The 132594-nt window shown below is 47.8% G+C and overlaps 2 protein-coding genes across 2 annotated transcripts in view; both read left to right on the top strand.

Moving 5' to 3' along the window:
• Window positions 1-21176: 21176 nt before the first annotated feature.
• Window positions 21177-60741, top strand: KCNA6 (potassium voltage-gated channel subfamily A member 6). The gene is made up of 2 exons (XM_012783123.2): window positions 21177-26659; window positions 59486-60741. Exon 1 carries the CDS (start codon window positions 21876-21878, stop codon window positions 23466-23468), a length of 1593 nt encoding a protein of 530 aa, XP_012638577.1. The 5' UTR covers window positions 21177-21875; the 3' UTR covers window positions 23469-26659; window positions 59486-60741.
• Window positions 60742-120241: 59500 nt separating this feature from the next.
• Window positions 120242-132594, top strand: part of KCNA1 (potassium voltage-gated channel subfamily A member 1) — an 18591-nt gene continuing 6238 nt past the window's right edge. Inside the window, exons 1-2 of the mRNA XM_012783120.3 lie at window positions 120242-121156; window positions 121525-132594. The exon at window positions 121525-132594 is cut by the window's right edge and continues 6238 nt beyond it. Coding sequence (XP_012638574.1) covers window positions 122054-123541 — 1488 coding nt within the window. The 5' untranslated portion in view covers window positions 120242-121156; window positions 121525-122053 and the 3' untranslated portion in view covers window positions 123542-132594. The remainder of the gene's footprint in view (window positions 121157-121524) is intronic.

Below are 132594 nucleotides of genomic sequence, written 5' to 3'. Positions count from 1 at the left end.
GAAGGATGCGGGAAGAGTTATCACTTATTGAGCATCTACTGTGTGCTGGCCATTGGGCAGCTATGCAAGTACTACTTGTCATCCTCCAAACAATTTAACAAAATAGGTGTTATTATTCACACTTTCCAGATGAGGAAAATGTGGCTCTCAGTGATTCATTTACCAGTCCAAGGTCACACAACTGGATAGTCCCTGAATGAGGACTACAACTTGGGTTTCCAAGACATATAAGCTTTGAAATACACAAAAACATGCATATGAATTATTTTCATTAAAGAATAACTTTCTTTTAGATGATAAAGCAATTAATATTTATTTAAGAAATATTTATTTATTTGTTGAGGAAAAATTACTACTAATCTCTGGCACCATGACTTAGGAAGTCTCTGCTTTTCCGATTTTCCTTGTCTGGGTCTTACATTTATTCATTCAATAAACATTTATTTTTCGATTACCATGTATTAGTGACTATTAAGGGGATTCTAAAAAATGAGTGAGATTTAGCCTCTGCCTCAAGGAATAGACAGTAGGACAGGGTTAGGCAGCCGCCTGCACTCGAACTAGGACACCTGTAATGATTACCGTCATAGAGCTTGAATCAAGGGCTGGGAAATATGACTGTATGAAGATTAAGTCTTCAAAATAAAGGTGATATTCCTCTCCCTGAATCTTGACCCCTTCATCTGTACCATGAGGGGGTTGGACAGGAGTGACCTCCGGCTTTAGCAGTCTATAATTCTCACTCCCTTGTCTTCCGCAGGTTCGTCACTGGGAAGGTAGACAGTTCTGGGCTCCCACGACAGCCTGATGCAGAGCCCACACTGGACGGCTGCTTTCAAAGGCCTCTTCTACTGTCCTGAGACAACTGGCCTACTTAGAAATTCAGCTTCTATTTTCTTTCTACTTTTTGCTTCCTTCTTCTTTCAATGCTTCCTAATCTCTTTTAGTGCAGATCATTACCTGTTCCATCCCTGCCCACTCCAAATTCCCTGGAAGGATAGACTTCAAGGTCAGCATTTGTTCTGACTCAGCTCTGTACCCCTGCAGGCCCTCGCAGGGCTTTGCCCGTAGAAGGTATTCGGTTAATGTGGACGAATGATTAGTAGTTTTCTCCTTTGGAATTTCTTTGTATGCAGTTTAAAAGTATCCGTATTACTTTCCTGTTGGTGGCACAACCAATTACCTCAAACAGTGGCTTAAAACAAATTTATTATCTTATAGTTAAATTTATCTGTTAAATTTGTCATCTTACAGTTTTGGAGGTCAGACGTCTGAAATGGGTCTCACTGGGTTAAAATCAAGGGGTTAGTGGGGCTGTGTTCCTTTCTGGAAGTTGTAGGGGGAACTAGGTTGTTGTTTTGTTTGTTTGTTTTGCCTTTTCCAGCATCTAGGGGCTGCCTGCATTCCTGCTCCCGACCCCTTCCATCTTTGGGAGATTATATTGGCCCTCGTGTACAAGTTAAGGAGCTGGATTTTATGCTCTAGCCACTCGGAAGTGACTAAAAAGTTCCAAACAAAGGAGTGACAGTGGGCTGACATGCTGGCTATGCATAAAGACCTCCCCAGGAGTCTACCTGGCATGCCCATGGCTCCCTTCCTTCCAGGGCACACACGTGGTCTAGCTTTTTCTAACGTGAGCACAGGGCAGCCATTTTCTGCCCTGCCGCCAGCCTCCCTAAGCTTGCGCTGCCCCTGTTGGCGAAGGCTGCTCCAAGGTCCTCCGAGGTCACCTGGCAGCATCGCCTCCTGTGCCCAGGATCTGGCCCTGATTACCTCCCTGCTTTAGATTTCTTTTCCCCCAGAGCCGTCTTCATTAACGTCCTAATTAGGACAGCACCAATGATCTGTAAATGCACTTGTATAAAACGACTGCTTATCTCAGCAGATTTTTTGCTTCCTTGTAAGCAGTAGCAGAAGCTGTTATGAAACAGCTGTGGGATGGTGGCAGAAGCCATGGTTTTAGTCAGAACATCTGATTGTGAGTCCCAGTTCTGTGACTTAACAGCATCTGACCTGGGGGAAGTTGCATAAATTCTTTGAGTCTCAATTTCATAATCTATAGTAATGGGGGTTGTATTAGTCAAGGTAGGCTAACTGCCGTAACCAAAATTTTAGTAGTTTAACACAGTAAAAATTTACAACTTATTTCCTAACAGTCCGACATGATGTCCCTGGTCTTCTGCATAGCTGTCTTCCAGCCGTGGCCAGGGACTCAGGACCCCTCCGCACCGTGGCTCTCTCAACCCCTGCCCCACTCAGTCCCGGAGTCCTCCCCATTTGGACAAGAGATGAGGAAAAGAGAGAAAATGTTAAGGTTTGCATAGTTTATGGGCAGGGCCAGAAAGTGACCCATATCCCTTTTGCCCACAATCCAATGTGCAGAACTCAGTCACGTGACTGCACCTAATTAATTGCAAGGGAAGCTGGGGAATGGAGTCCGGCTGTGTGCCCAGGAGGAGAAGGAAATGGTTTGCGGGCACCTGGTCAGCCTGCCCAGCTAGCCAACTGTGAAAATAAGCTTGTTTCTAGAATTCAATTAGATAAGTAAGTGCTAATGCTTAGAGCAGTACCTAGTATGCAGTAAGTGTTCATGAGTTTGTTGTTGTTAACCTTGCAAAGTGTGCCTCAGAGAACAGCAGAAGCTTCAGGGAGGAAATGGAAATTGAGGCTTGTGAGAGCAGTCCTCCTCAATGTTTTCTTTTAGAGTGTATCAGGGAAAATACTCAGTAGGAAATAGTCCATTAGTATCAGTAAAAAAATACTTCAAAAGCAAATGTAGCCCATTAGCCCTTGGCACCCCTGAAAGAGCTCTTTGTCTGGCAGACGCATCACCTCGCCGCCTCCTGGCCCCGCTGGTGGGGTCCTCGGCCTGCCTATCTCCCTTTGCTGCCTCTTTTGCAACTAATTGCCGCCCCTCCATCTCCAGCTCACATACACCAATTCATTGAGAATTATAATGGGAACCGAATCAGAGCTGATAAAGGGGGAGTGGGGTGGATTAAGTCAGAGAGGGTAATTTAGAGGAATAAATAGGGCAGCATAGGTCCTCTAAAAGAGAATTAAGTTCTGCGATTCCATAGGATGCTTAAAAACACACAAATAAATACAATAAAAGAGAATCAAGTGAAATGTGGCCTGAGAGAGAAAGAGCGAGATTAATTCATATGCTCGTGCAGCGGAGTATACAAATCAGTCGAGTGGAGAGTGGAGGGAAGGCTGATGCAGTGTTTTGCACCCAAGCACGACTTTGGCCCCCAAAGGTCAGGGCCCTTTGGCTTCTCCATCCTCTTTGAGTTCCCTGTCTCCCAACCCCCAGCCATGAGATCCTAAATGGCAATGGCAGAAATTCTACCTCCCTTCCTGCATGTTTCAGGGATGGCAATTTTATTTGAACAAGTATCTATTCTTTAAAGACATATTAAGGAAATTCTTTCTTGTCTCTTTCACAGTCCAATCCCTACCTTGGAAAAAAGAGCAGGAAGAAACTATTAACTGGTGTGTGTTGCTTTTAGAGCCATCCCCAGGGACAGGCCCATCTCCATGAAGCGTCCAGTGTTGAGAGCTGCAGTAGGCTTCGTCAGGAACGCTGAGTGGAAGGCTGGGGGCTGGCAGGGAGGGACTCCAAGGGAGGCCTAGGAGGCAAGGCCCTCTCTGAAGATGTCCAGGAAGAGATTGCTAGAGGAAAGCTGCTGCCACACGTGTGAAGGCCGAGGGGCAGGCTGCAGTGAGTGATGAATAGGGGTCATTTGGAAGAAGGGACATGACAAGTTAAAGTGAAATAATGACAGCCGCTCGGGATTCAGAGATTTTATCCAGCCACAAGCTATTATTGCTCTACCTTGGGGAGGAAGGCTTCGGGCTTCCTCTGATTCAGAGTGAGAACATGAAAATCAAAAGGGGCTGGTCTTGTTGTGGGTGGGTGGAGGGAAGGGGGGGCTGGGACCTGTGAAGGAGCTGGGGGAAAGCAGAGGGAGGCTGTGTTGGAGGAGGGAGCCAGAAAACTCAGAATTCGGGATTCCAGAGCTGGAGACACTCAGGGTCCCTGTTTCAGAAAGGACAAGGGTAAGGACCAATGCATGGACTTCTTCACCACTGGGGTAAAGAAGAACTTCACAGACATTTTTTTGTTTTGATTAGTTTTGCTTTTCCTTGTGCAAAAAGGAAGTGATACAGTGGATCTCCCCATGGGAGGGAGTTGTAGTGGTTGGCTGTTGGAAACCAGGCTTGGATTCCAACTCCACCGTTTGCTAGCTGGGCGACCTCGGGGAAGCTGAGGAAGTCCATGAACTTCTCTGAGCCTCAGAGATCAGTGAGGACTAGAAGAAAAATGTATGTAAAACAGCAGTGTCTGGCACATGGCGACCGTTCATCGAAAGTTAACTGGTATTGTAACAAATGCTTAGCTTGACCAACGAGATGACTGGAAATTTGGGAAGCTACTGCAGAGAGCATGACAGAGTTGTCCCCGTGCAAACAGAAATCCCTTTGTTCATGGGTATTGCCACCATTTGGAGTCAAGAAGACTTGGGTCTTTGGCACAGTGCCACCACTAACAGGCTATGGGCCTGCAGGCAGCCTGAGCAAGCCTTTCAGGATGAAGATCCTTATTTTAGAGTCGGGAGAATACTGAGCGCTTGATGTGCCTTGTTGGGATCCCGTGGGGATCGCTGCAGTAACTCCAGAGCAACCTGTGAAAGGCTAGGGTCTAGTCCAGGCAAACACTGCAGTGTCGGTGTCGCTGAGGTGGGTGACTGCTCGCTGAGAGGGATGGGTGGTCCCCGGAGGGCAGAGGCCAGGAAGGCTCAGGGGGTGAGAAGCTCCAGGAAGAGGAGAGGAAGGCAGGAGGGAGCAGGGAGTGGGCAGGCGAGAGCTTGGAAGCCCCAGACAGCAGGCGGGGGCTCAGACGGCCCTTAGGTTGGTTGGAGGATCGTGGTTAGAACCAGAGATAGGAGGCATGCGACAGAGACTGGGCAGTCCTAGGAATTTCGAGCTGCAGGGCTGTCGGCCAGGGGAGTTGAAAGTGTAAAACAATGATAATGATAATAAATAACATTTATTGAGTTAATTATTACTCAATTTATTCAACAGATATTGAATGCCACTCTGTGCCAGGCAGTTAACGTTTTGGATGCTGGGCACAGACACTTCAGAGAACACAACAGCAAAGAATCCTGTCCTTGCAGAGCTCATGGCCTGAGCAGGAGGATAGACGTGTTTTTAAAAATAAATGTATATCCAGGGACAACTGGATGTCCACGGTTGCACCGTTACTCCATGCCATATATAAAAATTGCCTCAAAATGGACCAAAGACCTAAGTGTAAGAGCCGAGACTATAAAATTCTTAGAAGAAACAGGCATAATCTTTGAGACCTTGGAGTTGGCAATGGAGTGTTAGCTATGACCTCAAAAACACAAGCAACAAAAGAAAAAGACAGAAAAATTTGACTTCATCAAATTAAAACCTTTTGTGCTTCAAATGACACTATGAAGAAAGTGAAAACACAACACATAATTTTTCTGTTAACCTAAAACTGCTCTAGAAAAATAGTCTATTAATTTTAAAATCCCCACAAGGTGGGAGAAAATACTGCAAATCATGTATCTGATTAGGGACTTGTATCTAGAATATGTAAATAACACTTTAAAAATGGTCAGAAGATCTGAATAGATGTTTATCAAAAGAAGATAAAGAAATAGCCCACAGATATATTAAAAGATGCTCAACATCATTAAACATCAAGCAAATGCAAAGCAAAATCACAATGAGATTCCACTTCATACTTACTAGGATGGATATACGATATTTTTTTTTAAAAAAAGGAATGTAGAAAAATTAAAACCCTCATACATTGCTGGTGAGAATGTAAAATGTTGAGCCACTTTGGCAAATGTTCTGGCCGCTCCTCAAAAAGTTAAAGAGGATGGGGTTACTGTAAGACCCAGCACTTCCCCTCGTAGGGAAATGAGAACATGTGCAGACAAAAGCTTGCATGTGAACGCTCACTGCAGCATTACTCACAAAAGCCGAAAGGTAGAAACAACCTGATTTTCCATTAGCTGATGAGTGGATGAACAACATGTGGTATGTCCACACAATGGGATATTATTCGACAACAAAAAAGAATGGAATATTGATGCACACTGTCATATGGACAACAGTGAAGGCATTAAGATGAGTGCGAAGAGCCAGTCACAAAGGGCCCATATTATGTGATTCCATTTATAGAGAACGTAGAACAGGGGAATATGCAGAGACAGGAACAGTGTTTGCTTAGGGTTGGCGGGAGGTGGGGGAGCTGGCAGAGCTTTGGGGATGATAGCTAAGGTGGTTTCTTTGGGGGATGATGAAAATGTTCTAAGCTGTGGTGATGGTTGCACACCTCTGCTCGCACTCAAACCCGCTGAGCAAATTGTATGGTGTGTGACTCACACCTCAACAAGGCTCTTAACAAATCCGTATCTATATGCCAGGTGGTGACAGGCGCTCTGAGGAGGAATGACACAGCAGCAGGGACAGATGGAGCGTGCTGCTCAGACAGAGTGGCCGGGCTCTCTGGAGACGCCACTTAAGTGGAGACCAGGAAAAGGTGAAGGCATGCAGTGCGAGCGTATGGGGGAAGGAGGGTCCAGGCTGAAGCCACAGCGGGTGTAAACGTGCTGAAGCCGCGGGGAGCTCTCCGCGTCCAGGACCCGCCAGGGGCCAGTGCAGCTGAAACGGAGACCGGGAGAGGACAGAGAGACACGGCCAATCGCGCGGGCGACACAGACGGGGCTTGTGAGTCCAGGCTTTATACTTAGCGCCATGGGAAGCTACAGAGGCTTCCAAGCAGGCAAACGACACACATGGATTTATGTTTTTTAAAAAATCACTCTGCTCGTGGGTGGAGAATAGTCTGCCGGGCGGAGCGAGCTGTGCGCTGGTGTAAACCTGCCCTTCAGGGCGGGGCGGGAAGGCCCCTGTTTGCAGCTCTGCTAATTTCTGTGGTGTAAATGCTCCCCCCGTGGCCATTTCCAACTACCAACAGTTTGGCAACCGCCTCTTAAAATTCCTGAAAATGTAAACACTCGGCTCCTGTGAGCCATTATGAGTCAGCGCCAGCGCAACACTGGCAGGAGGCTAATCAAGAGGCTTCTAGAGCAGCAGTAAAGTGGTGAGAAAAAGTAATCAGATTTGGGGTATAATCTTGAAAGCTGCTTCCTCTTATGAGCAGGGGAAGTGATGTTCTTGCTGTATCTCATTTCCTCCTCATGCCAGCCCAGGGCCACGTTTAGCCCATGGAGCACCTCGGTGCAAGTGAGGGAAAGGCACTTGTTCGTCCGGGAGCGGGCACCGTGCACAGGACAGGGGCAGGGAGCGCAGCGCTTGCAGCCTCACGCTGGCCGCCGCGGTGCGGGCGCACCTGCCAGTGCACAGCCTGGCAGCGCTGCAGGAGTGCTGCGGGGACGCCCCGGCAACTCCCCTTTTACAGATGGGAAACGGGAAGCCCACATTAGTTAACGAACTTGCCAGAGTGGGGGAGATGGGCTAAACCCACGCTGCCCTATCTTAAAGTCTTTGATAGTTTTCCTTAAAATCCTTTTGAGATTATTTCTCATCAGCACCTCAAATGCTCTCCAGGGTAGCCTCAGATCCCCAAGTATGTCTGTGAGCCGGGCTGTCGGGTGTGCCTCACTGCACGTGCAAAGCACGTGGGAAAGAGAGAAAGGACAGAGGGACGAAGGGTTACAGATTTTTATCCCTGGAGTTGTGGCAACCCAAGGTGAAGAGAAAGCAATAAACAGTTATTAAGTATCTATTTAATGTTAAACCTCCCCAGTATCTTTTTATTCATTTGGAAAGAAGAAAAATTTTAGCTTCATTTTAAAAACAAGGTCCAGAGAGGTTAAGAAACATGCCCAGAGTAACACAGCTGGCGGGTGGCGTCTGGGCAATGGCCAGTCTCCTTTCCACACAATCTCCCAGCAGCTTGAGCTCTACTAGTGGGCAAGGGAGTGCCACGCCTTTAGTGAGATTGTGGTCGTGATTCTGGAGAGGGAGCAATCAGGCCACTCCCAGAAATATTTTAGGAACTTGCTATCAAGCCATTTGCATGGAGGTCAGTTTTTCATTCATTCAACAAGCACTGAGTGTCTATTGTATACCAAGCACCCCAGGGGTGGCAGCGATGAATTCAACACTGTCTCTAACCCTGTAAGTTACGCAGCATGCCCCCTATGTGCCCTTTTACAGTCTGGGGCATGGGTCCCCTACATCTATCCATGGCTTTCAGGGAACCCGGGGTGCTCACATGGTTGGCCATTTCCCTAAGCAGCTGTGGGAAATGGAACCAGGACACATGGAAGGGGTAAAAACTACAACTTTCCTTTCTTGTGCCCCAAATGGGGCTCTACTTCTTCCTTTGCCAATTCTGAACTGACAACATTGGGAATGCCCGCTGCAGAATTTCTGGACAGCGTCGGGTCAGTCCTCCGCGTGCACCGCTCCTCCATTCTCGGTCTCCCTTTTGACAAGGGAGTAAGAACCTGTCTTGTGGGGATGTGGGGCACTTCCTAGAGCAGGGCCCCTTCTTGGCTTTGGGAAGGAGCAGAGGATTAGGCTGCATGTTTTTTTCATAGAAATGGAATTCAAATTGGAACCGTATGTCCAGTTGCTCTGGGCCGCTGAGCATGGCTAGAGCATGGTCTCTGTCCGCCAGATCTGGCCTTCCGAAGGGCGGCTGGCTTTGGTTAGACAAGCATGCGCTTTCTCTCTAAATTACAGGGCTGCATGCATATCCTTTTCCTGGAAGAACTGCCTTCACGCAATGAGACAGTGTAATACGATGCCCAGGTGCGTCTGTGTGAACATACGTGTGTATGTGCCTGTGCATGTGAATGTGTGTGCACATGTAAATACGTGTGTGCCTATGTATAAAAAGGAAACCACCGAGGGTTAGTTCCACATTTAGGAAAGCAGATGGGTAGATTGAACACTGGGCCCCTGTGACGGCCCCTCTAACAACTTATTCACTATCCAGGAGGCGGCTCGTTACAGCAGCTGAGCTGGGTTTTAAGCTCCACTTCATAACTTATTGGCTCAGTGACTTTGTGCAGTTATCCACTGCTGCATAGCAAGGCACCCAACCCTACTGGCTTAAAGCAACACTTGGTTACCTTTATTCTTGCAATTCTGTGATTCAGGAATTCAGACTAGCCACAGCAGGAATGGTCTATATCTGCTTAATAATGTCTGAGGTCTCAGCTTGAGTGACTTGAATGGCCAAACGCTGCCTGAAACAGCTGGGGGCTGGTTGGGGACTCTCTCTCTCTCTCTCCATATATATGTATATATATGAGGAGGACAATATGTGTGTGTGTGTGTATAGTTTTCTGTAGATGTGTTTGTGTATATATATATATGACTGGATAGACTATCTTGGGGCCAGGGTCTAAGACTATTTTGTTCACCACTCCATTCATATAAATGGTGCTTAACACATTAACTGGTACACAGAAGTTGCTAAAAAATATTTGTCAAATAAATGAGTGAATTGCCCTTGAGTCTCCAGCATGTATGGGCAGAAGACAGGAGGCAAAGATAACAAGAAAGAGGGCAAGGGACAGAGCCCCTCGAGGAGCCTTCTTTTTGTTCTGCTCAAGTCATCTCTGAAACGGGTGGAGAATTCTATGGATTTCGCAGTTAATAAAGCTTGAGGAGCTCCGGCTCACGGCTTCCTACCTGTGCAGGATGATATAAAATGCCTGCATTCACTGCATTCATTGACTTGGGCTTTTCTGATTAATAGGTTCTGGGAATAAATGGGAGACACAGAGTACTTAGAGGTTTTTAGATGACAGAGCAGTTGGAAATGTCCTCTACTGTAATTTTCGCCTCTCCATATTTTGGCTGTTGGTATAAGATCCTTCAGCTCCTGCCATCCTTCATCTTATCCTCAGAAATGGCACTTCCCAATATAGAACGGCACGGGGATGCTTTAGAATAGAAGGAAATGAGGGGAAGCGGCAGCAGGCTGATGAGTGAGCCTCGTCTCCCTCTCTGCGCTGCTGAGCTGTGTGGCTCCTAGCTGGTGGCCCAGGTCCTTCTTGCCACGGGAAGGGGCGCATGAGGCCCACTCCTGCCCCAGAGGAGGGCCTGGCTGGCGATGTCTGGCGTGGCAGCATCAGGGCAGGCAGGGCCTGGGGCAGGCAGGGCCTGGGGCAGGCAGGGCCTGGGGCAGGCAGGGCCTGGGGCAGGCAGGACCTGGGGCACGCCACTCTCGCTGGGAGGTGTCGACGCTCTTGCTCTGTGGGAAATACGGCTCTTTGTGCGCATCAGCAGGCAGGGCCAGGCCCCTTTGGAACAGCGTAAGCCTAGAATTAGGAACAGACATCCACACTCGAGGGCTACAGAACTAGGATTATAACTTATACTGGACCTCAGGCCTCTCATCCAAGCCCCTTGCTGGGCAGGAGGGGAAACTGAGGCCCAGAAAAATAAGGTAGCAGGGGAATCATGGCTGATCCAGGCCTGAAAGTCAGGCTCTGACCCCAACTTTATTGCACAAGGCTCCAGATGTGAATGTCCCTTATAAACTGTAAAGCAACCAAAAAGGAAAGGCCATTCCCCATGTTATATTCATGTGTCCCTCTGTCACCTGGGTGGGAAGTGTAAATGGACAGGAAGTGGGAGTACACCCGGAATCTCTGTCCCCCCCAGAGCAGCCATCACCTCCCCCTCCTCTCCCTGCAGCCCTCCCACCCCATCCTCTGCAAACTGACCCTCCCCTGTCTGGACTCTGGCCACCGTGCAGTTGCCCTGGGCCCAGGTTTGGCTGGAAATAGCACACAAGTATCAGAGAAGAAGATGCAGAGAAGTGGGCTGTGGCGTCTGCGTAGGGCAGGCTTTCAGCTGGAAGAAGTGGATGGAATAAAAGAACTCCAAAGATGTGCGACCGGCTCTCCTCTACTGCCCGCCTTCCATTTTCCCTGGCCCCGATCTCCAAGTGTCCTGCCAGCCCAGGTCCAGGAGGAGTCCTTCCTCTCGGCTCACTCCGGCATCGCCACACTCTCTGCTGTCGAGAGCCTGGCAGGCCTCTGTAAATCGTATCTGGGAGGAAATGAGATCCTCTGTACACCAGGCCATTTCCAGGCTTCCTGAACCACTGAGAGCGCCGGGGGAGGAGGGGATGAATATTTTATAAAAGGCCATAAAACATCATTTGTTCCTTTGAGTGAATTAGAGACTGTAGTTAAAAAAAGAGAGAAGTTACCATCAGTGGACCAGAGTTTTGCATTATTTAGCCCCAGCAATTTCATTACATCAGTAAAGCAGGAGAAGCGGAACATTAAAATCACACCGTTTGCTTCTCAGGAAGAGAAGCAGAGTCTTAAAGGCTCAAATATACACAACTTAGACTCCCAGGCTCAAGGAACAGTGGCCCTCTGGCTGGAGCGTGCTCCCAGGGACGGCATGAATGCTTTGCGTGGAAACAGGCCACCAGCCTGCACAGCCTCACTGCCCTGCCCCCATCCACAATGTGTATCACAGTGGGAAAGCGAGTGAGTGGTCCCAGTGGAGGCTCCTCTTTCTGCTGGAATCATCCCTGACCTCCCCCTACCTCCTCTCCTGAAGCAGCTCCCTTTGCTTCTGTGAGACTGGAAGGGGAATTTGAGCCCAGAATAAGAAACAGCCTAAAAGTGGGCATCAGTCAGCACTGTTCCAATCTCTGCATCCCAACTGGAACAGTTGCTTACAGGTAATGCCTTTGAGATCCTGTCTTCCCACCCTATTTCAGAGATCTGTCCTATTCAACAGAGAGTCTTCTCTAATTTTTGTTTCTTTTACAACTGTGGGTTTTCCCAAATTGCTGACCCTGGGGGAAAACTGAGAATCATTCTACTTATGTTTTGATGCAAAAGTCTTAAAATCTCCATCATAAACCATACCCTGGGCTTGGCCATTCTTAACCATAGAGTCCTTCAGTCTGTTTCCAGAACTAAAAGAACTTTCTGCCCTGTGGATGCCACATCTAGCAAAATAAACAATAGATAAGAACTCTGAAACGACAATTTCTTTAATCGTGTCAAAGGTTCAAGATCAATCTCTTCAGGATCATGTTCCAAGAACTTCTACTGTACTTTATTCCAATGGTAGAAGAGGCAGGAAAATATTTTCTCCATCTTTCCAGAACATACCCTGAAAGTCATGGCTTTTTTGTTCTTCCATTACTGGATTGGCTTTGGTGCCCTTTTCCCTGGTGCCCACTGTTTGGGGCAATATCTGTAATTAGATGTGGCTTTCTGTGTCCTGTCCAGCTCTCCTTTCCTCTGCCACCCCAGCCCTCCACCACCCCAGCCCTCCCTCCTACACACTCTTGCACACTCACGCACACGTGCGAGGAATTTGCTTTCACCCTATCCAGGCCTGAGCAGGACGGTGTTGTAGTTGAAGGGAGACCCTTTTGGACCTTGTGCCTTGCTTATTTCACCTACGTGGTAACAAATGCTCTCTCTGCATAAGCCACCTGGTCTCCTTGTCTCTTCTTCTTGAATACTTGCCTGTCCTTCTGTTCCTCATTGTTACTCATCAGCTCACCTTTATCGAGCACCTGCTCTGTGTGGATGCTTTGCTGGCTGGGGGAAAAGAGGTGATGACAGGGTTCTTGTCCTCAGGATGCTCGGAGTCTATGAGGAGCTCGTGCTTCTCTCTGACCTGCCACTTCATCCTGGAAGAGCTGCCTATTTAGAACCTGTGTGGTAGAGTAATCCTGCTGAACGGGGAATTAAGAGATCTGGTTTCTGGTTACCATGAGACCACGGAGAAGTCATTCGCTCATTTTAGACTCCTATTCTGGCACCTGGCTGAGGCGATGTTCACGTCCCTCTCGGTGCTGCTTTCTATGACCTCATTTTCTGAATGTATGTTCTGCCGTTCACAACTCTCGCAAAAGGAAAGGCTTGGTGAGAAATAGGCTTCATGGTAAATCCATTTGAGAAGCGCTGTGTAAAATAATGTTAAGGAATGTATCAGACCCTTTACTATCCTAATGTCCGCTGTGAACCTCTCTGAGACAAAGCATAAGTTCCAAACTCATTCAGTTGGGAAGTGTGTATATATATGTGTGTGTGTGTGTGTATAAATATCAAACTCATTTTTTATCCAACACATTTTTTTTTCCTTTTGGGTTAAATAATTTACTTTTCCAAGGAACTAGTTCCCTGACTGGGAGTTGAACCCAGGTCGCAGCACTTTAGAATCCTAATCACTAGACAGGGTGAAGTGCTGTGTCTACATAAATCTCTATTAACGTGATGCAAGCTAGAGTTGTGTAGGACAGTTTAGAGGCAAAGAACAGAGGGTCTCCCACATGGGCTCTGGACTCCAGACTGGTTGTACTTGCAGCCTGCTCCAGTACTCACTAACTCTGTGATCTGGGAAATTATTTAACTTCTCTTTTCTCTTTCTTAAAAAGAGTCAAGGAAAAGCTTCTGCCTCATAGCTCTCAGCAAAGTGCTTGGAATGCAGTAGGCATTCGCAAAATCCTTGTAATTAGCTATCACTATCTTTAGTAACTACTGATTGAAAGGTTGATAAACAAAAGAAACTTACAGCATTTTATCATGAAGACTTACCCCCTGGCCATGACCCACTGGAGAAGTCAGAGAGGACACCCGAGTTAGGTTGCCGCTACCTCAGTGGTACAGAGTTGGTTCAGGAAATGAACAAGGAAGAGCAAAAATTCAGACCAGTTCTATGTAAACAATGTGGAGATCTCTACAGAATAGTATGGTAGAAGGAGGAGAAGTAAGCAACAATAAGAAAGAAAAAGTTGGCTAAAGTTAGGCCTTTAAAATGAATTTAATGATCCACGTTCAATTCTCTTCTTATAGAAAATAGATAATTAATGACCTCTGTGTTGGGTGTATCTTCCAAGCAGGAAAGCAAGTGGGCACATTGGTCGGGAGAGAATGGGTTATGCTTAGTAACAAGCACCCATAAATCTTAGTGGGTTATGGTGAAGGGCTTTCTATTGCTCAGATTGCATATACTGCTGTTAGTGATGGGGCTTTCTGCTCTATGTCTTTCAATCTGGGTCTTAGGCTGATGGAGCTGCCCCCTTCTCAAGTGCTATGGATCAGGATGGCAGAGGGAGAGAGCTCTGGCAATTAAGTGCTGCAGCCCAGATATGACACACGGCATAATGTATCAGCTGGAACTAGTCACCCAACCATATGAAGACCAAGAAGGATACAATCCCACCAGGTACCCATGAGATCATCTGGAAATGCTTGGTAGCATTTCAATAGCAACAATGACGACCATCATCTGCCATTCTGATCACATAATGTTTGTCTCCCACAGGCAAAATACACTTACTCCCTAAGGGAGACAGCCCCAAGGTCCTGCCCAGTCCTGGTATCAAGCTGAAATTCTAGGGTCTCTAATGGGATACAGTAGCTTTTACATTAGGGAGTGACACGTTCTAGGCTGTACATCAGTTATGCATGTGGATCCTCTTAATTCAGAGACTCAGGCAACAAAAAGGCCAGTTATGTGCTCCTCACCCACAGGACAACACACAGTGATCCATCTGAAAGAGGATAATTGCAGTCAGTAGTCCCGTGCAGATGGGGAAAGATGGCGGAAACGCAGCAGCTGCTGGTCTGCAATGAGGCTGAAGTCCTGCTCAACTGAATTAGGCCCTCATTGGCCTGCCTGGGAGGGCTCCTAGCCCACTGTTCTCTGGCCTGCGGCTTCTCCCCAGAGGTTCTTCTTTCTGTTGCCCTCCTTCCCTGTATCCCAGGTGGGCATTGCAGATGACATCCTCCCTGGAGCTTGCCCAGTTTTCTTGGCCGGCTTCTTGTCCATAAAAATTTAGAGGCCTAAGTGTTACTTTAAGTCTTGAACAACTGTGATGGTTTAGAGCAGGTCATGACAGTATGACCATCTTAAAACCTTAGGCTTTTTGCTGTGTGTACCAGGCATATCTATGAGTCAATAGTTAATAACCACAACTATGTTTATTGCAGTTATTCTATTCTAAATTGCCTGTTGTGTTACGGGAGAGAGGCAGATAATTTGTCTTTTTGGTTCCCAAGTCTCTGAATTAGAAGGATTCACACGTATAACTGACATAGAGTTTAGATCATGTAAATACTAACCTAATGTAAAAGCCAACCACTAGAGATCCTGGAATTTCAGCTTGACACCAGGACTGGGTAGCACTTTGGGGCTGTCTCCCTTAGGGGGTAAGTATATTTTGCCTGCGGGAGCCACCTTCCTTCTCAACATGAGCCTATACAGTGGATAGTTTGAGTCTATCAGTTTTCTGTGAGAGGTCACAACTCTAGTGTCTCTCTCTCTCTCTCTCACCTGAGCCAGTTTGTCCAATTCAAATGATTTTTTTGAAAACATATATTTAATTAAGCTTTTGCTTTAAAACACTTTGGTCCATTCAGAGGTATTGACAATGGACTTGATGGACATGACTGCCCTATGCTTGATTTGTTCCACGAAGCAAGCTGAAGTACTAATCAACCTTTCTGTACAAGGTTTTTTAAGTTTTATTTACTTCTTTTTAAGGATGAGGAGACTTGCCTCCATTACCTTTGAAAATCCCCGTATTTCTGGACTCTCTCCTGCCCATTTCATTGCTGCTTTCTAACTGGCCAGATCTTATCTGAGTTCATCAATATTTTCCACTACATTGTCAGATGTAGCCAAGTAGCCACCATACAATACTAACAGTCTGTTTTTCAAACCTCTTCCTGGATATCCAAGTTTTTAGGTACACTATCTGCCTTCTAAGTTATCACAGGTGACGGTTTCTTAAATATTTTGCCACTTGTAACACAGAGTGCCTGCAGCAGCCTCCAGTAAAGCTTCTTCACTGCTCATCTGACCCTTGGGCCAGTGTCAGAAATGTTAAGTTTTTGGTTATAGCATCTTCCCGATTCTGGCTACTAATGTCTGAATCAGCGTGGATAGACTCGATTCTATTGTGGTGACAAATTGGTCCCTGAATATCAGAGGATTTTAACAACAAAGGATGATTTCTCACTCATGCTTCTACTGCTTCAGCTGGGGCCCAGGGTCATGGCACCTGTTCGGAATGTACCTCACTCGGACAGGACAGCCACTGTCTTGAGCGATGCTGGTCATTGCAGCTGGAGTGAAGAAAGCTCTGGGGGCTTTCCCATTGGGAATTAAATATTTCAGTTCAGAGATTACATGCATCATTTCTGCTTACAATTTACTGGCCAGAACTACTTGCCTGGTGCCCCCCAGCCACAAGTGGGCTAGAGAGTATAATTTCCCATGGTTCTGAAAGGCAGAGGGCTGGAGACATTTGGAAAACAGCACTAAGGACTATCGCAGGAAAGGAATGGGATGAAGCAGCAGACTGTGAGTGTATGATACTAACAAGCTCTCTTGGGATCCTCCATGAAAGATGAGGAGTTCCTTCTAGATTTACTTCTTGGCATGGATAGTCATTTCCTAAGGCCATCGATCTGCGTGGCACAGATGTCTAATGCATTTCTTTTCCAATATACAGCTTCACTCAAGTTAAAGCTGTTAGATTTTTCTCTAGTGAATTCTGGAGCAGCAACATCATCACCATCACCACTTTGTAATTGACATCATCGCCATCATCAAAATGTGATTAAGCATCTAATTATAAGTGGTGCTCATCTATAGGGTATGTCTTTGCATTTGTCCTCCCCCCATCCACTTGGTCACAGGGAAGTCCAGGAGGAGGGACATGGTCACAGTGCTCCCAAAGACTAAATTAATAGAAAGGGACTCTAGGCTGAAGAGTCATGCTGTCAAGTGTCTGCATGGCATATTGATTGGTTTGTAGGACCAGCAGGTGCCACGTGGTCCTGCTAGTGGTGGGATGTGGTGTTTGGTCAGAGGAGCTTCCACATGGGACACCCTGAACTGCTGAAGGACACAGGCAGTGAGCCTTGCTTGCCCAGACGTGAGACAGGCAGAGGAGGGACACAGCTCTGACTCCTCACCTCTATTTCCAGCGGGCTTTGAGGGGTGAGTCTTCTTAGGGAGGGTGTGTTCACACGTGTTTGCTCAGTAGGAGGAGACGGGGCTGACCACTAGCCACCCCTTCCTAACAGCAGGGTTCTGTGGGCGACAGGGCAGTGGAAAGAACCACTCCCAGAAATCACTCAGAGAAACAAGCCTAAATCTAGACCACCATTCTCCCTTCCCCGAGGAAAACTACATGGATGCTACCACCACAGTCGTGATAAATGCATACACACAGCGCAAGTAGAAAATGTAATAAAAAGCCTGGATGATAGACTAGAATGATCATTTGTATGGCTGGGATAAGTACATTTTAGAGTTTGTGGTAGAGGTAGGAACATAAATGGCTATCAAATTATGTGCTGCATTATCTGTGCCCATCTCGTTTGGCACATACGTCCATTTTTAGGTGGTTCTTCCCCACGGATGCACTTTTCTTCTCACCATGTGCTCCTGATCTGATGTGGATGGTGTGTTCCACTGGAAGGCCAGCATGGTCCTGGGAGGATGGGACTCCCTGGGGTCTGGTCCCAGTTGTTGGTTCCCAGGACAGCCCCTTCTCTTGGCTTTCCTTCGACCCCACTGACAACCCCTCAGCTTCCTTTGCTGGCTCCTCTTCCTCCTGAACCTGAATGATAATTGAAAGACTTGGTCCAGTTTGTGTCTCTTCATTGTCCATATTCTGTCTCTCCAGAAGACTTAAGTGCCATTTAATATTTAAATTTTTCTAAATGTTTTAAATATTAAGGATTTAAATATTTAAATATTAAGGATTTAAATATTTCTAAATGTTTTCAGTTTATAAATCACAAATTTCTCTTCCATATTCCAGGCCTGAATAAACATCTGCTTCCTTGGCGTCTTCATTTGCATGTCTGATTGGCCTCCCCAATTTAATATGTCTAAAAGTGAAGTCTGGATTGATCCCGACTTCTTTAACCCCTAATCTTCACTTTCTTAATAAACCTACTTAGGTGCTCAAACAAAAAACATGGCATTCATTGCTTATTTCTCATGTCCTATTGATTACCAATTCCTGCTGATCTATCTCCTAAACATATCTTTCCAATCCTCCAGGCTCCTCCCCACTCTCTCTCTCCACCCGCTACCTTTCCCTTGTTGACGTCACCATTGGCTTTTCCCCAGGCTACTGCAATTTCCTGGTCGTTCTACTTTTCCTTCTGCCTGTTCCTAATTCATTGCCCTCACAGCCTCTGTGTAGATCACATCACGAGTCTCCTCTGCTGGAGAACCATCTTGGGCTTCACATCAACCTTGAGATAAAACCTGAACGCCTCACCCTGCAAGGACTCGCCCTGCTTCTCCTTCAGCGTCATGGTGTACTGCTCCCCCTCTTGCCCATTTTTCTGCCAGCACACAGATTTTTTTATGACGCTTGGACACCCATGACCCTTCTGGCTCAGAGCTTTTATGCTTTCCAGTCCAGAAGCTCTTCCTCTGCTTTTAGTATAGTTGGCCCCATTCTCAACTTTTGATTCTCAGTTGAGCCTCTTTGGAGGGAACTTTTCCAACCACCCTCTTCGGAGTTGAATCTCCAGTTTCATTTCTGACACAGTGTCCCATTTATTCTCCTCAAAGCATTTGCTACAATATGTAAATAGCTTCTTTGTTGTTTACTGTTGAAAGGTTCTGTCTAGAATGTGATGTATTTATTGTATGAAAACGTAAGCTTATAAGAGCAGATATTTTGTCTAGATCACTCAGCACCTGGCATCAGGCTGGCACCCAGTAGGTGCTCAATAAATACTTGTTAAATAAATGAATGATCCCTATGACCACTGCAAACATCTGATTCTAGATACAACAAGAAAAAAAAAAGTCTGTGCTGGCATGAAAGGATCACCTTGTCACTGGAAGACGTTTTGCAGTGTCTATGGATGAAGTTGTGCCTCTTGTCTTCTTTCACCTGGGAACTGGCACTTCCGAAGGTGTGACTTTACTCAGCCTTAATATATGCTTGGGAGGAATGCTCTAGACATAGGGTTTTTCTTAAACATTCTATTTCACAAAAGAACTAAAAACAGAACTCTGATTCATGAATTTGCTAATGGCTTTTCCCTCCCAGAGGAACTCCCCAGGCACAGTGAAAGCTCTCTTGGGGCGTAGCCTCGTGCCTAATGTGAAGGTAACCATGGGACAGCAGCTCTTCCTGTGGGGTGACGGGCAGCACTGGCCAGGCTTGCCCAGGGGGTACTCACATGGAGGTTCCTGCCACTGTAGCAGGCTGTGCACCCTTGTGGCAGAATGTGGTTCCTTCCCTTGCTTCTCTAAGGTTTGTTTTGAGGATTTACTGACCTAGTTGACTATCTCATGAATAAAAATGGCAATGACGAAAACAAACATGCAAATGAGTAATTCATTATAAATTTTGGAAACAAAATAAAAAAGAATTTCTTGTTGTTTTCCTTTTCTTCTCTTAAAATTTTTTTTTGAATGGAGCGACTTTTGCACAAAGTCTAAATTGCTTAACTGTGTAGCCCGTAAATGGGAAGCGACTGGTGGGTAACTCCATACTCCTGCTCTCTCCCTTCACTGAAACTCGCAAGGCGAGAGAAGGGAGTGGGAGCCCACAGTCCCCGCACACAAAGGAGCAGAGGCTGTTGTTCGGCAGGGCTTGGTGAGGAACAAGCCTAGAGAGTGAGGATGCAGTGAGTGCTAACACTAGCATCTTCCCTACCTGCTCAACACCTGACCTCCCCACACAGCGGCAGCCTCACTTCTCTCCTCCCCCAGCCCCCGGGGAGTGAACGCGGCTGAGCACCACTGTGGTTTGAAAACACTTTGTGCCATACAAACAACTTTTAGATGCATCTTGTGGTTTGAGAGTACCTTTATGTGTCATTCTTATGGTCCTCCGTGAGCTCTTACTAATGATTTCATATGCACAAGAAGCCACACAAACACTCCTTGTAGTTGTAGTTGTGAGCAGATTTATTTTGGCCACAGCCAGCCAGAAAAGGAGGAAACTGAGGCACAGAGAAGCAAATGTCTACCCTATCTGGAAGTGGCAGAGTGAAAAGATCAGTTGAGCCCTCCTTCACCAGACCCCAACCTGTCTGATCTAGTGAAGAAAAGCTATGTGGTCTCTGGCAGAAATGGATGGAAAAATCTTTCTTACCTCCTTCCTCTTGGACCGTTAGAGAAAGAGAAAACTGGTCTCTAAGAACAAACTTTGCCCAACGCAAATATTGCCAAACGGGTCTTCACTGTATCACGGTCTCGGAGCAGAGGCCATCTTTCCGGTCAAAGCGCCTAGAATATGGCTGGTACAAGTTAGATGCTCAGTAAATGTAGCTTTTTTGTTTGTTTGTTTTAATAAAAACGCTCACATACCCCCTTTCCACTCACCCTCTCCTCCCTTTTCTTGGCTGCCGCTATAAGCAGAAATTCCACATGCCTCCCAGGGTGGCTGGGAGCAAGGGATTCTCGGGTGCCTGAGCTACCCTGGGCTGTGACACGCCTAAGATGCCACCGTCTTCGGCTCTTTCCTGCCTCATGTCCCCAGGACTCTCCTGGAAAAGGACTCATGGGAAGGGCAATGATGGACTTCCCAGCCCTTTCTCTGTTACCTCTCTGCAATGCTAGAAGAGTCGAAGCCCCCCCTCGAAGGTCCGCGATGGAGATTCTGTGGGAGAATTACATTGGAATACAATTTAAATTGAAAGCTTTCAAGACATCTCGAAAATACTTCCTCTATTTTTTTCCAGTAGACATTGGAGAGGCTAGCGAATGGGTCTTTGTAAATACAGAGGAATCAAATATGGTATAATTTTTCCCTTACATTTCTGGATGAGTGTAGGGGGCGGGGTGCGTCCTCCTATTGATGAAATACACTGCGCAGGTCAACTCGGTGAACCGACAGGAGGAAGGCGATCGCCGGCGGGGTGGCGGGGTGGCGGGGGTGTGGCGGGGGTACCGGCGGTGGGGCCGTGGATGTGCGTGTGTGAAGGCGAGAGGCGTGCCAGGAGAGCGCGGGAAAGGCTGCCGGGGAGGCGAGTGCGTGCCTATTCCCCCCGCGCCCGGGCTCGCGCAGCCCCCGGCCGGGCGAGGGGTGTGATGTGGGAGTGGGGTGGGAGGGGGCAGCGGGCGGGGCCTGCCACGTCACTTGGAGAGTGTTGGGAAGGAAGGGCAGAGCGGAGAGGCGAGTCGCTGCAGCTGCGGCGGCTGCAGCGAAGGCTTTAGCCGCGGGGAGGTGGGTCCCCGCGCTCCGGCGCTGGGGCAGCCCCAGGCCCGCTCCGAGGCCTGCGGCGCGGCTCCTAGCGAGGAGGTGACGGCTGTGGCGGCTGGAACCGCGACCTTGGCCAGACAGAGCCCCGCGGTGGACGTAGGGCGGAGGCCGAGCCCCGCCAGGAGCCTCTGCCGAGCCGGAGGGAGGCGCATCTGGCGCCTCGGGACCAGCGGCAGCCGGGGGTCGTGAGCCGCTGGAGGAGCGCGGTGGGCGCCGGGCGAGGAGAGCCGGCGGGTCTGGAGGGCGGAACCCCGCGCCCCGGAGCCCAGTCTCGGCACGGCTGGGCGAAGCCACGCGTCTTCCCGGGCGGCCAGTTTCACGCGCGCCAGTTTGCGGCTCCGGGCATCCCAGTGAGCTGTAGCACCGAGGCGCGGGCGACTGGAAGCGCAGAGCCAAATCCTTGGCGCCCAGGTCACCTCCCCAGACGCAGCCTTGCTGGGACCAGGAATTCAGGGCTCAGCGACCCCAGCGCCAGGTCAGACCGCGAGCCCCACCCTAAGGAGAGGGCGCAGCCGGGAGCGGGGAACGGGCGCCGCGCTCCAGGCTGCAGGTTGTGTCGTGGGCGCCGTCCTAGTGGCGGGGAGCGCGCCGCGGCGGGGGCATGAGATCGGAGAAATCCCTTACGCTGGCGGCGCCGGGGGAGGTCCGTGGGCCGGAGGGGGAGCAACAGGATGCGGGAGACTTCCCGGAGGCCGGAGGGGGCGGGGGCTGCTGTAGTAGCGAGCGTCTGGTGATCAATATCTCCGGGCTGCGCTTTGAGACGCAGTTGCGCACCCTGTCGCTGTTCCCCGACACGCTGCTCGGAGACCCTGGCCGCCGAGTCCGCTTCTTCGACCCGCTGAGGAACGAGTACTTCTTCGACCGCAACCGGCCCAGCTTCGACGCCATCCTCTACTACTACCAGTCGGGGGGCCGCCTGCGGAGGCCGGTCAACGTGCCCCTGGACATCTTCCTGGAGGAGATCCGCTTCTACCAGCTGGGCGACGAGGCCCTGGCCGCCTTCCGGGAGGACGAGGGCTGCCTGCCCGAAGGTGGCGAGGACGAGAAGCCCCTGCCGTCCCAGCCCTTCCAGCGCCAGGTCTGGCTGCTCTTCGAGTACCCGGAGAGCTCCGGGCCCGCCAGGGGCATCGCCATCGTCTCCGTGTTGGTCATTCTCATCTCCATCGTCATCTTTTGCCTGGAGACCCTGCCCCAGTTCCGTGCAGATGGTCGAGGTGGAAGCAATGGTGATGGTGTGAGCCGAGTCTCCCCAGTTTCTAGGGGGAGTCAGGAGGAAGACGAGGATGAAGACGATTCCTATACATTTCATCCTGGCATCACCCCTGGGGGAATGGGGACAGGAGGCTCATCCTCACTCAGTACTCTTGGGGGCTCCTTCTTTACAGACCCCTTCTTTCTGGTGGAGACTCTGTGCATTGTTTGGTTCACTTTTGAGCTCCTGGTGCGCTTCTCTGCCTGCCCCAGCAAGCCAGCCTTTTTCCGCAACATCATGAACATCATTGACTTGGTGGCCATCTTCCCCTACTTCATCACCCTGGGCACCGAGCTGGTGCAGCAACAGGAGCAGCAGCCAGCCAGCGGAGGGGGCGGCCAGAACGGGCAGCAGGCCATGTCCCTGGCCATCCTCAGAGTGATCCGCCTGGTCCGGGTGTTCCGCATCTTCAAGCTCTCCCGCCACTCCAAGGGGCTGCAGATCCTGGGCAAGACCTTGCAGGCCTCCATGAGGGAGCTGGGGCTGCTCATCTTCTTCCTCTTCATCGGGGTCATCCTCTTCTCCAGTGCCGTCTACTTCGCAGAGGCTGATGATGATGATTCACTCTTTCCCAGCATCCCGGATGCCTTCTGGTGGGCAGTGGTCACAATGACCACGGTAGGTTATGGGGACATGTACCCAATGACAGTGGGGGGCAAGATCGTGGGCTCGCTGTGTGCCATCGCCGGGGTCCTCACCATTGCCCTGCCTGTGCCCGTCATCGTCTCCAACTTCAACTACTTCTACCACCGCGAGACAGAGCAGGAGGAGCAGGGTCAGTATACCCATGTCACTTGTGGGCAGCCTGCACCAGACCTAAAGGTGACTGACAATGGCCTTGGCAAGCCTGACTTCTCCGAGGCCCCGCGGGAACGGAGACCCAGCTACCTTCCCACTCCACATCGGGCGTATGCAGAGAAGAGGATGCTCACCGAGGTTTGAGCGATGCAGGCAGGGTCTGCAGGAGAAGCGGAGCACTGAACGATCTCTTAGGCTTCCTTCTCATTCTCACGACTCCCACCCTAGCTTCAGTTGACTTCTTGACTCCCTCCCCTACACCCATTACCTGCCATCCAGGACCGAACACCTGGACTGTCAACTTTGTGGCTTGATCCCTGCAGCATTCAAGGTTTCTCCATCTAACTGACATTTTTGAAATTCCAACGGTGCCACCAATCATGCCCATCTTCTGTCACATGGATGAGATATACATTTCTGTCTATCTTTCCTCGAGACTCTGATTTTTCACATCCCGGACTTTGTAATATCTTTTGGGAACAGCAACGTCAACAGAATGGAAACCAGCCATATCTGGGTCCTATCTCTCTCCTTAGTGTCCTCTTCTTTAGGTCATGCACCTCTCTTAGCTTCTGGCCACTTGGTAACTGGCAGAAGGTGGAGGACGGAAGCAGTACTCACCTGGGTATTTTATTCCAGTGCCCTGTAACACCTGTTGGGTCCTACAGAGGACCTGTGGTAGAACCTTTATTTGCACCACCTCAAAATAGGTTATTCATTTCTAATCTTGGATGGAACTAGAGAAAAAGCAATCAAATTTGACCATCTGGAGGACATGAAGGTCAGTCCCAGACCGGGGCGGGGGGCGATGGATTCTTCCAGGTGTGTTCCAGCACGAGACACTGGCCTTTGGTGTACATTTAGTCCTTCCCACTCTGACCCCCAGACCCTCTCTAGCCTCCAGGAAGGCTCCTTCTCAGAGCCAAATGCTCTTTCTGTGCAAGTGCCTTCCTGTGTAGAGGAACCGGGAAAAGGGAACCGCAGAACCAGGAGAAACGGCTGAATAGAGTCAAGCAAGTGGCTTGACCACAAGTCTGAAGCAAGGTGCCACTTAAACAGATGCTGTCATCCAGCAGGGGCAGAGGGATCCTGTTGCAGAGGCAGCTTTTTCTCCCTCATTTTCCCTAGCCCTCTCGAACCCTCTACCCTGCTTCCTAAGAATTCGACTTAGGATTGCAATTGAAGGCATTTTAAAGCAAACTCCACCATAAACCCACAGACAGGTAAAAGCGTAATTGGATGCCAGCATGGGTTTCTTCCCATTTTATGGGCAGTGAAATTCGTGGTTTAGAGTAAGGAGCAAGCATCACTCCTTTGCCGACGGCCTCACCGTGACAGGGTTTTTGCTGAGTCAAGCAAACACTTGCCTGTTTTACCCCTGGGAGCTGCATCTGACCTGCCCTCACTGGTAAGATAGAGTGATGGTGTTCCCACCGGGCTAAACCCCCTTCTTCTATTAGGAAACCGCTGCTGTCCACCACCTGCCGCCTCCCCTCCTTTCTCTCCCAGGAACATTGCCATTCATTTTTGCCTTTGATAAACTGTGATGTACTGTTCTGAGCTCTTCTGGGTGCAGTTCTGAAACCAAAAGGACTGTTAACATGTTTTTAATGTTATACCTATGCTTTACGACTCTTGGATGAGAATTTTTTTAAAGAATTATTTTGTCAAAGAGCAACTTACAAGGGGATAGCCTTTTGAGGGTTTGCTTGAGAGGCAGTGTGGCTCCTACCAGTGCCAGATCTAAATCTGGATTTTGCCACAGCTTTACAGGGTAACTTTGGCACCATAGTCCCTATTTGTGCCTCGGTTTTCCCACCCATTAAATGGGAGCACTAAAGTCTTCCCCTCCCTACCTCATGGGGACTGTCAATGAACTCATCTGGGAAGCTGGAGATAATGCTATGCAAATGCATGAACTTTGGTAAAGAATTTGATTTTTCGTTCATTACCCTGTCTCTCTATCCCCCCAGGCAAGACCTCTTCCCAGAGTTCTTGCCTTGGGTTCAAAGCCCAAGAATAGGCCATTATGGACCATTAGCTCCCCAAAGCCCTCCTTGGCCTCTTGGACTGAGCCTCAGTCCTTCTTCTTACCCTTCAGAAAGGAGGGTGCTCTTTAGATATGTTCAGCTGGATCCTTCCAGGGCTGGAGGTCACCTTGACTGGGAACTTGGCTTCTCCAAACCTGAAATACAATGGGAAATAGAGGTGTTTATGATTAAGAAACCTGCTCTGAGGCCAGTACTAGTTTTCCAAATATCTTCAGTTACTGCTGGCTATTTGGGAAAAGAAGAGATGAGCCCATTCCAGAGGCAAAAGGAGTGTTCCCAGCTGAGAGTAAAAGTTGGGACACATGTGCATGTATCTCTTTATGTGTGTATGTGATCATCCTCATCACCATCCCTGAGAACACCTTTCCTTTTCAAGTCAGAGCATGCCTGAAAGTAAAGGGTTTGTGAAGAGCCAAGCTCTCCAGGGACTCTAGTTGCCGTAGCAACCTTCCGGAGTGTTCTCCCCATCTTCTGATTTGGGCATCAAGGGAAAACAGGGGACCACATATTCCCAGCTTCTCTAATGGCTGCACTTCCCACATATTGGATCCGGGGCTGGTAGTGCCAGGACAGGGACAGGGACCTTTGGAAAATGTGGAGGAAGCAGGTCCCCCAAACTTCCTCCCTGGACCTTTCTTCCTGATTTCCCCACCCAGTCATCAAAGCTGCGCGTCTTACTCCCGACTCTTCAGATACTTGAGTGCTAAGCGGCTGCCAGTTAAACCAACATCAAAATTGTTTTTCAAAATGACAAGGGGAGTCTTTGGGGAGGACGATTCATGCCTCGAGAGGCAGCCAGGCTGTGCTGCCCAGAGTAATAATGGTCTTAGGTGTTGTGGAGTTCTCATCTCCTGGGGGGAGGCTCTTCCCAGCTCAAGGAGAGACAGAAATGCAACTCCTTCCTCCCGAGAACACTCTAGCTCCCGGGAGGAATCTCACAGGCGGTTCCTTGTAAGACGCTGAAGAGAAACCGAGAGGCTGTGGCTCGACCTAGTTTCTGTGAAGGATTCTGTCAAGGGATCCCTCTCCGACCCTGAGCCCCTGCACGTGGACGCTGCGCCGAGCCCGGAGAGAGTGTGCGCCGTGTGTTCTGGACAGCCAGGCGGTGACTCACAGCTGCCAGGGACGGTGGGGTCCAAGCCCTGGCCCCCCTGGCTCAAGCCAGCAGGAGCTCCTCCCAAGGGACTTCCTGGAGCTGTGGCCTCAGCCTGAGATGCGGGACACTCCTCCTGCCTGTGCGTCCCCGGGGAGTGAGGAGGGACAGCCGGCCGCCTGGCGTCTGAGGTAGGTTGTACTGGAGGGAAATTTCATTCCTGGCTTAGTCCTTCAGGCAAAATGAGAACTCTGGGTGGGAGAGGAGGCGGGAGAGCCTGTATTTGGACAGAGACAAGGTTTTGATTTTCTTTCCTCAGTGGCCTCCTCACTTTTCTCTGTGTATTTTTCTTTTCTGCTTCGACTTCAGTTTCCTTTCTCTGTTTCCACCCCTTTAATGCTGCTGCCCCCTTTGTCAGTCACCCCTTTTCCTGTGCATGTTTCCCCTTGCTTTCATTCTCACTTTCCCTGACTTTTTATCTTTTCTTGGTTTTTTCCCTTCTGGTTCCTCCCCCACCCTGCCCCTGTTGCCTTAACCTCTTATTGCTTCTGTGTGTATCTTCCTGGCTCTTTCTCCCTCTCTCCACCTTTCTGGTGGTTGAAGCACCTAGCACTGCTGCCCGGGTCACAAGTGAACCCCAGGACAGCTGTGGTGCAGCCCGTGTGCTGCGGAGGTCGGGCTGCAGCTCGGGGCCCCTTTGTCGGACACCTCACTGTACCTTCCTTTCCCACCACGGACTCTGCAGGGGGAACCCACCACGCAGGATGAGACTGCTATGGGTTTAGAAAAATGTCTCCCAGAAATTTCCTGAGCCTGTGAGGACAAAAGAGAGAAGGGTGGGGAGAAGAGAATAAACCCAAGAGGTCTCAGACAAATGTCCTGCCAAATAGCCCTGCAGTGTGCCCACCTGAGGGCCCCCAACCTTATGGGCCTTGCAGATAGGTCAAAGAAAAGAAACAATAGAAATAGGAAAATAAACAGAGAAAAAGGGACTCAGGATGAAGAAATGAGATTGGAGTTAGTCTGAAAAAAGCCTTAACTCAGGGATGGCCTTATAATTGCCCTAATCCACTCAAAGGTTAGCATCTGGCTGGCTGTCTTGTTTGTCTGAAGGCAAAACAAAAAGAAAGGACATAAACCTCGGAGGTGCGAGGTGCAGGGGATGACACACTTTGACAAGGTGGACTAACATTCACCAGCCAGGCCATAAGGAGAGTTTGTGGACTTTCTTTGCTGGAGGTCTTAGAACACAGGGTCAATCCTGTCTGCGTCAGGACACCAGGATGGCCCAAGGGGCCCCCAAGGGCTGAAGACTGTGCTAGCAAAACTGGCACCAGAGAACATTCGGGGGTTATGGAAAAGTTCTGAAACAGAATTGTGGTGATAATCATACTATAAAAATTAACCAAAAAATCCCATTGAATTGTGAAAAAAAAGTGACATGAGTCTAATAATCTAGGAGTTTTACATTTTGGCTGGGAGAATGGTTTGGTTTTATAAATCTACAAGTTTAGCATCTCTAAAGATGGATATCTGGAATGGAATGACAGTTTTTTTATTCTGCCACATGGGGACACTTTCGAGCTTATATGCAGTTGCTCCTTGCTATTCATGCATAATAGCAAGGAGTATGTGTGTGTGTGTATGTGTGTGTGTGTGTGTGTGTGTGCCTATGTGTGTGTATGTTTAATTTTGACATCAACTGTTGTGGCATTTACATCTTTTTTTGCTCTAAAGGTATGTCAAGCCATTTTTTAGTAGTGTAGGGCATAATTAGCATGTATTGAACTATGATAAATATGTTGGATGTTATTCATTATGTAGGACTAAGGCAGTGAGCTTGTCCAAAGAACTTATACTTTGCCAGCAAAAAAAGAAATATTTTAAAAATAAAAACAATCCCTACAAATAAACCCAAACCTCACCTGATCCCCGTACCTGCAAACTTGGAATTCCTTAAGAAATTGCATAGGAGCCAAGGTTTTATTTTTCCTAACCCCTTCCCCACACTCTTCCCTATAGTAGTCATTAACTCTTAATAAGCCATTAACCCTTAATAATCTATGATGAGGTCCCACCAGTCTTTGGTGCTTTGGGCAGACAAAAGAAGTGGGAGGTGAGAGCCTTCATTTATCGTGCTTGGCCTGCTGCATTGCTATTTTTCAGACTTTGTTCTCTTGCCTTATTCGCCCTGTGCTCACAGCTTCCCTGCCTTCTCTCTCCTCGGTGCATCTTCCTGTCCTGCGGCTTGTCATTTCTCCCGGCCACTGCCTGAGCCCTTGCTCTCGGTGGCATTTCTGTCCCCCTGCAACTAGACATACATTCCAAGGTAGATTCCCAGAGAATGTTGTCCTCCCAGGACAGTCTGGCTGGACTGCCCTCCCGGCTCGGCCTGGTTTCCTCTGTGTGCTATTGCCATGGGAAGGACAGTGTGCTCTAATTCTAGCTTGTCACAGTCACTCAGGGGAGGGAAAGAAATCCATTTATTAAGCCGTAAGATTTCCTCTTTCCACTCCACTTTCTACAGGCTGCCTGGGGTTGCACAGATCGCTCCTGGCAGAATAAGGTCTGGGGTTGGCGGTGGTGGGAGAGGGATCTTCCCAGACACGGGCCCCTGGGAAAATAGACAGATGGGTTTTCAGGTTGCCAGGTCTCCCGATGAACCACTTTCCTGTTCTGGGCTTGAGGTCCCTGTGGAGTTGGAGATTGTCATTTTTTCATGTCCCTTTGCTCTGAACTTGAGAAAGTAGTTCACCCAGCCTCTTTGTCCCTTCTTGGTCCTTGTCCCTTGCCCCACATGGTACCCTAAAGGGGGAGTGGGAACCTATCTGCAACCACTGTGGAAGGGTTATCCCAATAGGATAGCGGCTCCCTCATTCTCAGAACAAAGGAGGAAAAGGGTCCTGCGCTACCTAAGTGTCACTAACACAGGTCTAACCTTGGCTATCACTTGACGTGGTTGGGGTCTAGCCTGCTGGGGCTTATGACAATTAAAAAAAAAAAACACAACTGCATCCTCATTGTTACGTGAGCCCTGCACATATGCTGGAAACCCTTTTGGAACCGTAAGCAGTGTCTGCTGCAGGCTGCAAGGAGCGCAGACAGACCCTGGCTCTTTGGTGAGAGCACAGCCGACATTTCAAAAGGAAATTGCAGCCACGCAGTCTGCTGGCGCTGCTATTTTTGACATGCTTGCTGTTCTCTCAGGGCTTGACAACCGCTGTCTCCAGGAGACAGACAAACCTGCTCTGGCAGCAGAGACACTGAAAGAGAACAGAGGAGACAGTCCTGCAGCTGGGAGGGGCAGGAGGACGTGCCATCGGAAGCTCGGCACCTGGCCGGCACGGCCGGGGATCTAAGGCTCCAGGATCGATCCTCCCTCGCCCAGTGAATCCTGATCCCGCTTTGCATCCTCCCCAGCGAGCGCAGTTCTAACAAGAACAAGACGGGCACTGTTCATTTACAGAGTGTTTTCACATGCGTTCGGGGCTTTCAGGCATCATGCTGTGAACAAAGTGGTTCAGAGCATGGATGCTGGAGCCAGGTTGTAGGGTTCAAATCCCTCCTCTGCTGGTTGACCTTGGGCAAGTTAGAAAACTGCCTTGTGCCTCAGTTTCCTTTCCTTCTCTATCAAACAGGGGATATTAATAGTACTAATCTTATAGGGCAGTTTTGAGGATTGAGTGAGGTCATACATGCACACTGCGTACAAGGTTGGCTTTTATTATCATTATCATCCTATGGCAATGAAATGAGGTAGGTAAGCTAGGCATTGTGTTCCTTTTGGCAGATACAAAATCGAAGCAAGAGGGGTTGTGAGATGTTCAAGGGCACACGCTGTGTGTGTTCCATCATCTTCAGTGGAGACGGAACAGAACGGCACACAGTGAGGGTCTGAGTGATACTGAGCAAGAAGAGGGAGGGAGGCCTTGGCTCTGGAATGTGCACAGAGGCTTTATTTACATGCCAGGTGTTTCTGTTGTGACAGCAGCAGGTGTCCTCTGCTTTCCTTCCCCGTGAGTCTCTGAAGGCACATGGAGAAGTGTACATACACGGCACCTAAGTATGTATCTCATGTGTATGGAACGCCTTCCACAGGGGCCTTCCCTACTTTTCTCCTTTTCTCCTAATAACATATTTGGGGTTGACGCTCCACCAGAGCCTTCCTCACATACTTCCTCACATCTTTCTCCTGGTTCAGCACGAGGGACCGAACCCACGAACTGGACCCAGCCCAGAGTTTTCGTACACTGTACCAGTGGCTTTCAAACTCCCCCGCCCCGGTCCTCCTCCCCAGCATCCGTTCTGTTGCCCAGCCACCTTCGTGTCCCACTGCGCCCGCACCCCCACGGTGCAAGTGCTGTTCACCATCTCTTGGTGGCGTTCCAGCTTTCCTGTCCTCCATTAAGATGGGAGACCCAGGAGTTGGAAGGAGCCAGCTCCCCTACCCATGTGGGTCTCCGTTTGCCTCCACTCTGACTAAGAGCTTCCATGACAGTTGTCACTGGGGTCCCCACACAGGCCAGAGTATTTTGTGCACCCTCAGCTCACTGCTGTTACCACGATGCCCTCTCACAAGTGGCCGGCCCAAGCAAGGCGACGTGACTGCCCTCACATTTCTGAATCTGCAGCTTCTTGGCTAGCTTGCCTTTGGAGTTAGAGACTGGATCTGAATCACTGTTTATTAATTGTACCTCATTTAACCTCTCCGAGCTTCAGTTTTGTCATCTGCAAAATAAAGAAGCTGATATCACTTGCCTCACATAGTTGTTCTGAGGCTCAAAAGAGGCTGCCAGTTAAAGGGTCTAGCAGGAGATAAGCTCTCAGCAAAGCATGGCTCTTCCCTCTGCCAGTAGCAGAGGGGCCCCAGGACACCGAACGCCCACCCGAGAGTGGGGTGGGACCACCTGCATGTCCGACAGAGGCAGGGTCCCTGCCAAGTTCAGTTCTGTCCTCTGAAACCAACATTTCCATGAAATATGACATAAAAAATAGACTCAGGAGAGCTGTCTATTTTTACCAGAAGGCTTTTTGCCTAGAGGATTCACAGCAGAATTTCTTTAAATAATTGCACTTACGATGTGATTTAATATACGGAAATGTAATCTGAATACATCTTGGAAGAATAGGATGGATATACTGGTAATATATTTTTTTCAATATAGTTCGTTTCCGACCAAACTAGTATAAGGATTGTTGTTTAGCTCTTCCCAGGAGCCCTGAGCATTGTGAAGGGCAGTGTCGAGGGTCACAGATGGGCAGGACGTGAGACCTGGAAGGGGCAATAGATGCCCCTTTTTATGCAGGAGGAAACTGATGCAGAGAACTGAAACGATTAACCCAAAATCACATGGGTGGTTCAGGGCAGAGCTGACTCTGCAACCCAGGTTTTCTGACTCCAACCCTAGCATATTTTTCCATGGAAAATGGAAGACTAAAATATTTTTAAAAAAATTTTAAAGAATAACTTTATTCATTTCCTACCCAACCACACCCCTTAGCAGAGCTGCCCATAGGAAAAGGAATTAAGTGATTTTTAACTTCATCTCTCCTTCCCCTGACTTTCCAAGGTGCAGAGGCAGCAGGCCTAGCTAGGGAAACCCAGAGTCAGATAACAACTTCTGGACTTTTAAGGCAGGACTAATGCCTGTCACTCTGGTGAGGACCCAGGGCATTCCAGCACTGGACAAAGAGCGGCTCTGGCCTTGGCAGCCAAGCCCTGGGCTTCTAATTGAACCAATTAGTAGATTATTTAACCATTCAAGCCTTTACTTTTTTGTTGTTAAATTTAGTGACTGGCTGAAGGAAACTGTCATAGATTGGAAATCAGGACCGTAGGGGGTTATTTGGGGCTTCTGTATTTCATAGAGGAAGGAAGGAACGCAGAAGGTTAGCAACTTACCCAGGAGTGCTGACTTCAGATGCCCGGGGAAGCAGAAACCAGCTCGAGACTCTCCCCTGCACTTTGTTGCCCTGGTAGAGAAAGAGAAGTTCCTGTTAGGCTGCAGATCTCTTTTATAAATCACAGGCCTAGGGCCAGGCAGAGCGTTTGCAGAAGCCCTGGTAGCTGAGCCATAAATCAGACAGGAGCTCCCCAGCTGCTTTAACGCAATTTGGCATTGCTGGAGAGAGCAGAAGGGCCTGGTGTGGTGGGGAATGGCTTGTGTTCCCTGCAGGAGACTGCTTTCTGTGCGTGGGGAGATGATGACTTCCCCCAGGACAGCACACAGGAGCCCAGGCACACCCACACTGCCGTCCTCTCCTCACCTGGAGGCGGCGTGTGTGGTTTTGTTTGCTTCTGCTGCATCTGCAACCTTCTGGCACACAGTCTTCATGCCTGCCGAGACCCCGAAGAGCCCAGAGTGCCTGCTCTAGCGCTGTGCAGACCGCGCCTCACACCAGGCCCTCCGTAGTCGGGCGTGTTTGCCAGACGCACACGACATTAAGTATGGGCAGATTTCACGCAGATGTGGATCTTTGATTTCTTTTGGCAAGCAGGAGGTCTGATCGTGGTGACCCCGCGTGTCTGCTTTCCGCCCGCCAGCAGCAGGAGCTGAGGCGCAGCTGCCCCTCCGGAGGGCAGTGGGTCCCCTTGCCCAGGGCCGGCCACTCCCGGGCGCTCCCCGCCGCGGAGGCTGGAGCATCCGCCGGTGCTCGCTGGGCCCACGGCACGTGCTTCTCACAGGAGGGAAACATTCTCTGTGTACGTCTCCACCAACGGTTGGGAAACGAGAGGCGGACAGGATGTCATGTTTAGGGACGGCAACGCCTGGCTACGTCCTCTGATGAGCCCTGTGGACGCGGGTGCGTGTGGCCAGGCTCCAGAACCTTCCTCTAGGGTCTCGTCTAGGTGACCGAGCGTCAACTCTCTGGTTTAGAAGTGGTGGGGCAGGTCGGATGGGAGTACGCGCTAGAAAAGGCGGTGAAAGCAGCAGTGAAGGCGGCCGGCCGAGAGGAGACGGGTGCAGCCACTAACGAGGCAGAACAGTGAAGCTGCAGGGAGAAGACGGTGTTCTCGGTCGGGTTAAGCAGCAAGGGAGTGTGTGATGCGACTCAGAATTCCCATCCGAAATGATGGCAGTGAGACATCAGGCAAACGTCGGGGTTTGCGGATTTCTGATTTGAGGACTATCTCCAGCTTCCATGAAGTTCCATCATGGGACTCCTGTCCATTCCTGCTGCCTGGGCCTGGGGGTCCGAGCAGGGGTTCATACGCAGTGTCGAGTGGTGTCCTGATAGCGCCTGGCTGCCCAGCAGGGCTGTCTGTGCAACGCCACGGGCATCCCCAGATCCCCGCTCGTGTCTCTTCCTCGGTCATTCCCAGCTGGGTTTAGCTCTCAGGTGGCATCTCTTGTCTTTGAGGTTGATTGGCCAGAAGTTAAATGGCCACGGAGTTGGAACTGTGTTCAACACGATTGCTTCAGGAGGGAGATAAGAAAGGCTTTCCTCCTTTCTAGCTTTACCTCTGATTTCATTAAAACATTTCAGGGCCAGAAATCAAGAGGGGAGTTGCAACAGGGATTTGGGCTACAGTCAGCTCAAAATCCTTAGAATTCCAAGAGTGACATAGATTTCATTCTGGCTGTCTCTCACTGGGGACATCGTTTATTTCTGAAAAGCAGAATTCAAACCCACCCCCAATATTTGCCCTTTCTAAGAGGACAGAAAGGTTAAATTAGGTTGGGAAATCCATCATAAGCCTTACATTTTAATGCCTGTCTGACTCACTTTTCCCAATAGGTACATTTCTGTAAAGTTGTTGTCAGATGTGTATGTAAAAATAGGTTATTAAGTATGAAATGTCCAATTTCTTTAGGTACTAAGTTTGACAGTCAATGTCTCTAACATTTCAGTTTGACACTTCTTGTTTTATTTTTATTGTGAAGGTACATCCTGAGTCTTTCAAACACATGGTTTGGCTTATGATTATCTTTCAATTTTTTTAGAGTAATTTTTGTGAAACCATAGATAAGTCAAAAATTTGTGTTATTTTCTAATATGAGTTCCGTCGTGGAGCCAATGCAGCACAGACAACTTGAAATTATCAACAAAGTGTTTGGGAAGGATGTGGCTAATAAATGCACAGCAGGTCGATGGTTTGAGAAGTTCCATTCTCGTGATTGTAATGTTGAAAGTGAGCCACGTGGGCGACCTGAGACCAAGGTGGACAATGATGAGCTAAAGCTGTAGTGGAAGCAAATTCATCTCAGTTTACATGTGAATTAGCAGCAAGATTTGACGTTACTAATCCAACAATATTGGAATATTTGAAACAAATTGGCAAGGTAAAGAACTGGCTAGATGAGTTCCACATGAATTAAATGAACATCAGAAGGGACATCGTCTCGAAGCTTGCCTTTCTTTGCTGTCATGACATAAAGGCAAAACATTTCTACACCACATTGTTACATGTGATGAAAACTAGATGCTTTTTGACAATCGCAAGTGTTCAGCACAATGGTTGGATAAAGGTGAAGTGGCAAAACACCGTCTAAAATGGAATATTCATCAAAAAAAGCTCACGGTGTCTGTTTGGTGGTCCAGTGCTGGTATCATCCACTACAGCTTCAGGGAGGCTGGTCAATCGATTACAGCGGATGTCAACTGCAGTCAGTTGGATGAACTGATGAGGATGCTTGCAATTAATCCTCTGAGATTGGTCAATAGAGACAGGCCAGTCCTTTTGCAAGATAATGCTTGACCACATGGCACACAAACAGCGATGCCCAAACTACAGAAGCTGGGCTTGGAAACTCTCTGTCATCCACCATATTCACCAGACCTTGCACCAACTGACTACCGCTTCTTCCAGGCTTTGTACCATTTCTTGTAAGAAAAAAATGTTCAATTTTCCACAAGCTGTGGAAAATGACTTTCACCGTTTTATTGCCGCTCGCTCTTCAGGCTACTTTGTGGTTGAGATATAATAAACTAAACTTTTGCTTGGAAATTAGACATTTCATATTTAATAACCCAACAGAATTATTTTTCTATCAGAGTTTTTTTTTGTGTGTTTTTTTTTTTTTTTTTTTTAGATAGGTCTCACTCTGTTCAGACTAGAGTACAGTGGGGTCATCATAGCTCACTGCAACCTCAAACTCCCAGGCTCAAGCTATCCTTCCGTCTCAGCCTCCCTAGAAGCTGGGTCTACAGGCCTTTGCTGGCATGCTTGGTTGATTTTCTTTTTTGTAGAAACAAGCTCTTGCTCTTGTTCAGGCTGGTCTTGAACTTCTGGCCTCAAACGATTCTCCTGCCTCAGCCTCCCAAAGTGCTAGGGTTATAGGTATGAGTCATGGCACCTGGCCTATAGGTGATTTTTAATAAAAGTGGGCCCTTTCACATTTGAAAAAATCATGCAATGTAGCTAAACTTAAAAGAAAGCATGTAGTGAACAGAAAGATGAACTAGTTTACAGCATACTTTATACAATCATAATTCCTTGCTCCAATGGAAGGAAAAGCAATATGTGGCATTAGACGTGGTGAAGATTTCTGACCAAATTTGAGGGGAAAAAAAAGAGACTTTTTTTAATTGGAGGAATTAGAGGTATCCTCTAATGTATGTTCCGAGTGGGAACTCTAGGCAACTCTATTTTAACCTTCCTTTTTCAGGGGGTGATGTCTGCCCAGCCCCAGGGAGTCAGGACCCGTGCCTCCACTCACTGGCATATAGCTGGGTGACTTAGGGACAGTTATGAACCTCTCTGAGCCTTGGTTTTCTCCTTTGTCAAACTGGGCCATTAATTGACCACCTTCATGGTGGCTGGTGGAATTAAAGGAGGCACAGCCTGTAGTCCCAGGGCCTGGCATACAGTACGCACTCGATAAAGTTAGTCAGGTTTCCATGGTCTCTTTCTTCTTTGCCCACTTCCATGAGTGCTGAGGCCTAGGCAAAGCCTCTGAACATTGTCCAACCTTTAGGAACAGTTAAAACCACTTAAACCTCTCGTAAATCAGTCTTTTGGGAAATGGGTGTGTGTGTCTACGTATATATACGTGTGTGTGTGTGTGTGTGTGTAATAGTTTCTCTTACTTTGTAGATTTGGACTTTCTGATCTAACAGTGACCATGATTCAGCTAGTCGATCACCAAATACTTGGTCATGACAGAGCTGACTCATGCAGAGGCGATTCATACCCTTTCAGAGTGAAAGCTGCTTTCATGCTAAAAAAGCCAGCGGAAGAGAATACCCGAGGATTCCCATAAATAAGCAAGGAGGCGACTTATCCATTCGGAATCCCTGGGATCTGTGAGCACTTCCAGCAAACCTGGGGATTAGCTGGGAGACTGAATGACTGAGTGCGGAAGGGTCACCCGCCTGACTTTCAGGTCGGCCACGGTGAGACGATGAGCTTTGGGAGGCTCACGCACACAGGCGGCCCGCATCCTCGGGTGCCGGGTAGGCTCCCAGACGGACCTTTTAGGATGTGTGTCAACTCTCTCCTGTGGAATTATAATGCAAATCAGTGGGAAGTATGCCCCAACTTACAGATACTGTATTTGCTTTACATACATTCCAGGAATGTATTTAATTTGCAAGTAAGTCAGCTGAATCTACTTGATATGTAAGTAGCGCGGAAGGCAGAATGACATGGCATAATTGAAGGGAAAGACTTCTAAAAGTCATGGGATCCATTACTCTGCATTAGAAAAGTGTCCAAATTATTCCAGGCCTATTCTGAAAAATTCCCAGAGAAAGAGAATCTATAAAATCCATAACATAGATTCCTTCAAGCTGTTGGTGTTTGAGCTTCGTAATCTCTGTTGTCAGGACGTTTCCTCATATCTCAGTTACACATCTCCTGCTGTGCTTTAAACTTCCTTCCTCCTATTTTGTCTTCTACTAAAAGGATACTCAACTGACCACATTACCTAGAACAGCTCATTCCAGAGTTCCTCAAATGTGCTATGCAGAGCACTAGTTCTACGTGGCACTGCTGTGGACAAAGAATCCCTGGGCACTGTTTCAGAAACACTGCCTCTTAGAGATACACAATGCATAGGAAAAACAATTAAAGGCTCTGAGAAGTCCTGCAGCAAATAACCCTATTTTGCTTTTTTAATCTAGTGTTTTTAAAATTATTTCTACCACAGAGTCTTGACCCCTGCCCCTTTTGAATAACTTCTGTTCACATCCCACAAAGACATCCAAGGAGTATGCCTTAAAAAACTCAGAGATCTGAACTTCTTTGCAATGGATTTGAGTTCATGGAGCTTCGGCCATTAAAGGTTTTCTCAGATGGACCATTTTGTGGCTTCTTATGAATCCTCTTAAAGTTCTCCACACCCCTCTTGAGTTGTGTGGAAACAGAAAGAGTGTGTTGATGTGGCTCTAAATGATAAGAAAGAAGACATGTGTCCCCTGTTGCCCTTGACAGCCCACTTAAGTAGGAGTTGGAGCAACCAACAGTAAGAGTGGGCTGTGTTCCTTAGGTTTGGTTTCTGTTCCACCTTGCCAATGAATGCCCACAGTTCGGATGCACTTCGCCAGGCAGATGAGGATGCCCGCGTTACTTGCCTTATGTGTAGCAGCCCGATTTCTGTGCATGTTGTTAACCAAATCAAACATCGTAACATGGCGTTTTTCTACCACCAGCACTTCTAACTAAACCAAACCTTTTAATGAAAGTATCCAAGTATAACCATCACTAATTATCCTATTTATGAAATTTTATTCACGGTCTGAGCAAGACACAAAGAAATATCAACAGTGAACTGTAGGTAACCAGGTTTTTCAATATTCTTTCCCATCTTCCCAAACACTGTTTCGAGTGTGCCATTGCTCTTTCTCTCTCCCAAAGTACTCCAGGTGCTGGCACATCCCTGCTGGACCTGGTTCCTCTGGTGCTTGGGTTTAAATGGTCTGGGGAGCTCTTCTCTCCAGGTTTTCTTTGCACTGCCAAGGGCCCTTGCCTCTGCCTCTTCCCTGCTTACCCTGGAAAGGCCAGAACGTGCCGTCTGCTTCTCCACGAGCTGGTCAAGGACTACCTTTTTCTTCCATGGTTTCTCTCCGGAGGTGAAAAGAGAAAGGGTGTAGTTGCTCTCGCCTATTGTTGTCTTCGTACCTGTTCCTTTTCTGGACATCTTGAGCCGTGAGAAAGAGTTTATGATAACTGACTGTTTCTCTCATCTTTAAACCCACTAAAAGTCAGAACAAGTGGACTGCAGGGCAGGTGGGAAATGCATCGAATTCTGCGTCTGTCACTAACCTGCTGTGTGACCCTGAGCATGTCACCTGCCTGTCACTTAGCAATTATTGGCTGTTAGTATTATTCTCTGACCCACTGTCTTCATCTGTAAAGTCAGATAGTTGGATTAGACAATTGAGCTTATGCTTGAAAATTCTATGGATGCCCAAGCCTGTTCGTCAGATATGCAGCTGACTGCATGGATAACTTGGAAGACACTATTGCTTGGCTTTTGCCACCAGAGTGATCTTTAAAAAGGAGAGTTGGAGTTACTAATATTTTTTTTTTGAGACAGAGTCTCACTCTGTTGCCTGGCTAGAGTGAGTGCCGTGGATTTAGCCTAGCTCACAGCAACCTCAAATTCCTGGGCTTAAGCGATCCTCCTGCCTCAGCCTCCCGAGTAGCTAGGACTACAGGTGTGCACCACCATGTCAGACTAATTTTTTTCTATTTTTAGTAGAGATGGATCTCTCATTCTTGCTCAGGTTAGTCTCAAACTCCTGAGTTCAAAAGATCTTCCTGTCTCTGCCTCCCAGAGTGCTAGGATTACGGGTGTGAGCCACCATGCCTGGCCACTTGTTTAAAATTTTAACTTTATATAGAATCATTGAATTTCATACCTTTTATTTTACAAAGATAAAAAATCTTTAACAATATGCTGAGATGTTTGAAAGAGATGTAATAATTTTTATCTAGTATCAAGTATGATAAATCTCTTCCCTCTGCTTTTCCCCTCCCTCCCTCCCTCCCTCCCTCCCTCCCTCCCTCCCTCCCTCCCTCCCTCCCTCCCTCCCTCCCTCCCTCCCTTCCTTCCTTCCTTCCTTCCTTCCTTCCTTCCTTCCTTCCTTCCTTCCTTCCTTCCTTCCTTCCTTCCTTCCTTCCTTCCTTCCTATTTTTCTTAGATGAGGTCTATCTTAGTTATTAAGTGGTTCCAGAACCTTATTTGTTTCGATGTTGCAAAATAAACATTCCTTGGTTTTGGCTGTGTCAAGCACCTTGGCATTATGGTTGGAAAAATGTTGGGCATGGAAAGACATTTCTATATTAAGGAGAAAGAGGGCAATGCAGACCAGCAGGGATGCTAAACAGTGTTCTCTGGGTCTCAGACTCCAGGCTCATGGAGGGAGCCTGTAGAAAGGACAAAGGAAAGAAAGGTGGATACGATTCTCTGGTATCCTTAGACAAAATAGAAGCTGGCTTTTTCCATTTCAGGGAGAGGGCAGGGAGCAGCCCCAAGGTCAGGTGTTGGATCATAGTGCCTGGGTCACCCCACCGTGCCATGCAGTGGCTCCTGGCTAGAAAGGTCTGCAAAGCACCTAGCTCTGCCCTCAAAGCTCTGCCCTGGGAAGCTTCTGAGCCAGGGCCCAGCCCTGCACAGCTCCACTAGGTCCTGCTGCTTTTTGGTGTTTGTTCATCACCCTGGTCCCACTCAGCTCCCCTTCCTACCCTAGTCCAGCCTCGTGAAGTAGCAGAGCCCTGGGCAGCGATAGAAAGCCTGTGTGGGTTCCTGATGCACTGTTTGACCTTGAGCAAGTTGCTTGAAACGAGCATTTTAATTTCTGACTCTGAAAGTAATATCTTCTCATTAAGAAAAATTACACAATTCAGAAAAGGATAAGGAAGAATATAAAAATTCTCATAACCTTACAACCAGAGATACTCAGTATTGGTGTTTTATTGTATTTTTTTTCCAAACTAGCTCTGTCTCTGTCTGGATCTATATCTCTATGGAGATCAGGTTTTCATTTTAAAAACTTTACATCTCTAGTTTTCTCATGCAATTATTACCTAGATGCACAATTATTTTGGTAACCTACTCCCTATTGTTGGATGTTTAGTACTTCTACCTTTTCGTTCTCATAAATATTGCTACATTGAACATTTTTAATATGGATATTTGTTCACATTTATGACTCTTTCCTTGGCTGTACACCTACGAGAGTCAAGACGTGTGAACAAAGTGAGCAAACAGTCTTCTAGGGCTCACCTTCCTCACCTATAACAAAACAACAACAGAAACACCACAGCTAGCAACAGCCATCGCTCGCTCAGCATGCCGTGTGCCGGGCGCGTTTCCCAGGGCCCACGCCTAGGGCCCCTGGGGGAGAGGGTTCAACCCAGGCAGTGTAGCAGTGTCCCCGAGACGAAAGAGCTAAGCTGACAATCCCTGGGGCACTGTTACTTGGGACTGTGTTAGTGTGGCATGTAATGTTAGGACCAAAGCCCCGTGCGTGCGGCTCCTTTAATCCCCTTCATACTCCCGCGTGTGTGTCTGATGAGGTTGGGGGCTGCGTGTGTGTGTGTGTGTGTGTGTGTGTGTGTGTGTGTGTGTGTGTGAGTGCATGTGTGTGAGTGCATGTGCGTGAGTGCGTGTGTGTGAGTGCGTGTGTATGTGTGTGTGTGTACAGTTTTCTAAATGGAACAGCGTCAGCAGAGCGCGAAGCAAGAAAGCCTGGGCAATCTGTTGGCAGAACAATAAAGCGCTTGCAATCGGTGCTGCTCCTTACAGGTATCTCCTCCTGGTCTCCTGTGTATCTTAAGGTTCCGGCCTCTTTGCCTGGGAAAAGTGTCATCTTGTAATCGGACTGTCACCCCGTGGAGCAGGAATGGGACGGGTCTGGCCTTGTAGTGCAGCCGCACCCCGAGGCACTTGCCTGCGCGCAGTGCGTGAGGGGCCTGCGCTGCCCGGCGGCGTGCGTGTGGCCGCCTGTGCCGCGGGGGCTGCGGCGTGCTGCTCACCCAGCAGGAAGGAGGCAGCCCACAGCCTCCTCGCTGGAATAGCACTTCCACGCTGCTTTCCCTGCCTGCTAAATATAGATCGCCAGGCCGCCTTGGAATTCTGATTCAGGAGATCTGGGAGAAGCCTGACAATCTCCCTTATTAGAAATAAGTGCTCCAGGTGATTATGTTCAGGAAGTTTGAGGAAGTCTTGGGTAGCGGGTCTCAGCCTTCATGGGGCATCAGAATCCTTGGAGATGCTTCTTTAAAAAAAGCACCAGTTCCTGCCCCTCTGCTGTCTGCCTGTCCTAATTTGAATAATTGATCTAGCGTGGTTTCCAGGGGCAGCATCTTTAAAATACTTCTCTAGAGACTTTTGTGTGAAGCCAGGAATTCTGATGATAACTATACCTTTATATTTAATTGCAGTTCACAGCTTACAATTTCGTGTCACCATTGAACACCAGAACAATTTACTAAGATCAGTAGAGAAGGCAGGACTCTCTAGAGTCTTTGGTCCAGAGAGGTTGGCTGAGTTGCCCAAGGCTGCACAGCTTCTCCCTCAGTCAGCAGCAGCTGTTCTCTACCAGGCCCAGGGCCACCCTGCCAAACCTTTTGGGAGAGGGCATCCTCGTCTCCGGGGATGAAATCGTGCCAGCCGCCATCGGTTGCCTCTCCTGTCGCTGCTGCTCCTTCTCCCTGCCCTCATCCACGTCCCTGCCGCTGCAGCTGCTCTCCCCTCAGGGAGCCTCCCCGTGAAAGGTGCAGTTGCATTGTCCTCCCACGCTCTGTCCCACTTAGCAGTCAGGTAATGGCACTGAGGGACAGAAAGCCCGGGGAGCCCCGGCCGTCCACACCCCCACAGCAGCGTGAGGACACATTCATGCCGGCCTCAGCCCCCAGCCCCCAGCCCCAGCGCCCCGCCCCCGCCATCCCTCTGCAGAAAGCACGGTGCATGGAGGCAGCCAGGACAGTCCTGTCCCAGCCGCGGTGGCCCACAGCTGCATCCTCCACCCCCACTGCAAATCCTCATGGCCATCACCAAAGCTGCCCTTGCCCCTGCCCACGCCCACCCACCCCCCAAACAGCCTGAATGCCCACCTGATTCTTTCCGGGAGGCCGCTCTGTGGGGCTGGAGGCCCCTGGGTGGTGAGTCCCACTTGGGACGCCTGGCTAATGGGAGCTCCAGGAGGCAGGCCAAGGAAGGAGAAACGTAACCCGGTGACTGCCTCTGCCCCTTCCACTGTCCTCCGCCAGAAACCACCAAACTATGGCTCAAAAATCTCTCCTGATACAAACCAGGGACTTTTGTTTGTCTTTGCTCTTCCTCTCCCTAATCCAGCCTTTCCCCTTGCACAGGCTGGATCCTGGAGACGCTCCCAGGGACTGCAGGCTTCTGTGTCAGGATCTGCAGCCTCTGTCCCTGGGATGCCTGGGTGGAAGTGGGGCAGGAGAGGAGGCGGGGTTTGCCTGCTGGTAATGCAGGCAGCGAGCTGCACCCAGGGAAGAGGACCAAATGCTGACTCTCCCCATTCTCTTTCCGCACCTATCCAGCAGCCTCCTAACTGAGAAGAGCCAGCGCCGAGCAGACTGCTGCCGCGATGCCCACCATGGTGGTTAGCTGGTTTGGTGGGTTGGTGAGGAGGGTCGCTCAGTGTCCTCTGTGACTTTTCATCTCCTAGCATGACTTTTCACGAAAGGCAAGCTCCCTGCCAGCAAGGCTGGTCCCCGCTGTGCCTCCGTACACAACAAACCTGTGTGGGTGTCCTGCCAGGCGAGGGCGTTTGGGAGGAGGGCAGGGAGGACGGACTGGCCAGTCTCCTTTCCCAAAGCAGAGGGAGCGGCGGAGCGGTGCGAGAGGTCCCTGCCATTGCACGCGGCCCAGCACGGCTGGCTCCGGAGCTCTTTACACTGCTGGTTGGGCGTCATCTGACAGCTACCAGAGCGTCCAGGAGTCCTTCACGGTAACCCCCTAACTGCCCCGCCACCCACAAGGCTGACCCTGTTGGTACCATCTGATCCCGTCCCCCTGATGGTGGATTGGATCAGGGTTGAGCCTGAGCAAACCTGAGCCTCTTTACTAGACACTCTTAGTGGGACAGAAGGTTCGGGCTCAGGGTGGGCTAGTCCCTCTACAGAAGAATGGAAAACCTCCCAGTCATGGGAGCTGGAAGGCGTCTCATCCATCCTCCGCTTCCCTTTCTCATTTTATAAGCGCAAAAAAGAATCGGGGTCCTGAAAGATGACTTGACTGGCGCAAGGCCACACGGCTACTGTGGCTGCTTCATGACGGAGCCGGGTCTTGGAGTCCACAGTGTTAATTCACTCGCTGAGTCCCCTTGGCAGAGTCACGCTGCCTCGACAGATAATCTCCAGGGAAGCTTGCACTCAGCTGGGACTTTGGAGACACCAGGGCAGTCAGCCTGCCCGGGCGCAGTGGAGAGGGCACGGGCTTCCGAGTCAGGCCGATGTGGGCTCAGACCGGCTCTCTGGCTCACTAGTATCAAGGCCATGGGCAGATTCCTCACACATTTGAGCCTCATCTTCCTCAAATATAAAATGGGGATCATTATACTCCTCTCACAGAAACATGGTGAGAGTATTGCAATGAGAGTATGATACCCTTAGCACATAATCATTGCTCAATAAAAGAAAAACAGGTTTTCTGGTCAAAATAAGTAACAGTTTCCTCCTTCCTAGTGCTCTAATTCTGAAGCTGGTGTGGTTTTGGAATTATTTCCCAGACCCTGAGGGGGTGCCCTGCACAGAGCCCAGTCGCCATTCCATTAGCCTCAGCCTGGGATCATTCTGTGCAGGCTCAGGGCAATTTGGAGATAGAGATGTGGCAGGCCCCGGCAATTTGGAAGAAACAGGTACCTTCTGTTACTTTTCCCCTGGCCTCGTGATATCCATTTAGCCTGCCATCCAACGTTCATTAAAGGCCTGCTCTGCAACCCCACACTCGCGGCAGTGAGCTCCCTGGGTGAGATAAAGTAAGAGGTACCGGGATGCACAGGTAGGCAGATTCTTCAGTCCTGGTCACTTCTGAGGCCATGGGGCATTGGCCAGCTGAGCCCTGAGACAATACATTTTTTGATACTCTTTTGAGAGTGGCTGGAGAGGACATTTGCTTGTACCTCTGGCAGCTCTGCCTTCTGAACTCATAGAATGAACTTTTGCTGGACCGGCATTGAGAAACTGTTCTTTCCTTATTGTATCCTTCACGCCCTAAATCACACATCTGAGTTCAAGTCCTAGCCATTCACCTGTTTTCAGAATAAATCCCTATGGAATTTCCATCTTTCTAGGCCAAGCTAGGATTCTGTCTCTTTTCACCTTCCTGCAGTCCCCATCTGTCTAAATTCTAGCTCTCCTTCAAAGACCACCTTGCTCATATCCACCTTTCTTCATGAAGGCTTTGTATGTACTGGACTACTCCTTTTGCACTTAACAGAGGTTACCTTGTATTGCTGTGTGCCATTTTCAGATAATAGTCCTTCCTAATAGTCCTTTTTACAGATACACATAGCACCAATCCCTCACCTCAAAGGGTCAACAACCTGGTTGAAAATGTGTGTCTTGAGGCTAATTGGACTGTCATTTCCTTGAAGGTAGGGGCCCTGTGTCATCTTTTTCTATTCACTGCCAGCACTATATCAGTAGTATTTAAAAAAAAAAGAAAACATTTTTTTTTAAATATCATAGCACATGGAGTCTTGAGGAAGGACAGCTCCGGGATTGGTAATGCATTAGTTAGCTGTTGTTATGTAACTAACCAATTCAAAACTGAGGGGTCTGAAACAGCAGCCATTACTTTTTAGCTCCCAATTCAGCTGGGCAGCAGTTTTGGCTGGGCTCAGCTAGGTGGTTCTTCTGGTCTCCCTGTGCTTCCTCGTGCATCTGTGGTCAACTCTAGGTTGCTCAGGTGGCACTGCCTCTGGGGGTCATCTGGCTGTCGGCTGGGGAGCCTTAGCATCCTGCTCGTGTCTCTCCCATGCCTCTAGCAGGGCAGCATGAGCTTTTCCTCTTGAGACCACGTTTGGAATTGGTGCAGTCATTTCTGCTACATACTATTGGCTAAAACTAGGCCAGCCCAGACTCAGTGATGGGGAGTAGACTTCACCCCTCAATGGGGGGAGCTTCAAAGTCACATTGCCAAAGTGGAGAATTGGAACTATTTTTGCAATCAGCCTGCCACAGCCAATGATGGCAGAGCTTGGAGTCTGTTCTCAGGATTTGCTTGGCTTTCCCCTCATGCTTATAGATGGCAACTGCAGTTCCAAGTACCATGTCCTCACACAACAATGTCCAAAGACAGAAAGGGGGCTGGGTCTTTCTAAGAATGAGGAAAACTTCCCCAGCTGTTTCCCATCAGCTTTCCGTTAGGCTGTGGTTAGGACACAGGGCTGTCCTAACAAGTATCGGCAGGTAGTAGAATTATCGCCATTGACTTAGTGTCAGCTACAGTCACCCCTGTGGCTGGGAGGGACTCCAAAGTGTTAGCTTTCAGAAACCTGAATGAAATTGGGGTTCTCAGAGCAAAGAGGCAGGAGCAGGGGATAGCAGTTGGGTTGGGAACCTATAGGGTGTGGAAAAAGCACTTTGCATGGTGTCTTGTGCCCATTTATTATTTTAATAGCATTTATATTAAGCCTATATGTGCCAGGTCTTAGAGAACCAAAGGTGAGCAGAACTTTAATCTTCTAAGAAGGAGATCACATCCAGATGGCAGATACTAGTAAAGAACTGACTGTAGTACAACACAGTAAGTAGTAGAGGTTGGGTGGGGGCCAGAATTTGGGGGCTCGAGTGAGGGCCCTGCTGTTGGCGTGAGGCATGCTGTTCATGCCTTATTACCACTGGGCTCTGACTGAGGGAGTGATAAGTAAAGGCCAATGCAGGAATCAAGGCACCGCTTTATCAGTGTCCAAAGCAGAACTCAGCTGCCTGCAGTTCAGAGCTCTCTTGGAAAAGGCTGAATTGAAACCCACCGCTGGGAAGGCAGGCCAAAGTGGGGTCTCTTACTCTTGTATACTTTGAAACCAAAACCTGTGACTGTCTCTTTCAGAGGTGACTCTCAGGAGGCAGAGAGAGGATAAAACCCCAAAGTTGATCTAGGTCCACCTACCCAGCTAGCTTCATCGAGTTAGAACCATATGCACAGACAGGAAGGGCGCCTCATCTGACCTGAGGGGCCAGGAACTGAAAACCCAGCTGTTTAAAAGGACTGATTTAAGGTACAGTCACTCTGTTAACGAGTAAAACATAGCCCAATAGATGTCTTGAGCTTGACTACCAGGATTAGGAATTTAGCCTTCCTTGGAGGCCATCCGAGGGGAACTAGTAAATGCCTTCAGGGCAGGTGGCCTCTGCAGTCTGTGATCCAGTGGAGGCAAGTAGCAGGTGGGTAAGGGAGGAAGAGCAATGGATTCTCCAGGGGACTGGAGGACACAGGGAAGGTTTCCTGAGACGTCAACTGACTTCAGCTGGGCCTTGGGAAATGACTTGGAATTTTCATTGTTGAAAAGAAAATTCTTAAAGGAAAAGGCTGGAGCAGAGGTATGGGGCCTGAGAATGGAATGGTGTGTTTAAGAAACTGGGAGCTTGTGATGCATGCAGTGGGAGAAAGGGTGTGGGGAGGCTAGAAAAACAGGCTGGAGTCTGATCATGAAGAGCCATGAAGCTGCTAAAAGGTGAATTTGTTCTGCAGGTCATGGAAGCAAACAGAAGTTTTAAATCAAGAATGACAGGCTCAGATCCTGTTTCGGAATGCTGCCTCTGGCTGAATGGAGATGAGTGGGGAAAGTGGGTGGGGACCTGGTGGGAGTAGTGTCCAGCATAGCCAATTGCAGGGAGAGGTGGTAGGGGCAGTCCACTCAGGAGAAATGTTCTATCACTGACGTTGTTTATAATCGCTGACTGTGATACTGTGAAATATTAATACGTACTTTGTCTTTGTCCCATTTCCTGGCAAACAACTCCTAAAATCCTTGGCATCTCCGAAGCGGTTTTCTTGTATGCTAATGAGGTGACTGGTGGGTGGCAGCCCCTAGGTAGCTTCAGGATGGCAACTGCCCACTGGAAAAATCAGGGCATGATGACAGACCTCTGGGGAGGGGAGAGGGGCTGAAGGTTTAGCTGATCACCAGTGGCCCATGGCTTAAGCAATCATGCCGACATAATGAAGCCTCTGTAAAACCTCCAAAGGAGTGGATTGGAGAGCTTCCAGATAGCTGAGCACGTGGAGGTTTCCAGAGGTTGGTGCACTGGGGAGGGCACGGAAACTCCACACCCCACCCCATACACCTCCCCCTGTGCACCTCTCTTCATGTGTATTTTTGTAATATCCTTTATAATAAGCCAGTAGGCATGTTTCCCTGAGTCCTGTGAGCCGCTCTGGCAAATTAATTGAACCTAGAGGTTTATGGGATCCTCAATTTATGAAACTGATTGGTTGGAAGCACAAGTAAAAAATCCTAGTCCCTGTGATTGGCATTGGAAGTGGACAGTCTGGTGGGACTGGGCCCACACCTTGTGTGATCAATTTTAGGTAGATAGTGTTCACCCGAAATTGAATTGGAGGACCCCTAGTGTCCCTGCAGAAATGACCGCGTGCTTGGTGCGTGGGGACAAATCCCCACACGTTTGTTCGCAGAAGTCTTTGTGTGTTGATTGTTGTGATGTGAGAGTAGAGGAAAAACAATTTGTGCTATGTCCACTCACTGACACGTGTGGAAATAAAAAGCAGCCTGACCGTTATTATGTTTTTAAATCCCCTCTGGACAAGGCACCCCTTTACTGCCTGTGGGGGGCAGATGGCTCTCAACACACTCCCCCGTGCACCACTATGGGAGGCTGCGCTAGGACTCCAGGAGGAGGGGACTGCGGTCGCTTACTGAGCATCTGCTAGGAGCTCATGGATGGGTGGCCTGAGGGTGGGCTCCGCAGTTCGCAGGGGTATTTGAAAACAGCCTTTGTGTTTGTGGTGCTGCTGCGCTAGGCTGCAGAGGCTGCTGTCCAAGCTGCAAGACAGTGGAACATACGCATGCGCAGTCGGAGGGCATAGGTGGGGGCGGGGACCGACCTCAGCCATAGGGTCTCATAAATGCCATCTCCTCCGGTGGAGATAGGCATCTCCTTGACCCTCTGTAGGAGCCTGGGAAGTCCTCCCTCAGGCTGCTGGGAGCGGGTGGTGAGGAACAGCAGCTCTTTTGTTCCTGGAATGCCCTCCATAAAATATTCAGGGCTGCCCAGAAATCGTCTAGTGGAGATGTTTGACAAATGGATTTATTCAGAAAGCTTTGCCCGCAGCCTCCGTTCCTCCAGACTTGTCGAGGCAGCCCTGCTCCCTGCCTTTGATGCCGGGAGGGTAGCAGGGCCTTGCACACATCGGACGCCTCCAGGGGCTTCACTGGGTGATACTATTTGGAGAGCAGAAACGGGCCGGCCGCTTTCCTTGACCTCTGACTGCTTTTCAAGTGCGGCCCAAATAGGATATGATGGTCCTGTCGTCTGTGTGCTGTTGACACTGTGGGTGAGGGGGAAACTTCTTTCCCCTGAAAGTTAGCTGAAAGTTCAACTCCCAATTAAGGCAGATTAATAAGAGGATGAGGTTTATTTACCATGAGCATGGGGAGAATCACAGAGTGATTACCCAATACCCCAGTGGGATCCAGATATTTTCATACCTCCTTTTAGAGGGTGCGGGGGAGATGAGGAATATAGGTGATTCTGTTTAGGGGCAATGAGTGGCTGCTTAGGGAGGGCGAATGGACGGGGGAGATAGACTGCCTCGTAATTGATTCTCTTTGCAAATTAGGTTAACCTTGGGAGACAAATATTATATTTAAAATGATTTGGGCCAGGTCTAGTTGCATTCTTGATTTCTTTCCTGCAATATAGTAAGATAACAGGGAAGGGCCGGGAAGGGAAGGGAAGTCTTTTCATGGGTCCCTCTGGTTATGCAGGTAGAGGGACAGCCCCTTCCAAGGGCCTATTGATCTCTAAGGGCCTTTAATTAAAAATACTCTTTATACTACTGAGTCATATTTTGGGATGATTTTCTGAGCTCCTTCAACCCACAGCCTAACTTTGAACATTGCACATAACCTGTTTGTACCTTATTTTCTTGAGAGGGATATTGGGTCACTGTGAAAAATAAGAAACATAAAATGAATTGTACATAGAATGTCATGTCATGGGTAACTGCGTGTGAATCATTTTATTTATATGTCTATGTGTGTACATCTATATCTGTATGAACATATAGATATAAATATATATTAATATATATGAAACCAAAGATGATTTATTGGAAACCTGATGATTCCTCTGTGTCAGGCCTGTATTCCTACGTAGTTCATGTCCCACTTATACAGTTATATACAGAGTCCGTATAAAGTGGAAAATTTACAGTTATCCAGTTAATTTCAATAATGGAGTCAACTTTGCTTCAGGGATTACACAACGCTGATTGGCATTTGACAGTACTCAAGTGAGCCCAAAACTTACTTTTGGATTTTGATTCTTGTTTGGAAATTAGAGAAAATGAAAATACTGAGGTGACTTCCACTGCCCACTTTAACATGCTCGAGAGGAGTAGAAAATTTTACCAAGCTCAAGAGTTCCAAGGATGACATAGTCCACATCAATCAGAGTTGGCAGAATGGTCGGGAAACAGCTGTTAAGCCTGACTCCAAAAACAATGCCAAACCAGCGAGTGTGGACACGAGAGAGAGATGGCCAGTGGCACACGCTGGTTCCGGCGACGGAGGATGGTTCAGATTCTGGTCCCGGGCTCCCCTGCCGATGTGGCATAGCCCAGCGCTAGGGGGTGGGGCCCATTTACAGATGTGGCCCCCCGTGGCTATTACCAGAGACTGACTAGGGGGCAGAGGATGGAGTGTTTCAAAATTACATGCAAGGGGAATTTTCAATTGTGTTATATTGCAAACATAAAAAAAATTAGGACTCTTCAAGACTTTGTATCCGAAGGGGAATTAAAGGAAGACAACCTGATACTCTTACTCTTTTGAAGGAACTTTAAAGAATATTTGGTTTATCATACAGTCCTGGATAAGTAAGGAAGAAAAAAAAAGGATGAATTTAAACTCATTTTACTCAGCAAAGGGTTAAATTAATATTGGGTTATGAGGTAGTCCCAAATTATGCAAGGAGTATAAACAAGTGGTGCTCAACATTAGATGTTTAAATCTAGAACCAACCCCCTAATGCCCAATCTTATGCTGAGTTTGCAATTTTGTGCATTAGCTGACAAATAGTCATTCTCACAGTGGCCTTGTCAGCCAATATTACCATCTTTTCTGTATAATAATATATGTGCAATAATATGGTGATCTTATTGCACTTTTTGCCCTCATTTTATAAAAACGAGGGCAAAATAGATAAATCTACAGCATAAAGCTTAGGTGTTAAAAGTTAGTAGAGTTGAAACAAGATGAAATCATTAGATTTGCCTAAAGTTCTGAATCTTTAGCCTCAATCAGATGTTCACTGGAATCCAGCCAACTGAGTGTGTGTTGAGTTGTGAAGGTAAGTACCGTATTTAAAGTTCATGCATGAAGCACTGGAAATACATCATCAGTGATTGTGTCTAAAAGGCAAAGTGTGAGGGAGGATTTTATGCCATGTTTGCTTTCCAGGATAGAACACAAAATCTTTTGCATACTTTATGTCAGTAAATTTCCATTTCCAGAAATTATGTGTGAAGATGGCGGCCGGTGGAAGAGAGAACAGGGAGACAGGGCTTTAAAAGAAAAACGTGCAGTCTCCAAGTCCTAAAATCTTAGGGTAGAGATAAGAGAGATGAATGAATGTTGTTTAAACCTAAGCAATGCATATTCTTGTTGCAGTGGTAAAACAGTGTTTCAAACAATTTATTCAGCATATGTTTATTGAGCTCCTACAACATGCCAGGCACTGAATATAATGATAAATAAAACAAATGACTTCCTCCTTTTACGGCACTTACAACTGTGTGCTCACGCGTGTGTGTGTGTGTGTGTGTGTGTTGATGGTGAGGGGTGGAGGTAGATGTTAATCCAATAAGCCCAAATGTAAAATTGCAACTGTGGCAAGTGTTACAAGGGACAGATATCCACAAAACTGCTATAAGTGCCTGAAATAGGGGAATTTGACTTAAGGACACTTTAGCTGATATTAGAAGGATGAACAGGAAGTAAATAGTCAAAGGAGGTAAAAAAAAAAATCAAAACAAAAACGCATTTCAGACAGGGGAACAGCATGTCCAAAGGCCCTGTGGTGGGGAAATGTGGTGAGTATGGACAAGGGCAAGCATAGAGCTACATGCACAGGTTAGGAGTTCTAGCTTCCACCTGGGAGCAATGGGATTCCATAGGTAGGTTTTAAGTGGTGGGAGGCTAACATGATCAGATTTTACATTTACAGGGTGGTGGAGTGGAGGGGCTGGCTGGAAGCAGGTGGACCAGGTGAAGGGTATTACTAGGGCAACAGTGATGGAGGTGGAAAGAGGTGAATAGATTTGAGAGCGTTGGGACTTGGGGCTGGTGGGTTAGAGAGAAAGGAGTAGATGGTGACTTCTCAGCACTAATAATGCAAAACATAATAGGAGGTAATCTAAAAGTCAAGTTCATGAGGATATTTAAAAAATCTTTTTTTAGAGGCAGAGTCTCACTCTGTTGCCCAGACTGGAGTGCAGTGGTGTGGTCATAGCTCACTGTAACCTCAAATTCCTAGGCTCAAGCAATCTCCTCCTTCAGCCTCCTGAGAAGCTAGGACTATAGGCACGGGCCACCACACCAGGCTGATTTTTACATTTTTTTTTGTAGAGATGGGGTCTTGCTGTGTTGCCCAGGCTGGTCTCAAACTCCTGGCCTCAATGGATCCCCCCACCTCAGCCTTCAAAAGCGCTGGGATTACAGGCATGAGCTACTGCACCCAGCCCATTTTAATCTTTATTAAATTAATACATGCACGTGGTTTGAAAAGCGAAGCAATAGTATGAGGCTTCTTGGGGAAGCCAGCGTGCCCTGTCTGTCTTCTCCTTCGCACCAAGCCATGTCCTCAGAGGGACCGCTTCCAATTGTTTCAACAGTTTGTTTTCTCTCGTTTACCTTTGTTTGTTCTTTTTTTCAGTAAATGCATATGTTGCTATTTCTTGGTTTATTTTTTCACTTAACAGATGTTTCTAAAGCAACTACTGTGTGCCAGCCACTCTGCCCTAAGCATGGATACGTTACTGAACAAATTACAGATATGAGTAGTGAGCAGAACTCCCTGTCATCACGCAGCTTTCATTCCAGAGGGGAGAGTGATTAAATGTTTAAATAAGATATCCGTCCAACCATCTCATCCCACAGAGGCGGTGCTTTATATAGAGATGACTGTGAATAACCCGAGACAAGTAAACGGCAGTGCGGTGACGCAGAGAGTGCGGGGAAGAAACGCAGTGTGAAGCAAGGCAAGGGGGAAGGCGTGGCCGCGGCATCTGGGCAAGGGCCTGCCGATGGGGGAGGGCACCCTGTGGCTTTGTGGGCGGAGGGCACGCGCTGCAAAGGGCACAGCACGTGCAAAGGCCCTGAGGTGGAGGATGTGGTGTAACTGAGGAGCACAACAGCAAAGAGGCTTTTATCGCTGGACAAGGCGAACGAGGGTACAGCAATTCGGGGACAAGGTTAGAGGGATAAGGTGGGGTGGCACAGATTTCAGAGGGCCTGTGGGCTGCCATAAGGACTTTGACTCTGGTCAGGAGACATTACCTCTCGTCTTTAGGAAGCCTATGCCTTCTACCACTTTCTCTGTCTCCCACGTTTTGGTGAAACCCGTTTTCAGTGTTTATGTCATCATCACTATCAGATATTATCTTCTGCACTGCCAAGCAGTGTATTATGATAATGTTCATTTAATCTCTCGTAAACATTGTAATAATCATCTCATTTTCTTCACCTGCTCAATTTGCCATGTTCCTACATGCGATTCTTTCCGAACTCTCCGAGGGAGCTGGAGAGCTGCCGTGAGCCATTTCCTCGTGCTGGGACACGTCGGCCTCTCTGTGGGTCTGGCCCGCTCTTCCTCCGGAGCCTCCTGCCCGCCGCTGTCTTGCCTGCTTCCAGCCCCGCACGCTGGTGTCCTGGGAACTCGTTTTCCTTCCCCCCTACGTACACAAGGTCACTTTCCTGGACTATACATTTTCTTCTTTATTGGTCTATTTCTTGTCAGGTGGGGCAAATCTTCCAGTAGGTTTCTAAGAAAAGGTGTATGGAAAGTACCGTTTTGAACCTTGCGTGCCCCAAAATGCCTTTATTCAATTCTCAAACTTCCTTAGTGATTGTATGGATATAAAATACCAGAATGGGTACCATTTTCTCCTAGAATTTTGAAGGCATTGCTCCACTGTTTCCAACTTCCAATCTTGCTGTGAGAAGTCGACACTTTTCTGATTTCTTTGCATGTGAACTTTCATCCCTCTGGAAGTTGTTAGGATTTCCTCTCTATCCCCGGGGCTTCGTGGTTATGTGCCTATAGGTGGACGTGCTAGACATAGGGTTCCTAGATAAGAGAGAAGATGCCTGCTAAATTTTAGTTTCAGATAAACTATGAGTAATTTTTGCAATATTTCAGACATACTTATACTAAAAGATTACTCACTATCTGAAATTCAAATTTAACTGGGTGCCCTTGTTTGGTTTTATTTGTCATTGCTAAACCTGGCAACCCTGGAACTTGGGCTTTTCAATCTGGATACACATGTCATTCAGTCTGGGGAAATTTTTATGTATTATTTCTTTACCTTTAAATTAAGTTTAGGCTTAAAAAAGTAAAATGTTTCAGTAAGGCTTACTTATACCCAACAATAACAATCCCTCACCCCCTCCCTCCGCGTCCCTATCTTGCATCCCTCAAAAGCAGTCTCTTTCAATTCTTTAGCTATTTCTTCTAGATTTGCCACTGTATTTCTCAATACAGATTGCGTATCCCTATTCAAAATGCTTGGGAACAGAAATGTTTCGAGTTTGGATTTTTTTGAATATTTGTGTATACATAATGAGATATCTTGAGGATGAGACCCAAGTCTGAACATGAAATTCCTTTATCTTTCATATACACCTTACACACATAGCTTGAAGGTAATTTTATACAATATTTTAAACAATTCTATGCATGAAATAAGGTTTGTGTATTGAGCTATCAGAAAGTAAAGGCATCACTCTCTCATGTCAGTGCTCAAAATGTTTAAGATTTTGGAGCCTTTAATATTTAGTATTTTGGGATTATGGATGCTCAACCTATCATACACTTACATTGCTTTTTAATTTTTATTTTTTAAGTCTTAGAAAAGTTGACTTCCTAGATACTATAGATAGTATCTAGGAGCCCTATCCTTTTATCTAGGAACCCAATATCCAGCACGTCCACCTGCAGGCACATAACATGAACACAAAGCCCCAGGGATAGAGGGAAAAGCCTAACAACTTCCAGAGGGATAAAAGTTCATATGTAGGGCTGGGCGCCGTGGCTCCACCTGTAATCCTAGCACTCTGGGAAGCCGAGGCAGGAGGATTGCTCAAGGTCATGAGTTTGAAACCATCCTGAGCAAGAGCGAGACCCCTTCTCTACTATAAATAGAAAGAAATTAATTGGCCAACTAAAAATATATAGAAAAAATTAGCCGGGCATGGTGGCACATGCCTGTATTCCCAGCTACTTGGGAGGCTGAGACAGGAGGATCGCCTGAGCCCAGGAGTTTGAGGTTGCTGTGAGCTAGGCTGACACCACAGCACCCTAGCAGGGGAAACAGAGTGAGACTCTGTCTCCAAAAAAATAAAAGTTCACATGCAAAGATAAGCATTCAGCTTTCTTACGCCACCCGCTGTTACTCTCCACACTATAGACACACACCCTTTTCAGCCCACTGTAGTGTGAATGTCAATCTATTTATTAGCACATTATTCAGTTCTACTTTATTATGACTGTGCAAATATTATTCCTCACTGAGCCACATAGTATGCTGTGTAATAATTCCATTTGCTTTTGTGTACTACTTTTTATTTTCCTCTGGAGTTACTAAATATCTTCTTTTTTATTGCTTATTTTTTCATATATCTGTCACGATTTGGTACTTAAATGGAGAGTGGGTTTCAGTAGACTTTCCACCAGAAATGTAAATCTCATTCTAGTAGATTCAGACACACCAGGCTCTTTCTCTCCTTCATCCTGACTTGCTGGGGCCCTGCTGTCTCTTTGTCCTCTTGCAGGGACTAGGCCTGCTGCTCATGCTGTTCTGGGACAGCCCCTAACTAGTGATCAAGGATTCCCTACCCGCTCTGCTGTAGGTAGTTTCCTCCTTCGATGAGATTAGCATTTTAGGTAGGCAGTCGCTTCCATTGCCTTCTAGCTTCTAGTGGTACTTTCAATAAAATCTGATGCCATCTGCATTTGAAATTCACGAGGCTGTACTTTGATACAGGTCTATCTTTATCCATTTTTACGGGTGTTCATTGGGCACTCTTGGCGTGGAAATGCATGTTTTTCAATTCTTGAACATTTTCTTTAATTATTTATTTGATGATTTTCTTCCATTATTTTTGTTTGTTTTCTCTTTCTAGGATTTGATTAATCAGACTTTGGATATCCTGGGCTGGTTCTCAGATTTCCGTATTTTTTCTCCCCCTTTCTCCATTATAATTTTTTTTTGCTTTTGGGGAGATTTCTTGAACTTTATCTTCTAGTTCTTCTACTGAAGTTTTCATTTGGCTGTCATTTTTTTCGAAACAGGATCTCCCTCTGTCACCCTGTGTAGAGTGCAGTGGTGTCAGCCTAGCTCACAGCAACCCCAAACTCATGGGCTCAAGTGATCCTCTGCCTCAGGCTCCCAAGTAGCTGGGACTACAGGCACAGGCTGCAACGCCTGGCTAATTTTTCTATATTTAGTAGAGATGGGGTCTCCCTCTTGCACAGGCTGGTCTTGAACTCCTGAGCTCAAGCGATCCTCCCGCCTCGGCCTCCCAGAGTGCTAGGATTACAGGCGTGAGCTGCCGTGCCTGGCCATTGGCTATCACATTTTTAATTAACAAAAATTCTTTTCTTCTTTTAAATGGTTCCTTTTCTATAGGAGCCTGTTCGTATTTCTTGGATAAAACATTCTATCTTATTTATCTGAGGATTTTTTTAATATATTTGATGTTTTTTTTTCTCTCTGCTTCTAGAATTTCTGTTTTCTCTGAGTTTCTGTCATTGGTTTTGGCCTGTTGGAGGCTTTCTTCAGATGTTTGTAATTTGAGGATCTTTGTTCATTTTCAAGAGCGAAGTACTGATAAGCTTACCGGAAGCTCTGTATCTGTGGGGTTTGTTGCGAGGTGATCTCACTGCAGGATGAGGAAGCTGGCACCAGGCCATCTCGCTGGAGACCTCCAGATATCAATGCGGGTACTCCTTTGCTCTTAGAATCCTTTGATTTCTCCAGGAAAAGTTTCTCCAGTTACCTGCTTGACATCATTGTGGGAGCTGAGCAGGGAAGTGGCTGACTGTCTCGCCGTTCAGCACGTGGACTTTCCCATCACTTAGCCCCCTCCCCCTCGCCCGCCACCTTACACAGTACCAGCTACCCTTGAGTCCAGGCCTTTCTGGTCCACTTTCTCCAGAATAAACTTCCCATCTTTGACAGGGTGGTGGGATGGGAACGGTATGTGCTTGGCTTTGTGAGGTTGCAGCAGAGACCCGGAAGGGTGTGTCTAACTGCAAGCAGTTTTCAGCTCTGCCCCTCCACCTGCTTCTCCTGCACCTGAGGCCCCCACCTCCCGAGCCTGTAAGGGTTTCCTGGGAGTAAATCAGCCCGTGTCTCACTGATCAGCAGGCACCCAGATTGTAAGTCTTGTCCCTCCCCGAGTCAAATGTTCTTCCAGGGGCTTTCCATCGTCTACAAATTGGCTTTTAATTTTTCCATCCACTATCCTGGCTTATTTTCCTTTGTAACTGTAACCCCTCCTTCCTTCTGTAAAATCTTCCATTACTGTTATTTTAATAAACAGGAGGGACCCAAAAAAGTTCCCTCTTTTTAATCTGCCGTTTTTAACTCTAGCTCAGATGGATTTCCCCAGTGGCGTTTGCTTGGGGCTGGTGTGAAGGCCCCATGGCTTCCCCAGAACACGCTGTGGGTGGCGCCATATGGGCAGCCCCGGGCTGAGGCCTGCGAAGTGTCCTGTACACTCACATCCTGAGGACCGAGTCTGTGGCCGGCCCTCGCATTTGGAGTCGTGTCCAGGCGCCCGGCACGGCTCCGCCGCTGTGAGTGCGGAAGTGCCAGCCCAGCCTTCTCCGGAACCCTGTGTGGGAGGAGTCATGAATTCTCTGCTCATTCCCCTTTCTTTCTTTTTATGTTTTTTTTTTTTTCCAGAATATTATGGGGGTACAAACGTTTTGGTTACATGAATTGTTTTTGTACGGTTTGAGTCAAAATTGTGGTGTGTCCATCCCGCATACAGTGTGCATCGTTCCTGCCCTGCTCCGTGTGAGTTTGCCCAACCCCTCCTCCTCCAACACCTGCTTGCTTTCTGTCGAGTTTTACTGCCATGTGTGCACGTAAGTGTTGCTCTATAGGTTTCAATTTGGTAGTGCGTACATGCGATTTTTGTTCTTCCATTCTTGTGATGCTTCACGTAAAGGATGGTCTCCAGTTCTATCCAAGTTGTTACAAAAAGAAATAACCAAAAAAACTGTATTTTGACCGTTTTCTAAAGTGTTATCTTTCACTTAATGACCACTGGAATTTCACAAAGCAAGGAAGGTTTTTGCTTTGCTTTTGTTGTTGTTTTCATTTTTAACCTCTTTGCAGGAGTTATGGCATTCTGATGAAGCCAGCAGGAAGCACCTGGGCAATGTCCTTGTGAGTCTGATGCTGGGTAGTCAGTGACACTTAGTCACCAGGCAAACTGCTATGACGGGACACCAGGCTCGCAGAGCGCTTCGGAGTTACATTTGTGCTTTAGCAAGATTACAAGTTACTCCATGTTATGGACCGTTGGGCTTGCTCCCAAAGAATTGAAATGACAAACGTTAAATATTTTAAATACACAGGAGTCTACTGCACAGGCTCAACAGTGACGTCAGCCGGGGTTTTGTGAGTCTTTGCCTTTTCCACAGCAGTTTCACAAACACCTGGTTCTTGCAGTAGCCGGGAAAGGTTGGAACACACCCAGTCATCATCACCCTCGCTTCACGGGAGCAGAAACAGAAATGCAGGTGATTTGGGGTTGGTTCATTTAGCCAGAGCCTGGCTTGCTCCTGAAGTGCTCTGTGTTGTCATTGCATCCGGGACGAGAAATGAGCCTTTTAACTTTCTTTGCCCAGGGCATGGTAGAGGCAGACGTTGAGCACAAGACCTTGGGCCATGAATCTCACATTCTTTCTGATGGAAAACAGCTACACGCATGTCACATACATATCATGTGGGTCAGGCCATACAGGCAGCAGGAAGTCAGAGCAGAGAGAGATCGGTCGTGCTGGGGTGGCGGGAGGGGCTCATGGAGTGGAGGGGTGAGCGGGGCTCAGCCGGGCCTGGAGGGATGCCCTAGGGAGGGAGAGTCGAGAGCATTCTGACGGCTGGGAATAGGAAGAGCCAGGCTGTGGCAAGAACTCTTTCAGGGAGGGAGGAACACGTCTGGCCCAGATGTACTCCGAGGGCCCGAGATGGGCCCCTGTGACCAGTGTGGGCGGGGGGAGGCGTTAGGGGCCGGGAGGCCAGCTGGATAGACTGAACGAGGCTGCACTTCATGGGGCCTGAAGTCAAGCGTTAACTTGGTTCTGGGGGACTTGGGGACGATTAAAGAGGGAGAGTTGAGGACAGCGTATTAGGGACAATGGCTGTAGGTAGAAATGGCTTCAGGTTGCATGTATTCAGCAGGCACTGATTAGTTGCTGGGGCCCAGTTGAGTGTGGTGGGAGTTGCCATTTGAGCAAACCAGAGAGGCCAAGCATAACGACCAGGTAGGATCGCTGGGCAAATGCCAGAGGGCTGAGGGAGGAAGCTGGTGTTCCCAGGTGTCTTGGTCTCGTCCCTCATGCATGTGACCGCCACACTGACAGCCATTCCCTCCTTCTGGTTCCTCCCTGGCAGGGAAGTGCCGACGCGGCGGTCCGAGGGGAGACTGACGCACTCATTTCTGACAGCGGCTGGACCCTCACCTTCTTCCGAAGACGAACCCCCTCCCTGGTGATCCAGCCTGACGCCCCCCTGGCGGCCTCCCCGGCGCAGCAACCAGGCCAGGAAGCGCTGAGACCGGACCGCTGGCGTTAAAGACAGGGCGGAATGTTGGGGTGAGGCTGGGGGAGGAGCGTGAAGGCTGGGGCGTGGGCAAGGGAGACAGCCATCGGAGGTGGGGATCCCAGGAGGTGCACGGCTGTGCTGCAGACCCGCCCCGGAGAGAGGTGGCTGTGGACGAGTGACAAATAAACGTATGGCAAAGTCCCAGGCTGTGTGTCACGCTGCGTGAAAACATCAACAGCTAAGCTAGGCGGGCAAGTTAAGTGTGGAGACAAAAGCAGGCAGATACCTGAGAGTCCAGAGCGCTGCCGTTTCCTGTGTGTCCTCACTACACACGAGGGTGTGCCGGCCACCACAGTTTGCCGGGAAAAGTGTGTGACCACCCTCTGCCTGCAGTGGCCTGACCCGTCGATGGGGCCGTTCTCCAAGAAGGCGAGATGTGTGACCCGGGGTTAGGACTTACCCACCTCTTACGAGTCTTGCACGACGGGGTGGGTATCAAGGCCAGAGCCGCTGTTCACGCGGCCTTCCCAGGCCCAGAGCACAGTGTGCGCGTGGTCTCCCGGGACAGCGGGACGTCTGTCTGGGAACCCACATTGCCCTTCTTGACGCTGACAGCTCTTCACTCTTGGCCCGTCCTCAGTGGACGGGTGGTGACATTACTCCGGGAAGCCCCTCAGCAATCAGTCTTGTACTCTGCCAGGGACTCTGGAGGCAAACAGCCCCACGAGAAGCCACCCATCCAAGTGTCTTTTCCTTTTAGTGATAAAACACATTAGGAAGATTTTCTTGCACTGAATTTACTTTCCTAATTAGGTCCTGCTAAGGTTCTCATTTGTCTTAGTGCCTAGGCTTGCCCAGATTGTCTTTAGTGCCAGAGCCTCATTACTGTGCTGCAGAAGTCTCAGTAGCAGGGACTGTGTCCTTAGCTACGTGTCCACCTGGTGTCTAGCACGGCACCTGATACAGAATTGTCACTCATAGAATGTCTGGTTAATGGATGAGGGAATGAATGAATGAGGTGTTGGCACTTGTTAATACTTACAGTTAAAACACCTACATACAAGTAGTTAAGGGCTCACACATGGTTTGCTAGCAGTGAAAGTGGCTGTCAGACATCCCTGCAGCACACACGTACACACATGCGCACATATACACGTGCACACACATGCACACACGTACACATACACACGTGCACACACATGCACACACACATATACTCTTTTCTCTGCCAGGCTTCTCTTCTTACTAAATAAACCTAATGACTCTAACATCTCCTGTGTGGGGGTCTGTTTCCCAAACCGTGTCTAATACTCATTTGTTCATTCATTCACAAGTATTCATTGAGTGCCTACTACGTGCCAGCACTTTTCCAGGTGTCGGAGGTTCACTGCTGAGTAAAAGCAGCAAGACCCTGTGCCTTTAGGCAGGTTGCGTTCTGGCGGGGGACACAGGCAGTCAGCACCGCAAGTAACTCAGGCGTGTGGAGGGTGGTGAGCACGCAGGCGCGAGAGGAAGACGGAGACGGGAGGGAAGGAACACGGCAGCCAGGTGTGGCGGGAGGAGTGCAGCTCACAATGGGAGACAAGGAAAGGTGAACTGGAAGGCAGTGTTCTCGTAGAGACCAGACAGAGGTCCAAGAGGGAGCCATGTAGATGTGGGGCCGCTGGAACATTCTACTCGGAGTAGCAAGTGCAAAGGCCCTGCGGTGGCAGCGTCACCAGCATGTTCCAGGAGCAGCAAGGAGGCCACTGTGGCCGGAGGGCAGTGCAGGCAGGAGAGGAGCAGGCACTGAGGCCAGAGTCAGCGGGGTGGGGGAGAGCGGGGCAGGCCGGTGGGGCCTTATACGGCTTTGCTTGTACCCCGAGTTGGAGGGGAAGCCAGTCCTGGGGTCTTGAGCAGAGCCGTGATATGATCGGACGTAAATCTTAGCTGAGTTGCCAGCTAGGAAGTGGAAGAAGCTGGGAGAGAACCCCTGCTCGGGGCCAGCTGTCGCGAGGAGCAGTAAGAAGCAGACAGCGCGACCGGGGCCGTTTCCAAGGGGCGCCAGCAGGAAGAACCGCAGATGGGCGCGAGGGAGAGCAAAGCCACGGCTGACTCCAGGCTTGTGGTTTGAGCGGTGTGTGGAGAAACGCAAAGGTGTCCGAGCCAGCAACGGGCCAGAGGCTGCAGCCCCCTCCCTGGCTGCTGCTGGAGGCCACGCCCTGCCCCCCGGCGCCCAGGCTGGCCTGTGGGGTGGCCCCCATCGTGTCAGAACAGCCCCCCACCCCGAGTGTGCCTCCACCTCCCAGCACCAACCTTCCTCTGGAGGAAGCCGGTGGGAGGAGGCAGCTGTCGCCGACCCTCCCCGTCTGTCTTCCTGACCCCACGTCTGGGTGGGAGGCACCTGGGTGTCTGTGATTCATCTCTGTCTCTCACTTTCCTCGCCCTCCACACACACCCACCCCCTGATTTTATTCACTACCTTGTGCACGTTCCTCACCCTCCCATTTAAACTAGAGCAGGGCAGGTCTGCTTCCCGGCTGGCTGAGTGACAGAACACCCACCAGCAACGTAGCCAGGCAGCCCTAAAGTGCCCTGCACCAGGGAACTGCCACCAAGCCTAGGGCTGCAGAGCAGCAAAGAGAGAGGGAAGGTTCTCCTTCTGCCCTGCCACTCCTGGGAAGGTTGGGGATGGCACTGACTCCAGCCGGGAAGTGACAGGCAGGGCGTGGTCGCGGCTGGTGGATGCCCCACCAAAATGGGAAGCAGAAGACCAAATACCCTGGGCAGAGACAGCAGGAAGGAAACGGTGCGGCGAGTGGCAGCACCAGCGAGTGACCCAAAGGCATTCTGGGGAAAAGAAGAAAAGCCAGTGGGAGGCTGAGGATGTCTCCATCGTAGCTCCTGGGGAGGGACCAGGGACCAGGGACCAGGGAGGACAGCCATTCCCCGTGCGGTGAGCAGGAGGGCTGATGTCCCAGGCTGCTCTCTGCTCGCTGCCTGCCTTTGGAATGCGCCATTCTAGGGGGCACTTTGTCTTTGTTTTCAGTGCGAGGTAGCAGTGCACTGACTTACCGGGACACACTTGGGTGCCTTAGGCTGGGGTTAGAAGGGTGCTGCCTCCTGAGCGCAGCTGGGCAGGCTGATGACCACAGAGCTTCCTGGGCCATCGAAGGAGAGACGCCCACTATGCATCCACTCAAGTGCCTGGCAGCCACAGCGCAGGAGGGCGCAAAGAGCTTCGGGCTGAGAGTCTGGGACCTGGGGGCCAGCCCCAGCCCTGCCACTGACTGTCCGTGTGATGCACATCAAGACTCTTCTCGTCTTTGCCTCTGAGTCAGCTCCTCTGGGAAGTGGGGCGTGGGACCAAATGTCTCTTCCCACTTGGTGATTCTGAGATTTGTGACTCCAGCACACGATGCTGAGGACAAACTGATTCCTAGGTCCGTGATGGAAATTGGAAACCCTCTCGTCTTGCCTAGGGAGATGCGTGTAGATTCAATTCTTGTTAAGCATGCACACTCTGTGACAGGCAGTTGTAATAGCCGGGTAACTTTGGCTCTTATTAAAGTGATTCTGGTGTAGGCAGGAATGGCAGATGTGTGGATTACCTGTGACCCAGGGTTGCTGTGGGGTTAAATGAGCTGCCGTGGGTAGAGTGCTCATGGGCCTGGCTGGCCGCAAGCACGCACGAGCATTGGCCAGCATGGCTGTCACCACTGCTGCCACCGATGGGTCACAGAGACTTTCTTTCTCTGCTAAGGGGGAGTGGAGTTCCCCCGCCAAGGCCAAGCCAGCAGCCCTGACTGAACCCTCGAGCCTGGACACTTGGGCTGTAGGTCCACAGAGGAGCTCCGTCTCCCGGCTCTGTCTCAGAACGCAAAGCCAGCCTGGGTGCTGGTGCAGAGTGGGAGAGGCCGGGACACGCGAATCAGAGGGCCGCTGCGAGAGCAAGTGCAGGAGTGCTCGTGCAAGTGCCTGGTGGCTGTCAGTCAGCACGCGTGGGAGGTTGTGAGCAAGGCGTGGGCTTGCTGTCGATGAGCCGGAGAGGGCGAGCCCAGCCAGGAGTCGCAGTCACGGCGGTGGCGTTCCGAGCACCTCGGATGGGCGTTCAGCCGCGACCTGCACACCGCGCCCGCCCGGCAGGCGGAGCGGAGCAGCCCCGAGGCCCAGGCTGGAGGAGGCTTCCTGGGCCGGGACCCGCACTCCCGAGTTCCCGCGTCTGGCCCGGTGCTGACCTCGAGGCCTACAGGCGGAGGCCAAGACGGATGGTCTCTGTAGCCAAGGTCTCCCCGTGCTGGACGTGAAGAACCGAGCCGACAACGTCCTCTAAAAACCGCATGTATGAGACGACAGCGTCTCCGGCCGGCGGAGCCCGCGGCGCCTTCTCGGCTTTCGATCCCGACAACGCCCACGAGAGGGCGCCAGCGGCCCTCCGAGCCGGTGAGCGCGGCGTCCCCGGCCCTCCCGAGCGCCGGCCTGGAAGGACCCACGCCTGCCCGAGTGCGCGCTGCCCTCCTCTGGGGCTCTGGGCTCCTTTCCCTTCGCCGGTCACAGCCGGCCGTTCTGATGTGATGTCCGGCAGTCAGCGGGGCACGCCTGCCCCCCTTGGTGTGTGCGGTAATGAACACACACAGATTCTGGGCACAGGTGTGGGGGGCGAGGCTTCCAAGGCTCACCCCCCACCCCTCACCCACCACCCCTCACCCCCCACCCCCTCACCCCCCACCCCCTCACCCCCCACTCCTCACCCCCCACTCCTCACCCCCCACCCCCTCACCCCCCACACCTCACCCCCCACCCCCTCACCCCCCACCCCCTCACCCCCCACCCCTCATCCCCCACCCCTCACCCCCCACCCCCTCACCCCCCACCCCCTCACCCCCCACCCCTCACCCCCCACCCCCTCACCCCCCACCCCCTCATCCCCCACCCCTCACCCCCCACCCCCACACCCCCCACCCCTCACCCCCCACCCCCTCACCCCCCACCCCTCACCCCCCACCCCCTCATCCCCCACCCCCTCACCCCCTCACCCCCCCTCATCCCCCACCCCCTCACCCCCCCTCACCTCCCACCCCCTCACCCCCTCACCCCCCCTCATCCCCCACCCCCTCACCCCCCCTCACCCCCACCCCCTCATCCCCCACCCCCTCACCCCCCCTCATCCCCCACCCCCTCACCCCCCACCCCCTCACCCCCCCTCACCCCCCACCCCCTCACCCCCTCTCATCCCCCACCTCCTCATCCCCCACCCCCTCACCCCCTCACCCCCCACCCCCTCACCCCCCACCCTCTCACCCCCCACTCATCACCCCCACCCTCTCACCCCCCACCCCTCACCCCCCACCCCGTCACCCCCCACCCCCGCCCAGCCTGTGAAAGCAAGCGGGCAACGTAAGGAGCCTGTGCTCCCGGTGTCCCCAGTGTCCCCAAGAGGCAATAGAGCCGGGGAGGTGCAGGAAACTCCGTGGAAACCCAAACCCGGGCCTGGCGTCCTGGGGGCTGCAGCCCCGTGTGCTCCCTGTGGAGGGAAGCTTCCCGTAGGGACCAGAGAGGAGACAGCAAAGAGATCAAGTGTCTTTTGGAAAAATGATTTTTCCAGTTCAAATACCATTGGTTACAGAGTGTCCTGGAATCCCACCAGGCCAAGAATCAGGCTGAATTATTCTGAACTCCTACCTGCACCTGGACTTAGGGAGGGACAAATGGGAAGGTGACTGTGCACAACCTTTTTTCCTACAGTGTAAGTCTTCAACTGTGGGCCTCAGTTTCCCCCTCTGTCAAGCAGGAAGTTGATTGAGATGACCTCTCCGATCCCTCCTGCAATAAGCAGCGGCATGCTCAGCTTGTCTCCTGGGGTGGGCTCGTCACCAACTCTCTCCTGCGCAGCTTGAAGCCTGTTAAAAGTCCTCCTACCCCACATCAGCATCTTTTTAAAAGACCAGTTAAAATAAGATTCGATTGGTCTGTTAGGACCAGTCAGTCCATCAGAAATGATTCTGTGCTCTTCCGTGCCCAACGACGTTAACAGTAACTGATGAATTGCACGCACAGGCGGGAGAAGCGTGAGCAAGGGCGAGCCTGCCTTCTCTGTGTCGCAGCCACTTGCTGTCTAGTCCCTGTCCATCCTGCTTACTTGGGCAGGCCAGAGCCAGCTGGGGGAGCTGGTGAGGCTGCCTCCGCGCGGTGGCAGGGTCCTTGCTACTCCTAACTTCCAAGGACTGCTTCCTCTTGTGTGCGGAGATGCCGCACACTCCATTCCGACCCGGGTTTGGATGGAAGAGAGAATGTGGATGGCGACGGGAGAGGTAGGGGACTCTCCCCAGAGGCAAAGCTGGGAGAGTGTTCCTCATTCCAGTCACCACATGATGGGATCACATTATTGATTGGAATACATATTGCTTGGAATAAGGAAAAAGTATCTTTCAGTGTCTTTTTGTTTAGCACTTTAGTAGTCAAGAAAGGTTTCTGGAAATGAATAGGAACAAACAGCAGGGCATGCCCAGTCTAGGCCAGTCTTTCTCATTCTCCATTGTGGACCAGAGCCATCTGCAGAACTTGTTAAAACTGCAGATTCCTGGGCTCCCACCCCTAGAGTCACTGATTCAGTAGGTCCGAGAAGGGACCTGAGAATCTGCGTTTCAGGCAAGACTGCTGCTGCGGATCAGGGGACCACACTTGGAGGAGCCTGCGTGGAACACAACGATGACACCAGGTCCTCACCTGCGTCCAGTGCAGCGAGAACTGTGCAGATAAAAACCTGGGGGCTTTCGACTTCCAGGAAACAGTCAGCACAATAGATGTACGTGTAGCTAGGTCTCCAAGGAAACAGAGACAGCATCCCCTCCCACTGTTGGTTAATGAGAGTGTAGTTGTAACAACTGCTGGCTAATTGCCACCATTGTGGGGAGCATCCCAGGTTTGCGCTCTGAGCTCCTGCCACTAGGGGGAGGCAGCGCTACTTCTCCGCAGGCCTGCGGGTGTGAGGAGGGGAAAAGTACTGCCCGGCAGAGCAAAGCCTGCAGAAGACGCCACACCCCTGCTGCCCCAGGCCCGCACACCGCTGCATCTCCATGTGCAAGGGCTCGATCTGGACCACAGGCTCGGTGGGAGGGGGGGTGGTTTATTTTCCAAGTTGTTTGGTTTCCCTTCCGTTCCTCAAAGTGCAATCACGTTAACCCCTTCATGCAGCGGATGGCCTGTGCGTGGGAAGGAACAAAGATTGCAGTCCCTGCTTTGCAGCTGGAGTGAGCGAAGAAAACAGGGAAAACCGCTGGATAGGATCCCAGTAAAGGGGTGCTGTGTCCTGCGGGAGCATCGTGGAAGGGGGTCAAGCCTGGGGGTGCAGCTTCAGGTCTCTGTCAGCCCCGAGGGTCCTGGCTCTGGCCAGGGCGTGCTCTCTTGGGGTGGTGAAGGCGAAAGAATTCCTACAGGAGAGAAAGACTGGGTAAGGCAGACCTGGAGGCCAAGGAGACCAAAGACTAAGAAGGTATTTTACCTGGCCTGAATTTGCAAAGAAGTATGGGCCATGAACTCTTCCGTGTCCCTGCCACACACCTTGTTGGCTGCTGTCTTCTGGGACATGCATGTTCTGAGCCCACAGTGGACAGCAAAACAGACGCCGCGCCTGCCCACCAGGAACATGCCACCAGACACGTCTACGCACCCCCGCCGCTTCTTCTCTCGCTCAGCTCCCTCCCCCACTGCATGAATGTGTTTTGGAATGACTTAGGCTCCCACAGATTACCTAGCAGCGATTTGCAGTTTGGTCACAGAAAACCCCCCTCTCCCCTTTCTCATCATTACGGTGGCCATCTAATGGTTCTGGAGATAAGATATGAGGTCAGGTAGCACTAGGCCTCGTGCAATCCCCAGTGGGCCAGCTGTGTATTTTAAACCATAGTTCATTTGAGGCACAAATGTCCATGGTGTGTGTGCGTGTGCCTTTGTTTGCACGTGGCAGTACAATGTCTGTGGCCAATTATGGTAACAAAACAGCAGCGATAAACATTTAGTTTGGGGATTTGGCACGTGTGTCTCAGAACCACCCATACTGACCCATGTGTCTCAGAACCACCCTTCCTCTCTAAGGAAGCCATCCCCATGTCCCCCACAACCCTTGGTGAGCTCACTGCCTTTCTCCTGTCCCTGGGACTGACGCACACAGATCACTTATGTGGATGGAGCCCCACGAGCACCACGCAGAGGGACCAGAGCCTTCTGGGGCTGCAGCCCGACTTTTCTCCAGCTCCCTGGATGGTTCTGGCACATGCATTTGCCAAAGGCATACGGGGCAGACTCCTTCCTTCATAGTTACACATGAAAAGGTGCGTGCATGTGCGTGCGCGCGTGTGCACGTGTGCAGACTCTATCAGCTCCGCCCAAAACACACTCCCTAAAGCGTTTTTAGTGAGGGGAACCACGTCTCCACCTGTTCTCTCGTTTCTCAGACAGCTCCCCTCACTGCCAGCACCAAAAGGATCTTACACAAAAGTCTGTGGGGATCCCCTTCCCCTGCGCCCAGGTCCTGGATGTAAATTCTGTTTTCCTAGTAACAATTCCCGAAGGGCTTCTGTGTGCCTTTGTGAGTGCAGAGGTGGTAGCTCTTCAAAACAGGCAGCTCTGTCACCCTTGGCTGACAGGTCCTTTCGGCAGCAGATCTGGGCCTGACCCACAGCTCTCCCCGAACGCACGTCTGTAGGGAACGCTGCGCGGCCGCCCACGCGTGGCCCTGCAGTCTCTCCGCCCCGGGCCCCCTAACCACTCGGCCCGGCTCGCATTGCCCACCCGGCTGCCTCTGCTCCTGCTGTCACCGAGAGCACCGCCTGGCTGCGTGGAGCAGGCAGGGTCCGTGGACCAAAAGCCAGGGAATAGAGAGAAGTGCCTGCTGTGGATTGCGATTCTGATCCGTCCCCTGTCCTTGAAGGATCCCCCTCCAGCCCCCTCCTTCCCGGCCTTCTCCAATGCTGTAACTGACCTGGAACATCAGAGATAGGAAAGTCACTGCTCCAATTGAATTTTGCTGCAGTTTCTTTTTTTCTACCCTAGATGCTGAGAGCTATTTTTAGCCAGGGACTTTTTTTTTTTTTTTGCAGGGGATCCACAGACTATTTTTAAAAGGCTTTACGGAGGCCAGATCATCCAGTGCTCCTCATGGGGACTTCAGAGCGAGTTAGGTGGGACAGGCCAGGGCCGTGTGTTGAGGGGGGACCTTCCTGAAGATGAGAGTGTGGTCAGGAAAGGTCCAGGCAGGTCGGGAAGCTGCGTTCCCAGGCAGAGGCAGGATGGGCTATGCTGGGGAGCACAGGAGGGCCCACCGTGCTCAAATCACCACGGCCTTGGGTCACCAAGCACCCCGCTGTGTCATCACTGCAGCTGCCGTGACTTTGCCTTCAACTGTGGCAGTAGGTTTCAGTGGCCGTGCTTTCCTCTCTTTTTCCTGAACTGCACTCAGATCCCCTCCCCGTCTCCTCTTTTCATGGTGCTACCCTGCAGCAAACTGAGCTGCGCAAGGGTTCAGATGGTGGCGAGGGCATGGCACCTGCCCCGAGCAGGCGAGGCTGAAGTCCTAGGCGGGGAGGGGCTGGGTGTGCCACCAGATGGTGGCCGGGGCGGACGGGCTCTGTGTGTGGCTGGAGAAGGCAGCCAGGCAGGGATCTGATTCAGGCTCCAGGGGAAAAAGAGAAGGAGGAAGAGGAGGAACCAGAGGGGAGTCGGTCTAGAGTGACTCGGGCACAGACAGCACGGGCTGCGGTGCCCTCACAGCTGCCCAGCCCCTGCTCGGCCCCTGCCCCCATGCCTGGCCCTTAGTCCGTTGCTGCAGGCATGTGGGACTTCAGGATTGGGGTTCACAAGACCTCAAAGGAGAAGGCGGGGAGAGGGCCTGGGTGGAAAATTCCAGACGCAGTTGGTGAAAATGCTTCCAAAGGGAACCAAAGCGCTCCTTCGTCTCTGCTTTCTACACTCTAGACAGATGGTGAGGACGTCTGTGCCGGAGAGTCCCAGGGCCACCGCAGGGGCAGCCTCTCCTGCCCCTCCCCTCCCTCCTTGTGGCACTTAGTCCACAGGGCAAGGGCCTGGGACTCCCCTGCAAATGGCTGGGGTTCTTGGTGCCCAGCTCCCCCGGCCAGCTCCCCCACCGGTCTCCAGGTGCACCAGGGAGCAGGAGCAGGAGGCAGGGAGTGAGCCAACACTCGCACCACCCGTCAGACAAGTACGGACCGGGGATGCTGCCCGGTGGCCCGGGGTTGGCAGCACCCCTGTGCAGGGCCCCCCCCCCCCCCCCCCCGCCTTGGTGGGAGCTCAGACGTAGCCGGGCACTGCCTGCACTGTGGGTGGCCCAGGACGGCCCGGCCTACTGGGCACCGTCTGCTGGTGGGGAAGGGGCCAGAGCCCGGTGTGCTCCTCATACTCGTAGCCTTCCCACTGTCACCTGCCTGAGAACCCCGGGCCATCCAGCTGTGCCCTCTTTCCCTGTTCACGCCAGTCTCCACCGGACTCCTGGCACCCCAGGGCTTCCCTCGCTCTGGACTCTCGCCTCCAGCCCTTTCTGACGTTGCCAGCGGTTTCGGTTGCCCTCTCCCCTCCCCGGCACACCCTGGCACCCTGCTGGCCGGGGTTGCAGTTCATCACCACCTGACACGTGTCTCCCCATAGATCTCACGCCTGCAGTCTGTTGTCGGTCTCCTAGCATCAGCTCCACAGGGACAGGGTTTGCCTCTTTTGTGCCCGACTGAGTCCCTCAGTATCTAGACCAGTGCCAGCATTAATAATTATTAACCACCAAGTATATGTTTGTCGAATGGATTAGCAAGAAGAGCACAGTGAGCCATGGTAGACGCACCCCTGGGGAAGCCCTGCTCTGCTCCTCACTGCACCCCGGTCCAGCAGAGGACTCTGGGAGGTCACGTGGGAAATTAGGAACCTCCTGCCCACCCCCAGCAGATCCGTTTGGGCCCCAGAATGACAAGCAGTTCAGAGCCTCAGCGTGTCACAGCAGGAAGGGGCCACAAAGACCATCAGATTACAGCCACACACTTTTGTAGAAGTGGGAACTAAAGCCCAGAGAGGTGAAGAAACTCTCCTGGAGTCACGGCCAGTCGATGACAGCGAGTAGCAGCCAGGGTCCCTGCTCCCGGGCTGCATTTCCTTCCAGGAGCTCACGTGGCCGTGGGCCTCTCTGCTTAGACTGTGGAGAGAGCATTACGTCCCCGCCCAGGCCGAGGAGGCCTAAGGCTTCCAGACATGTAGGCTAGGATTGCCCTTGAGTTCGGTGCTAATAACCTGCAAACCAAGTGACCAGGCTCTCCACCAGCTCTAGGGCTTTGGGAGGCTGTAGAAAAATGTGCCTTGTGAAGACGTCTTCTCTCAGCAGGACCCAGACTACACATAGGGAAGGAACCGTGTCAGCATAAGCAGACACTCTGCTCCCAGGGGCTCTCAAAGCCTGGCATCGCGTGGGGGTGGCAGCCCTCCACCTGGAGGAGTCATGTTCTCACCAGGGGTGGTTTGGGGGCTGGGCACAGGGGTCTGCCACCTCCATGCTTTCCTCACTTAGGGAGTGGCCCACTTGGAAGCCACCGAGCTGGCGGCAGCCACAGCAGCGGTGTCCACAGCCACTTGTACAGAGGCGGCTGTGAGGCACCCTCCCTTCTGCAGGGCGAGAGCCCTGGTCTGCCAGCCTGCCTTGCTCTGAACACCCGCTACCTGGAGGAACAGAGGCGTCCCTGGGCTCAGGAACTCTGCGTCACTCGGGGAGGCAGTAGAGTTTTCTCCTCGCCCAACCCAAGAACCCAGAAATCATCATAGCATATGTGGGTTCACAGGCACAAATTGAAATTATGCAAACGTGGAACTAAGAAACCAGAAGATGAGGTAACAGAGCAATAACATTAATCAATAATAAAAGTGTGTGAGAGACTGTGTGTGTGTGTGTGTGTGTGTGTGTGTATGCATTTATGTTTGTATGTATGGCTTTTATAGAGAGATTTAAGGTGACTCAATGCATTACATTATCATGCTTTACCGTTTGGTTTGGCAAGTGCTTTCCACACCCCCTGGTGTTGCGAGTCTTCACAACATGCCTGTGTGACCAGCAGGTCAAGGGTTTGCTGCCTGTTTCATGGTTAGGAAAGCAGAGGTCTAGAGACGTTAAGTGCTGCGTCTGAAGTCTCTGCACTCCTAAGGGGCAGAGCTGGAACTTGAAATCAGCACTTCCTGATGACCAGTGCCCGCGCTTGTCCAGGTGGGGCTCATCAGAGCAGCTTCAAGGAAGGGACTTTGAACCCAGTTTAGAGGGAGGAAAGGAGCATGACCTTCTGGCCTTGGGACAGGCCAGCATGGAAGGGCGCAGGCCCTTGGCTGGAGTAGCGTGGGGGCAATCCCTGTTTGGAACAGGCCTGCCTCACCGAGCCCTGCCTCCAGTGCCCACTTCCGGGGACTGTGGGCCTTGCCTGCCCTCTCCCACCTGTTCCTTCTTGCCCCCAGCTGTGGTACTGGCAGAATGGTGGAGATGGCAGTGATGGGAGAACAAGGACGGGCAAGTTGTGAGCTCCAGCACACGGAGGAGGCAGGAGGTCTCCAGAGCCCGTGTCTGTGCCTTGGGCTCCGAGTCCCTGAGGACCTATGGAGAGTGGAACAGACTGGTGGCTGGCACCCCCATGCTGCCTGCCTTCTGTGCAGCAAGCTGAATGGTGGCCCCAAAAGACAGGCTCACACCTTGACCCCAAAACCTGTGAACGTGCTGTCTCTGCAGGTGTAATTAAATGAACAGTCTCAAGACACAATCATCCTGAATTATCCGGGGGTCCTGCATCCACTGACCAGTGTCCTGCCACGGGACACACAGAGGAGAGACGGGAGGGGAAGCCCTGTGAAGACGGAGGCAGAGGTTGGTGGCCCTGCCGTGAGTGCCCGGGACAGCATGGTCCTGCCGACACCTGGACTCAGATTTGTGGCCTCCAGAAATGTGAGAGGATACACTTCCGTTGTTTTAAGCCTCCCTGTTTGTGGTCATTTTCATGGCAGCCCTGGGAAACTAGGACAGTCCAGAGCACCCTCCTCCTCTCACCCTCTCCCTTCACCAGCCGCTCCTCCCCCAGGCCCGGGGCCTCTGCTCCGTAGGCTTCCTGCTCCACGTTCCGTAGTCCCCGAGCTTCTCCCTGCTGTGGCTTCTGTCAACTCACGCGCAAATGCCCCTTCAGCTGTCTGTCTCCCCCTCGACCCTGGGGGCAGGGACTCCTCCAATTTGTGACCTTATCCCCCATGTCTTCGTGGTGTCCAGTAGCAGGTAGGTGCCCTGTAGCAGGGCATGGGTGCTGTTCGGAGAACACCCATGTGCTTGGGTGTGTGGGTCAGAGAATGGAAGGTCACTGTGGCGGAGGAAGACTTCTCGGAGGGAGCAGGACTCAAATCAGGTCTTAAAAGATGAATCTGGACACACGAAGGGAAAGGAGGCGACTCCATGCCGGGGTGAGCTTGAGCAGACGCGTGGCCGTGAGGCTGGGTGCTGGGCTGGGAGCCACAAGGAGACTGGCAAGACCAGCCAGAGGACGGACAAAAGCTAGCAAGTCTGTTAGTGGGCACTGCTGTCACCTACTGCGTGCTTCCTTCAAACCAGATCTGCGCCCTTTGGGGGGGCAGTGCATCCTGGGTCACCCCTAAGGGAGAGGTATTCACGTCACCGTCACTTGCAGATGAGAAAACAGGGGCGCAGGGGAGTCGAGTACCACTCAGCATCCCCACTGACGAGCGGGAGGGCATGCTGGAGTCCACGCCCGACAGCCGGGGACAGGACTGCTGTGCCATTCTTTCCGTTTTCGGTGGTGACGGTGGTGGTGAGGTGGTTCATGCTTACAGAACACCCACCTCGTGTTGGAAGCCACCCGAAGCCCTTGGCACGGGTCCTCTGGCTAATCGTCACACTGCCCCAGAGTAGGTACTGCTGTAGGTGGGAAAGCGGAGACACGGAGAACAGAGGTGACGCTCGGGCAGGCTGCGGCCGGGGTAAGTGCTGAGTCTGGACGCCGGGTGCTGTGGGAACAAGCACGGTCCTGTCTCTCTGGCCCTGGGTACCAACCTGGGTACACGTCGGATCACAGGGACAGTCAGAAGCCCGTGCTTCCCAGGCCCTGCCTCCGTGTGTTCTGGAAGGATCCTCTGTTCCACCAAAATTCCTCCCATGCAGTTTTCAATGTCCCCCAAGCACCTCATGTGCTGTAGGAATGTGTCCTGCAGCTCATGCTCGGTTCCCACCACTATCTTCCCCTCAAGCCACCGGAAGACAGTGGAGAAGCTTCTCAGGATTATCCCCGGGTCCTGCTTCGGCTCCCGCTCAGCTTCTGCGTCTTCCTTGCTTTAAAACATCCCCCGAGTGACCCTGAATGAGCAAGGGCACGTCCACTCCTCCCGACTGTTGGTTCCACTCCTCTCCCCGCCGCCCCCAGCAGACGTTGGGCACAGGCAGGGCTGGTGATCCGGGGACACGGGCAACCAAACCTCGCTCTTGCCCGGTCTCTGGACCGGTTTGTTCTCAGCAGCGCCTCGTGCAAACCCCCTGCTTCGTCACACTCTCCCCAGTGGGCCTGCGATGAGTTTGAACTTCCCGTGAGCCCAGTTTGGGGTCCCAAACTGGTGACTGGAGACGAGCCAGACTGGGGAGGGAGCTGGCGGGCTGGGGCATGGGCACGTCCCGCGCCAGGCCTAGCAGGGCGTGGGAGGCTGCAGCCGCCCCGCACGGGGACACGGGCAGCACTTTCTAATCCTCACGACACATTTGCTAGTGCTGGGCCACCCTCTCCCATCGTACGTCTCTGCGGTGATCCGCCAGGTCTATGGGTGATCCTGCTGCCGGGCAACCCCCGGTTGGGATGGCCCGGCCCCTGAGCTTCCCCGAGCAGGCGCTTTCAGCAAAGAACTCAGGCTGAGCTAGTCCCGACCTGTGCGGCGGGGAAGAGCTCTGGATCGAGTCTCATTTGTAGGAAATTCCTTCCGCCTGTGTGGGTTTCAAATGTAATTTTCTTACTTGGCTACTAGTTTACTCATTGGATCACAGTATGGGGTTCTCATCAGGGACTTGGAAAGTCAGGGCTGTCAACGGGGCTTCAGGAGCCTTCAAATCTGCCCTTACCTGCCTGGGGGATGAGGCTGGGGTCCCTGACCGAGTCCCCGAGACTCTCCTGGTCTGCAGGGATCCTCGCTAAGGGCAGAAGAACTCACAGAGCCGTGTGGGCAGACTTACCTATAGTCCAAGATGCTCTGTAGGTAATCATACTGATGATGGTGACCTGAGGCCAAAAATGACAGTGATGATGAAATAACATCAGCTACTGTTTAATAAATGCCAGCTCTGTACTGGGCACCGTGTTGAGTCCTTGACAGGCAATAACTCATTTAATCCTCACAGCAACCCATGAGGCAGGTACTATTAGTGTTTCCATTTTGCAGATAAGGAAACTGAGGCTCCGAGAGGTTTGGCAACTCTCCTGAGGTCACACAGCAGGTGAGGGGTGGAGCTGAGCCGCACATGCGAGAGATCTGCCTCCCGAGCACCTGAAGCGACATCTTCTACTATGTGTTGAATTCCCAGTTGCCGTCATGCCTTCCCGATTTTGATCCGGATCACAGGCTCAACTCTCCCACAAGAAAAGTTAAGGTGCCCTTACCCAAGAAAGGGGGCCTGGATGGAGTGCAGGCAGTGACAAGGCTTGTGTGGACAGTGGTCGGACGGGTGACAGGAAGGAGACGTGTAGGAAGGAGCGGAAGGAGAGGGAGCTAGGAGGCGGCCGGGCAGAGCAACAGGGAGGTGAGGTCTGACTGTGTCCTGGGGCAATAGGGAGCCATCACAGGTTTTGGAGAAGAGAAATGGCAAGATCGAGTTTGGATTTTAGGAAGGTAACTGCTGAAATTAAGATCCGGATGTGCCGCCCTGTCCATACCTTCACGCCACGCCCAGGGAGGCCCTCTCTCCCACCCCGCCAGCGGCCGCGCAGCCTGAGAGCTAGAGGCAGTGGGCGGTCCCTCCTCCTTCCAGAGGAGGGAGTGTAAGCTCACGTGTATGTTCTGTGCCATTCTGGCTTTCCGGAGCACGCGGGTGAGGAAGCACGCCCCTGAAACCAGCGGTGTGCTGGCAAACGTCTAACAACCAGTTCTCTTGGGGCAAAAGCCCTGACTGGGAGAATTTGCAGATTCCGGTCATGTGTACTCCACTGTGGCCAATTTCAGGCTACCAAGATGATGGCCCCTGGGCTGCTGCATTGCTGGAATTCAACAGCGAGCTCCAGCCGGGCTGCAGGACGGCTCAGCACGCCTCTGCGCGCAGCCTGGCGGCCTTGCCGAGCCCGTGCTCCTGCAGACGCAGAGGGAGCTCCGGGCAGCGGATGCAAACGCACATTTTGCGTGTTTCCACTCATATGTGGGAGCTAAAAATTTTTAAAAATGAGCTCATGGAGACAGAGAGTAGAATGACGGTTACGGGAGCCTGGAGAGAGTGAGGAGGGGTGGGATGAAGGTGGGGTGCTTAGTGCATGCAGAATGCAGGTGGATGGAAGGATGAGGTCTAGTGTCCGGTAGGTGCACAGTAGGGTGACTACAGTTAACAATAATTTATTGTGTATTTTAAAAATAACTAAAAAAGTGGAATGCTCCTAATGCAAAAACTGGCAAATGCTTGAGGTGGTGGATACGCCCATTACCCTGCTTGATCATCGCATGCCTGCATCACAGCATCACGTGTATCCCATAAACACATATATCCCGTATATCCCTGTGTGCCTATAATAATAAAAATTTTAAAAACAGCAACTTGCCCAGGCTGCAGCTGACTTGGAGTCCCAGGCACTGAGTGAGGGGTAGGAAGCGGCTCTGCTTAGGAGGGCAGAATTTGACCTCTGCCTGGTTACACTTCAGGATAAAAGGGGTTGCAAAATTCTCCTCTGGCTTCTAAGACATATGTGTCAGCCACAGCTTCCTACCAGAACTAGGAAAGTAATGTCATGGAATATTTGTAATAGCGAGTACAAATCCTTTACAGTGATGATGAAGGATGAGGCTTCAAGGCCATTTGCGTCTGCTAGGAGATTATACATCATTTTCCAGTTTCCACAGTGCTTATATTCATTTGCTCATTCATTCAATCATTTATTCAATCATTCAGCCAACATCAACGGGGAGCCCCGATGCAACTGTGAGCAACAAAAGAGAAGGGTCGCTGGTCAGGTACTAAGAAGAGGACAAGGCCAGTTGGTAGAGGGGCAGTGTCAGAGGTCAGAGTTCAGGGGCAGGGGCAGGCAGTGGATCACTAGTAAGACAAGAATTAGAAAGTAAGCTATCACTGGAGTTTCAAGAACCGGCAGCTGAGAAGCTCAGGACCAGCAGGTGGGAGGGGCGCTCAGCACCTGTACGCTGAGAACGTGGCCCCACGTCAGGACAAGAGATAATGTCAGGTAGGGGTTGCACAAAGGCAGACCAGGGACGGGGGAAGGAATGGACACTTTGTAGAGAGACTCTGGCACCCCTCAGGCACTACACGAGGTTTTTTTCAAGTCCTAGAGGCAAGGGGAGAATCTTGTGAGATAGGTGGTATTATTCATCTGAGAAAACATGCTCAGAGAGGTTAAGTAACTTGCCGTGGCCACACAGCTAGTAAGTGGCAAACCAAGAGGGACAAAAGAGTAGCAAGAATCCTGCATGTGGGGGCCTTCTGGGTGCTGATGGGCTGGGGTGGGGACAGGCCTGGAGGCAGGAGAGCACCGGGAGCAAGGTGCTCACTCTCCTGTCCGCGTGTCCTCCCGGACCAAGTGCTCCGAGTGTTTACACAAGGGCACATTTCGGGCTCTGGGGAGGGCCGAGCTGCACACGGAGATCGTACCCCCAGCTCGGCAGACGCCTGGGAGCACGGCGCTGGCTGACACGCTGACGGAGAACAGGGACTTCTTGTCTACCCATCCCACCATCTGGACGGGCGGCGCAGTGTCCAAGGAAAGGGCTGTAACGAGAACCTCGGGGCTGCCCCCTGCCCCTCTGTGCCTGCGCCACAGGGCGTCGGCGGCCGCTGCCCAGCTACGGGGCGGGACGGGAGGGCAGGGGCAGCCGGGGACACCACCCCGCGGTCTGGGCAGGCGGGCGGCGGATGCCTGGAGGTGAGCGGCTGGCGCTTTCTCCCGGAGGACTCTGGGAGTGAAGGCGCTTCTGTGGAAAGAGACGCTTGGACTAGACAAGTGGGAGCACGTCCTCCCCGGAGGACTTGGGAGGGCGCGATGCGCGGAGCAGACCACTCGGCCGGACGCTTTCGGGTTGGGGGGGATGCCGGGAGCAGCCGGGCTGCTGGGTCAGGGACGAGCGACGGCGAGGGTGACTGTCTCCCAGCCCAGACCCTGCGGTTTGGGAGGCATGAAGCCGTTGTACCTGACAGCTTAGAGACTGGGGAGGGTCGGATGCTTGGATTCTCTGATGGGACGCGGGTGAAAGTGGGTCCCGTGTCCCTCACCCTGCTCCACGTCTGTGCATGAAGGAGCACAGCAAGCCCGAAAATCCCGAGCGGGCCCCACGCTGTGTTCACCGGACATGGGGATGCCCTCTATACTGCTTCCTCTCAGGCTGATTCGAAAAGTTGCTTCGTTCTGTGTTGGTCAGGAGACAGTTGCACAAAACAACCGCCGACAATCTCGGGGGCTTCACACAACGAAGTGTCCTTCTCGCTCACATCAGAGTCAGAGCGAGTTGGTGAAAGACGCGGCGCGGAGGAGGCTCTGTTCCACCCGGCCCTTCGGGCCAGGCCCCGCCGCCCAGCCCCACAGTTCTCCACTGCCTGGGGCTGGAAGGGTGGGAGGGGGAGAGGGAGAGACAGGGTAGGATCACCCAGAAGATTTTAGGAGCCAGTCCCAGAAGTGGCATAAACTGTCCTTGACCACATTCCATTGGCCAGAATCAGTCACATGGCCCCGCCTGCAGCAAGCAAGATTGGCGGCGAAGCGTCCGGGAGAGAAAGGGCACTGGGCTGGCGAACTCCTAGCAGCGACGCTGGCCGACATTTCCTGAGGTTTCCGGGTACTGGGGGAGCTGGCTGCAGGCCCTCTGTGATGTCCTGTGCAGACACAGGCTGAAATGAGCACCTGCAGGCACGGGCGCTGCGTTCCGAGTGTGCTGACACGCTCTCCTGGCCACTCCTGCAGCCTCGAAGCTGGACCTTTAGTCCCGCATGGCAGAGCCAGCTGATGCTGGTGGCAGCTCTGTCCTCATCGCTGGGAAAATGTGAATCTGGGACTGCATAGGAACTGAGCTTTGGAGCGTGGCTACGCCGTGGTTCATTTATAGTTTACTCATTCAAGTGACTCAGGTGTTAGAACTGGAGACTTTCAGGACCTGACCTCAAGACCTTTAAGAGGTTTTGTTGGCTTCCTAGGGCTTTTGAGTTGGACGGTGTTTTGTAAGGGCATAGGCCTAAGATAGAGGAGTCAAAGGCAGCAGATCGCTATAGGCTCTGGGTCCCAATCCTTTCACGTGGAAAGGACATCTGGGCCTGTCCAACGTGGATTTTCTAACGTATCTACCATCCTCTACGTAGAGAAGTTCATAAATGTGAAGGAAAGATGCCTCCAACTATTTTTTAACTCATGGGTAGGATGACGACCCTTCCTGGTTTGCCAGGATAGCCCTGGTTTGTACTTATTGTCCAGGCATAATTATTCCAAGGACCTGCTTTTCCTGTCACAAGTGTCCCAGTGTGGACAATAAGTTTTATAGTCTCCCTACTTTGAGGAGGCTCAGGGCCTGGGCTCTGTCCTCAGGCTGCGCTCAGATGTGTCCCTCCAACCAGCCTGCACACAAAGCCTGGTGACTCCGTGATGTCGTGGGCCTGCATTACTAATGCCCTTGTCACTGTCACCCTGTGACTTCCAGGTGCTACAGGATCCTGGTCATCTCTCTTTCATGCCTCAGAGTCTGGGCCTGTGCTCAAGCATATTCAATAAGCGAAAAATAAAACCCCAACATGCCTCGGAGGTTACTAAAGCACAGATTATTAGTTCTACTTTATAGGACCGTAAGAATTTAAGACCATGAAGATAAGTGACATTTCCAAAGTCACATGAGGTCCAAACTCTAGCTCTAACCCAGACTTCTGATTTTAGGTCACTCTTCTTTTCCCAATGCCAGATGTCAGTTCTCAGCTGCCTCCTTACGGATGGGAGGTCCAGCCTGTCTACACCAGGAAAAATTCTACAGAGCCAAAACGGAACTGTGCCTTGGTTGAATTACAGGTATTGTCATAGCTTTATGAATCCTCTCTCTGCATAATTCATCATTGCCATCAAAAAGCCATGTTAGCATAGAGTAACACACCTAGGCCCATAAGCCACACCTGCTCCCAGCTCTGAAAGTGACCAGTCAGTGAAAGGCCCACAGAAAAAGCACTTCTCTGAAGGTGAGGGTGGCATTTCTGCTGCATGAAGGAAAAGTAAGATGTAAGCTTTTAATTAGTTGAATATCAACATGAAATAAAGCCCCGGATTAATACCAGTTGGAGTGGAGGGGGACAAGCAACAGTATATAATCGGGTAGTGATTAATGCTGCCTCCAAACCCACATGTTAACCAAACTGAACTCTCCAAATTTCCAACTTCTGTCTCAGTTATGGTTTGGTGTTTAGTTTGGATGAGTTGTCCATAAACCTGGCCTGGAACTGCAGGTGTGGGCTTTGGGTCTCCCACACTGTGCTTTCAGCCACCGGGAGCCTTCTCCTCACAAAGTGCCTAAAAACAGACAAACAGGATGAGCTAGAGGATCAGAGGACGAGCTAGTCGGGGGCCACCACTCCGTGTTCCTCTAGCCCCCCTGCCTGCTTCCTCTGGGGCCTGGGGGATACAGGTCAAAGCTCACTTATGGAAATACAGACTCTCTGGAACTGGAAGAGACTGGAGAGATCACCTAACAACATCCGTGCATGATGCATGGCATTACTGATGGCGGGCAACAGGTTCCAGGGACTCCATGGACTTCAAAACTGCCCACAGCAAGTCCACGCTTAACATTGTCGATAGGTTCTTCGGAACTACAACTTTGAGTGAAACAACGTAGAAGGAAACCAATTTAACTATAGGCTCATTCACATTAATATAAACACGAGTAAAGTTCCTACAGCATATTTCTAGTCACAAAAACCATCACCAAAGTTCTAAATAAAGACTCAGACACTTTAATATTAAACATTGAAATAAATGTGAGCTATATATACATTAAGGAAAGATGAATACAAGCAACTATGATAATAATGTACCCAGTTATTCCAGTTCAGGATGGCGGGTGGCTGGAGCTTGCCCTGGCAGCTCAGGGCACCAGCAGTCACCTGCCCGGGGCAGACTGCCGCCCCATCACAGGGCGCACCCGCATGCACCCACACGCACCCACGCGGGGGCCAGGTGGACCTGCCAGCTCACCTGCATGCACAGCTCTGGGGTGTGGGAGGAAGCTGGAGTACCTGGAGGAAACGTGCACAGTCACGGGGAGAGTTTTCCAGCTCTACCCAGATGGTGACCCCAGCCCAGAAGCAATGTTTTTTCTCATCAATGTTAGAAGGAAATGATGTTGAATGATACAACATTATTCAAGGATCCTCTGTACTACTTGTGCATTTAATTAAATGTGGCTTAGAAAGAAATATACAAGTACCGCATCAAGCCCATTAGTCCACAAATGGTATTGATTAAGATAAGGGAAAGACTAAGTAAAACAAAGTCAATTTAAAGGGAAAAAATGTCAATAATGTTAAAGTTGGCACATGGATATGTCAAAAAAATGCCAAAGTGATACTAAATGAATGAAGTTTGGGGAATCTGATTTGGTATACTCCTCTTGCTTTACACGTGAAGAAATTGAGCCCCAAATTTATTTTTAAAAATGGTAAATCCAGAACTAGAACTGTGGTGCCCACCCCTCCCTACACAGCCACCACTTCCTGGGCATGCTTTCGGGGACAATCTCCCCTGAAGACCCACCAGCCCCCAGCTGGCCGAGATCTTCTCTGGGAGTCGACCACGTCCCCTCCTCCCACGGAAGGCCAGGCACTCCCCAGCTTCATCCCGCCCGACACGGATCTCCTGTCCTCTGGAATATGGTTTTTGTTTCTTTTATGGTTCTGAGACAGGAAAGGAGGTTTTACCCGGAGACTCAGGGCCCTCTATATTGCCTGGATGTTTTGGAGAAAGCAAAGCAAAAGACTTCTGCCTGCCCGTGAAATGAAAAGCAGTATGTGGAGGCAGAACTCGTAGGTTGTTTCACAAGTAGATCTCCAACTTCCGCAGGGGCTGAGGTCAGGCGCCTCGCTCCCTGGGCTGCCCCATCGCCATGGTCAGGAACCGAGACCAGGGAGACAATTTGTCAAGCATCCTGCGGAAGAAGGCACTTCATCAGCCACACAGTGGTTTACATTGGCTCCCTGGGGCTGAGACCTTCTCTGTCTGTTCCAAGGAGCATCATCCCCACCTACATGGAGCTATAAATATCCCAAGGCAGAAGAACTGCGTGTGCTTAGGCTTTAGAGCCAGGCTTTCTTGGCCACCAGACACTGCTGCGCATGCGCTCCCAGGCTGGCAGGTGCAGGCAGAGCTCGCGCTGTCCAATCCCCTGTCTCCAGAGGCAGACCAGGGGGCTATAGCTTGCTTTCATGAGCATCTGAATATCTCTTAAACCTTCTAGTTTTGATCAGGATATTTGGATATACGTGTCATGTAGACACACTTGCATTATGGAGCCCAACACTATGAAAGACCTTGGTGGAGGAGAATGAACCAGGATTGATGCGGTGGCAGGAATACTAACCTAATGACAGACAGGTGAAAAATAAAGCAGTGGGAAAACACATGCAAGCAAATCATAACTGATAGTAATCCAGGGCACCATATCAATACCAGCCAGAAAAGACCTAAGAGAAACATTTTTGGACAGAAAGAATGAATTTTTTTAATTACTAAGGAAATAATTCATGAGTAATATATAGTACTTCTGAGCTGAATTGCATCTAACAATTCAAGCTGAAACTATATAATGCAACCACTGCCAACATCATAAGGAGGGACTGGAAAATACAGTTACACATACCTTTCTGAAAACCAATAGATCGAGCAGGCAAAAAAATAACAGCTCAGAGAAGATTTGAGCAGCACAATTAACAAGTTTTACCCAATATATATATGTAGAATCTTGTACCCCCAAATTAGAGAATTTGATTTTTTCAATCAAACGTGGAACAATAGCCAACTTTACTATGATTTTCAGTTTTCTTTAAATGGATTGACTTTTTTAAAAAAAGGTTTTCAGGTGTTTTAAATCACAACTTCCTTGCAGATATTACATGCAAATTGATTAACTTTTGTCTTTTTTTTTTTTTTTTTTTGAGACAGAATCTCACTCTGTTGCCCAGGCTAGGCGTCAGCCTAGCTCACAGCACCCTCAAACTCCTGGGCTCAAGCAATCCTCCTGCCTCAGCCTCCCAAGTAGCTGGGACTACAGGTATGCACCACCATGCCTGGCTAACTTTTTAATATATATATTTTTATTTTTCCAGCTAATTTCTTTCTATTTTTTTTGTAGAGACCAGTCCCCCTTGCTTAGGCTGGTTTCCAACTCCTTCAAAGGATCCTCCTGCCTCAGCCTCCCTGTGTGCTAGGATTACAGGCGTGAGCCACCACACTCGGACTACTTTTGTCTTTTAATTTACTAGTTGCCTTAGTACAAGCAGTACCACCCATAGACTATTAAGTTTGATGAGATCTTTTTTTTAACATTTCTAAGTGTGTTTTCTTGTGTTGATTTTTTAAAGAACTAGGAAGAAGAAAAAAATACTCCACCCTTTTCATTTTTTTCACTGAACCCTTCCTTTCTTCCTACATCCCCACCCCACCCCATGCCCGCCCTTTTTGTTCTGTTTTGTTTTGCTAAGGCTACTTTCCTATTTGTATTTTTTGTCTGCTCTGTCTTCTGTTTTCAGTAAAGTCTCCTCAAGCCAACCCCCCATTTTATTAAGTAAATAAATAGTACACATTTTTAAAAAGTCCATGTATGTCTCAGACTTTCCTTTTATTTCACCAGTGATGCATATTAGAAATAAAAAACGCTGAAATTAATGAAGAATCTAACTCAAGAAGTTATAACAGAATAGCCTGAAAAAATGGCACAGATGTGTTCTATTTCTTTAGAACCTCACTCACTCTTTTTTGGAACTGAAACCTGCATCCTGCCTCAGGCCAGGGGTGGGAAGGGGCAAGGGAGTGTCCCTTGTTCTTTGTGCTGTAGGAGTTGTCTGGGGCACAGATGGGACAGAGATGGGAGGATCAGAATCATCAACTGTGGTGAACAGCAACTGCCTGGAGCTGAAAGGCCTCCCTTTAAAAGCTGCCGTTTCTGCTTATCGGGAGGCTGGTGGCATTAGACAGGGGTCCCCGTCATGCTCACTTGCTGCCACATTAATGAACTCCTCTTTCCTTCTCAAACCACTCCTCCTGTTTCTTCTGATGTGGCCTCGGGGACAAGTGCCGAGCTTTTGGTAACAAGACCAAAATTAATAAGAAAAATAGAAAGAAACAAGTAAAAAAGTTGGTTATCTGAAGAAACTAACAAAAGAGACAATCCTTAGGCAATATCGATGAAATAAAAGAACACATAAAAACAAAGCAATAGAAATAAAAACTAAGAATTAATTCCATTTACAATGTAGATTTTAAACTATGAGATAACTATAATTGACCTTATGCCAATACATTTGAAAACCTAGACAAAATATAACTTGTCAAGATTGAGTGAATAAAAACACAAATCACAAGAATAGACTTAAAACTATTAAAGAAAGTGTATCAGTAGTTAAAAGTCTACCTATAAATCAAATAAAACAACTAAACAACAAAACACTGTACTCAGTTTTACATTGAAGTCTACCAAATCTTTAAGGGAGAAACAATTCCTGTCTTACATAAACCTCTTCAGAGACCAAAGAGAGAAAACTATACAGCCTGCATATTATAATCAGGCAAGTTACAAGATAGGCAAATTATGGACCAATTTCACTTTCAAATAGATACAAATAGCCTAAATAAAATATTAGTAAACCCAATCCATCAATGCATTAAAAAACCACATTGTGACCAAGTTGAATTTATCCCAGGAATTTAAGACCATTTAATTGAAAACATTATTAATGCAATTGACCACATTAACAAATTAGAGTAATAACCCATTATTGTTGCCGCCCAACCAGGTTTATTTGCCCGCTGCCCAAGAGGAAGCCAATACATGGAGACAGCAAGGTTCACTGCAGATAAAGAGTTTTTAATTCCCACAGTGCTAAGCAGGGTGATGGGAGAAATTTCTCAAATCTGCCACCTCAATAATTTAGGAGACAGAGTTTTTAAAGACAGGTTGGCATAGGTAACTGAGTCTGCTAATTGGCTGGGTTTGGACAAGTACCAGGGTTGTAGAAATTGTCTTCTTTGCTGACCAGGTTCTTAAGTGGGGGTCACAAGACCAGCTGAGTCAGTTCCTTGGTATGGGCTGCTGGTCTGGGTGGGTCAGCCGCTCCACTGGAAGGCGGGACCTGGAAGATAGCTCAGAAACCACCCCTAGGTTTCAAAAAGGTGACGCTATCTATGGGGAAAGCTAAGAATCTTTATGGCCACCAGCTACATGACTCCAGTGTGGCAACTATAGAGAAGCAAACAGGGGGACAGTGGCGAATTATTACCATTATTTTTAGCTAGGCCTGTGCCTTATTTTTAGCTAGACCCTTACCACGGTTCTCGCCTTGAGCTGTGATCATTCCACCGCATTCCATCCTGGGTGACAGAGCAAGACCCTATCTCTAATAAAGAAAAATGATAATAATCTATAGACCAACAATAATCTATAGACCATAATAAGAATTCATCAAGATTATTGGATATAAGATCAGTACATAAAAACCATTAGCATTTATATCTAATCAACAGTGAATAAACTATGGTTTATTTATGAAATGGAATGCTATAGAACAATTGAAAGAAATAAACTAGATCAGCCTGTATGAACACTGACAAATCTCAATGAGCAAAACAGGCTGAGTTTGCAAATGCAATTTGCAAATTGGTACATACAGCACAGTACCATAAATACAGAAAAAGCATAAAAATCATGCTTAGGAATGATAGACACCTTTCAAGACAGTGATATCTCTGGGGACAGAGGGATAGGACAGAGATGAAGCATGGAGATTCTGCAGAACCGTAATGTTCTTTTAAGAGAGAGGTTTGAAGCGATTATAGCACAATGTTAACATCTGTTTAATTTTACTGTCTGTTATATTATTTCATTACCTTTTACATATTTTGCACATTCCATTTTTAAGTTTGAAGAAGGAAGGAACCTCCAGGGGCAAGACCTAAGGCATGGAGCCAGGTAGGTGCTGGAGATAGGCTGGTTGTCACATCCTCCCTTTTGGGGGGCCACCACTCCCAGGCCTTGGGCAGTTGCTTCTTGGGTATTTCCTAGGAGTAGGGTCACATGGAAGACATCACTTGGACTTCCTGGCCATTTTCTGCCATGTGACATGAGCGGTAAGAGGTTACCCGTATTGAAGCAGAGTTGCTCCCTCATACCACCTCCACCCCAAGCCCTACTGGGGCTCCTGTCTGACGAGAGAAGCTACTCCAGCCTGTATTCTGTAGCCAGAGGACATTGTGAATCTGTTGTAGACTAAGATAGGTGCTGTCAAACATAGTTCAAGGCAATCAATTATAGAATTGAGGCCACTGAAGAGAGTAGAGAACTTTCACCAAGGGGAAATTGGGGTAAAAAGCAGGATGAGCAGTTCAAGAGGAAAGAATGATTTGGAGGTATGTATGTCTTTTGGATTCCCTTACTTGTAAATCTCCCTTGAAATGTCCTTCCATAAAACAATACAATGACAAGGAGATAAATGAGCTGGTGTCTTGCAGGTGGTGCGCCGGGTGTCTTAGAAGAAAGAACGACATAAAGAAAATGCGAAGTGCTGCAGTCCGGGCAGTCGGACCCGTCAGCACACACATTGCTCTCTAGACTGTTGATGAGGTCTGTCCACTGGGGGAGCTTTTCCTTTTTCTTACAAGGTGATTAATTTTCCTCTTATTCTGCCTTGTTGGAATCTCTGCTTTAATGATGATTTTTTTATGCAAGCTTGATCTTTCTTATGGACGGAGGACATGTCCACCGGTCACTGGATCCAGCCGCATGTCCCCTCACGGGACTTTCCCCAACGCTGAGGGATCGAGGCACGCTCGTTTTCTTTGTAAAAGCCAGATGAAAAAGGAGCATCCGTAACGGAACACCCATTCCCGGTGTGAAACATCTTTCCTTTCTGAAACATTCTTCCTTCCATCTAAACTAGTTCTTTGGCATTGCAGTCTTGTTGGTTCCAAAGGAAACTGAATAGAATGGAGATTCCACTGAGAGTCAGTTTTCTATTGCACTCAAGCTTGACGTCGCACAGAAGAATCCCTTGGAAGCTTCAGCTACTCTGAAATAACGTGACTATAGAAATACAGAAGAGTCCCAACACAGTCGATCATGTCCAGAGTATTGTGTGTGTGGGGGAGGTGTCTCTGCAAGACACTTCAGCATGCATACTCAGATGGAAGTGTGCAGGGGAGAGCAGCCACACTTAAGACACTGTCTTATGATGGAAACCATGAAACAAGAGGGATTCCTGATGGATTGGAATAGTTTGGCCCAGAGAAGGGGAGACTCAAAGAGGTATGAAACTTATTAATAGGATTGATGGTTGGGCTACACGGACGGCAGGTAGGACTGACATATGGACAAGAAGAATGGCTGAAGAGAAAGGAAAAGGATCAATAGGTTGTGCATACTCTCTCTTCCTTAGCTCTCTGGAGTCTGGCTTTGAAAGTGAGCCTGAGCTGAGCAGTTGGCAAACCTGTCTGTGAGCCAGTGGAGTTTCCCATTTGCTGAGTACGATTTTCCTTCCCTGCTTTCCCACTTTTTCTGAGAGTCCCCTAACACATTGTCCTAGACTGTTAGGAGAGGAGGGGACGAGGTGGAGGGCAGGATGCACACTACAGTGAGTAGGGAACTGGGCTCCAGTCCAGAGACACACTGGGTCTCAGCCTTGCCTCTGCCTGGCCGAGGGACTCTGGACACCACCCGAGCATCAGAAGAGAAATAAAATACCTAGTGACCTTTAAACCTTCATCTGGCTCTAGATGTCTTTGTTTTTTTCCCCAACTCTTTGCTGAGAGCTTTTGCGCTATGACTTCCTACAACCACAGATGCCTCCTTCACTTTCAAAATACCTTGACCCAGATGCGTGATGGCAATGCCTCTGTAGTCTGTGTTAAAGCATGAGATTTTTCTCTTGAACATTTCCACCAAACAACGAACATGAACATGCACCGTTAGAGCTCCAGAATGTAATCATATGAGGCTGTGAGCCCCTGTAGAACACAGCGCACATCCTGACTGTCTTTGTATCCCCAAGGCCAAGTGTTAATACTTGGCCTAGCACACAAGTGTTCAGTAAATATGTCTTATAACAGTGAATGAGGAACCACATGTTACTGATTTAAAATGCTCTATGTTGTGCCCAGAAGACATTTTTCTGGTGATGGTGTCAGAGCAGTACCCTTATACAAACAAGAGAACTACCTTAGTGCTGGGAGTTTTGGTATGTATGCATGGATTTATTCTTGGCTCTTAATTGTGTATTCGAACTATAAGTCCTCTCTACTCTGGAATAGGAACAATTCCTAGGGCATGCAGGTAGATAAATATTTGGTAAGCACCGAAGCTAGGGACTTCTACGAGGTGGTCTCGTGGTATATTAACCACATCTTTCATTTTCTGCATTCTGATGCTTTGACACCTGGGGCCTTGGAGACCCTGGAGGGCCTGTCTCTCCCAAGGCCAGCCAGATCCTAGAGATAACAAAGAACTCACTGGCAAGCGTGCCTGTCGTATGCAACCAACCAATCCAGAGTCTGCACCCCGGCCATCTCCTTCACTGGGCTCTCACACTCCAGGTGACTGTCTACCTGCCTCATCACCCAGAGCCAGGTGCAAGACAAAGGGGGACAGCCACTATGCCCCAGAATCCCTGAAATTATTCAGACTAGCCAATCAGCCTTCTCGCCCCACCGAATCAGTTCCTTCCTTGAGGAACCGCCCTGAAGGCCTCGCCAGGGCACCCGCTGTCCTCTGCCTCCTGCAAGGCAGGGCTTCCCTCCCGGCCAGGTGCAGCCGCGCTTTGGGGTCTGTGCAGACAACAAACCATCTTCTCAGTGGCAGTGTCCCCTGATCTGTTAGCTTTGGCATACCCAAATAATGACAAAAACACAGGATGTCTCATGGCACCCTGGGAAGCAGGTATTTCACAGCTCAGGTAGGTCAAGTGACAAAAATCAAAGAGCAAGTAAGCGGTGGAGGTCGGATGGAAACCTCAGCCTGGGTGCCCGGGATTCAGCGTTCTTTCTGCCACAACATGTGACAGCTGAGTCACTTTATGGGGAAGTGCTCCACAGTGAGTGCTCTTAGGCATATACAAGGGAATGGGAATGTTTATTCGTATTGCTACTTTTACACGGAGGCAGTGTCTCTACACAGTGTTTCTCATCTTGCATCTTTTCTTTGATCAATATATCTTAGGTGTCTTTGTTTTTAACCAAACTTTTTTTCCCCTTAAAATGGGGAGGAATACATCATTTCCAGTTCTACTGCTGGCCAAACGCACCCTGCTGGGGCCAGAATGAATTTGGAATTCACTCTCCCCTCTCTGAGACTCTTACGTAAGAATCATAATCACGTCACCTAAAAGGGCCCGCTGTGTGCCAGGCCGCATTCTAAGCACGCGAGGGGTGTTTCTCACACATCTCCTTAGCAGCGTGGAGGGAGACGCAATCCTTATTCCCATTTTGAAGACGAGGACACTGAGGAAGGCGCGCAAGGGCACACAGCGAGGGCGCAGTGGACTCCAGCACTCCATCTCCAGTGACCTGATTCTACTGCAGGCTCCGGGCCAGTGCTTCTCAAACTAATCTGCACATGACGCGCGGAGGAACCGCTTGGGAAAGCAGGTGCTGATGCGCGGTCTGGCTGGCGACCGCACTGGGCAGTGCGGCTTTGCACCACGCTGGGCACTGCCCACGGGCGCAGCCCAGCGAACGGCCTCTCAAACAATGTGCCATCAGGGGCTCCTTCACCGCTGGTTTCCAAACTTCAGCGGTCTCCGCTGCCGCGGTGAGGCACAGAAGCCACTGGGGGTGATGCGTGGTGTGGGGAGCAGCACACCCCAACTCTGCACGCGGAGCTGGCCGCTGCGGGGGAGTATGGGAAGGAACGAAGGAAGACGGTGTCTGAACACAGAAGGCAGAGGTTCCTGTATTCCAAAGGGACCAAACTACCTCTCTATTTGGACAAATGAAGCTTCTATAAAATGAGCTTCCACTAGTGCCTATTTGAGCCCCACTTGTTTTGATGGAAGATCAAAGAACATTAGCAGGAAAACATGAAAAAGAGGGGAAAAAACTATACACAAAACAAATTCCCTGCGGATCTGTATGGGAGAGAAGACGCTTCTCTGCTCTCTTGCAAGGCACAAGATGTTTCGTCAAGCAGCAAGAGAATCTTAATGAGGATCAATGATCTGCAAAATATCTTTTCCCTTGTGTATCCTCCCATGCTACTTCACAAGTAATTAGAGGTAAAAGGTTATATTTTATTTCCTCTCCTAAAAAAAAAATTAAAAATGCCTGTCTAACAAATGCCAAAATCCATGGCTTCCTTTTCAAGGCAAAAGATACATGTCCTCATGTTTCAATGACGTGAGCCCTTCTCCCTGACTTGTAGCTATACTTGAAGTTCCTTAAGGAAAGCACTACTAAGGGACGATGGCTGGCAGGAGGGCAAGAGTTTCTTGACAACTCTGGGACTGCCATATCGCCAGGCCCTGGGGCCCTTCCCCACAGAACAAGTAGCCAGGGCTCCTTCTTCTTGATTCAGCAGCGGAAAACTATCCACAGCAAACCTAGGGACTGCCTCCCTCTCTTTTCCAAGTATCTGGGGAAATTGATTCATCCATTCATTAAAAACTAATGAGTACCACCTTTTATGAGTACCAACAAGCACCGAGATATGTTTATTCTATCTTACATGTAAGGACATTCACATAATAATTACTGCTATACCCCTACTCAGAGAATAAATTAAGAATAGATCAAGTGTTCAGGTTTTTTGTTCGTTTTCATTATTTATTGACATTTTCTCACTAAAATTGAATGATGGCACATATTCCATCCTGCACTTCATGTTTGACTTGCTTAGCTGGATCATAAAATATAATTTTTACAAAAATAACAAAGGGTTTTATTAGTATACCCAAGAACTTCTGTTGAGCGTTTGGTAGTTATGCTTTCCTGCTTCCAGTGACCATCATTTTAGCACCCTGGCAGAATTTAAGCTTCTCTATTGGTAGCTGGTCTTGCACTGCATTCATCAATGGCCGGGCGCATTTCTGGACGTAAGGTCTTTTCACTTGTGTTTTATCACAGGCTTTACTGTCTTTTATCTCCACATGTGATCAAGATCTCTGGCTCTTTCCAGTCTACCCCATTCCTTGCTGTACCCATGTCCCCCAGGCCACAGTCAGGGGTCTTCACTGCCCTTGAAAGAGCTCTAGTCCACCCCTACGTCCGCGGCACACCCTGGGGTCCACGTGAATACTTCCCTCTAGCGCGCTGGAAATGCAGATGCTTCATCCCAGGAGCAGGTTCTGAATAGATGCTTGGTGGAAGTTTAAAACCACAATACGCAGAAACTCATGCAAGGATGCGGAGGGTGTGTCTCCTCCATCTGTGGTTCAAACTATTATTAAAGATGTCTCACCTCTAATTAAATTCAATGTGAAATTTAATCCTGATTCAATCACGTACGAATTATAAGCATCACAGGTTACTTCACTTTTTGGAGCAAAGAGTTACTTCACTCCTCTGCAAAGGGGAGACAATGACACCTAAAAATTAAACACGGCAGTACGTTTCCCTGGCATATGGGAATTTCTCAGCACGTCTTAGTTCCTCTGATCTCATTTCCTGAGTCTTCTTTTTTCCCCCCTGGAGATGTGGTTTGTTGCATGTGAAAGAACTTTGCAAATAAAATACAACAGAAATGTTGTTGGTCTTCTTATGTGATATTTATGGCATAATTTCTCCCTTTAACACACATTTTCTAATATAGTATTACATAGAATGATGGCCAAGCCCCCTCAGCCTTGGTATGCCTGTCTTTAAAATGGGAATAAAAACACATGTTAGCCTGACACACTCCGGTGGTCCCAGCTACTCGGGAGGTTGTGTGGGAGCTCAGGAGTGGGGTGACATAGCAAAACTTTGTCTCTCAAAAATAGAAAGAAAGAAGGAAAAGGAAGGAAGGGAGGGAGAGAGAGAGGGAGGGGGGAGGGAAGGAAGGAAGGAAGGAAGGAAGGAAGGAAGGAAGGAAGGAAGGAAGGAAGGAAGGAAGGAAGGAAGGAAGGGATCAATAAATGGTCGTTATTTTTATTACTTTATAATTATTCACGTACCTTTGTGCACTTCACTAGTTAGTCCCTCTACTTCATGGTTTCCTGTACTCTCCTCCCTTCCACTTCAGTCAAAAATTTGATCAAGGAATGAGGAAACTTAGGATGCTGAGATGTGAAGATAATTTGGGGTCCTTATAATAAGTCCTAACGCAGGGGACAAGAAAAGTCTCTGCAGTTTGCTGGCTCCAACACACAAAGTGGATGATTATCTTATGTAACTATTCATTAATTTCTGGGACTGTAATGTTCATGGGCACTATTTCCTTTCCCCATACAACAGACAAACACACAAACAACAAAGTGTCGATCTGTGCCTGCTTCTATTCTCTGAGATCTTCCATTGAGACAGAAAGGAAGTTTGTAGCTAAGCCTCTAGCTATTCATTTCCTGCCAGTGGAATGCTCTATCATTCATAGTCTTATGTGGTCTTATATGTAAATGGTGCAGCTTTTGTCTTTCCCATTGTACAACGAGCCTGGCAGATGCTGCTATTAAAGAACAGGGGAGGCGCGGCATTCGAGCTTCCTTGCCAGCCAGCATCTCTGGCTCCATACCCCAGTGGTCAGAGCATCTGCTCAGGGTCCTGCAGATGAGCTCTATGACAGCTGTCTCTACCACTTTGTAAGGCACTGAGGCTGTGAGGCTCTGTGAGTGAAACCTGAGCAGAAAAGGTGGAGGGAGGAGAGGTGCACCTTCAGCTTAGAGATCTCTCCCTCCTATCCTTCACTGACGCCTTGGACAGCAGCTGCTCTGGGCTTCAGCGTGTACACACGGAACTGGAACCCAGCCATCAGCCAGTTAGGACCAGCAATTTCCCGCCATGTGCCAAGGCGAGCGCTGGGACATGTGAGGTGGTGCAGAGAAAAGAGATCAGACTATAAGAAGATACAGGTGTTGATACAGCTTAATCGGAGCAAATAACAATTACTGCACTTCATAGCTTGCACCCATTTAACGTCATCTCCACTTTCCTGCTAGAGGAATCTTCCGAGATTGCCTTCTTGTATCTGAGCACTTCCGTAGTCAGATAACTTCAATGGCTCTATAGGGCTTCTCAAATAAAGTGTAAATTCGGAAGCCCAGCATGTGACAATCTGTTGCAAATCCACACGTCTTGGATCGCGCTCCTCTGTGGACCCTTACGCTTCAGCCAAACCAAACCACTCAGCGTCTCGCACAACGCCCACTTGCCCAGGCCCCGCCATTCGCTGGCGACGTTCCTTCTGCACATATTGTCTTTCCAGCTCCTCCTGCCGAGCCCTGTGTCTCAGCCACACTGGTCTCGCACTGTCCACTCGGAGGCCACCTCCGTCACCGTGCAATCTCTGAGCTCCCCGGTCAGAACCTGCTTCTTCCTTCTCTGGGTGTCCCAACCCCTTTCGTGGCCTTATGTTTGTTCATTTATGAATCCTCCCTCCCAAGCTATACTGTAAGTCTGCTGTAAGTCTTTGAGGGTGCAGTTTTATATCCAATCTAGTGTCTAGATTAGCGATTTACACTTAATAGAAACACCGTAAATATTAAACCAGTGATTATGTGCTGCCCGCACTTTTTCATTGGCTTTTATGTCAAGGATGACTTATATGTAAATTGGGCAGTTTTTACCATCTCCATTTTACAAAGGGTGAAATTGAGACTCAGAAAGTTCAAGTGACTTGTCCAAGGCTACACGGATAAATAAATGGTCCTGGAACCAAGAAAACAGCTCTGAAAGAGCTCTGCCCGAGTCCCTTTCCTCCACACCGAGATGAAGTTGTGCCGCCTGTGTGCAAAGCAACAGGGCTCTGCTGGGAGCAGAGTGGCCTGAGTTGTTAGGTGACGAAGGCAGGAAAAACTTCTTGGGCAAGGAAGGAGTGGGTAGAAGGAGGGAGGGAAGTGGGCATTCCAGGTAGGAAATGGTAATACAGATGGACTGAGTACATGGTTGTCCACAGATGCAAAGTATTTTCACGGTTCTCACGGCCCAGCCTGTGCCTGGCCGAGAGCAGGTCCTCAGTATGTGTTAGCTGGAGGAAGGAAGGGAGGACAAAAGGGAAGAGGAGAAGAAGGTTTGGAGCAGGAAAATTGCATCCCAATTAAGGAAAAGGCACAGTTATCGCCGGCTGGGTTTTGGAAGGCCACCAGGTTGCCGAGGCAGCTGTACTGCACAGAAGGAAGGCGTGGCTCCACTGGCTCCACTGAGCACGGCAGAGCGTGGGGCTACCTGGGGCCATCGCCGGCATTGTTGCCATCTTCCTCCCGAACGACTGTCGGTGTTAACAGTTGTCTGGATTTTGACAAGTAAGAGATGCAGTTGTGGAGTCTGATAGAAGTTTACTTTGCCTGCCACTGAGCCACTCTCCTTGGCCCATTTCCTTAAAGAGCCCCATAGCTTTTGAGTATAGTAGCTCATGTTCATTTGGGAAGAAAAACAGAATATAGAGGGCAAGAGACTTGAGTTCTTGTCCCAGCTGTGCCCGGGAGACCACGTGGCCTTGAACAAGGTCTCCCAGCCTTAGCGTCCCAAGTCGTCAGATGGGGACAGCAATACCTGCCTTACCTCACGGACTGTGAGGCTTCAGTGAGAGACACATTTAAAGTACTGGTTTTTTGGTGGAGACGGGGTCTCACCACGCTGCCCAGCCTGGTCTCAAACTCCTGGCCTCAGGCATTTCTTTTCACCTCAGGCTCCCAGAGCTCTGGGATTACAGGCGTGAGCCACCTCGCTGGGCCGATTTGAAGTGCTTTGGAAGTATCAAGTGATGCGTGACATTGGAAGCAAGGGTAGATTTCTGCCTCAGAAAAGATAGCTGGAGCGGCATCTTGCTTTTATCTTGTGATGCGGCCTGAGAAGTAAGCACAGCCCGGGGGAGGGCTCTGTCCCTGACACCCAGTAGGTTCATGACACCACAGAAAACACCCACGGCCCTCCAAGACCTTTCCTGCAAGCACCAGCGGGGGCACACACTGAGGTCACAGGGCCAGTCCTGCCCTGTCTTGCTCATCTTTTTGGTTTGCTCCTTATGAAATCGCCAAGACTGCGGGCCCCCAGCCCTTTACCTTTTTATTTCCATGAAACTCAGCTCTAATATATACAATTGACCTAAAGAGCCCTATGGGGTGACAGACAGCAGAACAAATAAACCCCAAGCTCTTGTTCTTTACTTTTCTCACGTCAGCGTCCCAATAAAATGCAACCCATAACATTGCTCTCTTGCTCCAGCATTTCGATTAATAATCAGTAATATTTGTATATCTTCTACCCTAGTGACTCTCCATCCCTTGGGGACACCCTGAGCAGAAGTCTAAAAGCACACACTGCAGTCCGAGAAATTCTTACTCGGCGGTTAGCTCAGAGCTCTTGGAAGCGGCATGCTCGGATGGCTGACCACGTCAGATTGGGAAATACCTGCCCCAGAGCGGCCAGCCAAACGCTCTCCGTTGGTTTTATTGCTGCCACATCCAAGAATCAGGTGCCTGGAAAAAATATGCTGACAGGATGAGACTGAGGAAGCTGCGATGCCATCTGGGGTCAGGAAAAGATTTTTGTCCACATGCCAGCCGCGGGGGTGGAGGCAGTGTGGTGCTGGTGGCACGCGGTCTGAAACAGCCCAGGAGCTGCCCAGAACGTTATCGGGAGAACTGGGGACTTCCATGAGAGTGGGGGAAGATGCTGAGGCTTGAGGCTGCTGCACTGGACATTTTAGAAAATGTTCTGTTTTGGAAATTGTCAAACATACACAAAGTACAGACATATGCCAGGGATAGTGGCTCACGCCTGTGATCCCAGCACTCTGGGAGGCTGAGGCAGGAGGATCGCCAGGAGTTCAAGACCAGTCTGAGCAAGAGCGAGACCCTATCTCTACTAAAAATAGAAAAATTAGTCAAGTGTGGTGGTGGGCTCCTGTAGTCCCAGCCACTTGGGACTGGTGAAAGCATTGCTTGAGCTCAGGAGTTGGAGGCTACAGTGAGCTATGATGACACCACTGGATGACACCCGGGTAGCAGAGTGAGACCCTGTCTTGGGAAGAAAACATAGAGACATAGTACAAAAAGATCTCATGTACTCATCATCCCTCAGCTTCAACAATTATCCACTTAAAGCCAGTCTTGTTTCATCTATATTTCCATACTCTCTCCTGTTTCCCAACACCCAGCCTCACTGGGTTTTATCGAAGCAAACCCTAGACATCCTATTACGGCATCCATAAATACTTCAGTGAGTGTCTCTAAAAATAAGAACTCTTTTAAAAACATAACTATGGTACCATTATCATACATAAAAATTTATAGTCATTCTACTATATTAAAAAATTCAGTATTCAATTTCCCTACTTGTCTTCTAGTAGTACTTGATGTTTTGGTCAATGTGAGATAGAATTAAAAAAGGGAGAATGAGAGAAAAATAAGGGAAACAAAGAGAGGAGAAATTAACATATATTTATTGAATGTCCGTGATATATCAGGCCCTGTGCTGGGTTCTGAGACACTGTGACCTCCTTTTTAGGAGATGAGAAAAATCAAAGGACAGACAGCTTAAGTCGTTTGCACAAAACCAGTCCTTCAACCAGAAGTCTTGAAGGTCTCTATCATTCAAAGGCCTGCCTCTTTCTTCTATACCATGTTGCACCTTAAATAACTAAACTATGTACTAAGGACTCTTGGAAAGAAAGAAAAGAGAGAAAGTAAAGGGTATATAATTCCGTTATCATCAGAAAGTAGTAAAGCTCAATTACTTTGGTGCCAGACATGTTTGGATGTGAATCGCAACTCTGCAGGTGAGTGAGTGAGAAGCTTCTGTACTTCCCTGGATCTTGTTTTCTCCGTCAGTGAAATGGGATGTGGAAGGATTAAAATAAAATATTCAAACCCTTAATAGTGGCTGTTGTTATTATTCTAGAACTCAGGAATGGAGCTGGGAAAAAAGAAGGCAATAGGGGGTGAAGATGTAGCCCATTCTTTTGCAGACAAGTGGCTGCCAGACCCTGACAAGAGTGGAAACCAGGGGTCAGAAGGGGCGAGTCTAGCGGAGGTGATGAGAACAGGGGCCGTGCAGGAGGCAGGGGGCTGGGGAGAAGGGGGGAGTCATGGAAGTCCTAGGTCGGTGCCTGCCGCTTTCTAAACATGGAATCCAGGTGGGAAATGAAGATGAATGTGGTGTGGGAGTGGGACGTGGGGGACCAACCCCAGTAACGAGGCAGGTGGAGAGCTGAGCAGCAGAAGTGCAAATGAGACTGTGTGAATGGTGGATTGGACTTCAAAAAGTGGGAAGTAACTGAGAAATATTATTTTTTTCTTTGAAACAAATGCTATTATGTATATTTAAGGTGTACACCATGATGCTGCTGGATACATGCAGATAGTACAATGGTTACCATAGTGAAGCAAATTAACATCTGTCATCTCACTTAGTTACTCTGCCCTCTTTTGTTGCGACAAAAGCACCTAGGATCTACCCATGTAGCAGAAATCCCGAAAACAGCACAATTGTACTACCTCTCCTCCTCATGCGGCACATTAGATCTCTAGGCTTATTCATCCTACTTATCTGCTACTTTGTATCCTCTGGCCTACATCTCCTTAGTTTCTCCCCCCACCCCTGCCCCTGGTAACCACTGTTTCATTCTACCCAGAGATAATATTAATCAAGAAAAAGATTTGCTCAGAACTTCAGAAACATGAATCTGACTGTGATATGCCAGACAGATTGGGTGAGAGACATGGGAGGCAGAGACACTGATACACTAATAGCAGATGCTACAAATCCCAAAGGTCTCAAGGTCTTGGGATGAATACAGATTTTATAGGTTCCTGTAAAGTCTCTCATGCCCAGAGCTTTTTGAAGCCTATATGTAACACTGAAGTTCGAATGTGCTGATAGTAAAGTCTTCTGGTCTCCAGAGAAAATACATGCTCCAGATGTCCAAAAACACCTTGACCAACCAGAGCCCCTTTGCAGAAAGAGCCCGTTGATCAAAGCCAAACTTTCCCACCAGCAACTGCAGACGCAGCAGTGATAGATGAAGAAGATGTTGCCAAAAGGATATGCCAGCAAAAATATGCAAAGGAGGTTCTGTTATTATCAATATAATAAGCTCAGAGACCCAAGGAGCTCTGAGAATCTCAGCACGTAGGCTGATTTTGGCTACATGTTCCAATAAGCTCTTATTTTAAGACTCTTAAAATGCCATTTTAGAGCAGCAGCCTTAGTGACAATGAAATTTGAGCTGATGACAATGTCAAGGGTTTCCTCCACTACCCATAGCTATTAAAAACAATCTCATAGCCTCTTAGGAAGATTTCCTTTTGACCCAAATTGAGGTTCAGCCATCAATTTCCTAAGAGTTAGATTATTAGAATCATTAGGTTGGAATGAAACACCAGGGACACCTTGCCTATTCTTGTTCTTCCTACAGAAGAACACTGATTTTTATACATATACACGCACACACATCACTGATTTTATTGTATATTATGCATATAGACTATATACAGGCAGACAGAGGGAATCATAGAGTCATGGATAAAGAGATACCATCAAATATTTTTGTTTGTTGGTTTTACAATACTCACTTCCAGGAAATTCTTCCATCTATTTTGCCTGCATTCCACTGTTGTAATTTAGTTCAATATTCTAGATTTGCAAGCACATTTAATAAGCTTTACATAAGCACTTTACAAATATTTAGTCAGAGCAGTGGGAGAGAACTGGGATATGCTAGGGTCCATTTATTGAGACGTGAGGATTCATTTTCAGCACTAATGATGGCTTAAGGTCACAGATAGCTTTTGGTTCAAGTCTACAATCTCTGTCAGACTTTAAAGTAGCAGATAAATATATACCCTTATGCCATTTTTTTCCTGTTTCCTCCTTTGCTCATTCCTTTGCTCGTTTTCTGCCTCCCCTTCCGCTGGCAACTATCCCCCACATAGATACTACAAGGCCACATTCAAAGTCAGAGACTTTCTAATCTATGTCTCATTCTTTTGTCTTCATTCCTCTTTTGAGAGATATCTTCTCTGTAGAATCTGTTTTTAGAGCAATATCCTTTCTGAAGGGACATCTAAGAATTCATTTCTTCTATTCTTTGTGCAGTAGTGAAAAAGAGATGGTGATTAATTCCAATTCCTCTGGCGTGCCGCAGTAGATTATGTGAACCAATCCTTCCATTAAATACAATTAAAAATATGATTACATGTTAAAAAGTCTCTTTAAATGCCAGAATTGCCGACAAGATAGTACTAAACACCAGAAAAAATGTGGGGGAAAATGAGAAACAGAAAAATAAACAAAGTTCCAATGCTGCCTTGAGTATTCTTGATTCTAGCAAACCTGGGCTATGGTTTTGGCAGACATGAGGAGTAAAGGGGAAAAGAGTGAAGGGCTCAGTCTCCAGGTGGGAAGTCTCGTAGGAAATGCTCCTGGCATTGAGCCGGGACCCCACAGGACAGAGCATCAGGGCAGAGGAGTGAGAGGCAGGCCGGGCCACAGGCCTGCACCCCAGGGAGAGCTGCACTGGTGTGGAAGGAGGCGGAGAAAGGAAGGCGAGCTACACGAACATTCCCAGGAGGCTGTGGACACAGAAAATATTGAGGATTTGCAGGTGTGATCGATATTGTGTAGGTGGGAATCTGAAGCAGTGAACTTGGTTGAAGTGGACCTAAATGGTAGCGCTTCCGGGAGCCTAGAAACAAACAAACAGAAAATACTTCCTGGATAAAGATACTCTTTATTCCAGGCCTCAAAGAATCCCCCGTAAATATCTTCTGCAAGGATAGTAAACACTACACAGTAAAACGCAACTAAGAACAAAAAAGGAAACGAGTCACTCTGAGTGAGAAACAGCAGAAGTGACAAACGGCAAGAGCTGACCTGCTGTTTCAAATATGGAAATTATCACGCACAGGTTACAAAAGAATTGTGCCTTATTTTTGGCTGAAATATATAAAAGCATGAAATTGTCTGTAAGAGATGAAAAATAAAAAAAACAATCAAACAGATTGGAAAGAAGAATAAATAAAATTTCTAGAATTGAAAAGCACAATAACTGAAAATAAAACTAAGCGGATGGCATGATAGCTAATTAGACTCAAATGAAGGGGTAATTTATGAACTAGAAGATAGATTGAAAATTATTCAAAATGTAACACAATGGCACAAAAAGATGAAAAATATGGAGGGGGGTAAAGACATCTGGAGGCTGTCGTCCCTGAAGAAGCAGGGAGAGGCTGAAGCATAGCCTATATTTGAAGAGAAAAAGGCTGATGAAGGACATCAGTCCACATATTTAAAATACCTAATAAATTATACAAGGGGAATAAGCACAATTAAACCACACCTGAATTCATCAGAGGGAAACTTTGGAGAACTAAAAACAAAGAGAAAAATTTAAATACAGCAAAAGAAAAAAAGACAAATCACTTCTAAAGGAAGCAACAATAAGACTAAAATTAGACTCCCAACAGACGCAATGGAAGCCAAAAGAAAATAACTGCTAACCTAGAGTTCTGTACATAGCAAAAGTACATTCAAGAATAGAGAGTGGAAACATTTTCAAATAAAAACAGTGAGTCCGATGCCAGAAGACCTGCACTGGAGAATGTGCTTCAGAAAGAAGAAGAATGAGCTCTCATGGGAAGTAGAAGATGCAAGAAGAAATGGAGAAGAGAGTTCATGACATAGAAAATATACATACTGTAGAGTGAATTCACAAATACAAACTTGGCTCCTTGAAAAGTTTAACAAAATTGACAGATCTGATGGATGATTTATTAAAAAAGAGAGTGAAGGTGCAAATAAACAATATTTGGAATAAAAAAGGGGATATAATGACAATGCTGCAGAATTAAAAAGATAATAAGAAGATGCCATTAGCAACATCAATCCAACAAATTTGAAAAATCCAGATTTCTTAGGAAATATATAGCATTCTAACACTACTCCAAAAGAACAGACACCATGATTAATCCTATCTTAAAGGGATAATGAAATTGATAGTTCAAAATCTTTCCATAAAGGAATCATCAGGCTTAGCTGGTTTTGCTAATGAATTCTACCAAAATTTAATGAAAAAAATCCAATCTTACAATATTATTTATGGTATATGCCTCAAAAGACTCCCTAACTTATTTTATGAAGCCAACATAACCTTGGTACTTAACCCTGGCAAGAAAAGTATGAGAAATGAAAATTACAAACCAACCTCATTCATATATCTCTTATAGATATAAAAATTCTAAATAAAATAATAGCACAACAAAACCAGCAAAGATGAGTTTATCTGAAGAATGCAAGTATTGTTTAATAACAGAGAAAATTAAATTCACCAAATTAATCCATTTAGGGAGGAATGCTATGGACCCCAATCCCCAGTGTGATGGTATTCAGAGATGGAATCTTTGGGAGGTATTTAGGGCATGAGGGTGGTGCTCTCATGACAAGAGCAGTGCCTTCAGAGCCGTGAGAAATAAACGTTTATTGTTTAAACCACCCAGCGTATGGTATTGTTATAGCAGCCCAGACTGACTGAGATGAGGGAAATATTATAATTACTTCAAAAGATGCAAAAAAGAATAAATAAAATTCAATGTCTATTCATGGTAGTAGCCATTCGGAAACTAAGATTTGACGGGAGCTTCCTTAACCTAATAAGGAATATCATATATATATATATATATATATATATATATATATATATATACACACACACATATATATATATACTCTAAAACAAAGATTATACTTTATGGAGTAATATTGAAATAAATCCTAATCACCACTTTACTCAACATTATAGTAGACAGTACAATGAAGCAAGAGAAAGGAATAAGAGATGTAAGGATTTCAAAGGAAGAAAAAACATTGTCATCAGTTGCAGATATCATATTTCCAACCTAGAAATTCAAATGAAACTACAAATAAATTATTAGAGGTAATCAGATAATTTCACAAGTTTGCTGAGTACAGATCAGCATAAAAAATTAATTGCAGTTCTGTATCCCAGCAATAGTTAGAAATTGTATATTTAAACATTGTATTAATATCATTTGTAGTAGCATAAAAATATAAGGTATCAATTATAAAACTTTTATTGAAAGACATTAATGAAGACCTAAATAAGTAGAAACATTTACTTGTTTATGGATGAAATGGCTATCAAAGCATCTATTTTCCCAAAATTGATCTTTTTTTTTTTTTTTTTTTTTTTTTTAGTACATATATACTATGGAGTCAAAATTGATCTTTAGATTCAAAGCAAACAATAGCCCCACAGTTTTTGTTTTCATTTTGATAAAACTTGACAAAATATATCTGAATCAGTAAAAAGTTAAGTACAGCCAGGATACTCTTGAAGAAGAAAAGATACTAAGAATGAATATGGAACTATGGTAATTAAGTAATTATAGAGTAGGGTTGGCTAAGGCATAGAAAACATAAATCAATGATACAGAAATTGGAACCTATGAACAAACCCACACATATGTTTACACTGATGCATAACAGAAGTTACACAGTACATCAATAGGGGATAACAATGTCTTTTCAATAGAGATTAGACAATATGATATCCATATGCACAAAAAATAAAATTAGATCCCTACTTCATATCAAAACCAAAATTCATTGCAGGTAGATCAAAAACTTAAATGTGAAAGTGAAAGCTATAAAAGTTTTTGAAGATAACTTTTTTTTGCTTCATTTAGGGAAGGATTCTTAAATAATTCAGAATAAATGGAAATTGTGACAAAAATATTTATTAAATTGTCTATTTTAAAATTAAAAATTTCCGCTCATAAAATACAGTATTAATATAAAGAAAGTGAAATTGAGTCACAAATGAAGAATTTATAGCAATAGAACTGACAGAGGATTAATAATATAGCATATATAAAGCATATTAAGAACTGTTACAAATTAATATGTGTGGGATAATTACAAATAAAAATGAGACCTGCAGGTATGTACTAAACGAATAGTCCTTATGAAAAGATTTTCTTCACTGATTTAAGTTGCTTAAAAAATAGAGAAAGATATTTTCAATTTCATTAATAATCAGAGAACAAAATTTTTAAAAAAGGAGATATCCCACCTCATATCCATTAGGATGGCTACTATCAAAAAACCAGTAAATGAAAACAGAAAATAACAAGTATTTACAGGGATGTGGAATCCTGTGCCATGTTGGTGGGAATGTAAAATGGTACACCTGCTGTGCAAAACAGTATGGCGGGCCCTCAAAAAATTAAAAATAGAATCACCATATGATCCAGCAACTCCACTTCTGGGAATATCCCCAAAATAATTGAAAGTAAGATCTCAAAGAGAGATTTGCACACTCATGTTTATCGCAGCATTATTTATAATAGCCATCGAATTGAAGCAACACAAGTGCAAGTGTCTATGCACAGATGAGTGGATGAGCAAATGTGGTTATGTGCACAAGAGGGTATTATTTACTCTTAAAAGAAAGGACATTCTGACACATGCTACAACATGGTTGAACCTTCAGGACATTATATTGGTGAAATAAGCCTGTCAAAAAGTGAAATACTGTATGATTCCACTTCTGTGAGGTACTTAGAGTAGTCAAATTCATAGAGACAGGAAGCAGAGCGGTGGTTGCCAGGGCTGGGGGAGGGAGAATGGGGAGTTAGTGCTTCATGGATACAGCATCTCAGTTTGGCAAGATGAGAAGAGTTCTGAAGATGGATAGTGGTGATGGTTGTCTAACAGTGTAAATGCACTCAATGCCACTGAACTGTACAGTTCATGGTTAAGTACATGGTTAAGCTATTAATAATAAACTTTATGATATGTGTACTTTGCCACAATTTTTAAAATTTAAAAATTAAAATAAATACATGAGATGCTTCATACCTATCAGAATGGTAAAATTTAAAACTTTTGAATAATAGCATGTGATGGTGAGTATGTGGAACAAATATAAATCTTATACACTGCTTCTCAGAGTGTAAATTAATTCAATAACTTTGAAAAATAATTTGGCCTTATCTTATAGAACTAAAACTATATCTGATGTTTCAGATCTTCCATTTATATTTATAAAATTTAAAGTAAATTTTATACATGTATACTAGGACATACTAGCACTCTTTATAATGGCAACACAAACTGAAAATAACTCACATATGTGTCAACAGTGGAATGGATAAATACATTGTTATATATTCATAAAATAAATTATTACACAGCAATTAAACATGACTGAATTCCAAGAACATAATGTTCTTTAAAAAAAGCAAGTGACGAAATAGTACACATTCTGTTGGGGGCTTTTATTATACGTTGAGTATCCCTTACCCAAAATGCTTGGGAAAAAATGTTTTGGATTTGGAATATTTGCATATACATAATGAGATATCTTGGAGATGAAATCCCAGTCTAAACACAAAAGTTATTTATGTTTCTTTTTTTTTTTTTTTTTTTTTGAGACAGAGTCTCGCTTTGTTGCCCAGGCTAGAGTGAGTGCCGTGGCATCAGCCTAGCTCACAGCAACCTCAAACTCCTGGGCTCCAGTGATCCTTCTGCCTCAGCCTCCCGGGTAGCTGGGACTACAGGCATGCGCCACCATGCCCGGCTAATTTTTTTATATATATATCAGTTGGCCAATTAATTTCTTTCTATTTATAGTAGAGACGGGGTCTCGCTCTTGCTCAGGCTGGTTTTGAACTCCTGACCTTGAGCAATCCGCCCGCCTCGGCCTCCCAAGAGCTAGGATTACAGGCGTGAGCCACAGCGCCCGGCCTATTTATGTTTCATATACACCTTATGCACATAACCTGATGGTAATTTTATACAATATTTTAATAACTTTGCGTATGAAACAAAGTTTGTATCAAGTACATATGTGTGGAATTTTCCACTAGTGGTATCACATCAGTGTTCAAGAATCATTGGATTTTGGAGCATTTTGGATGTGGGATTTCATATTTTTGGATTAGGAATGCACAACCTATACACTCAAAATTCCACAGAATTCTACAGTGCACTGTGTAAGGACATAAAACAAATGTCATAAAACTATACTGAAAAGCAAGAGCATGAAACAAGAGTTCAGAAGACCGTTTACCTCTGGGCAGGGGGCAGGGAAGGAGCTGAGACACAGCGAGACCCTCGTGGGTTCAAAGGTAGTGGTGATGTTTTATTTACAAAACCAGAAGGTAGGTACTTACTAGTTGTTTACTGGATTTTTTTTTGTCTTAAACCTATTTAGTAAATATTAATTTGTATCTTTTCAATATTTAACAAAGCCTTCAACACCAGCCCAAAAGGTGCGTTAGAAGATAGATCAGGAAATATCAATTATAGACACAAATGCGTGTTTACATTAACATCTATGTGTACATATGTGTGAATAAAGAGACAGATTCATTCTTGTTCAAGATCGATGTTTTTCAAAAGGGCAAAGGGGAAGCCTTCCAGAAGGATCCACTTAAGGGGAATTTGCGTGGAGGAGTGTCCTGAGGTGGGGGGGCTCCCAAGCTCAGGGTTGGCCGTGAAGAAGGGGGCTAAGGCACAGCAGGTGCGGCTGTTCATGGATGCCAGAGAGGTGTGGGAGTGTCCCTCTTGTGGGTTCTGTTTTTCTCTGTAAAATAGAAGGCGAGGGTGTCTTCTTAGGATGAGGAACTAGACACAAGGTCTTTTCAGAAATGATTAAAAATGTGGACGTGAGAAGAGGGTGGCTGCACGAGAACGTGGAAGGAGAGGCTGGGGAGGCTGCGGGCGGCAGAGGGCGCAGAGTGGGAGGGCTCTGGGCCAGGGTGGTCTGTCTTAGCCTCCTAGTAGTTCCTGGTCTCTGAGACACTCTGACATCCGGGGTCTGAGGGCACCATGGGCCACCGTCTGCAGGGAGGGCTGGAAAATGAGCTCTACTCTACGGGGTAAGTGCTGGCCATGGTCAGAGGGAGAGTGCTGACCAGGGGGCCTTGGGGACCGGCTCACTGTCAAATGGGGCATCACTGCGAGAGGAGGAAGTAGCTGGACACTGCTCCGAGGGAAAAGGCAGGGTGGAGGCTTAGCAGCCCAGCAGGAACACACACATATGACTCAATCAATTAATTACTGAAACAGATGAGTTGTATAATCTATCAGGCTGCCAAGAGAGAAGGATTTCTTCCTAAGGATGATAGGTAAGGCTGTTCCCCACAGTGCTGAGGAGGTACTAAGATTTTGGAGAAATGTGGAGTTATTTGGGAACCACAATGTCTTCAGTTATTGGCAAAATGATTGCACCTGATACAGAAGCTTCTTTGCAGTGGCTTTGAAGATAGAATCCATCCGTCCAAGTAAAAGTATTTAATTCTGTTGTGCTGCAGTCTATAAAATATTTACACTGTTATTCTACATATACACATTGCTTACATCCAGTTGCATTTCTCTCTGAGGCACTTTCCATAAGATTTGGACTCCTGACAATGTCATCCAAGCCAACTGTTGGGGGAATGAGTCGCGGAATCATTGCAGCTCGCAAAGGCCCCAGGTTGCCAAACTGTCCATCCTGTTGTCTTAGGCACAATGGAACCCAAACTAGCCCAAATAAAGAGGGTGTTCCCCAAGCCTGAAAAATCAAGGAAGACAGAATGGACAATGTTATTAATTCTCATATATCTCCCTTCAAATTGGAACATTCTCAATAACCCACTCTTCCCTCCTACTCTAATTAGTGTGTTTCTTAGAATGTGGTATTTAAGTAGAAAATCCCAAAGTCATTGACAATGGACTCCGAGTTCCAAATTTATGAAAGTGAAGCAGGAGCAATTCAAGGCGGGATGGTGTGAAGGGAAAATAATGAACTAGGAATCGGGGCCTGTGTTTGCTGCCCTGGTCTACCACTGCCCGCGTAAACTTGGAGGGGTTGGGGGGCATCGAGTCTTCCTATTCCGTGTCCTTACCATGTTAGGATGAGAGATACTTTCTTCCCCTACCTCCAGGGGTTACCTGAGGATCAAACAATTATGCATTAGAGTTTTTGAAAAGTATGAGGTATGGTACATCAATAAAGATTTAAGACAATTCACTACCACGGGCTGGATGACAACTGCCTTCGGGAATCCACCTTTTTTCCCCTACATCAGTGAAAATTGGCTGTGAATTGGCTTTTATTTTTCCTTCTGAGGCTAAGAACAATTAGCATCATATTGTTAACGCGGTTGTTCAAGGGTGGATGGCGAGCATGCGGGCCTTTCACAGTTCCTTGGTTTTTCATCTCCCTCCTGCCTGTGCTGTCGTCTTAGGTGCGTCACCATCTCCACTTGAGTGCGCTGCCCCCAGACACGCGTGTTCATTGCCCTGAAAGGTCTTGCGCTCACACCTGCACCCTTGCTCTTGCCTCCCTTCCCCTCCCCTCTGCCCGCCCTCCCGAGGTCACTGCTCCTGCAAAGAGGCTGCGGTGGGTGGGCCTGTGTGGGCCTGTGTGGTCGGTAGCCCCTGCCCTTCCCTGTCTCCAAAGCCTGCTGGAGCACGTGGACTGTGCCGCCGCTGGCTGGCCAGCCTTCCGAGGCTCTCATCTTCCATTTGTGTGTCTTGTCTCCTCAAAGATTATACATGTAAGCAAACATCATAAATTTATCGAGGGTATGGGCAACATATATACATATTTTTGCCTTTTCACAACAAAAAGAAATGTGCTTTGTAAATATTCAGTACTGTAAATAGTTAACTGACATGAATAAAAAGAAGAAAATGCAAGATATTCATAACGGGTTTTCTTTTTTTAGTGGGGTGAGATGTGAAAAGAAAAGGAACAAAATTGGTTTGGAAATTCTAAATTCAATTTCACTATGGTATTCCTATATCTCACTGTGCTGGATAATTAAGCATAGCACTATTTATCTGTGGCTTCATATGTTGTGCGAGCAAAACGTGTGCCCGGGAATCAGGGAGAGAGGGCAGGGGCATGTTAGAAGGTTCTAGTCTGAAGTCAGAGCAATACCATTTTGTTTTTAAATGACTGTGGTTTAAAAAAATATATAGTATTCATAAAATCACACTGCAACCACTCTGGAAACGATTAAAATTGTCACAATACAGGCCAGACCATGTTCTGCCTGTTACCTGCCAGCAACAGCTACATGTCGGATAGGTCAAGCCTCCAAGCCTAACGCTTTAATATAGGTTTGAATATTTGTCACATGACACTGACAGCTCGGTTATGACGAATCCGTTACGTACAGCCAAGCAACGGTGTAGGGCACAGGTCCCCCCGACCTATGGTGATTGTATAATTATTTCATTACATATTATGATGTACTAATAATAGAAATAAACAGCACGATAAATGTAATGCACTTGAATCATCCCCAAACCATCCCTCCCCCTCCCTGTTCCATGGAAAAAATTGTCTTCCATGAAAATGGTCCCTGGTGGCAAAAATGGTGGGGACCGCTGGTTTAGGGTACTGTTCTGGGTGTCTGAGAAGTGATGAATTAGAGTACTTAAGGGCTGTATTTAGGCTCTGTACTTTTACTAATGTTCTTATCCCAGGGACACATGTCTGTGTTGTGAATGAAAGATAATGGTATGCATACAAGTATTTACATATGCATGTAATGATTCTGTTTACTTATGTTTTACTTCTGTGTCAAGAAGAATTTAGGCAGTTTAAAAACTATATGCAAACCAAAAGCATAATAAATTTTGGAGGGAAATAAAGGCAGAAGACACACACACACACACACACACACACACACACACACACGGTGCTCCCCACAGAAATGCATTGTGTGGAGGGGGATGGGTGTGGGAAGAAGGCTGTGAATGTGACTGTAGGTTTGCTTGAACACGATAAGGCACATGCATCAGCTTCAAGAATCACAGTAAGAAACACAAGGTGAAAACAACGCAACGTTTAAGAGAACCGTAGCTTTTTCTGCCACTGAGATTGATATTTTTCCCAGGGATCCTCATAGAAGAAGCCTCTGTGTACCATGGAGGAGGATGCCTTCCACAAGTTCCTGACAGTAGTTACCATCACGAATTTACAGGGCTTTTCTTGTAATGTTCCTCGCTGCATGCCAAAAGCATTAAAAAAATTCCGTGTGGACCCCAAACCATGCCACCCTTGCATGGAGCTCGCTGGGCCCCGGATTGACCCAAGGGTAGACTCTCTAAAGCAGCACTGTCTAGAGAGCTTTCTGTGGTGATGAAAATGTTCTATATCTGCACTGTCCAATATTGTAACCACCAGCTACAGATGATTTTCAACTCTCAACGTGTGGCAGTGGACTGAGGAGCTGGGGTTCGACTCCTATTGGAATTCATTTAAATGTAAATAGCCACACGTGGCTAATCGATGTCGTGTTGGTGTTGGACAGTGCTGCTCTAGGAAATGTCTGCATCGCTTGTCTTTCCACCAACCGTTCATGGATACCATTTCTTGCGATTCAGATTTGATAAGTTACAAGGATAAGGGGATACTTAACAACAGGAGCAAAATTTACCTCTGAAAACATTTCTGGGTCTGCTGCAGCACAGAGAAAATTAGGCAACAGAGGCCTCAAAGCTCTGTGCCGTCAGGTAGATGTGCTCTTGTCATGGGACATTTTGAGATGTAAACACGTCTATTAAACGGATTTTTAGTTAGCAATTATAATCTATATTCTGAGGCTCTAATCTACTTTGTCAGTTATAGATACACATACCATTTTAATAACTTTTTTGAACGGATACTGTCAACCTCCTTTTCTATTCAACACCTGAGGTGCAGGATTTTTTTGGAGAAAAATCACACAAACACACCAAATCAGCATTTGTTCACATTCCTGGTTTCTGATCTCAACCCGTATTGTGACACTTTCTTGTGATCCTTCTATATGTGTCCTTTTCAATCTTTTGTTCCTCCCATGCTCGCCTGTGGTGGAGAGGGGTCTGCTCTAAAATAACACATTCTGTTTATGACTGTGAGAAGTGATCAACAGCAGCAAGAGGAAAGTTGGCTCTTCTTTCTGAAACACTTCTGGGCTTCCATGTAAGGTGGAGTCTGAGTGGATTGGAAGGTGATCCACTTAGAAGGGAGGGGATGAACGGCAACAGTTAGGAAATACAGTCATGCACCACGTAACTGTGGTCACATTTTAGAGTTTTAACTGACACAGGGCCCTACATCTAAATCATTTCCCAAATATGATCCATAACATCTTGCAAAGTCTGTTTCAAATTTTTAATGAGGAGTTCTTTAATGAGCAAGCTCAACTCCAACGTAACAATGAGGAAAGTTGTTGAGCTCTGTAACAGGCAGTTCCGAGAAGGCTACATGTCTGCTTGATTCAGCAGCTCAGTGATGTCACCAGGTTCCAGGTTTCTTTGTTTTTATTTTCCTCTCTCTGCTACGACATCTACAGTGTTGGCTTAATTATTCGGGCTGGTAACAGGATAGATAAAGCTGAGGCTCATCTAGACAGCTGACATCTAGAGGATGAAACAGTCTTTCTATGGCCTTGTCTCATCACTGAGGAAACCCTTTCCTGGAGACTCCCCGCAGACGTCCCCTCACATCTCCTTGGCTAGAATTGGGTCACAGGCCAATCCCAAAGGAGTGGTAGGACTGTGGAGTGGTAGGCTTCCCTGCAGTCACATGGCTGTGCAGAAGGGAATTCTGCTAGGGAGAAAGGAGGGAAGATTAGAAGTTCAGGAGGAAGCCAGCAGGGTCCACAACGGTGACAAACAAAGGACTTCATGCCCTAACTCCTGGCAACATCTCTGGCTTCATCCTTTTTATGCTGCTCACCTCTTTGCCCTTGACCTGCAGCTCTGCTGACCTAAGTTCTGTTTTTCTGGGCGTGCTGTGCACTCTCACTTCTAGGGCCTTAAAGTACGCTGCTGCCTTTGTTCTAGAAGGCACTCCTATATCCATACCTTCTGCTCATCTTTGAGGATCCATCTTACTTGTTACCTTGTTACTTCCCCTGATTTCTTCCCTCACTCCCAAGCTGTGGGTAGGGGCCATCCTTCTCCACTCCCAACACCCTGCCCCTCTCCTGCAAGTGGTCGTCATACTGCATTGTAATGACCTGCTTACTTCTTTGTGTCCACTACTAGGATATGACCTCCCGGGCAAGAACTCTGTTTGGCCTCTGACGCAGTACGCAGTGACGGAGGCCGCTGCTCGGAAGCCCCGCTAAGGCAGGAGGTGCCCGGTCCTCCACACCGCACTCTCCTCCTTCCAAGGAAGACTCAGGGAAATCTTGCCAGGTCGAGCTCTTGAAAAATACTAAAGTTTCTAAATTCCTTCTGTCAGCTCAATGTATTTCAAGATTAACTCTTTGATGAGGCATTTTAAAAAATGTTAATAAATTTAATTTAGGTATGACTTACATACAGTAAAATCTAACCATTTTAAGTGTACCATCCTATGAGTTCTGACTACATTAGACACCCATGTAACCACCACCACAGTCAGGGTACAGAACCCCTTGAGGGTTCAAGGCACGGAATCCCCCATGCCCCTTCCCCTCGTCCCTGGGACCAGGAGACCATGGATCTGTGCTTGCTTGTTTTAGAATTTCATATAAATAGAAGCATACAGTAAGTGTTCTTTTGTATCTATTCAAATCTTTTGCCCATTTTTTATTGTGTTGAAGCTCAATGTCTTAACTTTTTCTTCTATGGTTTGTATGTTTGTATTCTAAATTATAAAGATTTTCTCCCTTGTTTTCTCATAAAAGTCACCTAACTTTAGCTTTTACATGTAGGTCTGTGATCCATTTTGGGTAATTTTTGTGTGAGATGTGAGATAAACATGAAAGTTTATGGATATCCAGTTGTTCTAGGTCCATTTGTTGAGAAGATCTTTAATGTTTCTTCTCCATTAAATTTTCTTAGTACCTTTGTTGAAAATTAATTGACTATATATGTGTGAGTCTACTTCTGGACTCTATTCTGTTCTATGGATCTTATACCAATACCACACTGTCTGATTTATTGTAGCTTTATAACATGACTTAAAATGAAGTAGTATAAGTCCTACAATGTAGTTCTTTTTAAAAGTTTTTTTTTTTTTTTGAGATGGGATCTCTCTGTGTTAGCCAGGCTAGTCTTAAACTCACTTGGACTCAAGTGATCCTCTTGTCTCAGCCTCTCAAGCAGCTGGGACTACAGGTGCAAGCCACCAAGCCTGGTGAAAACATCTTTTAACTATTCTAGGTCCTTTGTGCTTTTATATAAGTTTTAGAATCAGTTTTATCTTGCAATTAATTTATGTAACCAAGCCTTCTGGTATTTCAATTAAGGTTATGTCGAATCTTAAGATCAATTTGGGCCTGGTGCAGTGGCTCACGCCTATAATCCTAGCACTCTGGGAGGCCGAGGTGGGCGGATTGCTCGAGGTCAAGAGTTCGAAACCAGCCTGAGCAAGAGCGAGACCCCGTCTCTACTATAAATAGAAAGAAATTAATTGGCCAACTAATGTATATAGAAAAAATTAGCCAGGCATGGTGGCACATGCCTGTAGTCCCAGCTACTTGAGAGGCTGAGGCAGCAGGATTGCTTGAGCCCAGGAATTTGAGGTTGCTGTGAGCTAGGCTGATGCCATGGCACTCACTCTAGCCTGGGCAACAAAGTGAGACTCTGTCTCAAAAAAAAAAAAATCAATTTTGGGGAGAATTGATATCATAACAGTATTGAGTCTTCCAAACCATGATCATGATATATCCTTCCATTTAATTAGGTCTTCTTTAATTTATCTCAGCAATGTTTGTAGTTTTCCATGTACAGGTTTTACATGTAACATATTTTGTTCCATTAATCTAAGTATTTTATGTTTTTTGATGTTACTGTAGATGGTAGAGATACTACTTATTTTATATATTCAATTTGCATCCTTCAATCTTGCCAAATTCACTTAATAATTCTTATAGCTTTTTTGTAGATTCCTTAGTACTTTCCATATACACAAACATGCTGTCTACAAATAGTACAGTTTTGCTTTTTCTTTTCCAATCTGTATGTCTTCTATTTCTTTTTATGTCTTTAATGAACTGGCTAGGAGCTCTAATACAATGTTGAATAGAAGTGATAAGAGTGGATATCCTTGCCTTGTTCCTGATCCTATGGGGAAAGTGTTCGCCTTTTTTATATTAAGTATGACGTTATTGCAGGGTTTTTTGTAGATATCATTTAACAAGTTGAAGAAATTGCTTCTACTGCTAGTGTGATGAAAGGTTTGTTTTGATTTGTTTTAATCATGAATAGGTGTTGAATTTTGTCAAATAGCTTTTCTGAATCCATAGAGAAGCTCCTATGATTATCCTACTAAGTGAATTGCATCAACTGATTTTCAAATACTAAATCAACCCAGACTCATAGAGTCACACAGAATTTACCCCACTCAAGTGCAGTTTAGCATTCGGCAATAGATGCAAGGGGACTCCCATGTAGATTTCTGGTACTTTTTCTCTATGTAGCTGCTTTTTATCCTGTACTTTGCCTCACCCTCATTAGACTCCAATCCCTGTCTGAGAACACCAAACTCTGCTTGGGTTCCATCTCTCTGCAAAGCTTTTGGAAATTATCTCCAGACAAAAAGCCAGGGCAATCATAGAGCTCACCTCATTTGTTTCCCTTTTCTAAAATATCACCATTCTTCCCTGCCTATTGCCCAGTGCTGCCTCATGTATATATTTTAGTTTATGGTGAAACAGTCCAGTGCCAGTTATTCTGATGCAGTCGAATGTTGAAGTTAGCTGTAAGGATTGGTAGAGGTAGCATTTGTTCTTTTCTCTGATTCTTGAGTTTTTAGGGACTGTTTTTTTCTCAGTGAATGTTTATTAAAGATCTGTCTAATATAATGGTTGACCTTCTTGGTCACCCTCTTGCTTTCGAATCTGGAACTTCATTGACCATTAATTCTATGCCAGGCACTGATCAGCATTTGATTTGTATTATACCATCATGACACCCTATGATGTAGGTATTATATTTTACAAATAGGAGATGAGTATGTCAAGTGATGGAGTGACTTATCCAAGATCAGATTGATTAAATTAGAATTCATCTGTGATGGAAGAACTTTGGCTTTTAACTGCACCAGTGTAATCTCCTTTTGAGATTTTGATATAATTACTTGTGGATCCTTTCCTCAGAAATAAGATTATAGACATGTACAGAAAAAAATGTGTGTACAATTTCAGAGGGTTCACAGACCCCTGGAGCCCTTCCATAGATAAGTCCAATCACAAATGTCAGCAAGAGGACCCCTGGTTAATGGAACCAGCCATACTGCTTATTATCATCTTACATCCTTGATGACTTTTGCACTTACCTTCTTAAGTCCTAGTGGTAATATATTACCTTTTACAATTATACCTCAACCCTTGTAAAGCCACCATTCCCCTGCTTGTGACACTGTTCTCAGCAGTATCTAAAGTGAGTACACACGAACACATCTCTACCTGGTAAGACCACGTGTTCTCATGCTATGTCTTACCTTACCACTACACAGCACCCAAGAAACCAATCCCAAGAAGTACACTATATTTATAACTAGTTACACATCTGTCCATAAAAGATCATCAGGACTAATTCCACTATGATTCATTTCCAAGTTTATCTCAAACACCTAGGGCCTGATTGCATAAATGCATGGTCTCTCACCACAAGTGAGCCCTCAGTGCTGCTAGGCAACCCTGCTATAACTCCTAATCCATGCACTTTATAATTCTCCCAGGTGGTTGTTTCAAAGTTTTTCCCTCCAATTTCCAAGACATCTTTCTCCGATCTTGAAATACTGTCAAGCTGGTTGGTGAGAATTTATGGGGGTCAAATATGCCAGTCTGTTATCAGTTTTTGAGATTGGTGCACTGTGTTCTGTTTGAAGTGGAATTTCTGAATAGTTGCACAACTTGACAGTATTTTTAAATTCTGTCTGCTTAACAGCCCATCATGTCAAAGAAGGCCAAGAGAATGCTGAAGGAAGAAAATAGATTTTTAAATGAGGATTGGGAATTGCAATATTGTGTTGTTTCTGCTAAAGATAAGATGATTTGCTTTCTTTGTGATACTGCAATATCAACATTTAAAGAAATTCAATGCTCATCAGCATTATACCATTCGTAAAGACCACAAATATGAGGGAGAGGGGTGAAAGGTTGTATGGCAAAAATTAAGAGATGAAAAACAAAAGCAAAGACAATTTCTTCAAGCAGCAATAAGATCTGGAAATTATGCCACTGAAGCAACTTATAAAGTAGCTTATATACTCAGGAAAAAAGGAAAGCCATTCAGCAATGCATAAATTGTACAAGAATGCATTGTCAAAGTTGTAGGATGCTTAGACTCCAATAACATTTCAAAGTACAAATAACTGCCATTTTCAAGGAGAACCATAACTGATCAGCACCATGAATTAGCTTTCAACTTAACAAAACAATTTCAGGCAATGCTTAAAAAGGAAAATATATATTATTCAATTGCTTTGGATGAACCAACTGATACTACTGACTCAGTGCAGGTTTTATACTTCTTGGGGTCATAACAGAAGATTATCTTTGCTACAAAGAATTATTCACTTTGGTCACTCTTGGGAACAGAACACAGGGAATAGATATCTTCAACAACTTTCCAGATAAATGTCATGAAATTTGACTGAATTTGGTAAATTTAGTGAGTGTATGTATAGACAGTGCACCTTCCATGACAGGAAAACATGAAGGGTTTATTGCACAGATAAAAAAAGTATTAACAGATCCATATGCTCTCATTTATTTTCACTGTATCTTGTATCTGCAAAATCTCTGTGCTAAAGCTACTATTTTAAGTGACACTTTGCAACAAGTTATAAGTATTGTTAACTGTATTCGGGCAAATGCAGCACAGCAACGTCAGTTCCATAACACGGTAAAGTTGAACAATGACAGTATTTAGTGTGGATTTACAGTATCATTCTAAAGTGTGATGGCTATTGCAGGGACAAATGTTAACTAAAATTTTATCTCTGCAAGAACAGATAGTTAAATTTTATGAAGAACAGAATCAGCAATGTGGGTTATTGAAGGAAGATTTCTATAGGAATGCAGCATTTCTGTGTGATATCATATAAAATCAAGATGACTTGAGTATTTCTTTGCAAGGTAAAAGTAAGTCTACATATGATATGTGGAAAAAAATTCAAGCATTTTGAAAAAGCTGTCTTTTTTCAAAACACTTCTTCAAAAGGAAATATTGGAAGGCCATTAATGAGCAGGATGATATATGGGAATCATTTGAAGAATATGCATTTGTTACAGACCTATTAATTGGAGAATGCAATGAAGGGTCACTGACTTTGAGACTCATGACATCACACCCAAATGAGCATTTCAGCCTCACCTAGTTGATGTCAACAAGGCGCCTAAAGAACTACAGCTGGAACTGATTGAGCTCTCACTAGATGACTTTGTAACGTCATTGTTTGATGCTAAGAAAGATCCAATTGAAATATGGGGAAACGCAGTAAAATACCCACACCTTTGGCAACATGCTGGAAAAATGCTTTCTTGCTTTTCACCCACTTACTGTGATGAATCTACATTCTCCTACCTAACCCAAATCAAGATGCCGTTAAGGTCACTAATACTGATACAGATCTAGAGGATGAACTGAGACTGCAGACCTCCATGCTGCCGCCAAATGTTTAAATGCTTTCCAACAAAAAGCAGAAAAATGGCTTTTATTTTCTGAAATTATTAAGTACATACTAGTTAGATTTTTACAAAATAGTGTACATTTTAAGTATATCTAATTGAAGTTTCTTGAATGTGACCTTATTGGATGACAGCTAAATGAAGGCAGCCTTCCAACATGAAATGTTCCCCACCCCTGGCGAAAGTGAATGTCCATGTGCTCCCACAACTACGTATGTTCAACCACCTGCATTCCACCTTTGCTCTCTCTGTCTCTCTTCCATTTCTATAGACCGACTGTCCTTTCCCAAGGTCAATCCCTTCTGCTGGGTCTTAGATCCCATTCTCCTTTTGCATTTTCAAGAATATTGTTCCAATTTTTCTCTTTCTATTGCATCAATAGCTTTTTCTTTTCTACTGAACCATTCCCATTAGCATGCAAATATAATAGCTCTCATCTTAAAAAAAAATTTAGTTTTGTCACCCTTCATCTTTCTTCAGCCTACTACGTTCTTCTGCTCCCCTGGACACTAAAACTCCAAGAGTTGTTTCTGACCACTGTGATCAGTTTTCTCTCTCAATCTCTTTCAACTCATTTTTTCTAAATTTGACAGTAATTTCTAAGTTCCTCATTGTACTCATCCTGTTAGCAGCATTCAACAATGTTGCTCTCTCCTTTCTTCTTAAACCCCTGTTCTCACTTGGTTTCATAGACCCTACACTCCCCTGGTTTGCTCCCCTCGCCAGTCACTTCTAGCTTTCTTTTGCTGGAACTTTCTTCTTTTATTGGCCTCTAAGCATTAGAGTACCCTGAGGTACAGTCCTGGACCATTTCCTCTTCTTTTTCTACCCTCATGTTCCAGTGCTCTAATCCACTACTCCAGCTTTAACTACTATCTAGCGCAGTGGTTATCAACTGAGGGTGACTTTAGTAATGTCTGGGGACATTTCTGGTTGTCACAACTGGGGGCAGGTGCTAATGGGTAGAGGCCAGGGATGCTGTGGAATATACTAAAATCCACAGAAAAGCACTCCACATCAAAAAATATCCAGCCCAATGTCAGTGGTGCTACGATTGAGAAACCTTGATCTACCCTGACCCCTTCTCTGAATTCTAGACTTACATGCTCAACTTCCTACTCAATATCCTCATTTGCACGCCTAGCAGATATATCAAACTTAGCATGCCCCATTTGATTCCCCCTGTCTCAGCCCAGGTTCCCTAGAAAACATAATGGGAGACAGGATTTATGTGCTAATGCTTTAGCGGTAGGTGTGAACCCAGAGCAGTGAGAGGAAGGGAAAAGGAACATGATACAGGGAAGGACAGGGTGCAGAGACAGGGTAGGAGTTATCAAACTGGCCACTGCTTCATGGGCCACAGAGAGACACAGCCCTGTTACTAGATCAAGTGGTTGCTTGGCCATGAAAAATATAAAGCAAAGGGGTTTTTATTTACCAGCTCCACTCTAGATTGTGTTTTCCACCAGGCCCTGCACAGTCTGGCCCCTGCCTACCTTTCTGATCCACCTTCTACAACACTCTTCCTTGTCACTTCTTTCTGGCCATGTTGACCCTCTTTTGTTTCCTGAATATGCTGAGCTTGTTTTTGCCTTAGGACCGTTGCATTTACTCTTACTACTATCCTTCTGATCTTCCTATTCCTTTCTCTCTCTTAAAGTTTTTGTTCCTCTGCAGAGAGGCCATCCCTATCTGCCAATCTATATTTGTCGCTATCTACCTGCTTTTCCTAATTTTCTTTATATCTCACATTATAAGGTATGGTTTATTTGTTTATTGTCCGTATCTCCCACCAGAGTATGAGCTCCATGAGATCTGGGACCTTATTGTCTAATACAGTTCTTACTGTGACTCTGGTGCTAGAACACCGTCCAGCACATAGCTCCGGCTGAGCAAATATTTGTTGAATGAATAAATGCCTCCAGACCTTTACCAACCAGAGGCCTTGCACCAAAAATACTGAATTCCTAGCTCAGCAATTTTCTTTCACTTCCTTGAAGGTCCAGTCCTGCTGTAAACATACCTACAAGGGCTGTTGAGGAGCCCCTGATCCTGTTACGCCCTCTAATTAAACTCTGAATTTAGGAACCTCAGATCCCATCCAGTCTGTAACTCTCTTCTGGTAAGGCAGTCTCCAAATGCTGAATCAGGGCAGGTGCATTCGCATGAAGCTAGGAAGATGACAGTCTTGGGGCATTTAAAAGAAGGAAGAGGGTTACAGGAAGAGGGGGTTCCCAGAGTAGGGCAGAGAAAGAGGAGAGTAGGCAAGCGCAGTATTGCCAGGGCATGGTGAGAAGACGCTTGTCGTCCAGCAGAGTCGTCCGCAGTGGGACTCTTGCAGCCGCAGCAGCAGCAGCAGCACAAGGCCAAGGGACTTGACCTCAGCTCAGCACAGAGCTTCGTATTTATTGTTTTGTTTTTATTTGTTTACTTATTTATTTATTTGCAGTAAAGCAGCACCGCAGAAAGGCAGGGATCCCTGGAGTTACTGGGATCCAGGGACATGCATGTGCAAGGTGGGGAAAAGGCAGAGTTTAATATGGAAAGGAGGAGCGTAAGAGAACTCATTGTTCATGAAAGAAAAGCCGGGGTACGGATCTGGAGGAGGGGAGGGAACAAATACTTTTGTTTTTCTGAAAGGAATACTGGCGTCTGAATCCGGAGGAGGGCTTGAACGACTTCCGCGCCGGGATCGCCTCACTGCCCGAGCGACCCCCAGGCCCCGCTCCGCACCGGCCGCGCAGGGTGGGGGCGGGGGCTGCAAGCTCCGGCTTCGGTTACGGAGGTGGGTGGTGCAGGCGGGCGGCGCAGCGAGCCGCGGGGGTGCGGAGGGCGGTCCCAGGCAGCCGAGGAGCCAATCAGCGGCGACCGTGGGCTCCCGCAGCCTCCGCGGAGCCTCCGCAGCCGTGGAAGTGGCGGCGCCGCAGGCCGGCCGGCGTCGCCTCTGGGGGCGCAGCTCGCCCGGCTCGTGGCGCCGCGCCTCCGCGGGGGCCCTTTCGCGAATAAGTTGCAAGCGGTGAGAGTGGCCCGGTAGAGGCTCTAGGTCGGGGAGAGAGGCTGCGGGAGGAGGGACGGAGAGTGGGAGGTGAGTAGGCGACTTGCTTCTCAGATTATTCCCAATTAGCACCAAGTTGGCAGACAACCCCACAAACCCACGAAGCCTTCGGTCCCCCACAAGTCACATTCTCTGTATTTCAAAATATCTGATCGTAAGAAAACTCCAGCTCCCGTCGTAGGTTAAAAAGGGACAGGCTGTTAGCAGCGCCGCCGCCCAGGAAACCGCCTAGGACGAAGCGGCGGCCCAGCTGCAGAGCTCCAGCCCAGCCTGCACCCCGCAGTCCAGCTGGCGGGGACTCGCCGGTGGGCCCCGCAGAGACCCCTGGGGGGGCGGTGGCCCGCGGGGCGGCGCGGTCGGGGGGGATTTCTGCGGGACTGCACAAACGCAAGCCCGTCCGAGTTCTGCCAGAAGCACCACCGCCCGCATTGCGTCGGACCCGACCGTTTCCAATGTGAAATTCCCGGGGAAGGTCGCTCGGGCGGGGAGCGCGTGGGCGTGGCTGCGGGCCGCCGGGGAAGTAGAGTTGGTGGTCGGCTTCTCTGGTGGGAGAGGAAAAAGCTGTGCTGGCAAGGGTGGGAACTGAATGACAACCCCCCTCTGCCAAACCACCCCCTCATATTTTCCATCTACCTCCCCGCTCCTGCCCTCCCCCGCCCTCCCCAGCCCACGCCCGGGTGGGCCAATCGCTGCTCGGTATTCCGGGCGCTTTCTCAGGTTTCTGCTGATCTTGCAGCGCCCAGAAATGGACCGAACGGACCCGCAGCCGCACGCACCGTGCCCCACTCGGAGCTGCTGAAGGCTCCCGGCGCGCCGCGTAGCCTCGGCGAGGTCCCGGGCGGCCGGGGTGCGGAGAGCAGAGGGACTGCGGAGCCATGTAGACCCAGGCTCCTGCCCACCGCCACCTCCGGGATCGAATCAAGGGCTCGCACGGTGTTAGGAGGGGGCGAGAGTGCTGTTCATCGTCATTTGCTTCGGAGCTTCGGGAGAGGGTGGCATTTTGCTTTTCCGCCCAGCATCCTCCGGAACTCCCTGCACCAGAGCGAGGACGGCGTCTCCAGGTTGCGGGCGGCGGGCGAGAATGGGGGCAGGGAATGCCCGTTTCCGCCGCGGCTGCTCAGCACAGCGACCGTCCGACTGAGAGGGGCGCCGGACGAGCGGACGGGGGCGGCGAGTGGCCCGGCGCCTCCCGGGTGCCGCTCCGGCCCAGTACTGCAAGGCGACCTGCCGCAGTCCACGCGGGCTCTCCGCCGACTCAGCACCGCCCCTGCGCCAAGCCGCCGGCCAGGTAGGGGCTCCGCAGTTCGGGGCTGCAGAAGCGGGGCCGGGGCGCCGGGGCGGGGGAGGCCGGGCTGCGGGGATGCTGCTCGGCACTCGGAGCTCCCCCAGCGTCTCTCGGCGCTTTTCCGATCTCTAGTTCAACGAAGTTGTAAACAGATCGGCTGTCGGGCACTGGGGGAGTGGGATGGAAGAGCCCCAAACTTGGATTTCCGGGTGTCTGCGTGTGTGTCTGTCTGTGTGTGTGTGACAACCCTAGTAAACGTCCAGTGCTTTCTAAAAAAGCCAGAGTTCTGTGTTCTTCGGTGTCTTCAGATGTCCGTCCCATCGGAATGCTTCTGATTTTCTGCCCCCTTATCACTTTCTATTTCTCTGCAGCGTCCATCGACCGCCCTGGTGGGAGCTTAGAAGGCGGCAGGCGAAGAGGGGTAGGAGGGGGGAGAGCCGAGGAGCAGCAGAGGGGGTGGCAGGCGTGGGGATCTGCTGAGCTGGCACCGCACCGGGTCCTAGCAGGGCTCGGGGAGGGGGGAGAGGCCAGGGCGACCCTCGAAACTATGGCTCGGTCCCCTAGAGCGGCACTGCCTTAAGGCACCTCGGAGCGGGAAGAAATACCAAAAAACAAAACAAAACAAACCCCGAAAGGCAAAAAACCCCAATCCAGCCCTCAGCAAAAAGCTGCAGCCGGGCGCAAGCGAGGGGGATTCCAAATTGCAGGGTGGAGGGGACTGCGGGGAGAAGCGAAGTCGCAGATCCCTCGACCTGCTGGCTCGGAAGCCCCTCCCCCTGAGCGTGGGGGAGCCGAGCACTCCGGTGGGGGGGGCGCTCGGGTCCCCCCCACCCCTTGTCCCTCGCGCTCTCCCGGTCCGGACTCCAGCCTGGCCCCCCGCCCCTGCGCCCCGCTCCCACCATGACGGTGATGTCCGGGGAGAACGCGGACGAGGCCTCGGCCGCCCCGGGCCACCCCCAGGACGGCAGCTACCCGCGGCCGGCCGAGCACGAGGACCACGAGTGCTGCGAGCGCGTGGTGATCAACATCTCGGGGCTGCGCTTCGAGACGCAGCTCAAGACCCTGGCGCAGTTCCCCAACACGCTGCTGGGCAACCCTAAGAAGCGCATGCGCTACTTCGACCCCCTGAGGAACGAGTACTTCTTCGACCGCAACCGGCCCAGCTTCGATGCCATCCTCTACTACTACCAGTCGGGGGGCCGCCTGCGGAGGCCGGTCAACGTGCCCCTGGACATGTTCTCCGAGGAGATCAAATTTTACGAGCTGGGCGAGGAGGCCATGGAGAAGTTCCGCGAGGACGAGGGCTTCATCAAGGAGGAGGAGCGCCCTCTGCCCGAGAAGGAGTACCAGCGCCAGGTGTGGCTGCTCTTCGAGTACCCCGAGAGCTCGGGGCCCGCCCGCGTCATCGCCATCGTCTCGGTCATGGTCATCCTTATCTCCATCGTCATCTTTTGCCTGGAGACGCTCCCAGAGCTGAAGGACGACAAGGACTTCACGGGCACCGTCCACCGCCTGGACAACACCACGCTCATCTACAGCTCCAACATCTTCACGGACCCCTTCTTCATCGTGGAGACGCTCTGCATCATCTGGTTCTCCTTCGAGCTGGTGGTGCGCTTCTTCTCCTGCCCCAGCAAGACGGACTTCTTCAAAAACATCATGAACTTCATCGACATTGTGGCCATCATCCCTTATTTCATCACCCTGGGCACCGAGATAGCTGAGCAGGAAGGCAACCAGAAGGGCGAGCAGGCCACTTCGCTGGCCATCCTCAGGGTCATCCGGTTGGTGAGAGTTTTTAGAATCTTCAAGCTTTCCCGCCACTCTAAGGGCCTCCAGATCCTGGGCCAGACCCTCAAAGCTAGCATGAGAGAGCTAGGGCTGCTCATCTTTTTCCTTTTCATCGGGGTCATACTGTTTTCTAGTGCAGTGTACTTTGCCGAGGCGGAAGAAGCTGAGTCGCACTTCTCCAGCATCCCCGATGCTTTCTGGTGGGCGGTGGTGTCCATGACCACCGTGGGATACGGTGACATGTACCCTGTGACAATTGGAGGCAAGATCGTGGGCTCCTTGTGTGCCATCGCTGGTGTGCTGACAATTGCCCTGCCCGTACCTGTCATTGTGTCCAATTTCAACTATTTCTACCACCGAGAAACTGAGGGGGAAGAGCAGGCTCAGTTGCTCCACGTTAGTTCCCCTAACTTAGCCTCTGACAGTGACCTCAGTCGCCGCAGCTCCTCTACTATCAGCAAGTCTGAGTACATGGAGATCGAGGAGGATGCCAATAACAGCATAGCCCATTATAGACAGGCCAACATCAGAACTGGCAATTGCACCACAGCTAACCAAAACTGCGTTAATAAGAGCAAGTTACTGACCGATGTTTAAAAAAGCAAAACAAAACAAAAAACCCCAAGCAAATGAGCAAACAAAAAGCCCCACTTAGCAGCTCAGAAAGACTTAAACAAAAAAAACCTAGTGACTCATGTCACACTTTGTAGATACTTTGCTAACTAGTCTTTGAATGCCCTATTTACCTGTCAATGCATTGTTGCATTGTGGCTTCTGAGGATGGTGAACCAGAAGCTTTCAAGATCTGTGAAAAAAGAAACTATTTTCATTTTATTAAAAAATGAGAAAAGAAAGTATTTTCTAAAACTGGCTTTAAAAAATTCAGTCCATGAACTAGTCTAGGTAAAATAAGGATCATGTGCTTCCCTATACTGAAACATTTTTAATCCTTTCGCTTCTTTAACTTTTTTTAAAACTAAAAACCAGATGATCACTTAGAAATACAAAGTTAAAATTTGCATGGGACTCCAATATAAAATCTTTGCAAACTGCACAGCACATTTAAGACAGTGCATCGGATGTGTTGTGTGTAACATGATATACCAGCCAAAATGGGCAATGAACGATTATTTTATTTTGATCAAATGAACTGCATATTATAAGGTGAAGAAAACCAAAATTACTTAAGACTGGTTCACAAAGCACCTTGTAAATCTGATACTGGTCGTGATCTGATTTCCCCTCTGCCCTGGTCTCCCAATCCAGACTATTCTCTTAAGAAAAAGATAACTGAATTAAATTAATTGATTCATCTGCAGTGCTGCTAAGTTATCTCAACTGCGGAGGAGTGGAATACAGGTCTTTTCTCACCAGGCCTGCACCCTGACCCCTGGCCTTCAGAACTGGATGTAAAACCTTAGCCTCCTTATTGCAAGAGAGCACAAATGAAGTTAAATGTAAGCATGTTTGAGTCTGATAACATTTATTTTATAATCGCATGCTGAGAAGTTAACCCAGACAATAGGGGATAAGCTTAAGTTAAAATTGACTCTTCTAAAAATAGATCCCTTTTCATTTGCATTCACCAAAAGTGCACTCCTCCATTTATTAACTATTTTATTAGTAAATAAAGTACTGTATTTAAGTGCATATATAAGATGGGAACAATAACTTTCTGGAACTCAAAGCATGTTCTCATATTCAGCATTATGGCCTCTTTGATAAAGATGTTGGATTAATTAATGCATGATCTCAGTAATAAAAATTAAAAAAAATAATAAAAATTACAAGTCTGTGGGAGGAAAGGCCCAACAGAAACAATGGGGGGTGGGGGTGGGGGGCACTCAGTCAATTTTCCTGCCTTTGCTCAGGGAAATGTCAGGTTTTTGCGCAGGTGTAGGCAGAGAGAGGACCAATATGCCCATCCCTTAAAGGGAAGCTATGAGAAAAACTAAAAAAATTATCAAGGTATATATAGCAACACCTAAGAAAAAATATCCTTTCTAGCTGAAGATAAACACAAGCAGAACAAACAAAAAAAAGGTGCAATACTGCATGTCTTTTGGTGCATTTTTAGGATGTAAATGAAAATGTTTATCTATTGTATGCATCCAAAGCAGAGCTGACTTTTCTTTGCAGTCATGATTTGAAGTCTGTAGAGACTTTGACCCTCCCCTCGAGGCTCCCTGAAGAAACTCAACCAGTTGATTTAATAGTTGCTTAGTGCCTTTATCCTGTACCCACAGTGAACTGCAGAAAGTGCCTCCATATACAGCTGAGATGTTAGGTAACAAAAGGGGGGAAGGGTTGGGGCACAGATATTTTGCGTTTTCTTTTTCCATCCTCACTCTTTCATTTCACCACTGTGAGAAGACCACACCACCCTGAACCCTGGAGAGGAGCCATCCAGGGGGTGCTGTCTCTCTAGCCATACACTGGACTTGGTCCCTTTGGCGTCCTCACGCTGGATGTGAACTGAGACCCATCTTTGAACTGGACATAAACCAGGAACTTGTTTTCTCCTCTTCTCCACCAGAAGCCAAGATAAACTTTGGGGAATTTGATTCCTATCAGGGGCCACTCTGGACACGCAAGGCTTCCTCAGGTCCGGTGTAGAGTTCCTGGCACATCTCCCTGCTCTTTCTCTGCTAGCAACAGCACTTTGCAAATCTCTGTGACAGTCTGATCTTTTCAGGCATCATTGTGGATGTGGGAACACTCAGTTCGTAAAACCCTTCCTAGGCCTTGCCTCCTGGCCCATCCCTTTCAGATATTTTCTATGATGCTCCTATGATCCTCCCACCTGGCAGTCACTTCACAGGCTGAGCATCTGACTTCTGCTGCCCCAGTCACCCAACCCAGAGAGTGTGGGGACACTGGGCACAGCCGAAAGAGAGCCACAGAACACAGGCCTCTGCAGTCCCAGCCTGGCAGCTGTCCACCGGCGGAGAGGCACTCACAGCCTTGTTAAGGACCCTGAGGTGGGAATCTTCATTCTGCACTTAGCATGTGGCCGCCTGCTGCTGCCTACCTGACACTCCTGCCGGGCTGTTTCCAGAAATCTTCCCTGTTACTCTTGTCCCTTGTCTCTCACCCTATCCTAGAACTGTCAGCGAGGCAATCAACCTTGAGATCCAGTTAGGCGAGCTCACTCGTTGGAAAGAAAGAAGGTGGATATTTTATCCTCCTGCGAGGCTTCTATGAATCTGTGAGGTGACTGCAACACACATCGTGGAAGACAAGGGGCCGAGAGCTGCAAGTGTCTGACCACAGGGCATTAAACCCTTCCATGTGACGTCTCCTTCTCGTCTGAACCTTAACTCGCCCTGGCGATTCCTCCCCTACTTGCTTAAAAGTCCTTGGTTGAGAAAAAAACGCCCACCTGCCCCCAGTCCTCGGGAATATCTTGATCTTTAATTTCGACTTTGAGGTCTAGGACACAGAGAACTTGAAACGCTGCACTCTGTCAACAGCAATAATCCACTCGGTACTGTGGAACGGATGGGTTAGAGGATGAGAAACTGGTGTCAGGACTGACTCTGGCTCCTTGGTATGCTTCCGTAGTTACACCCTGGACTGGTTGATTCTTGTGCATGTGAAATAGTGAAAAGTGCTGCATGTGATGAACCGTCAGCCTGGGATTGGGATGAGGTTGTTGTGAGTGTGGGGTGGTGTGAGAAAAATGAACGCTGCTTAGCCCATCTGTAGCTCATTGCAATGAATCCAGCACGAGTGGAGCACAGGGACGATCTGTGTAGCATAGGCATGTGACGTTTGACCAAGCGCTTGCCCTTCGCACTGCAGTGTGCTGAAATGTCTTTGTAGGCCTGAAGGTGCACTTAACAAAACTGCCTATTAAGGGACCACTATCTTTTGGTTTACTTATTCATATTTATTTTATCAGGCTTTTTACCTTTTCTTCCCCTTCCTAGATATTGAGCTCTCATGGCTCATGTCCTGAATATGTGTTTTCTCCAGAGGGAGAGGACTTCTGACGTGCTGATAGCCATAGCTTAGCTCTTCCAGTGCGTGGGGGCCCTAGTTCAATAGGGTGGCAGTGGAAGGGTTGGGTCTCACCAGGGCTGTGAGCCATCCAGAATCTCTGAAGTGGTTAACTCAACTGAAGTGATCTGAATCAGAGAGACCAAAGACATTAATTTCCTCTGTCCTCAGATTTATAGAAGACAGACTGTAGCCAGGAAAGGGTTTTGTTGTTGCATCTCCCCTTCCACATCTGTGCACAACTCCCTCACTTGCCCTTGAGACCTGAGTTCTGATCCCCAGTTGGGCCAGCTCACTGGGACTGTGTTAGTGGGTTAGCCGAGCAAAATCAGGTGAGCGAGTGGCAAGTCCTTCTTTGGGATAATGGCCGACGTGCAGTCATTTCCCTAAAATGAAACTGTACGGCAGGTTCGGATTCCGAGATGGTGGAACTGGACCACAGGTGTCATCACGATCTTGATTCACTTGAGAATAAAAAAACCCTTGTAAATGGTAAATGAGGAATACATTTCTTTAAGTAGAAATTTGGTTTAGTCCGTAAAGGGCCTTCTTCGTGTTGTGCATAGTTACTCATTTTTCAAATTAGTTACCATCTAGAAGTTATAAAAAATAATTCCCTACCCCCATCCACATTTGATTATAGGAGACCTCAAAACATATGCTCTTTAACAATTTGAAATTTTAATTCTTTGTTTGGTAGATTGGATTGGACAGAAAGGAGAAGGAGAACATTAGCAGAAGGCAGTTCCCCATTTTCTTCCAGGAATGACTTATTCCTGGGAGTGGTGAGAATTGGTGGGTGGTAACCATCGTTAGTATAGAATTGTTAGAAAGAATATAAACTGCCAAACAACCATGTTATCTTCCAGCTTTTTTCCAGCAAGAATGAGGTCTTTGGATGTTTATGTTCATTTTAAGAAGACAAAGAAACAAACTAAAATTTTAAGGTCAGATACAACCCAAGTTGAATTGTGATCTCAGGAGGTGACTTCTCATCCACCATGTGGTGTATTAGTACTTGTATTTATATCATGGAATTTCAGGGTATATGTGACCATGTCTAGCATGACTCAGGTAAATCTTAAAAGAATGTACATTACTTACCATTTTTGTAAAGAAGCAAACAGGAGCTGAATTGTTAACCAAAATTGTTCCATTACCTTGGGCCACTGTGCAAACTCATTCAGGGTATGGATGTCAGATTTAGAAGCCTTGGGATCAAATGCCAGTCTCTTTGCTCAGGCAAAATGACCATGGGCTTTCTTGGGAAGTCCAGTGCGTATGTAAGGGGTGAGGCCCTGCTGACCTCAGGGCTGTAAGCTTTAAGGAGATTGACCATAGTCACAGTGATTTTCATTTAAGAGCTAACTAGGAGTTTACTTTTCATGATGTGGGACTTCAAAGAGTATAGACAAATTTTGTACCACAATCAGAAGAAGAAGAAATGGTGTGAGGAAAGAAAACAAAATAGAACAAGAAATCCCTTGCAAAGTATTCCAGGTCAAAAAGTTGTCTCCTTTCCAAAACTTGCAGAAGTACCTTTCTTCTCTTCAGCGCGCTGTTTTCAGACTGTTTGCGCAGCAGCTGTAAGTAGACAGCATGAACTCTATGTGACATACCTCTAATATTAAATAACGTATACTGAGATTAAAAATAAAAATTGAGTAATATTCATTTAAAGTGCACCATCAGGACAACAAACCATTTAAGCTAAAGAAGCACTGTTTTATTTCTTGAGTTTGCCAGTTGCTTATACCTTGAGTTAAGGATGTGTCTCATCTTCACCTCCTGTGCATTTCCCCTTCTCCTACTGTTTAATATGTCAGGTCGAGGACATTGAATGTTATGAATTGAGAACCTAATTGATGCGCATAGTTTTCATCTATGCAATTTTACTTGCTTCTGTCACTTTATGATCTGTTCATATTTGGCATCAATTAAAGATAATTTTTAAGGATCTTATCAAGGAACATCTTGACTGGTTATTTGTCTCTCCTTTAATTGGTATTTTGGGAGCCCTTTCCTTATCCCCTATGCTGTGGGGTCTCTTTAAATAACATGATGAATTTAAGATAAGATCATAAATCAGCCTGGTTTCCTTTTTGGAACACATAGACTGTTTCTGCTGTCCAAGGACATACTCTGGGGTTAAATTTTGAGGATGGATTCACAGTTTGGTCTCAGGTAAGATCCCAAGTAGAGGCCAGTGGGATTTGGTGTGTATAGGGGGGTGGGTGGGGTGAGGGAAGGATCAAGCTTTGAAAAGAAAAAAAGAAATGATGCTGAAGGGAGGAAATTAATTGGCTATATTTGCTTAAATTTTTTTTTTTATTTTAAACTGTATTTTTCCTCCACAGTCTGAGAAGCTTTGCAGGAAGGATAATTGTGTGTGTGTAACCATGCTGTGGTCTGGGATCAAGTAACTAGTTACAATATGGTGTTAGAAGTGATTATGACGTGGAAAAACAGTGGTCCTAGCAGTTCTTTACATAGACTTTTTACACATAGTTCTATGTGTGGTTCATATTTCTTTCTTCCTGTGTTTTCTTTCTTTCTTTTTCTTTTCTTTTCCTTTCTTTTTTTTTTGAATTATCTCATTGGTGCATTTCCTTGTGATACTTTATGAAATTTAGGTCTTCTCTTTTCTTCCTTGTGACTGTCACATTTTATACAAACTCTTTTATGTCGGAGCAGACAGGGTGGCGTGCTTCCTGTGCCAGGGTGTTTGTGACATGCTAAATACACGGGGCCGCTGCATCATCATAGAAGAGCATTGTGTTGTGGTAGGTTCGGGTCATAGACTCAGAGATGAATCTTGCTTTGTTGTAGAAGTTGCTGCTGAAGGCAGATATGAGGTGGGGCAGGCTGCCTGTGATTTTTCTGTTGTGGCCAGAAAAAAAAAAAAAAAACACAAAAAAACAGGCTGGGCTGAGCTCTGACAGAGAAGGTAGGACACAGCCAGAGCCACAGCAGTGGCAGTGGGTGGTCGAGCCACAACATCCATAACCCCAAGGGTGTTTCTCAGAGCTTAGCCTCAGAGTGGTGTTCTTGAAGCAGAAGCAGGTAGAACCAGGTAGCTGCTAGGGGTAGGGCTATAACTAGAAGCTTTGTTGTTTACAGAGCTTTAAAAACAAGTCAAGCCATTTTCATAAAAGGAGAACGGAGAGCAGATGCGATCTGATCCCAGCCACCCTGCCACTGTGTGGGGAAGCTGGCTGCCACCGCCAGTCTAGCCTTCTGGATGCTGACTGGGCGTGAGTGTGGAGGGAGGGCCAGCCCTGAGGCTGAGCAGGGGGGCATGGCTGCAAAGTCCTACGCAGGCCAATACACAGCATGGCCAAGCTGTGCAACTGAAAAGAAGCTCTTTGTTTTTTTTTTTTTTTTTTTTTTTTTTTTGAGACAGAGTCTCACTTTGTTGTCCAGGCTAGAGTGAGTGCCGTGGCGTCAGCCTAGCTCACAGCAACCTCAAACTCCTGGGCTCAAGAGATCCTCCTGCCTCAGCCTCCCGAGTAGCTGGGACTACAGGCATGTGCCACCATGCCCGGCTAATTTTTTTTATATATATATCAGTTGGCCAATTAGTTTCTTTCTATTTATAGTAGAGACGGGGTCTCGCTCTTGCTCAGGCTGGTTTTGAACTCCTGACCTTGAGCAATCCGCCCGCCTCGGCCTCCCAAGAGCTAGGATTACAGGCGTGAGCCACAGCGCCCGGCCAAAAGAAGCTCTTTGAACCAGCTTGAAAAGAGATAATTCAAAACATCTTATGTACTTAATTGAATCTAAGGTACAGTCAATTGTGAGATGCACTGTTATCTGACATATTTGTTAGAACATTGACAATTATGACCCCCCATTGCATCACTGCATTGATTCATCACAATTTTAGACAAATAGAAATGTAAAAAAAAAAAAAAAGGAATCTTAGAATTGATGAACTACAGTGATTCTAATGTATACCCTTCCCAAACCCCCTAACTCGTTTCCTGGTATGATAAACGGTTTGAATTCGGAGTCCTTTAAGTTTGGCAGTTTCATGCAGACCTGAACCTTGGCCTTTAGGTCTGAGCTTTTAGGTCTTCTTTTAAATATATTTTTATCCCACAGTATTTTTGCTTAGCTCTGCCCCTAACTCGGGTTTGTGCTAGGCACGGGGGATGTGTTAGTTTACGCAGCAATGTGCTCTAGGGATCCTGAACCCAGTGAAGGCCTTAGACTTAATCATGACGTATGGAATGAGGTTGGTCTTGCTGATACTCCCTTTCTCACCCCTTAGTAGCACTCTATCATTGGATGTTCAGAATCACCAGCAACCCTTTGCTTCTAAAGTTAAGGCAACCACTCCCAGTAAGGTGCTTACAGTAGCACTTCCAGTTTAGATCGCTCTCTTTGTAGTTGTCACATCCTTTCCACATGAGTTATGTTGCTTTACTTTCCTTGGACAGTAAGGTTGGGCCGATGATATTGGTCTCCTTATTTTATAGGCGCAGGGGTCTGCCCAAGGTTGCTGGATGAAGGAGCAGCCTGGGTTTACTGATGAGTCCATGGCCCAGTGTTGAGCACTTGGAAGGACCTCTGAATGTTTTTTGGTCTGATAGAATGTCAGAAAGTGTAATGTCACATGTTAAAGACTTTGTGTAGGTGTTTCACCTCTTTGAGCCTTTAAATTGCTCATTTCTAAAATAGAAACATAATACCTCATAAAGTTGTGTGGATTAAATGAGATTATATATGCCCACATGTTTGGTAAATTCTAATGTGTTGGATAAATATGAGATATTAATAGATATGTTATTAATTATAAGGATAAAGGGAAGAGCAGGAGGAGACCACTGGGTCATGCGTCACCCAGGGTGCGGGGAGGAGGGTATGAACTGCAGTTTAAAGGAAGACTCCATAGAGATTGGATGCTTAATTCAAAGGATTAATTGCATAATGGTGGAATTTGAAGACTTGTAGGCTGAGATGTTTTCAGTAGGAATTGTCGGTACACCAAGCATGTAGCAGCTTCCCAGGGTGCTGAACCACTATTTCTGGTCTTGTTTCTCCCTTGTCCTGTGACATCAATACTATTTTGCATGTTTAGATGCCAAACGTTAAGGTTAAACTGTGCCATGTAGTCAGCTGAGCAAGATAGCTCTTGTTGAAGATACCAGAAGGTGTCTTCAATAATATATCATTTTTGATCATCTTGCCATCTCATTTCTCCTAAGTGCAAAATATTGCCCGATTTGATTCTTTTTCTTCCACCTGTGAATATTGAAAAATAAAGCAAGATGTTGTCTGGGAAGTTTTCTCATATGCTTGTCTGAGAGATATTTTATAAATATATATATAAAAAACAACCTCTTAACTGTCCTTGCTAAAAATTAAACAATGCTCACAAGGATATATAAGTCAATATAGTCTTTTATTAAATAATGCAAACCATGAAGATGCTTATAAAATTTATAAATTATAATATCTCTCCGGGGGTCTAGCCCTTCCTTCTCAAAACCGTCCACATTTATCAGGAGTATACTTTTGTGAGCTTTTCTTACAGAATTTCACTGTAATTAAGGAGTTGAATATGTTAAAATGTATATAGTTCATGAAACATTTTTCTAGAGGATAATATTCAGGAGGTAGATTGAGTTCTTTAACCTATTAGT

The sequence above is a fragment of the Microcebus murinus genome, chromosome 10, assembly GCF_040939455.1.
Source record: "Microcebus murinus isolate Inina chromosome 10, M.murinus_Inina_mat1.0, whole genome shotgun sequence".
Classification (NCBI taxonomy): Eukaryota; Metazoa; Chordata; class Mammalia; order Primates; family Cheirogaleidae; genus Microcebus; species Microcebus murinus.
This window is presented reverse-complemented; position numbering and strand designations above follow the sequence as displayed.

Coding starts and splice junctions, on each gene's coding strand:
- KCNA6 (XM_012783123.2), top strand. CDS start 21,876: ATGAGATCGGAGAAATCCCTTACGCTGGCGGCGCCGGGGGAGGTCCGT.